General features: G+C 40.1%; 2 protein-coding genes across 2 annotated transcripts; both read left to right on the plus strand.

The window, feature by feature from the left end:
• The first annotated feature begins 13292 nt into the window (after positions 1 to 13292).
• Positions 13293 to 45373, plus strand: LOC117380373 (sodium/potassium-transporting ATPase subunit alpha-1). The gene is made up of 22 exons (XM_033977178.2): positions 13293 to 13535; positions 13868 to 13981; positions 19393 to 19452; positions 20790 to 20891; positions 22617 to 22718; positions 22794 to 22907; positions 24114 to 24248; positions 25497 to 25614; positions 26583 to 26851; positions 28208 to 28516; positions 29448 to 29582; positions 29742 to 29934; positions 30522 to 30697; positions 30776 to 30912; positions 32234 to 32384; positions 32962 to 33285; positions 33391 to 33514; positions 33929 to 34074; positions 35096 to 35226; positions 35781 to 35882; positions 38420 to 38511; positions 42390 to 45373. Exons 1-22 carry the CDS (start codon positions 13524 to 13526, stop codon positions 42416 to 42418), a joined length of 3075 nt encoding a protein of 1024 aa, XP_033833069.1. The 5' UTR covers positions 13293 to 13523; the 3' UTR covers positions 42419 to 45373.
• Positions 45374 to 55976: 10603 nt separating this feature from the next.
• On the plus strand, positions 55977 to 98457 carry LOC117380358 (sodium/potassium-transporting ATPase subunit alpha-1). The gene is made up of 22 exons (XM_033977160.2): positions 55977 to 56178; positions 73635 to 73751; positions 74555 to 74614; positions 76794 to 76895; positions 76989 to 77090; positions 78176 to 78289; positions 78928 to 79062; positions 80426 to 80543; positions 81204 to 81472; positions 81953 to 82261; positions 85175 to 85309; positions 86095 to 86290; positions 86757 to 86932; positions 87589 to 87725; positions 87809 to 87959; positions 90007 to 90330; positions 90888 to 91011; positions 94464 to 94609; positions 95470 to 95600; positions 96602 to 96703; positions 97351 to 97442; positions 98095 to 98457. Exons 1-22 carry the CDS (start codon positions 56167 to 56169, stop codon positions 98121 to 98123), a joined length of 3081 nt encoding a protein of 1026 aa, XP_033833051.1. The 5' UTR covers positions 55977 to 56166; the 3' UTR covers positions 98124 to 98457.
• Positions 98458 to 144179: the final 45722 nt, after the last annotated feature.

Raw genomic sequence — 144179 nt, forward strand, 5'->3', positions numbered from 1 at the left:
GTGTTTGAGAGAAGAACTCAGCCTAAATATACAGTGTTTGTGTGTTAAACATGTGTGAATGAAACAAAACACAACTCCAGGTCTGTTTGTGATGAGGAAACGTTACAGCAGGTGACAACACCAGGTTGAGTTGCAGGTCAGATCTGTGGAGAGCTGCTCACAGTAAGAGTGTATATTTTTCCAGGTAAAAATAAATGAATAAATAAATAATAATGATAATAATAATAATAATTCAATACATGGGTTGCCATACTGTGGAACATTCCAGGCAATTCAGTGACATCTCCATGGAGACAAGGAGGAAGAGCATGTCCCTTTAGAAAAGTTGCGTAGTGCACAATTAAGCGGACTTTATAATGCATTATTCAAGCTGTTTTTAATAGAAGGAATTTATATATTTTGTGCTGCTTTTTTGAATAAATGTGTGCCAATGCATGTTTTCTGAGCCTACAAATGGCACAGTTTCCAGCAGAAGGTGCAAGAACTGTCGCATTGGGTGAAGCAGGTCAAACCAGGCTAAAAACAATAGCTGTGAATAATGAAAAAATGGAAGTAGGAGACAGACTAAGGTCGCTTTCACACACACCTTTGGTCTGGACTTTCCTGTTTGGTCCAAAGCCCAGGTAAGAAACGCTCAAACAGCTAGTCCTTTTGGTCTGGTAAAAAGCGTTTGTCTCGGTCCGGAACCAAGGTCTGGTCCTGTGCAGTGTGAACGCAAAGGTTTGGACTTTGGACCAAATCCAGGAAGTGACGCGTTTGATCAGGCACAGACAAACACAAACATGAGGAAGACAGAGCTAAATGTGAGGGAAAAAAGAAGAGAGGAGCCTGCGGAGGTCATAAACTACAGTAAAGTCACGTTTTGTACCAGTTTGACACAGCCAAGAGCTGCACAGATCTCTGGGTTTCATCAAGTGTCAAATTAGCAAAGTTAGGCTTTGAAAATAACTGCAAACCACAAGAGAGCATTTTAGCAAGGTTAAAATGTGTGGACACTTTAAAGGTCCTATATTACACAAAATGGATTCTTTTTTAGCTTTAAGTCATGTTATAATGCTGTTACCTCCTCTAAAACAGACCTGGAGTTGTGTTTTGTTTCATTCACACGTTTGAGTAACACTTTATTATTAGTCTGTCTACATCTCCAAGCTCAAAATGCTCTGTTCCACCTTGTGATGTCATCTAGTTCAGAGAGAGTTCATTCCAGGGCTTAAATGATCCAAATGATTCTAGTGAAGGTGAATAGAGTTTAAAAACACAGTGGAGCACTTCCTGTATTACCACAAGACATCAGAGTGTTTTCCGCTTGAGAGAAAAACTCTGCCTAAATATAGACTGTTTGTGTGTTAAACAAGTGTGAATGAAACAAAACACACCTCCAGGTCTGTTTGTGATGAGAAAATGACATTATAACATAGATCTAAAGGTCATAAACTACAGTAAAATCACGTTTTGTTCCAGTTTGACACAGCCAAGAGCTGCAGAAACCTCTGGGTTTCATCAAGTGTCAAATTAGCAAAGTTAGGCTTCCAGACAAAACAACTGCACACCACTCTGCCAAAACACAGAGTGCTGCTTGATTGAGTCAAAGATAAGCCTTTTTTGACCTAGAATCATCAAATGCAGCCACAATCAGTGTCAGTTAAGTTGTTCTTCTACCCAAAGTCAGCAACTGAGAAATGCCCTCTTTACACAACCACAACAACAACCCATAGCTAATCTGCTAGCCGCAACGTTCCAAAGAGGAAGTGAGCATGGGTACGACTGAGTCCAAGTCACACTCTATTGAAAAACTGTCAGGTCCTCTCTCTGTAACTGCTGCTTTCAGACTTGTCATTTTGGTCTTAAAATGTTCATATTAATCCGCTGTGCATGATCCTGGGGTTTTTATTTTACTATTTTGTCTGTGTATCAAGATATAAACATTAATACCTGAGAAAGAACAGAACAGTATGGGTGATGTCACACTCTTTATACAGTCTAAGCCATAGACTGTATAACAATGTGAAAATGTGTTTGCAGGGGTGTCAAACACATTTTCACCAAGGGCCATATCAGCAAAATGGCTGCCCTCAAAGGACCAGATGTAAAATAAATCTATAAATCTCATATCTAAAATATGGCTGTGTAACTGTTTATCTCCTGATAAAATTACATTTTAAGACCATCATATCTTTTAATTTACCCACATAAGGGCCACATAAAATGATGTGGAGGGCCACATTTGGCCCACGGGCCTTGAGTTTGACACATGTCACAGCAGATATAAAATACATAAGTAATTCCATAACTGTTACTTAGCAACCATAATGTTAACAAGGGCCAAAATGTGTTTAAATTACACAAGAGTTGTACATTTTAGTGCCACAAAAAATATTCTTTGGCTTTTGCGTTATTTATGGCACGGCGAGCTATTTTATTCAGGTGGAAGGAAGGACGCTAACCCTCCTTCACACTCACAGTACTTACAGGATGTCATGTTCTGTCTATTGATTGTCATTCAAACAAAATATCAATGCATTTGAGAAGACATGGGGCCATTTCCTACAATTGTACCCAGCTCTTTAAAAAGAATAGACTACAGTGTAAATGCATGTGAATAAATACAGCAGCTGGTGTAAATATTTTACCTGTGCGGTGACAGGGTGGGTGGGTTTCTTATTTTTTGTGGGTTTTGTTTTACACTTTATTCTTTTTGTTTATTTTTTTAATTATTATTTTATTTTATTATTTATTTTATTGTATTATTTGTGTATATTTTCTACTCCTTTTCGGTTGTATTTGACCATTTGAAAGCAATAGACATATCTTGATTTTAAAAAATAATTAAAATACACAAGAGTTATGTTTAAACTCATAAAAATAGATTATAACAGCCTGCATTTTAATTTAGTATTCCATTTTTGGTATTCCATCAGAACACACTGCTACTTCTTGTATTTTTCCTATCAACTTTTCCCCACAAATTTCCACTTAACTGATATAAAACTCTGATAAATATTGACCTACTATCTCACCGAACCAAGTCAGAATTAGAAAAACATTAAAACCTGCCACATGCACTTTAAACATAATAAAACGCTATAATCTCACAGTGGTTCCAAAGAGCAGGACCGCTCTCTCTAAGCTAAACATTTACACACAGATGCTTTTTATAGACACTTGGAAGGTCACAAGCTGTCATGGTGGAAATAAATGATGTATGAATGGATCCTGTACGTATGACGGCGACTGCTGTGCTAACCGTTGGATCCTAGCACTGTTATTGTGTTTATTTGACATTTAATTAAACAAAAAATCCCCACTGAGAAAGAAAAATCAGCTGTTCAGGGAGTCCCAAAGCGGATCTGATACTGTGCGTATTTAAAGGGCCCGTGTTCCACCCTGTGATGTCATCATGTGGCAAAACAGGAAGTGATGCACCATGTTTTTAAACTCCATGCACCTTCGCTGGAATAATTTGAATAATTTGAACCCTGGAATTGCCAATCTCTACTGAACTAAAGGTAAAATGTAGCTGTTAACTTGAAAACTAGCACTTCAAGCTCCGTCTTGATGACATCACAAGGTGGAACAGAGCATTTTGAGCTTTGGAGATGTAGACAGGTTAATAATAAAATCCATTCTGTGTAATATGGAAACTTTAAAGGTAAAAACTGCAAAACCATGGGCAAAACATGCAAACTCCATCTTATTCAGTTAGTATTCCTGCTTGTTTATCTTGAATTTCGTTGTGATGAGAACCATAAGAAATCAACTACCAGGGACAGATATTTTTATCCAATCATTGACGCTGATGAATGAGACCCATGCGGAAACAAGTGCAGGTGACATTAAGACGGTAAGATAAAGGATTAAGTAGATGAGACCCTTTAAAGCAGACATATTGTGCTTGTGTCTGCTGTTTATAATCTATGACACCCATGGATCATTACGTTATAATTTGTACATTTGTAATCGCTATATTCATCGAAAACGACTCAGCTGCTCTGCCCAACCACGCTAGACATCAGGGTTTTTTTTTTTCTTCATTTGTCTAAAATGGCTATTTAAATGTTGGTGCAATTTCATAAAAACACAAACATTTTGAATGGTTTTATTATTTACACATTTCTTCAAACTAGTATAAGACAAAACCACAGACTGTATATATAAATGGACATAGCTAACCTGCTAGCCGCCACGTTCCAAATAGGAAGTGAGCATGAGTACCATTGATTCTGACTTCAATTCACTTTACATTGAAAAATTGTTGATAAAATTGTTAATATTAACCCGCTCTACATGATCCTGGTGTTTTGATTTAGCTATTTTGTCCGTAAATCAAGATATGAACATTAATAACGGACAAATCTGAAGTGTGCTTTCCCCGAGGTCAATCTCCGTAGCGTTAGCAACAGGTTTGCTCCGTGCTAAACAAGCGGTGAAGGTGGAAAGGGTCGTTACCTTCAACAGCCTGGCTCTGGATTGACTCTTTGGTTGCTATGATACTCGCGATCAGGTCCAAATTCGCCCCTATAACTTCTAACTTCGATGCGCTTCGTTTGACTAGAGCTGAACGCTATGGATGTCGTCACACTCACTTAGTCCAACAAAAAAAAGTATCCTATTACAACCTTTGTGAACAAGACAGTTAGTTTTGAATGAAATGTTTAATGCGATGTACCCGTCTTGTATGGCATTCATTCTAAACCTCATCTTTTATTTCTCAGAGCCTATTCTAATCATGTATTTACGGTATAATTGTGTATTTTGTAAACACGGCTAACCAGTCCTTCCATTCATCCTGTGACGTTTCAAAGGTCTCATGCTACGCTAGCTGCTGCCGTACTGTTTACCTAATCGCAGTGACAGTGTTTGGGGATAAACAAGAGCCGATTTCACCGTAATTATGGGGGAGCTGGGATTGTCATAGGCTAACATGCAAAGCCGCGTGGGAGCTAGCTTACCCATCCGCCGACACAGACAGGGCTAAAAGGTGTGGTCAGTGATCGAGGGTATAGGAAGAGGGCACCACCACGAGATAAAAACTATAGGAGCTAATATATGTGAGCGAATCATAAGGCAACAGTCAGCCTCAGAACTTCTCTTCAAAGCAGGCAAAAATAAGAAACATTTTTAATTTATGGATGCAAAGAGACATCTCAGTCTGGGTTAGAACCAAAGACTGTATATATAAATGGACATAGCTAACCTGCTAGCCCATGTTCCAAATACGAAGTGATCATGGGCGCACTCCAATTCTCTTTACATTGAAAAATTGTCACCTCTTTCTGTAATCGCTGCAGTGATACTCGACATTTTGGTCTTAAAATGTTCGTATTAACCCGCTCTACATGATCCTGCTGTTTTTATTTTGGTATCGTGTCTGTAATTCAAGATATGAACATCAGTAACAGACGAATCAGGCGCCTTCTTTCCCCGAGGTCGCTTCCACCGGCGTTAGCAACAGGTTTGATTGACAGCGTTGCTAAGTAACCGCTCTGTGCTAAACCAGTGGTGCAGGCGGAAAATTGGTGTTACCTTCATCAGCCTCGCTCTGGATTGGCTCTTTGGTTGCCATGATACTCGCGGTCAAAATTCAAAATATGAAACTCGGCTCCAAATCCTCGACGAGCTTCATCTGACTGGAAATGAACGCTATGGTTGACGTCACACTCACTTAGTCCACTTATTTATACATGGTTGGATTTATATATGGTTGGAACTCTTCTGAGAAAAGCTGTTTGAGAGTAAAAACACTGAATTAAAAGAACAATATTTACCAAACCTAAGGGGGAAAGGGGATTAGAACTTCTGGACTTCACGGTATTTAATCAAAACTTTAAAAATAAATGGGTTAAACAATGCATTACCAATCCCGATTCTCTATGGTACTTCATCTCCAATGTTTTCGAGAATATTTTGAGGTGTAATTATTGTGTTGGCAAATGATATTGTTAAATTTTCTATTAACTTGCATTACTAGGCTGGAAAATTTGCCACAAAAATAAATGCATGATCTGGAACAATGAATGCAATACTAAAAGAAATAAATTGCTTTACTTGTCAACATGGATAGAATAATTTTTCTACCTTTATAACAATCAATCATTTCCCATTGTCATCAAATCTATACCTAATGGCATTTTACAATTAATGGAAGCACAGAGGAAAATGGCAACTACTGTAAACACAAAACTCCTTTTAAATGGGATTAACATAAATAGTAAAAAACAGCACTAACAAACACATCCATAGCTGTATTCAAAACCTAAATAAATAAAAACCTTTTGCCCTGCACCATTGGTTTAGTAGGGAGTGGACACATAGCAACGCTGTCAATCAAACCTGTTGCTAACGCTAGTGGGAGTGACCTCTGAGAAAGATGGCCTGATTTGTCTGTTATTAATGTTCATATCTTGAGTTATGGACACAATAGTGAAAGAAAAACATCAGGATCATGTAGAGGGAGTCAATATGAACATTTTAATAACAAAATGATGAGCCTGACAGCAGCAATTACAGAGAGAGAGGCGACAGTTTTTCAATAGAAAGTGAATTAGAGCCAGAGTCGACTGAGCTGGGAGCCAAGATATGAACATTAATAACTATCAAATCAGGCACCTTCTTTCCCCAAGGTTGCTCCTGCTAGCATCAGAAACAGGTTTGATTGACAGCGTTGCTAAGCGCCTGCTTATTAGCCCGCGCTACAGGTTATGATCCTGTTTTGTTTTTTTTGTTTTTTTTCATTTTGCTATTGTATCCGCAAATCAAGATATGAACATCAATAACAGACAAATCAGGTGCACTCTTTCCCCGAGATCACTCCCGCTAGCGTTAGCAACAAGTTTGATTGACAGCGTTGCCAAGCGCCTGCTCCCTGCTAAACAAGCATTACCTTCAACAACCTCGCTCTGGATTGGCTCTTTGGTTGCTATGATACTCGGAGTTCCAAAAATGGAAGTCAGCTCAATGTTCGCTCCTGCAACTGTTAGCCTCGATCAGCTTCATTTGACTGGAGCCGAACGCTATGAGTAACGTCACAGTCTATGGTTGGAACGCAGCGGCTAGCATGTTAGCTATGTCCATTTATATATACAGTCTATGAGCATAACTGACAATTGCAATGATTTTGAGTCACAATTAAAATACTGTTTAATAAAAGACCTGACATGAACTCATACTATTACTGCTCTTTTTTTTATTGACTGAAATGTTACACACTAGAGCTTTAAATGACTCAATATTAAATAAAATGTTTTAATATCATCTCACAAGCTATTTTATAACTGTTGCAGCTGAAAGTAGAAAGTGTTGTAATTCCGACGGTCCCTGAAGGCCCCTCGCACTTGTCTGTCTGTTATCTGTTAAATCAGCTCTCATCGTTCCTCCAATTAGTTTCATTCCCTCGAACACAACTGGAACTAATTCAACTGAACAGATTACAAGCAGCGCATTTGTAAAAGAGCTTTAGGCTGCGTTGGGTTCACAAGGGTCTAAAACTGAGCTGGAGGACAGGTCAGAATTCTGTGGTGGAATTTATTGTTTCAGATTGCAAATTTGGTGACCTGGTTTATGTCTGTAATTACTGGGCCTATCCACATGAAACAAAAACTGGTTCAACGTCTTAATGTGTTTGAATCGTGACACATGTTGGTATAATTAGATTAGGCCTACGATATTCGGAAATAAGAAAACAGTCATTAACCCATTTAAAGCCACTGGTCTCAACTGTGAACACAAAAAAAACCCTGTATTTTTTTAAGCTCTAAATGTGTTACTTTTTATATTTTCAAAGTATTGTTTATATTTTCTGAAAGAATAAAGGGTTACAATGAAATGTGTGCACTATATGTTTAATGTAAATAATCACATGACCAGAGAGGGCTATGTACAAGTTACACATTGAGGAGAAGGGAATTCTACCAAATTAAAGGGTAGTAAAGTTATCCAATTTTAACCCAGGACTATGATTTTTGGCACAAATCGTCTTATGGATCTCTAGTAATGATAAATAAATTTGCAATTACTCCACTTAATTTTGGTCACTTTATGTTTGTGGTAATTGTGGCGATAGAGCTTTGTACCATAACATAGGGCTGTATATACAGGAGCACATACGTTTCTTTACATAATAAATGTGTTATGGTGAGCTCAACTTTTTGAATTGGACTATACCCACCCTAAGACATTCATGATGTGTTGGATGAAGGTGGAAGGCCTGGAACTAAGTAATTGTCCCAAAAAATGTTTTACTTGTGTTTCATTATTTCATTATTATTGATAGGCCTGATATAGACTGTGAGGTGGAGATGACCATCAGGTTGTTGAATCCACCATACTGACCTGGTGAAGTCAGGAGAGGACATTGACAGTCTCCACCACCCCACTCCTTTCTCCATTATCCCCGGTTATTGACAAGCGAAGGTCACCAAGCTGCTACAGGGACATGTCTGAAGAACATCCAAGATGATGCAGCTGCATGAGAGACAAGCCTTAGGGGCATTCAAAGTCCTCTAGGACCTAAAGAGAGAAATGTGAAGAACAACTTGAGTCCTTTGGGACAAGTCTGAGGAACATCAAAGGTCCTCTAGCAGCTAAAGAAACACATCTGAGGAATATCAAAGGTTATCCAAACAGGCACTGTTCTGACCAACTCTAATACTCACTTTTTCATTTCGACACTTTTGAGAGAAAATAATCCTTGATCATTTACCACAAATGGCACATGAATTTCATCATTTCATCTTTGGGAGAAGGAGCTGTACCTGATTTGTACTCTCTTTAAAAGTGAAAACAGAACTATGTAGTTCATTTTAAACTATTTGCAGTGGTCCACAGTTATTCCTTATTCACCTTATGCATTCTGAGCATCCTAATGTTCACTGTGATGAGTTTATAATCACTTTTAACTCTGACAGACCAGAGCAGAGCGTTATCTTCATAGTAATGCTAACAACAACTACCACGATAACAATTTTCTGATTATTGGTTGATAAAATGACATATATAAAATTGTACTATCCACATGAAGTTTAATATTCACTAAGAGGATTTATTTTTATTTTTTTTTACCTATATCCCTTAATGCTCATTTTTTCATGTTTGGAATTCTACCATTTTATTTTTGCACAATGTACAATGCATATTTATTTATTCATTTATTTATTTATTTTGTGCTTAAGTCAAGAAGAAGTAAACAGCAATTAGATGTTACAGTTTAACCATTTTTTTGGCAATTTTTATTAGTTTTTATTTATTTTTTATAGTAACTTACCCCCTATTCTAGTCAACTAACTTTCTCAGTCATATATTTTTATTCAAACTTCAAACAGTGCCAAATAAATAAGTAATTTTTATACCAACCCAAATTAGCATGAAGTTAAAATATATTTGTGCTAGCCTGCTTACAGTAGCTTTAGCCCTCACTCTCATTTAGTCTCACTCCATACCCCTCTGCTTCCTGCCCCTGCACCGTCTACTCACTGTAAACAGCCCAAAGTTTACTACAAAAACATTTAACTACTCCCTCATTGTAGCACCGGCTTGCAAGGACGCACCCTCCTGTCCCTTCCTCCTCCCTCTCCTCCTCCTCTCTTCTCCTCCCTTCCTCCTCTTCACCTTCCGGCTTGGGTGTACCTATCCTAACTTTACAGTACATATGACAGGTTTTCATGTTTTTCTAATTCTGATTTGGTTTGGTAGGATAGTATTTGTGGTCAATATTTATCATAGTTTTACATCAGTTAAGTGGAAGCTTTTGGAGCGAAAAGTTTAAGGAAAAGTACAAAAATACAGGAAGTGGCAGTGAGTTCTAAGACAGAATACCTATACCTTTGTCATCAACACGGACAATTCTATCTAAAATGCAGAGCTATTAAACAAAATCGTAATTTTATTGGTCTAATCGTAACTGTTGTGTAATTTAGGCAAGATTTGGCCCATGTTTACATTATGGTTGCTAGGTAACAGTTACGCAATTACATTCATTCATATCCATAGACTGTACAAAGAAGTGGACTAAGTGAATGTGACGTTACTCATTGTTCGGCTCCAGTCAAATGAAGACAATCGAGGCTAGCGGTTATAGCGGCAAATCTAGAGCCAAGTTCCATATTAGCAACGCTGTCAATCAAACCTGTTGCTAACTCTAGCGGCAACAACCTCGGGGAAAGAAAGCGCCTGATTTGTTTCGTATTAATGTTCATATTTTGAGACACAAAAACAAAATAAAAATACCACGATGTAGAGAGGGTAAATACGAACATTTTAAGACCAAAATGGCAGGTTGCATGCAGGTTAGCTAGGTCCATTTATATATACAGTCTATAGTCATATCTGTTGCCAGCGTCCAACCAGGAATTGTTTTATTGAAATGAGTAGTCCTGCACTTTAAGGTCATAAACTCCCTTTGATTCTGCTAATCTATCAAATTTAACTGAGCGATTTATTGCATTTTGAAGAATGGGTCAAAAAGGCATTGGGACGGAAATTTACATAGACTTTTACTGAGTGAGCTCCAGGGCTGGGTGGTGTGTTCAAGGACACTGGTTCATTTCAAAAGCACTGGATCATTCATTAAGACTGTCTTGGTTAATCTTTATAGTTTTACGCAGGATCGGTCAAGTGGCTCTTAAAATAAAGCCAGTGTAGTTTTGGAGATTAACAAAATTATGAATGAAATTTGGCCATGTTTTTATATTTTATCGGAGTGATTTAGCTAATATTAAAGATCCTGTATTACGCTGAGTTGAGCTTAAATGTTAAAATATTGTTTCTTCATCCAAAACATGCCTGGAGTTGTATTTTGTTTCATTCACATGGCTCAAATGCTCTATAGCTCCTTGTGATGTCATTGGGTGATGATCCAATTATGATTTTTTAAAAGTCCGTTCACCTTTAGCAGACTCTTTCTTATCATGTCAAGGCTCCAATTACCTTCAGTAAGATGGGTCTACATTTTTAAGATAGCTACTAATGTTTTTGACCTCATTTGACCTGCTTTATTCCTTAAAGAGCGGGTATTATGCAAAATCGACTTTTAATAACTCATGATTCATAGTGGAGGAGCTTTAATCTCATCGAGTCTCTGTGTAATCAGTCTATTGAGCATTTATTTAACAGCGAAACTAGTTCTATAGCCACAACTCAGCGTGCAAAATTGGAACTAAACACAGACTAAAAACAGAATTAAACCTGAACCAGACCAGGACCAAAACAGGACCAAACTAAGTCTACATACAGACCAAAAAGGAGACAGCATTAACGCATTTGAACACTTTAAATCACGATATTCATCTAAAACGACTTAATAAAAGAAACAACTGATGGGAGCTGACGTCGCTGTAAACGTCATGACAACAAACAGACGGTACGTGACGCTGGCGAATCCTACACGTATCACCGATTAAGAAAATAAAATTGGAAAAGGAAGTAGGTACGTTGGGCAAAGGCGACTACAGAAGAATAAACATACTCAAACATGCACGAATCACTCTAAATACAACTTTGAGAGGGTAAATGAGAAGGAAACAGCTACTTTTAATATGTTTATAAGCTTTATAAAGTTAATTTTGCATAATAGGCCCACTGTAAATACTTTCAGGACACAGTGACCTTGAAAGTATTTGTTTTTTCTCCTCCTTACATTCCACATGTTATGACTCCAGACTTGTTTCATTGCTGCCTATGGGGTTAAAACAACGTTCTTTTAGCATTAGAGTTGAAGAATTCCTCGTCTCATTCACTCAAAGCAGACTTTCACCTCCCGGGTTAGCCCTTATCACTCTCTCTCTGACGTCGGGGCTATCTCGCCTATTGCGGTTCATCTTTTGTTTGTACTGTATACTTAGCGCTGAGAGAGACAGTAGGCTAAGCTAATGCTGAGCTAGGTTTGAAGGACATTTGACTTTACCGCCTACGCTACGAGAGACATGAGGTGAAATGACTGGAGTTCAAAATGTTAATGTTGGTTTGGCTCATTTTTGACATTTTTGACCTTTTAAGTCTTTAGTACTTTTTAGTTGGAAAAACCACAAAAAACAAACTACAGCTATGCAGAAACCAAGCATATGCTACTGGCTGAGAAAACTGCACTTATTGAAGATGCACTATGTCACTTTTCTTTTGGAGAGTTTGCCAACTGCTTGTCTCCATGGAGATGTTCCACAGTATGGCATTAGTCCTTAATATCTTTCATTTGTTTAATTACCAGTGTTTTTATGGCAACAGCTACATTGGAAATCATGCATTCTTATTCTTTTCATAGATGTAATGCAATACTGTGTAACTTTCCAATTAAAGTAATAACATCTCCATGGAAATGAGTAGGCTAGGTGTCACAGTGCATCTGTATTCAACAGTAAAAAAAATACAAATAAATCTTAATAGACTAGTTGATAATTTGGCTAGAACAAAATACATTCTAACTCCCTTAAAAAAAATATCTTAGAACAAGTACAAACATTTAGACCTACAAACTTGTAATTGCAAAATAGTTAAAACAACTCAAATCAACTTTTTAAAAACATAATATATTATTATTATTATTTTATTTATTTATTTTTTTTCATTTTTATTTCTACTCATTGGATATAGCCTATTACATTTTTTTTTTTTACATTGCATTGTATTATTTTTGTTTTTATTATTTATGCATTTATTTATTTATTTTTATTTCAACTCATTGGATATAGCCTATTACATTTTTTGCATTGCATTGTATTATTTATTTATTTATGCATTTAGTTATTTATTTATATTTCAACTCATTGGATGTAGCCTATTACATTTTTTGCATTGTATTATTATTATTATTATTATTATTATTATTATTATTATTATTATTATTATTATTATTATTATTATTTATTAATTTATTATTATTAATTTATGTATTAATTTATTTTTATTTATTATGATTGATTGATTTATATATATTACAACTCATTGGATATCACCTATTACATTTTACATTACATTTTTTGCATCTCAACAATTCCACTACTGAAGCTTCAACTTTTTTGAAAACTTACTTCAGAGAACAAAACCAGGAAGTTGTAAAAAAAAAAAAAAAAAACAAATCATGCCTCCCCTTTCTTGCACTTCCCGCCTCGTCTTCTTCCTCCTCCCCCTGTTCCCACCCACTCACACTCTGGACCCCTCTCGGTCCTAAAAAATAAAACACCCACCCCCCAAAAAAACCCCTGCCTCACCTGTCTAACACTTTCACCTTCTTCTTCTCAACCACACACAGTCTTCCACCCCCTCCTTCTTCCCATCCACGCTCCTCCCTTTTTGGGGCAGGTACCGGGTTGTGGTGGTGGTGATGGTGGGGGAAGGTCTCGGGTATAAAGGTATGGAAATGCAAGGCAAACTACCATTCTCTGAAGAGAGGGGAGGGCGGGAGACATACGCACACAGGGCAGGAAAGAGAGAGAGAGTGAGAGAAAGAGAGTGAGAGAGAGAAAGGAGGAGGAGTAGGAAAAAAGTTGCAATTTGAACACAATTGGAGTGACTGTTCGTGGACCTTCATTGCAAACATGGGGCTGGGAGTAAGTACTATGTGGCTAGCTTGTCACATGTTTTGACCTAGTTTGTCTTAAAACTTTGTAATTGATCAGTTCTGGCTGCTTATGATCACCTCAATCACTAACTTTTACTTTCGAAAGTTGTTTTAAGGTTACATTCTTAACCTTGCTAGCTTCATCTTGCTCAAATGTGCTAAAGGACATCCAAAAGTGTTAACATCTACTCTAAAAAGTATTTGGTTTAGCTTTATTTTCTTTCCAGCTCAAGGAGGAAGTCTGTTGGCGCTTTTTTTCTACTTCCACATGTGCGGAAGACTAGCATGTGGCTAATTTTGTCCACTTTTCTGTCTTGACAGAGAGGGAAAGATGAATACCAGCTGGCGGCCACATCCGAGAAGCCGAAGGGCAAAAAGGCCAAAAAGGCTAAGGAGAAGAAAGACATGGATGACCTCAAGAAAGAAGTGGATTTGGTGAGTAGATTTCATAAAAACAGCTGGGTTTAAGCCAGTGGGGACGGATCAGGCAGGGAGCTAGCTTAATACTCACATGTTAACTTGTTTTTTCAATGGATTTCTTTGCTTTCTGTGCTGTAGCGTAGCTCATTCACTATCAGCAGAAGTTAAGTTTACTACAAAACACTGCTAAGGACTGCTACTACCCCCACTGGTGTGCTAGCTAGCAAGGACATCCCCCTCCTCTTCACACTACTACAACTACTACAACTACTACTACTGCTACTACAACAACTTCTCACCTTTAAAAACTTCAAGAACAACTTTTAACAATACAATTCGTCATAACTTTACTTACCACATTCAAAACCAGCTTTAAAAACTAGCAAACAGTTAGAAAAACAAGATTTAAAACTCACTTTGTTTGAGTTAAGCCGGATCATGTGTTCAACAGTTGCTTTAGCTAACACACTGCCTTGTAAATCATTGTGTTAGCCGCATTGCATTGCTTCATAGTTAATGACAGTGGAATAGAGGCTACACTAAGCTAGCATTAGGGATGATACAGTCAGAGCTCAGACTAGAAAACCACTCATTTGACCTCACATGCGGTCATGTGTTTTGCTAGCAAGATTAACTGATCGCAAATCTCCAAAACTAATTCCGTTGTTAATATATTGCTCTCTTAACGTGACACAATGCTAACCCTGTAGTCTTGTATTAGTTTAACAGTTTTCAGATTTCGGTCTCGTACGCTAAAATTGCACGTTAATTTGAAATCCAACACGGCAACACTTCTAAAAAAAAGCGGTTAGCTTTCCCAAATGCTCAAACGAGATGCTGCTGTGTGTCTAAGATGAAGTCACGTTATTACAGCGTACATAGCTATACTTATACCTACGTGTTTGGTGTTTTTATGGTTTCGTTGGGTAATCTATAGCCTACCTAAGAGTGTCTGGGTTTACTCAAAAGCTGTTGAAATATTTGCAAAGTTTCTTGGTGGAGAGGAAGTTTGCGTAGTCTGTCAAAGTTGGTTATGGATGTTGAAGAGGAACAGTGTGGTTTTTTCCGCTGTTGTCAGCTTTTTCTCAAACAGAATCTGCAGCTACGATTAAGGTCACGTTCCAAGGTCGAATGGCTAAGGATTTCAAAAGTTGTTGGCAGTATATAGTGAATGCACAATTTTTTTTAAGTAGTTTTGATTCATCTTTATAACTGGTTTCAATGTGTAAGGAAAATATATCGAAAGCAGTCAAAATGTCCTTGATTAAGTTTGGCAAAATCAAGCTAACCTCATCAACGCAACTCAAGATTTGACGTTTCTTTTTGCGGAAGCTACAACAAGTATAATATAATTCCCGTGGGTAAATATTCATTCATATTATTTATACGCGTGTCCAACTAATTTAGCCGTGTCTTAAAAAGCCAAAGGAATCCCATTGTTTTTGGAGGACAGTGAAGTAGCCGTGGCAAGGTCGTAGGACTAAAAGACAGGCCTCGTCACAAGACTGTAATCAACCTGCTGGAAAACTAATTGCATCATTACCGTAGCTAAACAAAGCCTTGTGGTTTTGTCTATTTGAAAACGCCCCAAATTAATCCCAGAATGCCATATTTTACACATGTTCGCTACAAAACATATTAGTATCTCACCTTGGATTAAATTATTGTATGGTTTTATGATATGGTTAGTTGCATTTACTTAATTTAACTTGATATTTCGGAATAGTTCAAATCAATGTACTTGTTTTGACCAATCATGTGTAGAAATGGACTGAAATACAAAGTAAGAAATCTATTGATGATCTAGGTCCAACAAATAAACCAATCCAAATGAGTCAAAAGAGTGAGTTACATTTTGATTTGGAACTAATCTAGACTTTCATTTTTGCAGTGTTGTAGTAACTTCACTTCAATGTCAAACCAGAGGTCGTAGTACTGCGGGTTAATAGGTAATAAAAGGCATATGTGAGTGAATATTACCCCGGCATACATCGTAACATGGAGTCAAAGTCCCGTCTTCTGCCCGTGGATGTATTAATGATTACTGCAGAGTAACTTCACCGGCGGATTTCAAAGTACTGCCTCTGACATTCAAGGACACTTCAATGACTTCAAGGTCTCTGTGCCCTTGTATGGGACCAAGGTCGTAGAGGACGGGTATACTCCGTTATACTTCAACATCCAACCAAATATCTATAAAAGAAGAAGTTACATTTACTTGATTTTTTTTTTTTAGTAGCTTTGACTGAACAAAATTAGAGATATATTATCAAATTTAATAATGTTTGCAGGTATAGTGCCTTATACTCCCTTAGAAAAAAACAAAAATCCAACTTTAGATTTCAATGACTTCAAGTTCTCTATGACCTTGTATAGGACCATGGTTATAGAGGACAGGTACTGAGACTTATACACCTATAGAAAGAACCCAAAATCCAACCTTACATTGAAAAAAAATAATAAAAAATCTATAAAACAAGCTACATTTACTTGTTTTTAAGTAGCTTTGACTGAAAAAAATTGAAAAAATAAGGAGAATCTGCAAATTTAATAATGTTTGATAGGTATAGTGCCTTATATTCCTTTAAAAAGAACCCAAAATCCAACCTTACATTGCAAAAAGTGATATTTACTTATTTACTATTTTAAGCAGCTTTGATTGAAAAAATTGAAGAAAAAAAAAATCAGGAAATTGAATCATGTTTGATGAATATTTGATCTTTATTCAGATGGAGACTTTCATTTCTGTTGCTCCAAAATATGTCAACTTAAATGATGTAAACTGTTTACCATGTAATTATTTGAAATTGATCCATGTTCATTTATTAAAAAAATAAATAAAATAAAATAATTAAATAAATAATAATAATCCATTTACTTAAAGTCTATGTTTGTTTAGTTTTTTTGTCATATATTCAAATCAACACCAGATGTTTCTTTTTTTAAACTTTCTGCAGTGTACAACATGATTTACACCTCGATGTAACACACAACAGACAGGATTCTCTTCGCGTTGCACATGTCGTTCCAAACTGTATCATGAGATATTGAAAATCAATGGCAGGATAGTGACAGAGGCTTGAGCGGACGCTATGAAACCGCCACGTTAATGATTATTGCACCATTATACAATAGCTCCTGGCCTCAAAGTCCATTTTAAAACAATCCACAATGTTCCCATAGCAACTCCAAGCAGCTGGTGATTCAATCTAATGTGACAAGATGAGCAGATACGGCCAAATATAGACCCTGACGATTTGGAAGGTCCATACGTGACCTCTGTACCGACGTTTCTCTGCAGGCATCCCACCAACTGCTGTCTGCTGGGGAGTGACGAGAAAGAACCAACTGGAAATACATACCACCAGTTTAGTTAGCATTGAGTGTTTTTGTTTCAAGTTGAGACATGGATTTGCACTTTTAAAAAATCCATCTGTAAAATAATAAAACAGGATTCTATTGTTTTACTCAACAAGTCTTAGATAGTTTTGGGGATTTTGTTTTAAATTGTAAATTCTGTTCATAGTGCGCTTTTGAACACATCCAAGAGGATTAATATTGAACAGAAGACAGAAATCTGAAATGTAAACTAGAAGAAGAATCTCATGCATTTCAGAACATGTTTGTAAAGGTTTAAGCTACAGGGTTTGCAGCTTTTACGCTGGATAAGACTCCATGGAGACACAGGGAGGGCATCTGACACACAGAGACATTTCAGAACATGTGTGCCAAGGCCTAAGCTACGGGATTGGCAGCTTTTGTACAATTTGCAAATTGTGACTATGAAACGCAAAATTGCTTTTAGATTTTGATTGGTGTTAATCTCACATTCTTATTTTTTTGCGTTGTTGTTAAAGACGTAGGTTGTACAGCATTGCAGCTGATCACATTTACTCTGGCATAACCTCCTTTGCCTATTCACCCTGTAGGCGTATTCAAAACACTGTGTAGGCTCGGCAAATGTTCATTTGAGCACTCCACATTTTTGCATCCTACATTAGATCCAGGGATGTTTTGCAAAATTGTGGGGGCCCTGGTTAAGGTTTAGTTTGGGGGCTTAAATTGTATTTGTTAAGATTCCAGTGGTAAAAATCTAAAACCATGGGATCATCTAAGAATGGAATGGATTCAACCTCACTAGCAAAATGTTAGCTTAAAGTAATTAGCAAAAATAAATAAAAAATTAATTAATTGTTATAAAGAATTACATCTCATTTTGTGTCAAATTTATATTAATCCCAACTGAAATTAGCTTAACTAGAAAATTGCTAATCATCCCTAAGGCTACGTGTTAAACCTTGAAGGGCCCCTTCTGTTTATACGAGACCCTTTGCATATTTCAAGTCTATTTATTACCTCAAACGCCACTGAAATGAAATCAATTTGTTACGGACCACTTGACCGGTATAGACCATTTTTATTTGACCTCCTCACTAGATTTGGCACGCTACGTTAGCAGGCTAATGGCTAATTGGTTCAGCTGCTAAAGAAGGGCCACTCCAAGAGGGACACACATAGTCAAAACACTGGCGTAGCTGTAGATGGAGATGGATGGGGAGGGACTGTTTGCTCAATGTAAACACTCATGCTATGCTAGGTTTGCTATTGCGCTAATGCCACTCCTGCCTCGGTATGGTTAGCTGCCTATTTGTAATCATTTGAATGTGGCAATAAACTACAAAAATCAACATATTACTTACATTTTGTACCTAATAATTTTGGCATATCAGATTTAATTTTGATTTTAATGATTATGTTTTCAGGTATGTTTGCTAGCTTTACATTAAAGGTCCGATATGATGCAAAATTGACCCTTGAGAGCTTTACGCCAAATTATAATGCTGTTATCTCATCAAAAACATACCTAGAGTTGTGTTTTGTTTCATCCATCAGTGTTTGAGTAATCCTGAGTTATTAGTCTGTCTACATCTCCAAAGCTCAAAATGCTCTGTTCCACCTTGTGACGTCATCAAGAGGGAGCTTTAAAATGAGTTTTGACTAGTTTTTACTAACTGAACTCAGTGTTACTTGGCTACAAAACCAAATATATCTTTTGGATTGGAAAAAAAAATCCTCAAAATGTTGCATATATTTTTACTTAGCCTTGAATTAGCGTACAAAGGCATTAGCATACCATATATTCCAGTGACATAGAGTTTTACAGTTGAAATAAGAAAATCCACCATTGAAACTGCTCAGAATGACACTGAACCTACATATTTAGCTTTAGTAAATGCATAAAACTAACTCATAACTACTCAAGATAAACAGTTTGGTTCAAGCCATTTGTTACTAAGTCCTGACATTTATTTTTACAGCGTAGCCCTGGTTGTCTTCTTATTTCACATTTAGCGCTCCCTGTCATTGGTTAAAAATAACTCATTGCTTGGAATCACTGACTCATAATGTTTTTCGCTTTCTTTTAGGATGACCACAAGTTAACCCTCGACGAACTGCACAGAAAGTATGGAACTGATCTAACCAGGGTAAGTGGATCGGCGAGGTGGCACGTCATGTTATATCTCTATAAAAATGTGAATTGTTTTGTTTTTATACAGGTTTAACCTCAAATAGCATAGCATTAGTTAGCATAAACATTTGAACCTGCTGAAAAACTAAAGGGCAGTGTCTTGAAAATGTTTGGTCATAATTACTCCCCATACTTTCCACTCCCCCTGATGAAAACTCCCGTTCTCTCTCCACTTATCCTCAGCCATCTGATCCTTCTAGTTTACACCAAAACAATGGCCCCATTCATGGCCAAACACTGCTTGTATTGACGCTACAAACAAGGAGAAGGAAAAAAAACCTAAGGAAGTACAGTCATGACCTTGTAACAGTACGAGATGTGCTTTGACGTCTGTAAGAAGGAGTGAACTCTATCCTATATTACGTAAAATTTACTCTTGTGAGCTTTAAGCTGTGTTAAGTCGTTACCTCCTCAAAAACATACCTGGAGTTGCGTTTTGTTTCATTCAAACATGTTGAGTAACCCTGCATTATTAGTCTGTCTACATCTCCAATGCTCAAAATGCTCTGTTCTACCTTATGATGTCATCAAGAGGTAGCTTTAAAGTTAACAGCTACGTTTTATCGTTTGTTTAGTAAAGATTGGCAATTCCAGGGCTGAAATGACCAAAATGATTCTAGCGAAGGTGTATGAAGTTTCAAAGCACAGTAGAGCACTTCCTGGATTACCACATGATGACATCACAAGGTGGAATGGAGTGTTTTCAGTTTGAGAGAAGAACACAACCTAAACATGCAGGGTTTGTGTGTTTAAACATGTGTGAATGAAACAAAACACAACTCCAGGTCTGTTTTTGATGAAACAAGATTATAACACAGATCAGAACATCAAGTAATATGGGCCCTTTAAAGGTCCTATATTTTGCAAACTACTACTAACTTTTTAGCTGTGTCAAAATCATAAAAAACTTTTGAACTCTTCTGAGTGAGACAGTGTAAATGTGCAGAATTACTAAAATATACATGGAGAAAACTTTACATAACCCATTTTTGTTTGGGAACTACATTATTACACATCAAAAAGTTTATTTAGCATTGCCTTTATAGGATGCACACTTGCTTACTATATATACATGTGCCTTTGACTAGATAGAAACCAAAACAAAGCTGAATATGGATGAGTAAAGAGCACAGACTCGCTCTACTTGTTTTTTATAGAGTTCTCTGTAGTTTACATAGGCCTCCTGACATGTGCGCCTGCAGGGACTGTTAGCATAGCTTTCCTTTCAAAGGCTTAGCGCACTACAAATGAAGGCGTGGCTTTCACAGTGTTGTTTTCTTTGGCTCTCCGCAGGGTCTGTCCTCATCCCGGGCCAAGGAGATCCTCGCCAGGGACGGCCCCAACGCGCTCACCCCTCCCCCCACAACCCCTGAATGGGTCAAGTTCTGCAAACAGGTAAAGCTGCTGTTTGTAAAGGGAAAGTTAAAGGTCCTATAATACGCAAAACTGACTCTTGTGAGGTTTTAGCCATGTTACAATGTTGTTCCGCTCCAAAAACATACCTGGAGATGTGTTTAGTTTCATTCACATATGTTGTTGAGTACTCCTGGATTGTTTGTCTGTTTACATCCCAAAAGCTCAAAACGCTCTGTTCCACCTTGTGATGTCATTTAGTGGTACGTTTAAGGTTAACAGCTAATTGTAGGCTAGACTGCTACATACTGCAACACACTAGAATAACCATAAATTATGGTTTTCAAAAAATATTTTAGTTTTACCCTTTGTTTAGTTGAGATTGCCACAGAAAGTTTACAACACCTGCTGGTTCACTGAGAAGCAAAGACGTATCAAGAAGACTAAAACAGTAGTTATAGTTTCAAAGTTTGACACATCCAAATAAGCAAAATGATTCTAGTGAAGGTTTATGGAGTTTAAAAAACACAGTGCAGCACTTCCTGTATTACCACTTGATGACATCACAAGGTGGAACAGAGTGTTTTCATTTTGAGAGAGGAACATATGTGCCTAAATCTGTAGGGTTTGTGTGTTAAACATGTGTGAATGAAACAAAACACAACTCCAGGCATGTTTGTAATGAGGAAACAACATGATAAAAACAGATAAAAACTAGCTTAGTACACGCCCTTTAAAGTGCAAAATATTGATCATAGTTTTACATGGCAGTTTGTGAAAAAAAAAAGTTGGAATAAACAGTACCCTCTATGTCATCAACACAAAAAATTGTATCCGAAGAATTCTGACAGTTTAATAAATATGCAATTCAGCTATTTTTATTAGTCAAATTTTTAGTCTAATGCTAAAAATTAGCATTAGCATTTCTTTACATTATGGTTGCTAAGTAGCAGTTATGGAATCAGCTCTAAATATGTCACATCTGCTGCCCATGCCCGACCAGGAAGAAAAATAAACTTCACCAAAATATAAAAAAAAATAAAAAATGTTGAGATGAGTAGTCTATAGCTTTGTCAAGTAAAAATCACTCTGGCATTTAAAGGTGAACGGTGTAACCTTTTTGGTGAAGTTTCTGCCACCTTTCACTCGTCTCTATGGCGATGTTGTTGCTTTACCTAAAATACTCCACAGCCTGGCGTTAAACTGTATCCACCCATATTAAAATAATCCCAATGGAGACAAACAGGTAACACTCCAGGTCAAGTTACGGGTCAGATCTACATAGATGTATCCACTTACAGTAGCGTAAAAATTCATGTTTTTCAATGTATTTGTAAAGAACAAAAACACTTGATATTAAATAAAGGCACCTAAGTTTATTTTGGAATCAGGCAAAAGCAATAACAGCTCCATTAAGACAACCAGGTACCAGCTCTAGCCTGTTAAACACAGTCGTTGTGTCCTTGGGCAAGACACACCCACCTTGGATAAGTCTGAATGCTGTTACTGAGAGATTAGTGGAAGTCAGTTCATCTACCACATGCCTGAAGTGAACGAAGAACACACTGTAACGCACTCTGAGAAATCTTTGCAAAGCTTGATTACTATGTGAGATCTACTGGTATTTTTTTACTGTCACACCTCAAACACAGAATATCAATTAATTTCTTGTAGTACCACATTTTAGGTTGTGTCGCAACTTGTCCATCTCAAAGTCACGCTCAGAGCTGACAAAAAGTTTCTAATTCACATGTCTCCGTGTTCCAGCTTTTTGGTGGTTTCTCCATGCTGCTGTGGATCGGTGCCATTCTGTGTTTCCTCGCTTACGGTATTCAAGCTGCATCTGAAGACGAGCCCGCCAATGACAACGTGAGGCTACTTCTCGTGCATAAAGGTTTAAATTGTTCAGAAAAGTTCAAATTCATCTTTTGTGTTTTTCTCCAGTTGTACTTGGGTGTTGTGCTTTCTGCTGTGGTCATCATCACTGGCTGCTTCTCCTACTACCAAGAGGCCAAGAGCTCCAAGATCATGGACTCCTTCAAGAACCTGGTGCCACAGGTAAAATACAAGTCTGACTTCCTGTTTTACGAGCAGAAAGTAGACGCTTGTTGTCATTTATAGTCTTTTTTTCTGTTAAAATGCAAATCAAACACACTGTACCTGTTTTTTTACTGTCTCAAAATGACAGTTTCCAGTGGTCCAAAGTTATTCTTGTCTTTCCTAACACATTCCTACCATCCTAATTACTCACCGTGATTAGTTTATAAGCGCTTTTCACAACCGTGACAGTAATGCTAACAGCAACTAGCATGCTAACAACACACATCCTCATTATCAGACTATATAACACTTTATAATTCTTATTTAGCTTTGTTTATACAAGGGAGTCCAATGAGAGAACTTGGTCTCTCTTTTTTATGGGTATCCTGTTCAAAACGCAATACAAAAATGAAAGAAATCAAGTATATATGAGTAAATAAATTCTTAAAAAACATAAAAAATAGGTGCAGATGTGTGTATAAAAGTTTGTTAGCATCCAATTTTGCTTTAGTTGGCTGCAGACAGTACACAGCTGACTTATTTTGACCTCAAGAGCTGCTTACATAATATATATCCGCACTTTGTATCTGTAAGTATGCTCAAATACCTGGAAAAAATCAGATGCAGGCCGTTTAAATCCAAGAATGTGTGCAACTCAGCATCAGCGCTACAATTTTTAGCTTTAAATGCTAACCAAATCAACTCGCTTACAGTATATACCATATATTTGTAGTTAAATTACAAATATATAAGCAACAAGGACTTTGCTCATACCAACGGACTAACTTCACTCCATAATAAAACATTTTGTAGCTCTCACAGTCATACTTTTTTTCCTGTCACAGATTATAACCTAAAAAAAACAAGCTAGTCTTTGGGATGTAGGCTGTAATTTTGTTTTTGCTTATTTTGACCTGTTCAGAGTTTATGTAGCGGCTTATTGCCCAGTGCAATTGAATAGCCCTAATCAGAGTCCAAAACGTCCAATTTTGAAATCCTGTTAGTAGTGGTAGTAGACAGTAGTAGTTAGTTTTCTAGACCTGCATGTAAACGTAATGAAAGTAGGGATTATGCAAAAGAGTGTAATCCTTACTTGAAATTGCACTGCTGTCAAATTTGGCGTTGCTCACTGGATTCCTGCTGCTTAGGATAAAGCCCACATTTCACTTGTTTAGCACTCCGGCGCTAACAGCTTTTGACGGGTTCCTCTCTTTGATCTCGTAGCAAGCCCTGGTGGTCCGTGACGGCGAGAAGAAGAACATCAACGCAGAGGAGGTGGTGGTTGGAGACCTGGTGGAGGTGAAAGGAGGAGACAGGATCCCAGCTGATCTCAGGATCGTCTCTGCTCACGGCTGCAAGGTCTGTACAGAAACAATCACAAATAGAGTCAAAGAGGGAGAATTATGCAAAATTGACTTTTTTTTCTACCATGTTATAACGTTGTCCCTCATGAAAAACATGTCTGAAGAGGTTTTAGACGTCATCCATGCATGTTTGAGTAATTTAGTGATCTCTCCCAGGCCCTATTCAAACCCATCCTTAACAGTATGATCCTACCCAAAGCTCAGCCCACACACCTACGTTAAGCCTGTCACAGTAATCAATATATCGAGTTAACGTTCAATATATGAAAGCTGGAACAATATATTTTGGGGCTCAAAATGTTATCCTGTGTACAATTTCTTTGAAAAAGTCAGTATTTTTGTTGTAATATGATAACATTTGAGTTTCAGAGGGTTGAAAAAGCAACCTATGTACCTAACTATTGTTTCATTTAGCTATTTATTTGTTGCAGCTCTGGCCCTTGTCTATTTAAAACTGGTATCTTGCATTATTGTTATTATACCAGTGACAAAAAGTAGTAACAGTATTATCGTTTATCACAGTATATCTCTGTTTTGTTAGCGTGACAGGTCTACCCATGCTCCCGCACTTAGATTTTTCCAGAAATATACAAAAGCAGGATACAAAATAATACACCACAACTTCAAAAACCTGATGCGATGTGCAGTAGTTTCATCTGCAGAATGTTAGCTGTTAATACCCCTAGAAGTGTAATACCTCTGCTTTAATGATGAAACAAATAGTCACAAATATATATAATATAATATATTGAAAAGAGCTTGACATCGGACAGAAGACACAATTACTACACAAAAAATAAATGTTGACTTGAGAAAACGTATTAAGTCTTTGTATTCCAACTATATATGTTGTTATTTGAACAAAGAATTTTGAGTTTTCACAAAAATTTACTAAACATATCCTTTTGATCAACTTAAAAGAATTAAAATAAAAAAAAACACAATACATTTATTTAAAGAGGACAACTGAAGTCAACTTTTTAGAGTGCAGGCGTAACCCAATAGCAAAACTGAAAGAAAAAAAAAAACACGCACACAAAAAAACACTCCCTTCTTGTTAGTCTAAACTATGAATAACTATGGCTATAAATTAAAAATGTCTAGCAAGAGAAACATAAGTATTATATACTTTAAATAACATCACGTTGCATTATAACACAAATAAACAAGAACAGATGTCCACGTTTTACTGTGTACTTAAGTTATATATGAAAAATGCTTATAATATTTCATGTGTACACAGGTGGATAACTCTTCCCTCACTGGTGAATCCGAGCCCCAGACCCGTACTCCAGACTTCTCCAACGAAAACCCTCTGGAGACGAGGAACATCGCGTTCTTCTCTACTAACTGTGTTGAAGGTATAGTCATATGTCCATGTTAACTCTGACACATCAAGGGTTGTGAAACCAAAAGGCGTGAGTGACATACTGCTAACTTTACAGGAAGGCAAAAACACTTCTTAGAAAAGCTTGGTTTGTACTGATAAATTTTGCGTTAACAACAATTTTTAAAGCTTACTGTGTAATGTTTAGCCAAAAACTAGACTAAAATAAATGATTGCAATGATAAACTGACTTATTTGGCCTGAAAGTGGGCTTTCTCCTGCTTGTTTCCATGGAAATGTTGTTTCTTTGGCTATAATTTTCCACAGTAAGACGTGTCACTATAATCACTATATCAACTTATTGTTCAATATGTGAAAGCTGGAATAATACTTTTTTGGGGTCAGTATTTATCGAGGGTAGTTTTTCTTTGCGCTACTGGAAAATATTTGGTAATTTTCCAACTATCTGATAATTTTTAAGCTGTAAAAGTTGGAATTAATAACTATGACTCATTACAGATGCAATCTAAGTACTAAAGTGTTTCATTCAGCTGTTTATTTACTGCAGCTCATGTTTTTTTTTTAGCAATATTGTAGGTTTATAATAGTTTTTGTGGCGTAAATCAACTCTTGGGTTTTTGTATCAGTGGCATAAATCAGTTTCAATATTATCATTTATCGTCTCTGTTTACTTTAGCGATATATCAAACTTCAGAATGTGTTATCGTGACAGGTCTATGGAGAATGTCCCACTTTTTGTCCCATGGAATTATGCAGGGCAGGTCCAGAAAGTATCACGGCATTGCTTTAACACATATACTAAGTTACAAGTTTTTAAAATTGAAAATATAGTCAATTTGGGACCAACTTTTCAATCCATTTTTGAAACGATTATGTAGCAATTATATGCACCAATTACTCATTTGATATAAATTACTTAAATGGATACAATTTCCCCAAAATGTCCCTTTTATTTAATCTTCCTTGTGTCTTTTTTACCAGGTACTGCCAGAGGAGTGGTCATTAACACTGGAGACCGCACAGTCATGGGTCGCATTGCTACTCTGGCCTCTAGTCTGGAGGGAGGAAAGACGCCCATCGCCAAAGAGATCGAGCATTTCATCCACATCATCACCGGAGTGGCCGTGTTCCTGGGAGTGTCCTTCTTCATCCTGTCCCTCATCCTCGGATACGGCTGGTTGGAAGCTGTCATCTTCCTCATCGGTATCATCGTCGCCAATGTGCCTGAAGGACTGCTGGCTACTGTCACTGTAAGTATCTAATGTCAGTGAAAAGGTTGCATCGACTTATTAGAATTTGGTTGTCAATGTTTCAGAAGAAAGTAATCTCCAAACAAATCACCCACAAATGTTTTACCTGTTTTATAGTTTAAAAAAAACATGAAATAAGTTTGTGTTTCATGCCAATAGGCCCAACAATGACATATTAAAGATAAACTATGTCAAAACATTTACATTTTCAATCTTAACATAATTTAAATCATATAAAAATCATACTGATACTTTGCAGCTGGAGGTGTTCTACATGTACCTCTATGGTGGAATGTTCAGCAGTTACCATGGAGACACAGCACCCACATTAACTAACTCTGTCAAAAGTTTTAAGATAGTCTGAAAAATACAAAATGTCACCTTTTTTTTCAACTAAAAAGGTGACAGTGACTGAAAAACTGTTGGCTAATGCTAGCTAGCTTGTTTACCTAGCATTAGCCAACTGTAAATTTATGTGTGAGACTTGTTTAACAGCACAAATCATCTCATCTGTTGTAGTTCCAAAAAAAACCCCAGCTCTTTCTGGTGAGATTGGGTTAAAATAAAACTCAGATTAAAGTCTAATAGAGCTTCTGACAAAGTAGTGCCTTTAGTTAGCATCACATCCCCAGGGAAAGTCGGTGACATCAGCTGCAAAGTATCAATAGAGGTATTTAGAGGAGTTGTGGCCTATTTTATTTCAGTAGCAGTTTGTTCTGCTTTGAGAAATGTAAATAACTTCAAATAGCCTTTAGCTTTTACGCAACTCAGAGCAGTGCATTAAATCAAATGAAATGGCTAAGAGTTGTTATTGTGAGTTATATTATGCTTCCCCACCAGGCACTGGAGTTGTGTTGTTTCATTCACACATGTTTTAGTCATCCTTTACTATTAGTCTGTTTACGTTTCCAAAGCTCAAAATGCTCTGTTCCACCTTATGATGTCATCTAGTGGTAGTTCTCAACAGCTGCCTTTTACCTTTTATTTAGTAGAGAGCAGCAATTCCAGGGCTAAAATTATCCAAATGATCCTAGTGAAGGTGTATGGAGTTTAAAAATGCAGTGGAGCACTTCCTGTATTACCATATGACATCACAAAGTGGAACAGAGTGTTTTCATTTTGAGAGAAGAACTCAACCTAAATATGCAGGATTTGTGTGTTAAACGTGTGTGAATGAAACAAAACACAACTCTGTATGTTTTCAAAGAGGAAACATAATAACAAAGATCAGAAAATAACGTAATATTGGCTCTTTACTTCCTCCGCTGAAATTGCAATTCCAGATGTTTTATTTTCAGACACTGTAAAGGTCTATAATAGAGTTTCCTTGGCTAACTGTTATAAATGTGTCCCCAGGTGTGTCTGACTCTGACGGCCAAGCGCATGGCCAAGAAGAACTGCCTGGTGAAGAACCTGGAGGCTGTGGAGACCCTCGGCTCCACCTCCACCATCTGCTCCGACAAGACGGGCACCCTGACCCAGAACAGGATGACCGTGGCCCACATGTGGTTCGACAACCAGATCCACGAGGCCGACACCACCGAGAACCAGAGCGGCACCTCCTTCGACCGCAGCTCCGCCACGTGGGGAGCTCTGTCCAGGGTCGCCGGCCTCTGCAACCGCGCCGTGTTCCTGGCTGACCAAAGCAATGTCCCCATCCTTAAGGTGAGATATGTTTTTATTGAGCTGATAAAACATGAAGCGAAAGAGAACAGGAACAAAGAGAAAACGCCATGTAACATTCCCTGGGGGTGTGATGCTAACTGAACTCCCAACTCTGTCAAAAGCTCTATTGGACTTTAATCTGAGTCTTATTTTAACACAGTCTGACCAGAAAGAGCTGATTGGATCTACAGCAGTTCAGACGATTTGTGCTGTTAAAACAAGTCTCTCACAAATAAATTTTTTTAAGTTAGTCGCACTCACCCGTGTTGTTGAAAATAAAACACCTAAACAGGATCATGAACGCTCGTATTGATCACAGGCTCCTGAAAATGGGCTGTTTAAATCCTTTTAGTATTTTTTTCAGACAATCTTAAAACCTTTTTTGACAGAGTTTGCTAATGTGTGCGTTGTGTCAGCACGGTAACTGCTGACCATTCCACCATAGACATACACGTGGAAAACCCCTAGCGTGATGTCAGTGCACAGTATCAGTAGACCCACACACTTCCAAACCCTCTGAGGTTCTGGGAGTAAATTTCCTGTTCATTTTTCTCATAGACATTTCGAAATATGACACAGACTAAGCAGCTGTGTGGTAACTAAGGTCTATAACATGGTGCTTTTCATTAAAACTTAACTTTTTAAAACCATATGGCAAACCTTAAGTTTCAGACACAGATTTTAAATACAATTTTCGTTAGTCGTTAGTTGCTACACAGCTGATCAGGCCCGAGCAAAGAGTCCATGGAGAAAAATGAGTAGGAAATTTATTTGGAGAGCCTGGTGGGCGGTCAATGTTGAACTGTTAAATATGCAACTACCCTGCAGAGAACAACAGATTTACTATGGAGAATATAAAATCACTATTCCTTTCAGCAGTTGTATAACTGAATTGTGTTTAATTTGTTCTTTCTGTAACTTTAATCCGCAGAGAGATGTTGCTGGTGATGCTTCAGAAGCTGCTCTCCTCAAATGTATTGAACTGTGCTGTGGATCTGTTGCTGGCATGAGAGATAAATACCCCAAAGTCGCTGAAATTCCCTTCAACTCCACCAACAAATACCAGGTAACACTATTTTATTTTACTATCATTCTTATTTATTTATTATTATTATTATTATTATTATTATTATTATTAATTTATTTATTTTTTAATTTATTATCCCTAACATCATGCATCCATTATGGTGGACCTAACCAATATTTTTCACTTTATTGTCCTCAGCTCTCCATCCACAAGAACTCCACGGCCGGAGAGACCAAGCACCTGCTGGTCATGAAGGGAGCCCCAGAGAGGATCCTGGACCGCTGCTCCACCATCCTGCTCCAGGGCAAAGAACAGCAACTGGACGACGAGATGAAAGACGCCTTCCAGAACGCCTACGTAGAGCTGGGAGGTCTCGGAGAAAGAGTTTTGGGTATGTCTGAAGTTTTGATATCTGGCTCAAATATGTTGCAAATGGATATATTCTTTCCTCATCAAATATGTACTTCATGGCTGCTTGTTTGATGAATCTTGTGCATTAAGTTCGCTTCCGAAAACTATCACAAAAACATTGAAATTTCCCAGGATTGTTGTGTCACAGCTACAAATTCTAAATATGAAAGTCTATAAATAATCTCCAGACTTGTTCTTTGCATTTCTGTGGTCAAATCGCATTCATTACTACTGCATGCTTATATTAATGTTGAGGCATGTTCCCTAATTAGATAACATTGGCGTTTCTTCCTGTGGTAATTCCCACTGCGGACAGTAGATGGAGCCATATATCACAGTCCAATAAAGGGAGATGAAAAATAACGTGTTTTCTGTACTTGGTCATTATTTTGTAAAACATGAAATACCAAAGCAAAGGTACTCAGAGCATGTTTAAAGGCCAATAATGATACAAAAAATGCATAAATAGATTAACAATATAGAAATGTGATCAAATAAATAAAAGCAATTACAAATGGGTGTTATCACTAACTATTATAATTATTTTGTCTTCCTCTTTGTGTTCAGGTTTCTGCCACTTCAGCCTGCCCGACGACCAGTTCCCAGAGGGCTTTGCTTTCGATACCGAGGACGTGAACTTCCCCACGGAGAACCTGTGCTTCGTTGGACTTATGGCTATGATCGACCCTCCTCGTGCCGCTGTGCCTGACGCTGTGGGCAAATGCAGGAGTGCCGGAATCAAGGTAGGCAAAGTTCAACATCGCACCATCGCCAGAAATTTCACCAGTGTGTTGCTAAATGTTTTTTGTTTCTTCTGGTAGGTCATCATGGTGACAGGTGATCACCCCATCACAGCTAAGGCCATTGCCAAAGGTGTGGGCATCATCTCTGAAGGCAACGAGACTGTGGAGGACATCGCCGCTCGCCTCAATGTTCCTGTTTCTGAAGTCAACCCAAGGTAAGATCACATGCAGGATAGAGTAGAATCTAGATTACATTTAAGGACACATCTTTAATTAGATAAAGTTTCTTCATTTGAAATACACACTTTATAAACTACACATCAGTTTACAAGGAGATATTAACGCGTTGTAGCTCCCTCTGCTGTCAGCAACGGGAATGAATAGTGAGAAAATAAACAAACCCATTAGGCCCATTGAATGCTACGCTAACAGAGCAATGTGTTTGTAGTGAACACAATTTGACTGCATATTTTCACTTGTGAGGCAACAATTTGTCCGGATTACTACATAGAAAAATAAATTATAAATGCCTGGATGTTTGCAGAGTTAGTTCACTCTGCATATTCAGTTTGTCTCCCTCGTGGGTGCTCAAAAACGCTTGCCCTCACCTCTTGATGTTGCAAGTGCCTCTCTGCTTTTGAAGTGCATCTTTAACAGACTCAGTCAAATAATTTCAGTAGTAAGATTACCTATAGTATAGCGCTAACCAACATGTTTGCTGGTTGCTAATTTTTTTTTTTTAGCTCGGCTAGCTCTGCTTCGCTTCATTTCTTCTGTTTTAAGATAACAATATGGCACTGTTTTTCCATATGGATATCCATGTTAAAGGAGACTTTGGGGGCTATTTAGAAACTAAACTATAACACATGTAGATCATTATTTTTTTTGTTCTGTTCAAAACTGCAGAATTTATAAGCCCCACCTCTTTATAGCAGCAAATGACTGATTTTTATTTGCATATTTTGGTGTCGAAAAATTGTGACATTTTTGAACCCTACATGTATGACCAGAAGTAAGAATTATCTGAATAATCACAAATGAGTTCAGAGCAGTGGGCAGTGGCAGGGGATAGGTGAGCTCTCAAATCTGAAATGCAGAATAATACAGGATTACTCAAACGTTCCTGAAATTACTGAAATACAACTAATTACGAGGGAACACAGTTAAAACCTAGTGATTTTAAATATGTCCCCTTTAAGGTATATATAATTTTATAATTGTATTTTTAAGTATGCATAAAATAATCCCTTTAAGCGGACAGACTGCTAATTCATCCATTCAGCGCTAGTATTAAAATGTAATCAGGGTTTGGCTAACAAAGCTTGGTCTCCACTGAGCCAAAAGGCTTTTACCAGTCATTTACTGCAGAGAAATAAATCTTCATGGACTGCTGGCTTCACACTTCCTCATCAGCAAATTTACTCAGAACAGTCGCCAATCTCGTCTGCCCCAATCCCCAGAGAATAATTAAAATGAAAGGAGTTTACCCTTGCCAATATATTACTTTAATCAGTTTTGGTCTTCTCTCCTCCTTAGGGATGCCAAGGCCTGCGTGGTGCACGGGGGTGAGCTCAAAGACATGACCACAGACCAGCTTGATGACATTCTTAAACACCACACGGAGATTGTGTTTGCCAGGACCTCACCACAGCAGAAGCTCATCATCGTGGAAGGATGCCAGAGACAGGTTAGCATGGCACAGAGTGGAACATTATAGAGTTAGCAAACAAGATCTATTATGTATGTCATAGCATTTATCCCTGTGATTTATTAAACTAAAATTCAGTAGCAACAAACATTCCCTAAATATTTCTCAAATATCTCAAAGGAAGGATGTTGAGGCTGGATCAAATCAAGGGTTGAGAATCAAAATGGTGTAAGACTTTGGGTAAAATATGTGAATTCCTAAATCATCTCATCAAAAATATAATTTTGATGAGATGCTTTATTCTCTCGTAAATCATTCACTAATCAATTTATTAGTACATGTTTTATTTGCTCAGACCTTTTTAGTGCAAAAGGTTCATAAAACCACCATAGAATTCTACTCAGACATATTGCTTGCAGAGTTGGTGTCAAAAAGGTGGAAGTTACCTCACTGTCGAATTAAAACAATTATACAAGCATTGTATGTTATATGAAATGAAATGTTATACTACATGCTCGGCTCTGTTTGTGAATATCTAACCTTTTGGATAAACTTTTAGTATTACCCTTTTTAGTTTCTGATACATTTCTTACACCTCTCCTCATCCTCTGTTCAGGGAGCCATCGTGGCAGTGACAGGTGACGGTGTGAACGACTCTCCCGCCCTGAAGAAGGCCGACATCGGTGTTGCCATGGGTATCGCCGGCTCAGACGTGTCCAAACAGGCCGCAGACATGATCCTGCTGGACGACAACTTTGCCTCCATCGTTACCGGAGTGGAAGAAGGCCGTCTGATCTTTGACAACCTCAAGAAGTCCATCGCCTACACTCTGACCAGCAACATCCCCGAAATCTCTCCTTTCCTCCTCTTCATCATCGCCAACATCCCTCTGCCACTCGGAACTGTCACCATCCTCTGTATCGACCTGGGAACTGACATGGTAGGAGTTGCTCTGTGGATTCGCCGTCTTGACCAATATCTCTTGACAGTCTGTGCTCATTCTGGCCGGGTTTGTGCTGCAAATTGACTGTGACTTTATTTCCAGGTCCCCGCTATCTCCCTGGCTTACGAAGCAGCTGAGAGCGACATCATGAAGAGACAGCCCAGAAATCCAAAAACAGATAAACTCGTGAACGAAAGACTTATCAGTATAGCATATGGACAAATTGGTAAGTGCTTTGGGCAAAGGCCACTGAAATTGCTACTCACATCAAACCAAAAGCAGAGATACAGGGGGTAGTAGCCTAATAATAAGTTAGAGTACATTAAAATTATCTGGATCAAATAACAAAAAACATAAATTGATGTAATAAGACTCAAATATACACAAATTTGCTCTGTAGTTACTTGCGATAAATAGCAGCCACATGCCACATTTGGATCAGCTTTGTGTTGTTTTATTTTTGTTTAAAGGAAATTAATACTGTTTTCAGCCTCTGATATTGATTGATATTGGGTATTGGCAGATTCTTAAAGCTATAGTATCAAAATTGGGATCATATAAAAACTGCATCAATGAATACCTACAAACTAGGCTACTTCCCTGTAAATACTTAAACTCTTCTCCTTTTTGATTTGTCCAGGTATGATGCAGGCCACAGCTGGGTTCTTCACATACTTCGTAATCCTGGCAGAAAATGGCTTCCTGCCCATGGACCTGCTGGGCATCCGAGTTTTCTGGGACGACAAATACGTCAACGACCTGGAGGACAGCTACGGGCAGCAGTGGGTGGGTTTTCAGCACACTGCAAAACATATCTGGCACGAACTGTAGTTATTTTACTTGGTTTATGACATTTTCTAACTGGTCTCTTGACATATTGCCTCAAAATCAGACATTATTTCACCAGTGTGGTAACTACCCAATTTGTGAATTAGCTATAAATAAAAGGAGATGTATTGAAACAAGATTTAAACACCTTTAAACAGAGCAAATAAAATGCCTGACAAGTAAATAAATCTAAACTAGTTAAAACTACTTAAATCAAGACTATACTTTGAATAGGCTCTATGCACAGCAGCACGCTAGCTCGCAAAGCTAACAGTCACTTTTATTAAAATCGGAAAACGTAAATTAAGCAACCTATTAAAATTCTAATTAATTAAAGAAACAACCTAATTATTTCATATGTAGAATACTTCAGTTTGTTATGTTGTTTTGATATGTATTCTGCCTCAAAGTTAGCATTAGCGTTAGCATTAAGACACAAACATCTGTCTCTCTAAACACAATGTGCTAAACTCAAGTGTCCTCCGGTGAAGTACTCATTTTATTTGTCGTTTTTTTACATGTTTTCAGTTACATCCCCCCGCAGCTCCCTGTCCACTGCCTGATCTTTACATATTTATTCATTTTAGCGTGACTTTGCAAAAACCTCATAGAGACACAATTGGACAGGAAGTAGTGACGCAGACAGTGAGGTTGCCAGGCGCTGTTCTGCACAGAGCCAATTCATTCTTGCAAGTCATTTTTATTGAGATACTTGGAAGCAGCCATCTTAAATACATTGGAAGAATTTGATCTGCTTTAAGTAATAGATGCCAATAGACTAGAGTATGAGTATGTTCTTCCTGTTTCAGATTTAATCATATATTTTTAGCACTTCATTTTCATATTGTCAAATGCACTCAAATCAAAAGTAATTCTCTTGATTAAAAAAATAACATGAATGCTTAATAGTGTAGAGCAGCTTGTGTTTCTATGTGCCCAACAGTACAGTAAACCTCACTTTATATCATTGTTTTTTCAGACATATGAGCGCAGAAAGATCGTAGAGTTCACCTGCCACACGGCCTTCTTCACCAGCATCGTCATCGTGCAGTGGGCCGATCTCATCATTTGTAAAACCAGGAGGAACTCCATTCTCCAACAGGGAATGAAGTAAGTTCAACGCAATCAGACATAACTCCTGATCAGTGTTCATTTTTATGTAGACAACACATTTTAAATTGGCTTATTTAATTGCGAAGTTCCTGTCTTTTTGTTTCTAGTCTAGTTTTTCATGACAAAATGACATGCAAATTTGGTTGAACAGATGTTTTGAGAGAGGCAACTTGTTCTCATTTGTTCCTTCTGTTTATATTTGTTGTCAACATTTAGTTAGTTGCATTCCCGTCTAGAATTCTTACTTTACGATTGAAGGGATGGGGCCTTTATAGGTGTTTGTCCACTGATCTGAAGGTTGGGAGTTCGAATCTCACTCTTGACATAAGCATCATGGTGTATGAAGGTGGCAAAGCGCTATTTAAAAATGTTTACCATTTACAGCAAATTCCACCATAGATTTTCAAGTTTAAACTATTGGATTGTAGAATATTCTGATGTCACTTGAACCCAACCTCTTATAGCTCACAGTTTTGTCCCTAAAGGATTACTTTGAGAAACATAATACGACAAAATGCCCTGGTCCTCATTATTATGTGCTTGTTTTACAGGAACCGAATCCTGATCTTTGGGCTGTTTGAGGAGACCGCTCTGGCAGCCTTCCTCTCATACTGTCCTGGTATGGACGTGGCCCTCAGAATGTACCCTCTCAAGTAAGTCACACACAGAGCTGTTGTTTTCAGCTAAGAGTCCATTTTCTATGATTATATATATATTTGTCTTGGTTTGAGCCCTTGCAGGTTAGTGTAGACCATAGACTCTATATATAAATGGACGTAGCTAACCTGCTAGCCGCTCCGTTCCAAATATGAAGTGAGCATGGGCATGCATCTGGCTCCATCAACTCTGGCCCCAACTCACTTTCTATTGAAAAACTGCCACCCCTCTTTCTCTAACTGCTGCTGTGTCAGGCTCATCATTTTCGCCTTAAAACATTCACATTAATCTGCGCTACATAATCCTGGTGTTTTTATTTTTGCTATTTTATCCATAAATCATTAATAACAGACCAGTGAGGCACCTTTTTTCCTGCGGTTGCTTTCGTTAGCGTTAGCAACAGGTTTGATTGCCAGGTTTGCTAAGCGCCCACATCTGCTGAACCAGTGATGCAGGCGGGACGGGGCATTACCTTCAATAGCTTCACTCCGGATTGGCTCTTTGGTTGCTATGATACTCGGGGTCGGGATTCCAAATGTGAAACTCCAAATTCCAAAATGTCTCACTCACTTAATCCACTTCTTTATACAGTCTGTGGTTTAGACTTGGTTTGGTCTTGTTCTAGTCCTGGTCTAGTCCATTTTCACTTCAGGTTTAGTCCCCATTTTGGTATGATAGTTCCAGTTTGGTCAGGGTACATAATATTAATAACCCATTTTATTTTTTCAATACGCATAGTATCACAAAGTACTTACAAACTTTGACTATGTGCTAGCTAGGAGCCCAATCACTGCTTTCAGGTTCATCTACCTATTTATTTACACACAGTTACTTTCAAATGATCTATGTAAAAACAATATGCTACCAACCAAAGAGATGCTAACCCTTAATAGCTTCAAACACTCCACTCCCATCACCTAATTACGCTGCTATTTGTGTTCCTGTTGATTTACGACGGTGTATTAATACGCCTCACACTGATGAATAATTCTACCGCATTTGAAAATAGTAATCCATAAAATCCTATTTGTGCTAATGTGCCCATATTAGCCGTCGTGTTAGCCTGGCAGCGCTATGCTAGTTTGATCCTATTTACAGACGGGAGGTATTCATCTCCACTCTCTTTCATCTTTGTTATTATCAGTTAGAGAAGCGGATGGATAATATGATGTGTGGAGTTAGTTATAACAGAGTGTTTTTCCAAAGAGAGGTGTGCGCTAGCTAAAGCTCATTAGCGCAGGAGCTTCAAATGGCAGATCATTAGCATAGCCGCACTCTGCTCCTCTCCTCTTTCGCTCCTGTCTTTGTCTCTGCTCCCTTTTAACCTCTCTCGTCTCTCTTTGTCTCTCTCTTCCTTATCGTTTCTCCTCTCCTTTCTTTTTCTTTCTCTCTCCCTCTTTCCTCTCCTCCCTCCCCTTTCGCCCTCTCTCATCTCCTCCTATCCACTCTTCTTTCTCTCTCCCTCTTTCCACTCCTCTCTTCCCTTTTACCCTCTTTCATCGCTTCATAATTTTTTCCTTGTCTTTTATCACTTCATCCTCCCTTCTTCTCTCTTCTATCAATCCCTCTATCCCATATGTCCTCTCTTCCTCTGCTTTCTCTCTCTCTTGTTTCCTCTCTCCTCCTCCCTCCCCTCCTGTCTTCCTTTAAACCTCTCATCTCATCCTTTTTTCTTTGTCTCCCTCCTCCCGCCCTTCCTTTCACCCTCTCTCATCTCCTCCTCATTTTATCTCCCTTCTCTGCCTCTTTTCTCTCCTATCGTTTTCTGTCCCTCTCTCCTCCCATCCATTCATTTGTTCCTGTCGCCCTCTCTCGTCACCACTCACCCTTTCTTCTTCTTTTTTCTTTCTTTCTTTTTTCTTTCTTTCTCTCTCCCTCTTTCCTTTCCTCTTTTACTCTCTTGTATCTCTTCATCATTTTTACTTTTCTTTCTTTTACCACTTTATCTTCTCTACCTCTTTCTTCTGTTGTTCCCTCTATCCATGCTATGTCTTCCATTCTATCTCTCTTTTGCTGTCTTTCACTCTCTCCCCTCACTTCTTGTCTTCTTTTCAACCTGTCATCCCCGGTCTTTCTCTCTCTCATCTCCTCCTTTCCTTTCTTCTGCTCTCTCTCTATCATCCTACTTCCTCTCCTCTTCTCTCTCCCTCAGTCATCTCCTCTTATCCTCTGCCCGTCTCCTCCCTCGCTCATCTCTTTCTTTCAACCCTACTGATGTTTTTTCATTTCCTCTTGTCGTCATCCCATCTCCTCTCATCCTCTCCCCTCCATCTCACTCAACCCTTTGTCTTTCTCTGCACTGTCCTTCATCTTCTTCTTCACTCTTCCTCTACCCCTTCTTCTTCACTCTTCTTCTTCACTCTTCTCCTTCTCCGCTCTTACGTTTTCTTATTTGGACAGTACATAGTAATACAATCTATTGCATTTGCAGAGGCTAATGGTTAAACATAAAAAATAAATATACTTTTCTGGTTTATATTTGTAAATTCATTTACTTTTTTTTTTTAATGAAATTGTATGTTTTGTTCTTCAGACCAAGCTGGTGGTTCTGTGCCTTCCCATACTCCCTTCTCATCTTCTTATATGATGAAGCCAGAAGATATATCCTCCGACGCAACCCTGGAGGTAAGTCCAGCTGTTTTTTAAATATATTTGACCTGAAGTTACAAAAAATATATCTGTATGTATTTCTTAATGCACAAAAATATAACCTATTAAACAGCGGTGGAAGATAACGAAATACAAATAGTAAAGTGCTGTACTTAAGTACAAGAGTTTTAGGTATCGGTACTTCACTTTAATTTTACAGTGGATATTTTTTACTTTTATTTCACTACATTTTTGAGCTAGACTGAAAAGTAAAAAGTAGTTTTCATATGATTTGAGGGGTTGTTTTTATCATGTTCGTGTTCTGTCTAAAGTTTTTGAGTTCAAGCTTCGGCTTTGAGCAAAACAAAAATAAATACATGAAATTCATCCACTACTGCTACTAAATCATAATATTCTTAGTGTAAATCGACAAACCTTTGCAGTGTAGAGACGTCTGATCTTATGGCCTTAGTGAATTATGGGTAATTAAATTGATTATTTTTAATAATAAAAAAAAAAAAATTGAAATCACTGATGAGCCGAACCACTGCCCTCTGGTGGTCTGTAGGGATTAAGCAGAACTAACTTCTGCTTTCGTAAAAAAAAATACTACACTGAGTAATAGAAGCGAATTGTGCAGTTCAGATACATATCTGGTGAAAATATTTGGACTTTAAAAACACAAAGGAGCTTCATAGTGTCGGTATAATGCAGTATGTAACTTTTCTGATGGAAGGTCGACATGATAGTCACAAGGGACATGCTATTGCTTTGCCTGGAATGCCCCACAGTATGGCATTAAACATTTACATCCATGAAAACAAATCAGGTCATACTTTGAGGTCAAGTTACAGATCAGGTCTGTGGAAAGGTAGTGCAAGTAAGAATACATACTTGTTTTTCAATCAAAAGACTTGCAAAATTAGCTGTTAACTAGAAAACTATCGCTTCATGGAGGTGGAATAGAACATTTTGAGCTTGAGATGTAGACAGATTAATAATGCAGGATTACACAAACACATATGAATGAAACAAAACACAACTCAGGGTACGTTTTTGATGAGGTAACAACATTATAACATGGCTTAAAGCTCACGTGAGTCAATTTTGTAATATAGGACATTTAATAGCATACTGTGGAACATTCTAGAGAAAGCAGTAACATCTCCATGGAGACAAACAGGCCAAAAAAAGTTACATAATCCACCTTTAGTGAACAAACAATGAATAACGAAGTAACCGTTTCTGACATTTAGTGGGTCTATTTTTAACCCGGTCCCTAAGGAGACTCTTATACAGGGCTGTGGTGAGTATTCAAACGCCTGTAGCCCGGTGAATCAGGTGTACGCCATATCCACCGGCTCGGCTTACTGCGCATGCTAACTCTCCCCTCACGTTCATTATCTCGACCGCCCAACCGCGTCCCCGCTCAGACCCGGGAATCATGTGGCAGATGCCCAGGCCCCTGCGGGATTTCAACCCTCAACCCCCCCCCCCCAGCCTTTGTCAAACGCCGCAGTGAAAGCGAAAACAGAAGAGAACCCGCGCTATAGTCAGGCAGTGCACATCAGTGAACATGCTAAGCCAATGGATGTGATGTGGAACGATGGCACGCGATGTTAAGGGTCACATGGTAAGGACTTATGGCTCTGGTCAAATGGAAACACTATTTTATTTTATTTTATTAAATGTTTACCTCTTCATTCAGTTAACAGAAATGAGATCATCATTCTGTTCTTTTTCACTGTAATTTTATAACTTTTGCTTGAAATTTAGAATCCATAATCCAACCCAAGCAGGGATGTTTTTAGGTAAGGGGAAAATATATGCAGTATATCCTGTTTGGGTCCACTATAGACAGTGCCTCTCAAAACTTTTACTCCAAGTGTCAACAAAGAAAAGATTTGGCTGTCCAAGTATCACCAGATCTAAACCAGGTCTATAAACGGACTATTCCAGGACTAATCTAGGTCTAAAAATGAACTAGACTGTTTCCATTGTAGTTCTAAATAAGAAGGGAAAAGGACAGAAAAGTTGATAAAGTGAACTCTAAATGAGCCAAACCCACAAACGGAAGAGTTATCCAAACACCACCTGAAGGAGCTTGCATACCACCAGTGGAACATGGACCACCAAACATCAATTTAAAAACACAAACTAAAAACCCCCAACAGTTTTACAAAGCACTATCAGCAATTACTTTATCGTCAAAGGACATTTATTGTGCAAAATGTACTTTTTTTTAACCTCTTACCATGTTATAACATTGTTCTCTCATCAAGAACATACCTGGAGTAGTATTTTTTTTAAAAAAAGATCCTTTGCCTCTGAGCTTCAGAAAACACGCAATTTGAATATTCCCAAGATTGTTACGTCATAGGTCAAAACCCTGTGCAGTTTTTAGCTCCATAAATCATTTCCAGACTCGCTCAAAGCATTTCTGCCGTTAAATCACGTTTATTACTACTGCCTGCTCACAGTAACACGTCGAGGCATGTGGCTTATTTGGCTAATTCGCTACGATATTTTTCCTCATGGTGATTCCTTCTGCTGCCAGTGGATGAAACCCTACACCAGATCATAGTATGGGGAGCGCTGAAGCTGGAAAATAGTGTCTGGCTCTATATATATGGTCATTATTTTAAATTGTAAAACATGAAATGCCAAAGCAAAGGCCAATAACTATATAAAAAACATAGCATATAACATAACAGGTGTTTTTAAAGAGTTTTTTAAAGGTCCTATAGTACATAAAATTAGCTCTTAGCGTAATAGTGTAATATGGGCCCTTTAATCTCATTTATGATGTCATTTCTTATTTTTATTTAAAGAGTAGCTTGTCGCACTTTTACATACCAACTTATTTTGTATTGTCCTAAATCAATCCATCAATTATTTTTTAAGTATAGACATAAGGAATTCACTGCGTACCAGAATAATTCCGGGTTTAGTTCAAATCCAATTTTTGTTCCTCCCGACTGGACTTTGAACCGAGACTTCTCCGTCTGACAGTGATCCTAACTGTAATGAGTAAGTCCCGTGTAACAATGCAGGGTGGACACGTCTTGTCAGGGTGCGCTCCTGTCATTTGGGTCTATTTTTAGCGTGCGTTGTGCTGACCCTGCCGAACCCTGTCTGAGCCCCTCACGTCACTGTCGGCCCACCTGATCCACGGTAACATCCCGCGGACCTCCGAGCCAAAAGTCGCCGGCTTTAGTTCGGAGTTTTCCAGTCCATTGCAGGTTCTAACTCATGCTAGATTTACTCCAAGACATCCCCGGAGTTGTTTTCTTTCATTCACACACGTCTGAGTAATCATAAATCGACCTCAGAATGCTTAAATTCAACTTGTGATGTCATCAGGTGGTGCTCCAGAAAGTCCTCAATGTTTTTAAAGTCCATACACCTTCACCAAAATCATCCAGATATTTTAAATGCTTAAAGCAGACCTATTATGACCTACTGCCTCGTTTCCATGGAGATGTTATCACTTTGCTTATGACGTTCCGCAGTATGGCATTAAAATGAAAACTATCAATCTCGCATTTATTCAATTATAGGCGTTTTTGTTGCTAAAGAAATACCTTGAGAAACATGCTGCTTGTCTCTATGGAGATAAGCTTAACAAAACATTAACATCTCCGTGGACACAAGAAATCGGTAGAAAAGTAACCATATCCACCTTTAAATTGCCTATAATGAATATGCAGTTTGAATTTTCCCAAGATTGTTACGTCACAGGTCGAAACCTAGTGCAGTTTTTAGATTAAGATCAGTCTAAAGCTATTCAGGAAAGGTTCATTTCTGTCTTGTTAATGTGACTTTTTTAATATCAATACCTTCTCACATGAGTATCTAGTTTTGTTACTTTTGTGTACAAATGTATTTAGTTGTATATTTTTATGTTTTTCCAGGCTGGGTGGAGCAGGAGACGTACTACTGAGCACAGACCGGGAGAAGTCATTCATTCTTTCCTACACTCGCTGCCATGTTACATCTGTGTTTAAAGTTTTTAGTCCAACCAAAACGAAAGAAAAAGCCAAACATGGGTAACTTATACATTTCTATGTGACGATCACAATAAAACTTGTCTAAAACTGTTGTACTAAAGCCTGGTTTGGTAGTTTGTTCATTCAAGTGTTATAGCGTCCTATTTCACGCAGAGCTAGTTACGCGTTCACTGTTGGGTTTAGCAGAGTATTAAACAAACTAAAGAAACATTGGCATTTTAATTTACTTTAATTATGTTTTACATTTTTAGATTTTATACCCAATGGACCACTCCAACCTGACAATACAACCGTACACTTCAATCATTGCTACATGTAAAAATCATGGTCCCTGATATATTTCTTCCCAAATTTTAGTCAATTTCGAAATAGTTGGGCTACTAATAATATTCCTAAAACTTGGAGTAAAAACTTCTAACTAAGCAAAACTGTAAATGGTATTTTGTAATAAGGTCACAAAACACTTGTGGGAAGAGTAGTGGGAAGTGTAGCCAAAAATTTTGTCAAGTTAGTGTGCTCTTGCTTTCAATAAATGTGCTCAAGTAAATACAGAGAGGGGTATTACGCAAATTAGACTTTTTGAGCATTTTACAGTGTTATAATGTTATTTCCTCACCAAAAACATTCTTGAAGACGTTTTCGATGTCATCCATGCATGTTTGAGTAATTTTGCAATCTCTCCTGGGCTCTATTCGATTTATCGTTACGGTTAGCTGTATGATCATGTACAACGCTCCGCCCACAAGCCTACGTCACCCATGCCTCCACACAACAATCCTCCATAAATACATATAAGCATGATACAAAACAATACACAACAACTTCACAAACCTGATGTGATGTGCAGTCGTTTCATTAGCGGGATGCGCGCTGATTGTGCTGTGATAGCGCTCTGAAGGGGGAGTGACTTAGCACAAATATGTTATGTGTTAAAACTTAATACCCCATAGTAGCGCAATACCCTCTCTTTAAACTACTCTTAGTTAGATCGCGCTGCACCGTGGAGATACACAAGTTTAATGCCAAACCGTGGAACATCCCAGGCAAAGGATTAGCTTCTCCGTGGAGACAAGAAGGTGGCGGAACCTACAGCAGAAAACACGCAATTAAAACTTAACTTGAACATTAATTACGACCTGGATACCTATCAGAGGGTTACAAATGAAATGGTTGAACAAGATCATTAAAATATACAACTGGGGCACGACAAAATATAAAAAATACATTAGCTTACATTAGCATCTGTCTGAGTAAAGCTAATGCGCGAGGTAGCACCATAATCTGAAGCAGTTTGGTCCATTTTATTGACCAAACAGTGACAATGAACTGGTACCTCTGTAGTGTGGTTATCTCTATTGTGTTTGCTCAGGTCATTATAGACTCCAGCTCCTGCCCTCCAGTGAGCGCGAGCAGCCGACCAGAAAATACATGGACCGCTTCAGCAAATAGGAATCTAACTAAGTTCCCTGCCAGAGGTGGTAGAAAAGCGTAAACTTGTGCTCAGGTAGGCTAACGGTAGCTTATCCGTACTCCTCATTTGGTGGAACTGCCTCTTAAAGCTGTTAAAGCAAGGGTCAAACTCAAATTTACAGTGGGCCAATATTAAAACTAAGACAAATTCATGGGCACCTGACTTTAGTTTTGCTTCAATAAAAATCTGGAACAACTCAAGCTTGATATTACAAACATATTAGAAATTACATTTGAAATAAAAAACACATCAGTAGTATTCATGTCTCTTCCTGTAGCAATTAATTTAGCTGAGGTGACCAACAGCTTGGTCGCTAATGAGTGTCAACAAAAAAGGAGGAGCACTTGCCAGTCTCAACCCCAGCGTACTAGTAAAGCATTCTGGGATTTGTAGTATTAGTGGTGCATGTGCTATATACCGGCGGGTCAGCTCTAACGCACCTTCGATATGAGTTCACGGGGCCAAATATATTTACAAAGTGGGCCAGATTTGGTCCCTGGGCCCGAGTTTGACGTGTGAGTTAAAGTATGTCATTTTTAAGCAAAACGTGTGGAATCGTGCTCCAGATAGTTGGAAAAGTAACTGTCTGGATGTAAGTTAGTGTGAAACCATTGAAAATAATACAACACCTTTAAAGCAGACACATTGCGTTTGTGTCTGCTCATAGTTATAATCTCTGACACTGGTGGATCTTCATGTTATAATTTTGACATTTTAAATCACAATATTCATCTAAAACAACTTAATAAAAGAAACAAACTGCTGACTTCTGAGTTAGAAAGCTGTGGTGCTCAATGGGAGTTGACATTGCCGCAAACGCCATCAAAACAAAGCGGCACATGCTGTCGGCGCCCCCTGTCGCGGGGCCTCCTAGTTACACTTCACACAGATTTCTTTTTTTTTTATTTATTCCAAAATTACTACATGACACAAGTTCTAGTCCAGACTTTTACGTGGACCTTCAGGACCTTTTTTATTTCATTTTTTGTGATGCAGAAGACAGGTATTAACAGATGCACAGAAGACAAGACAAGACACATACAAAAAAAGGGCAAAAACAACAAAACTAACGAACGAGGTTGACATCTGGTTTGGGACTTGGTGATGAATTCTACTGAAATTTGGGAGAAATATACACTACCAATCAGACGTTTGGACACAACTTCTCATTTCATTTTTTTTAATTTTTACTACTTTCTTCATTTTAGATAAATACAAAAGACATCCACTATATGTAGCAAGATATATAGAATTATGTAGTAAAGTAGTTTGTATTTTCTGACAAAGAAAAAGGTGGTTACTTTGAGGATTTGAAAGTATTAGTATGTTTTTCCTCTGCTGTATGATTCCATATATCTTGGTGTATATATTAGATGTCTTCTGTATGTTTCTATAATGTAGAAAGTAGTAAAAATGTAAAATAAATAAATTGAGTGTGTGTCCAAACTTTTGACTATATAAATAAATTAAATAAAATTATAAAACCAATGCATAATGTCTCTCTCTCCTCTACTCTTACTCCTCCCCTTTCTCTCTTCTCTCGCTCCCTTTTTATCACTCCCACCGTACTGACAACTCTCCTCCTCCCCGTCTCTCCCTCATTTTCCCTTTACCTCTCTCTTTCTTTCTTTCCTTCCTTCCTCTCTCTACCCCCCTTTCTCTCTCTGTCCCCTCTCTCTCTCTCTCACTTCACTGATCTGTCTCCTCCCCCCCTCTCCCTCTCACTCTCCTTTTTCCTCTCACTCTCTTTTGCGTATTCCCTTCTTCACTCTTACTCCCCACTCTCCTGTTATCTGTCTCTCTTTTTCACACTTTCCTCCTTTGTTTTTTCTCCGTCTCTCTTCCTCACACAATCTCTTGCTCTTTTTTCTCCATATATCTCTTCCTCTCACTCCCTGTTTCTCTCAATTTTCCTCTTTCACCTTCCTCACACTCTCTTCTCTCACTTTTCACATGTATCTTTTTCACTCCTCTTTTGATTTCCCTCCTTTTAGTTCATATTATAAACCAGCGCATTATGTGTAATTGATAAAATAATGGAGCAATGTGTTTAGACATCTCCATAGATCTGACCCGTAACTTGCGTCTCCAGCTTGACTCATGGGGGATTGGGAAGTTTTAATGCCATACCGTGGAACATTCCAGCTAAAGAAATAACCCCCGTAGAGGGAAACATCTGCCATATGAGCCTACTATCTTGAAAATGAAGAGAAACGAGGGAGCGATTTTGTTCGGACTTTGACGTATGTGATTTCAGACGTGTCATCAATTTATGCTCGGACCCGTCTCGCAACCGTGGCGGCCTTGGTGATACTAGTGAGATAAACTGTTGCCGTGGCGATAGAGCGAAAGGTACGGCTGACACGAGGGAGGAGAGTGAGAGAAAGAAAGGGGGAGTGAGGAGGGGGATGAGAAAGGGAGAGCAAGGAGTAGAGAGATGAGGAAGATCAGTGATGAGAGAGAGAGAGAAACAGGACAGAGGGGAGAGAGAAGGGGGTGTAGAGAGGGAGGAGGCAGATCAGTGAAGAGAAAGAGACAGAGAGGGGGAGAAAGAAAGAGAAGGAGAGAGAGAAAGGGAAGGGGACAGATTAGTGAAGAGAGCAAGGGAACAGGGGGAGAGAGAGAAGGGGGTAGAGAGAGCGAGAGGGAGGAGGCAGATCAGTGAAGAGAGAAAGAGAGAGAAAGGGAGAGAGAAAAAAGGGGTAGAGAGAAAAAAGGAGGAGAGAGATCAGTAAAGAGAGAGAGAGAGGGAGGGAGAGAGAAAAAGGGGATGGAGACAGGGAGGAGGCAGATTGGTAAAGAGAGAGAGAAGGGGGGAAGAGAGAGAAAGAGAAAGAGAAGAGGGGGTAGAGAGAGAGAGAGATGGAGGAAGGAATGGGAGAGAGGGGTAAAGGAAAAATGAGAAAGAGAGAGTGGAGAGGAGAGTGAGCAAAAGGTAGAAATAGAGAGTGAGTAGGGGAATGAGAAAGGGAGAGCAAGGGGGGAGAGACAGAGTGAAGAGGCAGATCGGTGAAGAGAGAGAGGAGAGAGAGTACACATATGTACTTGGAGAGAAAGAGAGGAAGAAAAGTGAGAGAGGGGTAAAGGAAAAATGAGGGAGAGAGAGAGGTATCGATAAAGTAGGAGAGATAAAAATGGAGAGAGAGAGCAGAAAAAGAAGAGTGCGAGAGATAGAGAGGACAGTCACATTATCATGCCTTCATCCTCCGTTCACAAAGCAAAAGCAGACCCCCCCGATCCCAATGTGCCTGTTGCCATGGAAACCTCTCTCTCCTCTGCTCTTACTCCTCCCCCTCTCCCTTCCTCACTCCTGTTTTTCTTCTCTCTATTTCTTTTTTGTCACTCTCGCTTTATTGATAACTCTATCTCCTTTTTTCCTCTCTCTGACTTTTTCTCCTCTCCGTCTCTCTGTTGTTTTTCCTTCACCTCTCTCTTTCTGCCTTTTCTTCTTTCCTCTCTCTACCCCTCTTTTCTCTCTCTGCCCCCCTCTCTCTCGCTCGCTTTATTTATCTGTCTCTTCTCCCTCTCTCCTCTCACTTTCCCTTTCTCTCTCTCTCTTTTGCTCACTCTCCTTTTTTCTCTCTTTCTCTTCCTCACACTATCTCTTGCTCTTTTTCTCCATCTCCTCCTCACACTCCCTCTCTCATTTCTCCTCTTTAACCTCCCCCTCACACATTCTCTCCTCTTTTCTCACTTTCTGTCTATCTTTTTGACCCGTCTTCACTCTCTCTTTCTCACTCTTGCTGTATCCCCTCCTCTCTCTCTCTCTCTTTCTCTTCCTTCCTTCCCTCTTTGTCCTCCCATCTCTCCCTTTCTCACTCCCTTTTTGTTCTCCCCACTCTCTCTCTCTTTCTCTCCCCTCTCTCTCTTGGACTCCTCTCTTTTGCTATCTTCCTCTCCTTTGCTCTTTCCCTCTGTCTACCTGCCTGTGTCTCTCTCTCTTTCTTGCTCCTAATTCTCTCCTCTCTCTAGCTCTATCCGTCTCTCCACCTCTCCCTATGCCGTCGATGCCTCTCTCTCTCCCTCTTTCACTCCTTTCTCCTCTCGCTCTCTGTACCTCTATCCCTCAGTCCATCTCTTTCTCTCCATCTCCTCCCCTCAATCTTGCTCTCTCTCTCTTTCTCTCCATTCTCCCTCTCTCTCTTCCCCTCATCCTTCACTCCATCTCTTTCTCTCCATCTCTCCCTCCCTCTCGATCCCTCTCTCTCTTCCTCTTTCTCTCCTCTGACATCTAAATAAAATCGGTGCTATTTATAGAACGCCTCGGCTAACACGCACACGCTAGCACATACACACATGGCAACAAAAATACTGGAAGAGTACTACACATATGTACTTCATATACACAGAATACTACACATGTTATATACAGAATCCTAGAATATACTTGCTCATATATGCAGAATCTTACACATACGCACTTCATATACTCATATTATACACAGAATCCTACACACATGTACTTCATATTAAACATAAAATACTACACATATGTACTTCATATACACAGAATACTACACATATGTACTTCATATACACATTATACACATGTACTTACTGACATATCATATACAGAATCCTACATATATACTTGCTCATATACACAGAATCTTACAAATATGCATTTCATATACTCAGAATACTACACATATTTATTTCCTCATGTACGGTATTTTCATATACATGTATACTTCATGTTATACACAGATTCTTACACATATGTACTTGTACTTGCTCACATGTACATCGAATCCTACACATGTGTACTTCATATACATAGAATACTACACATACAATATTTACTTGCTCATGTACGGTATTATTCACAGAATTCTACATATACACTTAATGTTATACACAGATTCTTACACACATATACTTGTACTTGCTCACATATGCGCAGAATCCTACAAATATGCACTTCAAATACACAGAATCCTACACATATGCACTTCAAATACACAGAATCCTACACATATGCACTTCAAATACACAGAATCCTACACATATGGACTTCAAATACACAGAATCCTACACAAATGCACTTGTACTTGCTCACATACGCACAGAACCCTACACATATATACTTGCTGATGTATCCTACACAGTACACGTATATGAAGACATCCATACAGTGTTATCGCTCTGAGCTACTGCTGCGTCTCCATCTGTGAGCTGCTCCACCTGTGCAACTTTTATTTACATCTCAGTCTGTCAGAGCCAAGAGCCAAGACTGTACCACACAGAGCAGACGGGACCTTGTACACGGGGAGAAACGGGGGATCTGTCCAGAGCAGCAGAGGGGTCAGCAGATTTTTAGGAATAAATTCTACTTCCTGTGAGCTCCACCTCTCTCTCTGAACATACCCGTAAACCCGGTGCCCTATAAATCCCGTGTTGCTAGCCACGTAACTGCGTTCTTCTCTCAGGTTTGCGTTTCGTATTCAGTCACCGTTCAAAGATGTTCAAGAAATTCATTAGTCGTACAAAAGAAAAGATGATTTGTACCAGATTTAGCTAATACTACTTTCCCTGGACAGGTGAACACACATTAAAAATACACTTTTCATTACAATTACGTCATAAAACCAACATTTCATCGTTAGCATTAGCAGTAAAATACAATAAAATGACCCCGTGTCCAGTACTCGATGTTTCCGACAGTCCAATCCAATATAAAAATCATTAAGTGCAGTAAAATTATTCAAATCTACAGACAATTTCAGACTGTCTAGAAGCTTATTCGACTGTCTGATGGTTTAAAAAGAGAAGTCCGCCTGAGCAAACGCCAAGAATCTGGGATGGACGCAGCGAGGACAGTACGCTCATTATGGACTGGTGGAGCCGTTCACACTGAGCGGCCCCTGTTTTATGTACCCATTATAGTGTAGTCTAATCTCTATTGTCACTGCGCTGTTCTGTGTCCTGTGTCTCCAAATGCGAACAGTTTAGTCCAACGCACAAAGCTCAAACTGGTTTTGTTTATGCCGAATCGACTACTGCATACCGCCCTCGCCGCGTCCATCCCATATCCGTGGATGTTCCAGGTACAACATGAGCTGCCACAAGCCCTGAAGAACGGTAGAAGGCTTCAAGACGACGGGAACGGATTAATGGTGAAAATCGTGCACAAAAAAAAAAAAATCGACTCCAACACCTACATCGGTTTTTGCCCAATGTGGGAGCTATATAGGATGTTGGTTGCTATGGTAATGCGTAATGGGCGGGGTTCACGTGGGCAAAGTTGATTCAAAGGTACGGGGTTTCCTTACTGTCGGAGAATGGAGAGGGAAGACGGCGAGTAGCTATATTTTTCGTTGACCACTTCATTTTTGCTGGTTACCATACTCATTTTGGCGCTGCTTCGTTAAACCACCAGAAAATGCATTAAGCTACTCAGTCTACTTCTTACAAACGGCAGCGCGTCAGACAGAAGTACTGCGCTCGATCTCGTCTCTAAGTGACAAAAGCTCACTGTTGGTACACCCATAAAATCCTAAAAAATTCGCCAAACTGCTTATAATTTCATGTAGCGTACAGTCAGCACACAAGAACAAGAACATATGATGGCAAAACGTCAAAAAGAGGCTGATAATTCTAAAAGGATGAACAAAAGACAAGCCCAAACAAACATCTCAGTGTAGCTCAGGAGGTCGAGTTATCAAATCCAGTGTTGGGACAGTTTAAGGCGAGTAACATCCCTCAGGACACAAGTGTCACGGATGAGACGAGCCAATCCCTCTACAACGTCTTTTTATATTTGGTGTAGAAAGCCCGTGGTTGTGGTAAAGAAGGAGCTGAGCCGGAAGGCGAAGCTCTCGATTTACCGGTCAATCTACGTTCCTACCCTCACCTATGGTCATGAGCTCTGGGTAATGACCGAAAGGACAAGATCGCGGATACAAGCGGCTGAAATGGGCTTCCTCCGCAGAGTGGCCGGGCGCACCCTTAGGGATAGGGTGAGGAGCTCGGTCACACGGGAGGAGCTCGGAGTAGAGCCGCTGCTCCTATGCGTTGAGAGGAACCAGCTGAGGTGGCTCGGGCATCTGCTCAGGATGCCTCCTGGACGCCTCCCTAGGGAGGTGTTCTGGGCATGTCCCACTGGGAGGAGGCCCCGGGGAAGACCCAGGATACGCTGGAGGGACTATGTCTCTCGGCTGGCCTGGGAACGCCTTGGGGTCCCACCGGAGGCGCTGGAGGACGTGTCCGGAGTGAGGGAAGTCTGGGAGTCCCTGCTTAGACTGCTGCCCCCGCGACCCGGCTCCGGATAAGCGGAAGAAAATGGATGGATGGATGGAAAGCCCGTCGCATTGTTGAAAAAAAAAAAAGTCTGTAGCATCTCAGAGTATGGTTTGCTCCACGCAGCATCGCCATGGATACAGGAAAAACAAACTGCTCAAATTAAACAATCCAATAATCCTTAACTTCCGTCCTTTGAGCTGTGCATACATTCTCGTTTATGTAATTCATTTTATTTCATGTATTTGTTGTGGTTACAGTTTGTTTCTGCCTTTATTCAGATGGTGACAGTACATTCCTGTATACATATAAAAATAGACACAGTACTTCTTCTTCTTCTTCTTCTTCTTCTTCCACAGGACGTTAGATCTGTCTGGGTTTTATCTTGTCAGCCGGAGCACGGGCCCGACCGGTGATAAGGTCTGTTAGGATATAGCCATGCAGACAGCCGGTGACACGCTCCACGTATCAGGGCACAATGGAAGTCTAAAGAGGCGCTCGGGGATCATTCTCAAGCTGTTAGTGCGGTCACTGATAGAACAGGACCGGGAGAGGTGGAAGAGGGGCCCGGAATGTTCTATAGGGGCCCCAAAAGCTGAAGTTAAAAAAGATACGCTTAGAGGGAGATATATAGAACAACAGTGCAAACATGACTTATTAATCCAGGCATGCCCAAACTGTGGCCCAGGAGCCAAATGCGGCCCTCAGACCAATTTTTCTCGGCCCTCAACTTCCAGGTGAATTGGCCCATATTACTTTAAACTGTACTTTTTACTGTATATTTCTGAAAATCTACTGTAACAAGCCTATATCAAATATTTAATGTGTCCCACTGAGGATGTAAGTATGATTAAAGGTCTAGTACTTGTAATAATAACGCAGATTTGAAGTATTCATTGTATTCGCGACCAGTCCATGGCCCTCAATCGGCCCTCAGCTTTGTCTGTGTTTTTATGTGGCCCTTAATGACAAAAGTTTGGACACCCCTGTATTAAGATGACCGGTATTATAGACTGACCAGTTTAGTACGGATACATCAAATCACCATGGCGACCGTATGTGGCGCCATCTTGGAACGTACTTTAAATTGCAATATTTATCAAAAACCAATGGGAGTTGCAAGGTACAGTACTGTTCAGATGTGGGGCTTGTCTCCATAGATTTGTTACTGCTTTGCCCAAAGTTGTCCAGAAAATAAAGCTTATATTTGCATTTAATCAGTTACAAGTGTTTTTAAAATTGCTTAAGAAAATACTTGTAGTGGAGTCACTTGTCGTATGGCGGAACCTTCCAGACAAAGCAATAACATCTCCATGACGACAAGAAGGGTTCAGATCAACAATTTGCAGAGGAGCAGGGTAGAGTATGAGTAGTGTTACTTCAAAAAAATATGACTCAAGTAGAAGTACAAAGTAGTGGTCCAAGAAATCACATCAAATCAAGTAAGAGTAAAAAAAGCACTTGGAAAAACGAGTACCTAAGAGTAGCTTAAAGAGTAACTGTCGGAACCTAACATCTGATTTATAATTTGAAGGACAAAACAAGAAATAATGTACCAAATCTGGGGTTTTCAAAGGATAGACACTAAAATAAGACAAATGAAATCATATCTGAAGGAGATGTCTGCGTAATCCCTCAATCGTCCAGGTCTGATCCATCGTAAAAGCCAAAGTTTAACCTGTTAACTGGATAAAAAAAGTTGTAGGAGTGAAGACGTTTCGCTGTTCATTCAAACCGTTTCTTCAGTTCCAGTCAGATTACTAGTGGACACTGCCTTATATGTATCTGAAGGGATATTATTTACAGTTTCAGCCTTAATGGGCCTACTGGCTAGCTCTATTGTTCTCTTTGTTTCCTTTGTTCGCTTTGGGTCTGAGGATGGAGTTATCTAAAGGAGCGCAACACAAATGTTCAAACCATTTCACAATGTCGACATAAAGCTTAGACTTAGTCACAGTGGGAAGAGTAACCACAACTTATACTCGAGTAAGAGTACTGTTACGCTACAAAATATACGACTCAAGTGGAAGTAAAAGTGCTAGAAAAGTACAAGTTTGGCAAATACACAAAGCTGGAAACGTCCCTATAGTAAAAACTGAAGACACAGCTGCTTCCAGTAAAACCTGACCTGAATCTGAACGATATTTTCACCCAGTTTATATAAATATATCAAAACGGTTTCATATTTTAATAAACAGCTGCTTATTTCTAGGATCAGAAGATGAGCAACTAAATCTGACATTTGAGCGTAAGGATAAAAAGCTCCTACAACAGATGCAACTCGTGCAACAGTGTGCTACCGGGGCATCTGAAGTAAAGCCCGTTCTGTGTGGGAATATGCTAGGACAGACAAAGACAGGGGGCCTCTATAGGAGCGTTCACACACGAGGGCCCCATGCTATACGGGACCCAACTGACTGCACTGTCCCATATTGAAGAATACAGGAGTTGAGCTGTGATTGTTTTAGAAAAGTGGTGATGATTTTACCGTCTGACCTTAAGTAAAAGCTCTACAAAACAGTACAATTAAAGAAACTGTATGTGCTCCTGTGCTCTTACTGTTTAAAAAAGTATTAAGGTTGTTTTTGGAGCGATTCGTGCAACCTTTTATCGCCGACCAACTCCCGTTTTCACCGCTACTGATGTACGCCCACTACAATTTTACTTTCTCTATCCGTGATCCGGTTAGTATTCGGCGGAATCATGTAGTCATTTTGGTATTTTTGGCTTTTATTAAGTCGTTTTGATCAATATTGTGATGTAAAACAAAGGTGTCATAGATTATAACTACATAGCAAGTCGTGCATGTTTGAACAATCTTTTATCGCTTATTTTCAAGACGCCATATCGCCAAACAACTCCCGTTTTCACTGCCACTGATGTACGCCCACTGTGACGCACTTACTTTGTTCTACAGTGTCACTTTCTCAGTCTGTAATCTGCTTAATGTTTGGCAGCATTGTGCAGTCATTTTAGTGCAAATGAAAAATAAATAATCGGCCACTCGTTAGCTTGATCTGCAGCTCAGAACTTCCAGAATTTTGCTTGTCTATGGTGCTGGGGTTTAGGTAGTGAACATTCAGATCAGAGAGAGTCCTTTTAGGTTCAAACCAATGTCCAATGTTTTTGTAATTAAGAGTAAATCGGCATTACAGTCGTTATCAGTAAAAGCTATATTTGATTTGAACATGTTTACGTCGTATCTTTGCATTACAACACCGCCTTGCTCATGTTAATCTGCAAATACTGTGGTGTAGTTGGATAAATATAACGGGAGAATGGAGAAGAGATTCAACAACATTTAACATAAATACCAGGGCGTTAAACATTGGCGTCAAAACAGGAGAGAAGCTGGTTCAGTTCCCCTAAATGGAAAAGCACATACTGTAGATTGGACAGTTCATCCTTAATGCCCACCCAAGTTACAATAATGCTGCTGGTTGTGGCAGGAAGGGCATCTGGCATAAAACCCCCCCCAAAAAACCAAAAATGCAATTAATAGTAACAGCATACTATTTCCTGAAATGCTGTTTTGGGGCGTTCACTCAATAGAATTTGATTATGTCAAAAATGCAGATGATGGTAATGGGCCAGCAGCTATAGGCCCTGTCACTAATAATATTATAGCTTCAATGAAACGTATTGAATGAAACTAAAGCTGCAATGCCTAACTTTTCTGGTGGAGGGTTTGTCATTTGCTTGTCACCATGGAGATGCTATTACTTTGCCCGGAATGCTTCACAGTATGGCATTTTTGTTATCTATTTCATTTAACCAACTGATATTTTTTAATTGCATAAATAAGTAAATGAATAAATAAAAATAAAATAATAATAATAATAATAATAATAATAATAATAATAATAATAATAATAATAATAATAATAAATAAAACAAAATAAAATAAATAAATAAATAAATACAAATGCCTACTAACTACTTGTTTCCATGGAGACAGACAAGTTTAACGCAATACTGTGGAACATTCCAGGCAAAGCAATAACATCTCTATGGACAAGTAAGTACAGAACGCCCCGTCACTCTCACCAGAAAAGTTACATAGTGCACCTTTAAAGTAGACCTACTCTGCAAAATCATCTTTTCTGAGCTTTTAACCATGATATAGTTGTTTCCTTCTCATTTAGTGATTTGTGCATGTTTAATCGCTTATTTTCAAGACACCATTTTGCAGATCAACTCCCGTTTTCACCGCCACAGGTACACGCCCACTGTGACGTAATTACCCTGTTATCCAATTTTATTTTCTTAATCAGTAATATGCCTAAGATGAGGCAGCGTTGTGTAACCATTTTGGTACAATTGGGCCGTTTTCTAAAGCAAAAGTAAAATTATAACATACTATATAGCAGATACGAGCACAATATGTCTCCTTTAAGATGTGGTGCTCTTCAAAAATCTTTAAAAATTGCCTGATTATAATTTGATCCACAAGCACTATAGGCCTACAATATTAGTTTTAAAAAAGCAGGTCTAACAGGTGCATCAGTAGAATTAAAATTGCCATGTTGTTTATTTTTTCTCCCAAATATAACTGTATCTTCATAATAAATTATTTGCTACATTTGTGTCCCTGCCACTGATCCATGCTGTGTGTTGCATGAGCAGATGAAACAGAAAAAAAAAGAAAAAAAAAAGAAAAAATCCAAATCCTGATGATGCTGAGGCCCCGCCCCCGTCCGTGGGGTTACCATGGCGAGCCGCGTGACGTCACAATGGAAGGACCGCGGTGTATAAAAACCGTGGATCTGCGGCTGCGTCTCGGTGTGCGCGTGCGGCAGGACTCCAAAACATAAAAACAATAAAAATAAAAAATAAAAAAAAATCAGCGGAGGGTCAGAACCGGGAGATTGAGTTTTTATTTCGTATTTTTTCACTGTAAATAATTTTTAAGGTGGATTTTCGATTTTTACTTGAACTGGGAAGAATCCAGCCCACATCCTAGCAGTAGCCATGGGTAGAGGAGTAAGTACTATTTTAATATTTCACCACGCTACACCACGCTACACCTGCTGCACGCCTCTAAAGTGCTCGAAATTCTCACAAGTGGCCTGCCAAACGTAAAATTACTGTCACTACTCAAAACCAACTGTCTTGTCGCTGCCACTTTTGCAATCTTCCTCGTGTTTGACAATTTTAAAACACAAAACATAGTCCGCTCATTGATTTTTAAGTCTCGCGGAGTTATATTGTGGTTTCAAGAAAGATGCAAGCGGCAAAGTGTGCGCGTGCGGAGCAGATTGGTGTCCGCTTATATAACGCAATGCAATGCAAAGTTGGTGTGTGTAACGGCATTAAGCAGGAGCAGCCATCCCATCCAGCCCCCCTTTGGAAATGATGGTCGTTTGAACTAAAGAAACACCAGGATACAACGCCTGCGGGAGACTGTTGCGCTCTATGAAAGCCTGGGCTGTTGAGTCAAAAAATAGGGCGAAATATTTCTTAAAAAGTTAGAATTTTTGGATTTTTGTGAGGAGAATACAAGCAGATGGGTTTGCAAAGAAGCGTGTGACTTTTTGTGATTTTGTAGTTTGATTCTGGCAAATTTTCTTGGATTTTAAAGATTTTTAAGACAAATTGATTCAAATTTAATCCCTATTTTTTGTCTCGCAGGTTGCTCACTAACTAAATTATCTCTCAAACTTCTCAGCACGTCTCCATAGCTGCAGGGAGCGTCCTAGAAACGCTGATGCTTTTAAGAAATTTGCATAAAATTAGCAAATTTGTAAGAGATATGCTAATTATGCAATTATTCCGAGAGACCATGCATAACTTATAGGTTAAATAATTTTCCTGTGCTGGTTTGAAGCAGCAGTTTGACATTTTTTTGAATTCCACCCAATTTTTTGCCACGTTGTGTAGCTGTTATGCTTGTGTTTTCTTACTGTAGCTTGGATTGAATTATCTTGTTTTATTAACAGTATTCGTTGCCACACCCTTGGCCAATCTGCAGCGCGAGGAAGCTACGGTAGCCCACAAATGCTCATTACCAATTCAGCAAGCGAGCGAGGGAGTGATGGAGAGGTGAAAGCAGAGAAGGAAAGAAAGAAGGAAAGAAAGATGGGAGGATGAGAGGAGGAAGAGAGGTCTTGGCAAGGGATGTTAAGCTGCCCATGGCTCATTCACTCTGCAACATTTTTGGCTGGCTCCATGCTTTTTTCATTTTCTCTCTTTTTTCCTTCCTCTTTTTTTCCCCATATGTGATGAAAGCCCTGCCCCCAACCAACCCCATCTTCACTGCGTCTCCCACCCCCCTCTCCTCCTCCTCCTCCTCCTAGCTCCCTTCTTTCTTTTTTCTTTCTCCAGTGCATCCAAACGAATAGATAGATGGATGCTGTTGCAATGAAATGGCTCAAAAAGCACAACTGTTTTCTTTTTTTTTGTTCACACATTGTTTTGAGAGATTAATTTAGATCTAGAATTTGATATTTCTGTTCTGTTTTGCACTTCAGCAAAAATTTCCAATTAGCTGCACAGTTGGCCTAATTGGAATTCTTAGTCTGATTGCAATTAGGAGGGAGAATTTTCGCAAAATATTCAGTCTGTTTATGCTTAAAAGCTGCTCACTCTGTAGTTTAGACCACTACAAACATGTTATGAAATGCCCCTGTGCATCAGATGCCCTCCCTGTGTCTTATTCAATGTAAAAGCTGCTAACCTTGTTGTTTACACCTCTACAAACATATTCTCAAATGCATGGGAATCTTGGATTAGTTTAGCGGTCCAAACGTCTTCTCAAAATTCCCCTAAAAACTGCAAATATCAAAATTTCTCTCTAAAATTACAATCAAGATTTATTTTTTCCAACCACGTTTGTTCTTCAAAGTGTTTTCTTGTCACGTTTGGCTGTACGGGGCTGTAAAAGACCTAAGTCAATCCAATGAAGAGAGGAGGGAGTGATGGCTTCATCTAATGGAGATTGAGAAGGATGGATAGAAGGGAGAGAAAGAGGGGAGGAGGTGGGGTTACGTTTGGGTGGAGGGGAAGGCTGGGAGGCACTAGTTGCCGCATTGCCACTTTGGAGCAACTTGGCTTTACGGGGAGGAGCCTGAGAGGGGGAGGAGGTTGGCGCGGTATGGCAAATAAGTCGTAAAAAGTTAATGAATTAGCTTGAGCTGCAGTTTGGCATCGGACGGCGAAATAAATCTAGATTGGATCGATATTTCAACGGCTGCAATTTCCAAACCGTGGCAGTAGTTTGTGTGATGTAATGTTGTCGGCAAGCAACCAAATGTTCCTGTGTGTTGTCTGTCTAAAAGCTGCTAAGCCTGTGGTTTAGATCTCTACAGTCAGGTTATGAAATCTCTCTGTGTGTGTGATGCCCTCTCTATGTGTCAGATGCCCTCCCCTGTGTGTCAGATACCAGATGCCCTCCTTGCGTCTCCATGCAGTGTTATTCTATATAAAAACTTTAGACCTCTACAAACAGGTTCTGAAACACATTGGATTCTTGGATTAGTTTAGCAGCTTAAATTTCAGTCTCAGCATGTTTTAAAATGCACATTGTGAATGGAATCTTGATTTTTAAAACATAAATTTACAGTATCATTGGAAACTGTGTTCAGCCCTTTGCTTAACTTGTAGATTTTTCACAGATAACATCCAGTCTCTCTCGTACAGTTGTGTCTAGCTTCATTCAAAATGTAGGAAGCGATGAGGAGGAGGGAGGGGTTGCGGCACCTGAAGCTGCAGTCTGGGATTTACGGGGCAGGCGCCATGGACAACCGGCCCACAACCGCCCCAACAGCCGTCGAACAGAGACATCCATAGCGCGAAGGGAATCGATTCTTAATGTGCAAATACCAAGTCAGCATTTCAGCCTGGAAAATGAAAACGGATACTAATCGAAACTAGACCAGGTATCGATACTGAAAAAGTCACATTTTCAGGACAGAAATGAACCTTTTCTGAATAGTTTTAGAATGATCTTGAGCTGTATCAGAACAAGTATAAGACACACAGACTAGTATAGACCCATGGACCACTATGGACCCTACTGGACGACTGAGGGATTACACAGATATAAGGCCACATGGGAATAGAAAAAGTACTACCATTTAATCTTGAAAATCACATTCTGTTGTCTAAATAGTGTTTTTATTATGATCGTGGTATCCAAATCTGTATCGAGTATCAGGTCTATTCCTTAATATTGAAATCGGCTTTGAAATTGTAGTATTTTAGTATTTGTTTATCTGGTTTGTGGTTAATATCTGTCTTTTCTGGGCCTATCCACATGAAACAAAAACTGACACTACTTGATCAGTGTTCGTTGGTCAGTAAATAAATGGTGAAATTACTTTTTTAGCTTCAGAAGGTTGTAAGGATGTGTTTTTCAGGTCGATACAGATTTCGATACTATAGCTTTATGTATCTGCTGGTACCTGATATCAACCGAGACTAGCGCAGAGACTGAAAACAGCATGTATTTCCTTTTAAACAAAAATAAAATAAGACAAAACTGATCCAAATGTGTTCTGTAGTTACTTGGCATAAACAGAACAGCTTTATATAAATGCAAGTTCAAACATCGTGAGACTTTCTGGGCCAAATACAATCGGTGCTTTGCCTTATTATGTCAATGTATACGTCCAACCAGGATATCCGCTGAACCGATATTTGGAAGCCGATATATCTGATCTGATATAGCAAATATTTCAGTATCGCTGCGATATTTGATACCGGTATCGGATCAATGCATCTCTATAAAGTGATGCCATTATTCAACCCCAAAACAGTGAATCTCCCATAGAGTTATATTGACTTTATATGGACCTGTCCCCTCCATGTGAAATTATGCAATGAGATCGTTTATTATTGATATTTTGTTAGCTCTATATTGGCTTTTGACAGACATTTTAAGCAAAAATACTTCAATATTACATGAATAAGGACTAGTAAGATTCGTTTAGCTTTTAATTTCCTGCTTTAAAGTCAAAAGTGCCACCAGTTGACCATCGTCCTGTGCTTTTAAAGTCCATTTCCCTCCACCAGGATCGATCTAATTGATTCAGCTCTGAGAAAACATTTACTTTGACGTAGGGCTGCACGATTAAAACCTAAACGATATGTAGACTTTTCATTAGAACCATTTAAGCCCCAAATAGTAAATGTAATATGAGAGATAATGCGGTGTAATCTTTTGTATCTTCAAAGCCATCATCAAAAGTAGCGTTTATCAGTTTCAATACTAAGGAATCGATACTCAATAGTGATTCCGATGCCTTCTTTTCTATTCCCGTGTGGCCTTATATCTGTGTAATCCCTCAGTCTTCCAGGTAGGTTCCATAGTGGTCATGGGTCTACACGTCTTATACTTGTTCTGATACAGCTCAAGACCCAGACCACTCTAAACGTCCCACTACAAAGACCCGCTGTCCATTCTTCACAGTCCCTTTCCCCCATATGCCCCCTCCTTATGTCCCCTGTCCTCCACGTCTCCCCTGGTCCCTGCTTACTGTCCCCGCGCTCCACTCCACAACACTCGACCGGGTTCACATTCTTTCCGCCAGCCAGTCACTGTCTATTAACTCGGGCTTTTGTCAGGGGCCACCCGCTGCCCTCCCCCTCTCTCCCCTCTCCTCTTTCTCTTCGTCCCTCTCTTATTATCTTCCTTCATTGTTTTAGCCACATTCCGCTGCACATCGCTCTTGTTTTCTCCGACTGCCAGGCTAAGCAGCTTGAGACTGTCTCTTTTTCTGGCTTCGCTATCAACTGTTCTCGCAAATGTGCTGGCGATAAAAAGGGGCACAGTAATAGAGCGGCTCTGTGTGAGTTGCATCTTGATTTGAACAATGAAAGTATTCCAGAACAAACAGGTTGGGAAAGTTGCAGTTAGTGGACAATTTAACAACGGAGATATAAGGAAAACTGACGCTGAATCCATCATGCTCCGTCATGTGTGAGTGACGGCTGGATTTGACGATCCATCTGGTGGTGCAAGGTTAGACGGGGGATATTCATGAATTGTACGCTGACAATTATTGCAAGAATCCATCTAGTCAGGCCACCAATCGCAGCGCAGCATTGTGTTTTGAGTCCGAACGAACCAAAACACGACGATGCAAACAGACGTCCTTTAGCTTTTTCGCTTGAACATCCCAATCACTGTCAGTGGAAGCCGCTCTAGAGGACGCAAAGTGAAATGTTGGATGCCTAATCTTTCAACTTTTGTGAGTCTGTAAACTCTTGAGAATCCATCCATATTAGGCTCCGTCTGAAACTTTTGGTTTTGATGGACTGACCAATCACAGAGCAGCATTTTGGTTCGGGCAAAACAAAAATGGCCAACGGACATGCTTCGGCCCATTTTAACAGACGTGCTTCGGCCCATTTTAGCAGAAATCCATACTATTTAGTTTGTAAAAATGTGCAGACGAAAGCGCTTTGTTCATTTGTGGACAGGTAAGATCCCTCTGCTTTCGCTCAACTGGCTTCAACTAAAGTTTGATTTCTGGGCTTGTTCCACTGTTGTGACTCTTCCAATCAGCGTGAAGTATTTGTTTGAACATTACGATCGTTGGTTTCTGATCGCTTTCAGTGAGCAGTTTTCCAGATTAATGTGTACAACTAATTTCCGGGGGGGGGCTACAGATTAATTTGGCGAGATTAAGATGCATCCATAAACTATGAACCACAACTACATTTAATCAGTGAAGTGTGAACTCTAAAAGGCAAATGGCTTTAACGACCTCTGAAGGACGTGTGTGAAGCTACATGTTACGGTTGGTACATTACAGATCAGACACAGGAAGAACATGCAAACTTCATAGAGCCCAGGGTAGGGGCCTCTTTGCTGGTCTCTAAGTCGCCATTTTTCCATAACCCCTGATTATTTTTTATCATAAATCGTGTTTTTTTTCCCCATATTGTCTGGGGATCTTGTCATCTAGGTTAGGTTAGGGATTCCATCAAAAAGCATTGTCGTCATGATTACATAAGCACCCATTTTAGTTATTCATCCTCATTTTTAAGCTTCTTTGCAAAAATCAGTGCCCCGACAGCTTGCCGTTGCTTAGTTGAAGTTGATTCTACAAAACTTTAACAAATGAACCTGCAAACGATATAAATCTCGTCTTTGCGGCAGCGTACGCCAGTAGCCGGTGCGGTTTCCAAGAAGAATTCCCATGGTTCCATTGACTCCCCCATTGTCCCGCGTTGGAAGTTGGCCACGACGTGTTCGGAGAGCTAAGCAGCGCCCTAAATGAAAACCCTTCTAAGTCTTTAACGCGGGAGGAAGGAAGTGAAGGAGAGAAAAAGAAGAGGGGGAACAAGGGGCATGGGAACACGAAGGAGAGAAAAGAGAGGGAGAGCGAAGGAGGGAGGGGCCGGGACACACGTGACACCGGCGACCCATTCACATATCTGTCAAGAGGTGTGGCAATGGTCGCCGCTAGCAACCGGGCTCGGCTCAATGGAAAGCTTGTTTTGTGTCTAGAGATGGTTGATGTGGACGTCTTGTACAGAATCCAACTTCTTTTTACAACTAGACGCAAGAAAGAAAGAAAGAAAGGGAAGATGGATGGAAGGACAGGTGGTAAAAGAGGAGAGGAAGAGCTAGTAAGGAGAGGAAAGTAATGAAAAAGAGATGGAGAGAATGGGATGGAGGAGGAGAGAAAGGAAGAGGAGACTGACAGAATGGGGCTATGGGAGGAGAGAAAGGAGGAGAGGAAGAGCGAGGAAGGGAAGATGGAGAAGGAGATGGAGGAGAGGAAAATAATGACCCTGTAAGAGATGGAAAGGGAGGAAGAAGAGAATGAAGAGCGATGGAGAGAGTGATGAAGGTGGAGTTTGGAGGAAATGGGAGAGAATGGGCAATATGGGGTGAGAGAAAGAGATGGAGGAAGGAAAGGAGGAGAGGATGTGATATTAAAGGGTAAGAGGAACAAGACAAATGATTGATTGAAAGAAAAGAATGAGAAAATGGAGGAGCAGATGATCAAGAAAGAGGGGAAGAGAAAAACGGTGAAACTGGGGAGGAAAAGTGGGACAAAGGGATGGAGGAGGAGAGTGGGTGAGAGAAGGGAAGAGATGAAGAAAGAGGGAAAGGAAGGATGGAAAGAGGATGGAAAGTTGAGCCAGATGTTGATTTTTAAAAAGGAGGAGAGAAGGAAATGGGACAAGAAAAGTGGTGGAGGTGAGAAAAGAAGAGGGGAAGAGGAGGAAGCAATGTAAAGAAAGAAAAGGTAGAGGAGAAAAAGGGGAGAACAATGGTGAAAAGATTAAACAACTATAAGAAAGAGGGAGGTAAAGGAGACGGAGGAGAGGTAGAAAGTAGCGAGAGAGAGAATGAGAAAAAAGATTAGAAGGGAGAAAGAGGGAAAGGAGGGTGAGAGATGGACAGAGTTTGCAATATAGTTTTATCTCGCAGCGGTTAGCATGCAGATGGGTGTAGCGCTAACATGATATTACATCACTAATCTGGAGCTAGCCCGATCAGATGGCGCTAAACCCCGGTAGTTGTACTGGATTTTCAGACGACATGGCACAGGTGTAGCCCGCTCAGCTAACACATGCAAAAAAAAAGACGGATTATCCTCTTTAACAGTGCTGCTACGCTATCGGCCTGTCCACTAGCCCGTTTTCTCACTGTCCAGATTGGGACGCTAGCAAAACAAAGAACCATTGTTTTGTGTTCTACCGCGATTCCTCTTGACATTTTCATTTCAACGTTTTGGTTTAAGTTAGGGTTGTCAAAAGTGTTGCAAATCAGAGACTAATCAACACTAAAACTAGCATCGAAAATAGATACTTGTTAGAGCAGGTGTCAATACTAAAAAGTCACGTTCACGGGACAGAAATGAACCTTTCCTGAATAGCTTTAGAATGCCTTTGGGCTGTATCATACTCCAGAACATTCTCCATCCAGATATATTATAACCAAAGAACCAACATTTCCATGGAAACAAGCAAAAGAAGACCCTCCTCCAGGCCAAGTAAGAGTTAGGTTTGTGGAGATGCAAGCCCGCTGAGCGTAATACATGTTTTCAGCGCAATAAACACATTCAAAATGAAAAAAAAAAGATATAACTGAGGTGAATTAGGGCTGTAGTTGTTTAGTTGTTTATTCTGTTAATCAGTTGATGGAGCAAACTGTATTAGTCAATTAATTTATGAATTTCCTTTAACGGCAAAAGGAGAAGTGATTGCGAGTTGGCTAAAGATGTGGTTCTTTGTGGTATTTATCTGTAAAAAGTCAGATTAAACTCACAAATCACAAGTTTAATCTGTCTTTATAAATATTCCTTGTTTCCTAGTACATTTTTAGTAGTTTTTGCATGAACTCCCGTGCAGCTGTCGTCTTGTGTGTGTCAGTTTGGGTCAGGTACACTCCCACTTTTAGTCAACTAATCGATCAGCTCTAACTGTGAATATATTGCAAAGACAAGCAAAATTGGATACTTTAGTGCCACAAATGCAATTTAATAATCTGGTAATGAACTTTTACACCCCCCCTTGCACCTGTTTTTAATGTTTTATATGATTTATCTACTGTTTTGTTTGTCTTTTGTTTGAATTGTATTTTGAACAAAGTCTTAAATCCAAGCAGGAGGGATGAGAACATTACTCCAACATGTGTGAATGGAACTAAACACATCTTTCATTGCAATGTGATTAATTGCGTTTGCTAATAATGCTATAACAACCATTTTACAGTATACTGGGCTTAATAACACTGATTGGATTGACTCCACATCAGTCGCGCGGTTAATCCCATAATTCCATGTCATAAACCGGTGCAGAGCCGCTCCACTACGGGAACTCATCGTGACATAATCAAAACCGTAATTATTTGAAGTAATTACTTGTCGAAAGATAACGTTTCAAACAGGAATAGTCCCATTACAGATGGCTATTAATCAGATTCTACTGGAGGTCAAGATTCTGTCATATCTAATCATGAGTGATCGGCTTGGGGCTTTTTAATGGAGAGGTCTACAGCCAATCCTCTGTCGTTAATGGCGTTGTCACGATTAGAGTTGCACTGATCCAATACTGGTATCGCATGTGGGCACCGATACTGAAAAATTAGCTGGATCAGATATCAACTTCCAAATATCGGTTCTGCTGATGGCCTTATTACATCAATTTATATGCCAAACTAGGATATTTCTTGGTCGTTGGCCCATAATGTGCGAACTTTTATTCATACAAAGTTCTTAAATAGCCGTTATTCATCTCTCATGTAACTACAGAACACATTTCAATCAGTTTGTCTTATTTCATTTTTGTTTAAAGGAAATAAACGCTGTTATTTGTGTCTGCACTGGTATCGGTTGATGTTGATTTATTAGCAGATGCTTAAAAACACAGTATCGAAATCAGTATCGGCTCTAAAAAAGCTGGATTGGTGCATCTTTAGTAATGATAAAAAAATTTCAAACTCTGTGGCCTTATATCTGTGTAATTCCTCAGTCGTCCAGTAGGTTCCATAGTGGTCCATTGGTGTATAATAGTCTATGTGTCTTATATTTGTTCTGATACAGCTCAACATCATTATAAAGCTTCAGGAAAGGTTAATTTCTGTCCTGTGAATGCGTGTTTTTTTGTATTTCCACCTGCTCAAATGTATATCTAGTTTTGGTATCGATGAGTGTCTGATTTTCAACACTTTTGACACCCCTAGATGTGAATACTGCACAGCGCACCAAGGCTCAGGGAGGTACTGAACAGTGCAGACGATGATGTCACCATCGCCACAGCAGACAGTGAATACACAGCCTCACTGGGGTTGGACTGGTTTGGACTGGCACGCCTCAGCTCTTCACGTGGAATCATGCCACTCAGAAATAACACCAAACCAACAATTGACTGAATTAAAAGTGGTCAAGCGCACTTCTCAATCAGCACAGGTCTTGTTGTTTCTCTGGAGAGTGCTTGAAGTAAGAGGCGGTTTACCATCCAACAAGGCAAGAAATTTAACAGGAGAACTGGTATCAGGTGAATTTATTGCTTGATTATGGAAGCAGAGAGGCTGTATGGAAGCAGGAGGGGGCAGTATGGAAGCAGGAGGGGGCAGTATGGAAGCAGGAGGGGGCAGTATGGAAGCAGTAGGGGGCAGTATGGAAGCAGGAGGGGGCAGCGGGGGGGCCGTATGGAGGCAGGGAACCAGGAATGAATTGAACTAGTCCAATTATTGTGCAGATGGGATTTGCTTAGTAAATACGCTGTTGTTAAAATGTTGACACTAGGGTTCAGGTAAATATTTTCCAACCTACTGGTTTCTGTTGAAACTTAAAAAGTGTTAATTCTCATGCAAAATACAGAAACATAATTTACATGGAGGCAAGCTTGATTCATTGCAATAAACACAACCATGATTTTGCAAAAAATTGCATACTGTGGTTTTAATCAGACTTTAATAAATTATGAATTTTGTAATTTATATTTGACTGTCAGCCAAATCAGTTAAAGCTAAAATGATGATGCTTCAAGGTAAAATTGAGCTTAATTTGTGATTTACTTCTGAATACGTTGCTGTAAAGCTGTTTCAGGATCCTGTACAGTCATTCATTAGTAGGATAGGTAATATATAAGCATTGCTCCAGCCTATTCCTTTTTTTTGTTGTTAAAAGATTGTTTATTTTTGGTTAATATTTTTTTTCTAATAAATCATCATCATCCGTTTACAGTGAGGGACTTGAGCGCTGGTTTCCTCTTAGTTCTATAAATACGTGTAATTCCAGGGAACTATCTTTTAATGCTCAACAGTAGTAAGTGAGTGTTGGAATGGAAGCCTAAGTTGTCAGTTTGTCTGTGCATTTAAAAGTCTCTAACTCTCCCCGGACCCCTGTGTGTCAGTGTAACCTAAAGGCAGATGGGGCCCCCGGGGGTCCGCAGGCTCAGATGTGTTCACAGCACTCCAGAACTGAGCTCCGTGTTTTCCCAGCTTAGCCGTCCAGGGGAGCCGGCAACAATAACAACATATCCGCCGCGCTCCGCCTGGGAAAGAACAGCCCGCGCAGGACGTTAGCATATTTCCATGAGCTGGAATGTGAGCAGGCCGTGGCTGTGAGCACGTGGAGGGGCTGGCATGTTTGGCACTGGGGCCTAAACCAGAACAAGGTGTAGCGTAAGGGGGTCTGAAACAAAACAAGGACTAAGATGGTCAGGTGTCAGTCTGCTCTAAACCAGGTCAAAGTTTAGGCCTGTCACGATAATCACTATCAACTTATTGTTCAATACATAAAAACTGTCGCGATATTTTTTTGGGGGTCAGTATTCATCGAGTGTAATTTCTCATTGTACTACTGGGACATTTTGGGTTATTTTTTTTGCAATATAAGATCTGAGCTGTGAACGGCTGCATCTAGAATGAGTTACTGAGGTGATTAATTCAAACTAATTGAACTAGGAGTTTGATTCTGCTGTTTATTTATTGCAGCTCATGGTTTTTTAACAGTATTGTACATTTGGAATAGTTTTGTTGTTACTTAGTAGCTTTAGCAACACTGTCAATCAAACCTGTTGCTAACGCTAGCAGGGGCGACCTCAGGGAAAAAAGGTGAGTGATTTGTCTGTTATTTGTTCACATCTTAATTTACAGACACAATAGCAAAATAAAAACACCAGGATCATGTAGAGCAGGTTAATACGAACAAGACGAAAAGTGATGAGGTTGATAGCAGCAGTTACAGAGAGACAGGTGACAGTTTTCCAATAGAAAATGAATTGGAGCCAGAGCCAATTTTAGTGTACCAGTACTAGAATGATAACTGGCACTTTCAGTATCACATAAGAATAATAATGTTAATGTGAAATCCTTTTGAAAACCATTGCTTTGAAAAAAAGTAAAACATTTAAAACAGGTCAAAACTCCCTTGTAACTTTTTGTAATACTCTCCGAGCACCGCCCAGGCTTAAAGAGGCATGCTTTTTTTCTGGAACTGAAATAGATTTGTTGTCAGAATGAAGAACTTGAGCATTACTAACACCCTCTACAACCCGATACACGACATCCCTGACTGGTCCCTCGACGTCCCCTTAGGCGGGTAACTCGGTCCCTAAAGCGTTTCAAAATGGATGCTCCTCCTTGGTGTTGACTAGCTGACAAATTAGCGGTCACTTGGCCTTTGGGTCTCTCCCTGTGTCCAGATAACACACTAACACCTCCAGTCGTGTTCACTACTGAATTATGGATGAATCTTAACTACCGTCAATCGCTAGGTCGCTCCTCAGGTTGCAGTGTCTCATTACTAACCTACTAGCTGTCGATATATCCTATTGAATTTACCTGTTGTGGTTATTTTGGTACTAAAGCACGACTGAATTGGTAGTTTTTACAGCAGGTCTTGATTAACTTATTTTTGAAAACTTTAAAGCATGAAGGATATGGCAGCGTCGCGTAGTCATTTTGGTACAAATGAAAAAAGATCTGCAGCTATCCAGGAGAGGGGGAGACAACTTCATGGCTCTTTGTTGTGACTAAATATGCAGGATTATGTAGTTAAAAATGAAATGCAACTAAACTCGAGGTAAGTTGATGATGAGGAAGTGACATTATGACATTTTTAAATATATTTGAGTATATAGATAGGACAAGAGCTCATGAGATAAAAATTAAGATTGTGGAAAAAGATCTTTTTAAGACTTGTTTATATTTGCTTTGGACAAAAAGTCAAATTTGCGTTAGAAGTTACAGCCGAAATATTAAAAACAATGAATAAAGACATCATGAGGCCAAAATTGTCATAACTTATAATAAATAAATGTTGCGGTTCAGTTTACAAAGTCTCATTCTCATCTTGTGAAAGTATTGTCTCGTCCCTAGTTGACTATGAACTCTCTAAAAGCTTAGGAAGTATGATTAAAAAAACATTTCATTATATGGAAAGGAGCAGATGGACAGGAGTAATCTCTCTCTGCACAATAAAGAGTCTTTTGGCCAAGATCCAAGTGTAAGTGAATTGATCTAAGTAAAAATATAAAGGTGCGTGTTTTTCTAACCTCTGTCCCAGTATGAGACCCAAAAGTCTTCACCTACATGGTCCTTTGACTCATCCAGTCACAATATGGACTGAACGTTTCAAACAGACTGAGTAATTTACCCATTGAAATACACAGATGCTTTGTTTTCAGAATGCCAAAATTCTGGATTGGTTAGCTGGTTTTCTCTTGCTTCTCTTCTGCCCCCGTCACTTCACCCATCACCTCTGCCCCTCTTCTGCCCCCGTCACTTCACCTGACTTCCCCTGCCCCCGTCACTTCACCTGACTCCCCCTGCCCCCGTCACTTCACCTGACTCCCCCTGCCCTCCTCCCCTCCCTGCCACCACCTGTTGCCCCTACCCCTCTCCTGCCCCTGTCAATTCTCCTGACTCCCCCTGCCCCTTTTCCTCCCCCATCACTTCACCCTACTCACCCTTGCCCCTCTCCTCCCCCGTCACTTCACCTGACAACTCCTTCCCCTCTCCTGCCCCGCTCACTACACCTGTCTCACCCCTGCCTCTCCTAATCCTGTCACTTCACCTCACTCTCCCACACCTCTCCTTCGCCCCCCTCTCCTCAGCCCCTCTCCTCAGTCTCTTTGTAGGGCTGTCGTCTGGGCGCTCTCCCGATAAGCCCAGCAGAAGTCTGGAGGAGGAGAGGAGGAGACAGGCTGATGGGCCGATAGGGAACATCAAGTCAAGGGAGATACAAATAAGCTCTTCAAGTGTCACTGCTCCGAAAACTCAATTTGAGGGTCTGAGGTTACACATTACAAGACCGTGCATTATGTCCCAAAACTTTACTCCTGCTCTGATCTACCTGTGGTCAAACGTATTGCAAAGTGTAGTCTAAAAACGTGTTTCCTGCTTTTCTTTTTTTGTTTTGGACAAATAAACACAAAAGCAGAGATGCACCGATCTGGCTTTTTCAGTTACGATACCAATATATCAACATATAAGTCAAAGTATCCATAATTGTAGCTTTTTCCCCTTAAACTCTGTGAACTTGTTAAAAAACGCATCAAATCCTGAGCAATTTTGTATGAAAAAAAGCTTAAGTATTATAACACAACCCTGGCCAACATCAGTCAGTACAGAACCAGCTAATTTTCTTTCACTGACGCCAATACCTGTATCTGTATCAGTGCCATGGAGATGGTATTGCTTTGGCTGGAATCTAAGACCAGACTTGTCCTGGTGGCGTAACCTGCTCGTCTCCATGGAGCTGGAGAAGCAAGTGGTGGGACTTCCATCAGAAAAGTTACTAGTGCACCTCTAACCGGATCTTCTTTGCAAAATCGCATTCATTTAATGTTCTTAATCTGTGATACGTGCAGGATTCGACAGCGTTGCATAGTTATCTTGGTACAATTTTATTTATTTATTTAATCGTAGGCCATCGTACGCGCCAACATCTCCACGGTTCTTTGTTGTGATGACATTTTGGGGCGACGTCTGCTCCCATTGGGCACCGCCGTTTTCTAAAGTCGAAGTCAGCGGTTTTGTTTCTTTTATTAGAACATAATGATCCACCGGAGTCGTAGATGTATATATAACTATACAGCAGACTCGAGCACAACAATTCTTTTAAATCAGCGTGTTTTTACAAGGATTTTGAGCAGCCTGGCTAAAACTTGTCATAGTGATTATACAGAGATTGGCTGTCGATTAGTTTTGTTTCACAGCTGGAGTTGCAAATACAAAATCAACAAACATTTCTCATAATGACTGCAGATTTCATGATTAAATATTGTTTGTTTTAAAGCCTAAAATGAATTTAGCTGTTTTTCCCCCAGTGTGTAAACATTGAACTCTTGGTCTTGTGATGAACCAGGCTAACGAACTTTGGTGCCGACCCTACAGCAGATGGAAAGGTTTGGGACAGGAAGTTTTCTGTGAGCAAAACTAAAAATAAAGCGATCCCCGCGGAGTTCAGCGGACACAGATGGTATTGGCTGATAACGCATGCTAATCTGCTCATTGAAAACTGGACAGTCAGAGCGGCTTTATATTTTTTGCAAATAAAGGTCGCTTTTAATTTAGATTAGAGTTTAGAATGACAGGTTTTAGTTTGAAAAGCATCATGATATTATGTCAATGTGGAGTGAGCCCAAATATTTGAATCCTGGCAAAATGGGCTACATAAAAAAATGAAAGAAAACATAGGCTAGATTTATTTATTCATTTATTTATTATTTTATTCTGATATTTTTTATTTGTATACTCTTTTGGCACAGTATTATAGTTTTACAATTACATTTAAGAATATTATCAATTGGAAAAAAATAATAAAATTTGCCTTCTACCATGTTATAACTTTATTGCCTCATCAAAAACATGTCTGAAGAGGGTTTAGATGTGGTCTGTGCATGTTTGACTAATTTAGTGATCTCTCCCGGGCCCTGTTCGAATCCTCCTTATGGTTAGCTGCAAGATTCTGTCCAACGCTCCACCCACAAGCTTACATCACCCATGCTCCCACATGACAATCCTCCATTAATTTACAAAAACACGATACAAAACTGTACACAGCTTCACAAACCTGGTGCGATGTGCAGTAGTTTCATTAGTGGGAGAGGTTGACTTCAAAAACGTAACGTAAAATCGTCAAAACTAAAACTTGTAAAACTTGTTAATGTGTCATTTGCAGTGAATATAACATTTTCAGAACAATAAAAGCTAACATAGTAATTTAAATATGTTATGTGTTAGCAGTTATTACCCCATAGAAGTAAAATACTCCCTCTTTAAGTAAAAAGAAAATGTGTAATATATAACTTTACACAAACATTATTTAATTTAAATACAAAATCTGCCTTTTGTGTTGGCTTTAGAATTGTATTAAAAGGCATTATACCAGATTTTTACCGTTTTAAAAACACAACAAACAGAATTGGTTCATTTTAAACATTTTGCAGTGGTCCAAAGTTATTCCTCACTCACCTTATGCATTCAAAACATCCTAATTATTCACCCCAATGAGTTTATAAGCACTTTACACAACTTTGAAAGACCAGAACTGAGTTTTGCTGTCACGGTAAAACTAATAACAACTAGCATGCTAACACACACTTCCTGATAACTGGACAATACAACGCTTTATAATTGGATTGGATTGCATCAAATGTTTTTTTTTTTTTTCCCTCCCAGCTTCTCATTTGGTGTTTTGCCAATCTCATACAATTCTCAACATGCAGCTTTTGTGTCGATCCATTATTCCTCATTTTCAAATCTTTTTCTTTTCTACTGTTTTTTTTTTAAACACCCCTTTGAACCACTACCTCATTGTGCTTGTCCAAAGTGCTCCTATATCCGGTGTAATAGAAGTAATGTTATCAAAGCGTGCTGTTGTGCTACCATCAGAGCGGGCTAAGCTAGGATATGTGGATGAAAGCGGTTACATCACAGACTCCTGAATGTCTTTTATGGCCGCCGAATGGGGGACAGGCAGCTGGGTTGTGCTTTTGAATGGAGCAGCAGGAGAGCTTGTTTATAAGACCTCAAATGTAGTATCAGCTTTGACTAATGGTGGTTAATGGTGGTAAAGTTTTTAGAGTTTTTATAATGCAGTTTTCACATCAAAAACATGCCTGGATTTGTGTTTGTTAATATTTATTTATACATTTAGTTAAGTATTTAGTCCTTCTCGCGCTGTACAGTTGGTCTGCTAGTAATCCAGGAAGTGCTCTTCGAATCCGTTAACTAGGGATGCACCGATACTGTTATTAAATATTGGCACCGATCCAGGAAATGTTGCTAGTTTGGGTATGAGTCCCTTAGTATTGGTTCAGCTGATTTCCTGGTTGGGCTTTTGGACTATTTACAGGCTGATTTTGCACTAATGTTTGCACTTTTATGTATACAAAGCTGTTCAGTAGTTATTTGCAAGATAAGAAACGATTACATACCACAAATGGATCGATTTTGTAATATTTTTACTGAAAAAAAAAAAAAAATTCTTCACTAGGCTAACCACCTTCAACAATAACAGTATTATCGGTGATGTTTAGCTTAAATGAGACATATTAGGCTAAAATGACCTTTTTTAGTTTTTACATTTTCAAAATCTACTTACCCAAATTGTATCTAACTTCATTCACCCTTATTTTGTCAACATTGTTTGAGATTATCTCCCACTGAGTCTCAAAAAAAGGTCGATTTCAATTAAAATTTTCCCAGATTGTGATGTCAAAGGTAGAAATCTGGAAGCATCGTGAGCTGCTTCTGTATGCTCTTTAAAATGTGTAATGCCAGCGAAAACACGGTGACACTAACAGACATACATAGGCTTCTACCGTCTCTTTTTAAACAAAAATATGGATTTCTTTTTTGAAAAAGAGCAGAGGAAAGCGCTTTGTGCATCCGTAAAGGGAAAATAGGTCATCGTTTTTCTTGCAAGTTTGATTTCTCAGCTCCCTGTAGAATCCTTCTTATTGCTACGTTATTGAACCTTTTTTTAAATAACCGTGTTTTGATTTTTTTGTTTGCGTTCCAGGAAGGACGTGAGCAGTATGAGCTGGCTGCCACCTCGGAGCAGTGCGGCAAGGGCAAGAAGGGGAGGGCCAAGAAGAAGGAGAAAGACATGGATGAACTGAAGAAGGAGGTGGACATGGTGAGCGCTTGAGTACATCAGCTCAGTTCTTCAGCTCTTGGTGTTATGGAGAAGCAAAGGTCACCACACTGTCCATTGAAAACAACCTTTCTCTCTGTACTGGATTGAGATATAATATACATGCAGACTTTAACCTCTACTTTGAAACCTTTTTCAATTTCATTTCAATTCAATTCAATTCATTTATTTTTGTAACGCCCAAAATCACAACAACAGTTGTCTCGAAGGGCGTTCATGTTTTGGTTGATGGGGGAAACCGGAGTACCCGGAGGAAACCCATCCAGACACGGGGAGAAACATGAAAAACTCCACACAGAAAGGCCTGGTGACCCGGGGATCGAACCAACCTTCTTGCTGTGAGACATGAGTGCCATCACTCATGTCTCACAGCAAGAAGTATCTTTTAGATACGCTCTTTCACTCAGCCCTTCTATGAGAAAGTCAGAAGAGAAAACTGTTTAAAATGTATTTATAAGGAGCCACTTCATAGACTACTTGAATATCTCATTTGAACTTTGAATACAAGATCTGATGATTGTATAAGTCTAAAAACTGGCCTCACTAGAACTGAAATGGGAGAAAAACACTGTTGTACCTTTCAAGGACGTGCAAAACTGGATACATTGGTCCCACTACTGCATTTTAATAAACTGGTGATAAACATTTACGATCAAAACTGCACATGTTAATGCTAAATGGACTTGTTTGTATTGTATTGCAACAGGGCACCCATAAAAAGAGTCTGGTACTGGTAATCAAATGAAATGTCAGTAACATCATGGTTCTTCTCCTGTGTCCTGCAGGATGACCACAAGCTGACCCTGGATGAGCTCAACCGCAAATACAGCACAGACCTCACCAATGTAAGTCCAGAGCTTAATTTGCATCTATATATACATGTGCTATAGACCCGTCCAGTGATTGTAAACAGAAAACCTCCAAAAACTGGTACTGTCCAATGCATTTTCAATGGGAGAGTTGGCGTTAGTTGCCAAAACAGCCCCGGGTTTTCATAGTCTGATGTTTGGAGTCTGACACCCACTCGACCACACATGAGCAACACTAGAGTCCCACTAGAAAACCTTACTGCATATAGCATTGTTTTTCATAGATTATTAATTTGATGAATACATTGGTGCCGAAACAACCACATATATAATAAACATTTCTTAAACGTTATGCTGGACAAATGTGCTCAGATTGTGATTTTTATCTATGTTATAATGTTTCCTCATCACAAACGGACCTGGAGTTGTGTTTTGTTTCATTCACACAGGTTTAACACACAAACCCTGCATATTTAGGCTTTAGAGTTCTTCTCTCAAACTTTGTTCCTCCTTATGATGTCATTAAAACACACAGTGGAGCATTTCCTGTTTATAACCTGAAAAGATTTTAGTGAGGATGTATAGACTTTGATCATTTCAGCCCTGGATTTGCCCAGCTTTGAAGTTCCAGCTATTGTTTTAGCCTCATTGAAACTGCTTCACTTCTCGGTACACCAGCAGGTATTGGAGATTTTCTTTTGACAATCTCAAAATTCTAGTTATTCTAGAGTAGTAGAAAGTAAAGCATTTCAGACTAAAATAGCTGTTAACCTTAAAGCTACCACTAAATGACATCACAAGGTGAAACTGAGCACTTTGAGTTTTCAGGATGCAGACAGAATAATAATGCAGGATTACTCAAACATGTGTGACTGAAATAAAACACAACTCCAGGTACGTTTTTTAAGAGGGTAACGGCATTAAAACTAAGGTCCTATACTATAAAAGCTCAGAAGGATCAGTTTTGCAAAGTGTAAAAAGCAGGTTCAGAAATGCCACTTTCACCATAACAGCACGCCCCCCCTCCCCGCCCATCCTGCAGCCCCACACGTGACCACCCCCTTAGCCTCATGCTAATCTGCCCCTGGCCCTGTGGCACAGATGAAGGGGCATAGTTAATGAGCGCTCCTGACTTCGTGCGTGCCTGTGAATTATGCATGACTTGAGAAATCTCCTCTGCCCTGCTTTTCATACAAACCGTTTGTCTTATCTATACCTCACCCGCACCTGCCCCACTTTCAGCCCCGCTCTCCCTCCGCTCCCTGGGCTCCTACCTGCTGCTCGAAGAAACAGACCTGTTGTGCGTTGATGGCGTTGCTAAGCGACTCTCGGTACTTACAGACAGTTCCCCTTGGAGTGAATGTGTCAGGGAGACTTTGTGTACCGTTTGAGAAGCAGGTGGTAACAGTACTTAAAGGGATCGTTAGTACGGTGGAAAAACGAGGAAAAACTCAGTGTACTTTTTGACACTGATAAATATTTACATATAACTTTTAACTGAACATAGTTTTACATCAGTTACTTGGTTGTTTGTGATGAAAAGTTGGAAAAAAAGTCCCTCTACCTGAGTCATCAACCCAAAAAGTTCCATCCAAAATTCAGGAACACTTTATGCTCAAAGAAGGCATTTTCCTGACAGTTTAAACATTCATTAAACAATAAAAGTGTGTTGATTTTACAAATTGTCTCCATGGTGGTTTTATTGACTAGTCTGCAATGTTCCTCAGTATGGCATTAGACTTGTCCATCTCCATTGAAACAAGAAGGTGGTGCTCTCGACCAGAAAAGTTGGATAGAAAATGAGCACTTTTTATGTTTGTGGCTATCTAACTCTTGACTATCCAGGGAGAAAAGTGATTTTGTATTTGATAACTATATTGTTATAAGCATATAATTTGGATAAATAAATATACTTTTTGAAACAATTTTACAACAATATATGGCAGAATAGGTCATCTATCTGTCAAAACCAAAACTTAAAAGGCTAAATATAGGACAAAAAAATCATCACTAAAATGTGACATTTACATTTAAAGTTTCAAGTAAAATTGCAATTTCTTTGACGGGTGGAAAACTCATTACTATATATTTAGTTTCCGGAGATATGGATAATGTGCCAGCCAATTTTACAATTTCAATATTTTTGCTCTAACCTTATTAATTAGCCATTTGTCAGTTGAATTATGTGATCATGGTCTTGTTGACCCTTATACAGGGTCTGACCAGTGCCAAGGCAGCAGAGAACCTGGCTCGGGACGGTCCCAACGCCCTCACGCCTCCTCCCACCACACCAGAGTGGGTTAAGTTCTGCAAACAGGTACAGCGCTGTTCTTCTTCTGATGTATCGCCACCAACTTCACAACCTCGTCACGTACATATAAGGAACTCCTGATCATGTGTCTGTCTGCAGATGTTCGGTGGGTTCTCCATGCTGCTGTGGACTGGAGCCATCCTCTGTTTCCTGGCATACGGGATCCAGGCTGCAATGGAGGATGAGCCGGCCAATGATAATGTAAGACACTTAAATAAGACTGACTAAAAACCTGAGTAATGTCAATGATAATGTAAGACACTTAAATAAGACTGACTAAAAACCTGAGTAATGCCAATGATAATGTAAGACACTTAAATAAGACTGACTAAAAACCTGAGTAATGCCAATGATAATGTAAGACACTTAAATAAGACTGACTAAAAATCTGAGTTATGCCAATGATAACTAATGACTTATGCCGATGGTAATTTAAGGCACATAAACAAGATTAAGTAAATACGTTGCTAATGTTAAGCTAACAATATTGCGACACTTAAATAAGACTAACTGAATCTGATACGCCAAACATGATGTAAGCCACTTAAAAAGACTAAAACTCTAGCATAATGAATAGACTTGAGTTTTTAAAGATAATGTAAGACACCAAAACTAAATTGGATGAGTTATGCAAATGATAATGTAAGAAACATAACTAACTAAATTTGAGTTGGGCAATGGTAACTTAAGACATTAAAATTAAATCTGATTGATAATGCCGATGATAATGTAAGACAATTAAACAAGACTAAAAACCTGAGTAATGCCAATGATAAAGTAAGATAGGTTTATTCTTGTTTACGTTTCTTACATTATCATTGGCATAACTCCGGTTTGGTTGGTGTCTGATGGGTTATGTCAATGATAATGTAAGACACTTAAACAACATTAACTAAACTAAGATCATCTTGTTTGCATTTCTTACATTATCAGTGGCATAACCCATCAGACACTAAATCTAATAAAACCTAAGTTATGTCAATGATAATGTAAGGTAGTTTTAGTGTCTGATGGGTTATGCCAATGATAATGGAACAAACATAAACAAGACTAACTAAAACGTCCAATTATTCCAGTGATGATGTACAACACTAAAACTGAAACTGTGCCATGGTAATGATAATGTACGACGCATAAACAAGACTGACAGCAAAGGTGAAAAGAATTATAAAATGTACCCATAAATTCATGGGTCTGCAAGCGCAAGGAGCTAGTTAAGCGACACCTGCCAACTTAAAAGGGGTTTTATTTGCTGGTTGTCTCATGTACCTTTTGCTGTTCTCCAGTTGTACTTGGGTGTTGTGCTTTCTGCTGTGGTCATCATCACTGGCTGCTTCTCCTACTACCAAGAGGCCAAGAGCTCCAAGATCATGGACTCCTTCAAGAACCTGGTGCCACAGGTGAGGCCTTTTCGTGTTTGGTACATTTATTTTTTATTTTTTCTAGATGTGATTCTGTTGCGTAAACCACAGCTTTTAATTTGTATGGTAATTTATAAACTCACACTCTGTTCAAAACAATAAAATCCTCTTGACACCAGAATCACATTAACCTTGCTGAATAATGCAATGATGAAATTGTTTTTTATTACAAAACAAGCACACATTATCATGCTAGAGTTGCATAAAAATAAATATGCTGGTAGTTATTGTCTTTTGCTTTATTGAATGGGTTGAGTTCATGAAGATTTAGAATTTATTGCCATAATTTTGATGGAGGTCAGGGTCATACTTTTCAAACAACAAAATGAATTAATAAAAAAGGCTAATAGGTTATTTTAAAATCTGCAAGTGTTGAACTCTGGCATTTTCTGGTATGAATTTGGTGTGAAAAAAAAGTTAAATTCATAATGTCCCAGTTCATTTGTGCTAGCAGAGATGTTGAATTTGGCACCACAGCTAAACATCTACATTTTGAAATTTACATGGAAAATTTCTACCAGATTAAGAACTGCCCTCCACCTCCACCATCTTAACCCATAGGTATCTTAAAATGTTTTGATATCATGCCAACCCAACTTATTGTCTTTGTCCCATAGCAAGCCCTGGTGGTCCGTGATGGAGAGAAGAAAAGCATCAACGCAGAGGAGGTGGTGGTTGGAGACCTGGTGGAGGTGAAAGGAGGAGACAGGATCCCAGCTGATCTCAGAATCATCTCTGCTCACGGCTGCAAGGTACTCCACCTCCTCCACCTCACTGACCATAGATACTGTCTGCATCTCCGGGAACAACTGATACTTTGCAGCTGATGTCATCAACTTTGCCTGGGGGTGTGATGCTAACTGTAGGCACTGCTCTGTCACAAGCTCTATTAGACTTTAGTATGAGCTTTATTTTAACACAATCTGACCATACAGAACTGACTTAGTTGGAACTACAACAGGTGAGCTGATGTCACTGTCACAAGTATAAATAGCCATGTTCCAAGACAAGTTGTTATATATTTCAGTGGAGAAGACCTTTCCTATCACCTACAATTAAAGAACTACAAGTGTAAGGCGTAGTGTTGCCATACTAAATTTTAAACCATACCAGGGACACTCGATACCTATGTTTTTATTATTTTTATTTTGTAATGCGATACAAAATCAAATTACAACTGATCCCAAAAAAATAAACATTTTTTTTTTTAACAATACCCCTTTGTCGAGGTTATGGTGACACCCCAAAGTCGAGACCTATTTTGATGTCATATTTATTATTTAAATGTTATTTCATTTTATTTCTTTTGACAGTATAATGTAATTTTCACCACACAATAGAATAATGTTTAGTTTTAGTTCATGTGGTCTTGCTTCCAATAAAGATCAAAACCATTGTAACTCTTGAGGAATGGTCTTATGTCATCATATTTATGCCCTTTCCATTTTGATACTTTGTTTTGGTATTGTTTAGTATCTGGTTACCGCCTTTTGACAACCCTACGTAAGTGTATTGTACCAAATACAGATAGGAGGATATGGAGAATAATGTTTCCCAACAGCCAAAATATTCAAGACCATTAAAGCTAGCTCATTAGTGCTTGTGCTTTCTACATTTTAACATTAACCCAAATATTTAAACTTCCCGTGTAACACTAGATTCTGTTACACTAAACATAACCAAGTCGTGCTTAAGTCTAACTACTATATAAATATGGTGGAAAAAGTTGTGTTTTCAATTGAGTAAAGCAGACTGTTATCAGACCACAGCATTCTCTGACACTTTGCTGACGCTCTGTATTAAAATCAGTTTATATTGCATTTTTGGACTCTTTCTGTCTCATCTTTCAAAATGGGAAACCGTTTGAAGTCTTAAAAGTAGGGCTCAGACAGCCAAACTTTACTTGCAGACTTTGTAGAAGGCTAGCTTGTGATTAAGGGGTCCAGAGCTCATCCAAGTGGCCTCATTATTGGGTTTATGCCCCATTTGAGGTCCTATTTAAAGTGTATCACCTGCCTATATGGGGTATCTGTGCTGGATATGATCAGTAGTCTTTTATGAAGGACCCTAGCTGCCACTTCTGCCCTACATTCATGACTACTACGCCTCCTACAGGTGGACAACTCTTCCCTGACCGGTGAATCTGAGCCGCAGACCCGTACTCCGGATTTCTCCAACGAAAACCCTCTGGAGACGAGAAACATCGCTTTCTTCTCTACAAACTGTGTTGAAGGTATGATGACGCTCTGAACATTACAATTTAAGACTTATAAATAGGTTTTGCTCACATTTTAGAATTCAGATATGTAGGATTTTAAGGTAATTCACAAATTTGAAAGAACCATCCCACAAATGTTTGAACTCCTTCTAAAAATATGCTTCAAACTTTCTGTATTAATCTAATGTCTTTATTTCAAATGACAACAATTGCACTTGTCATTTGAATATTGTCACAATTTACTCTAGTTTAGAAATAATTTCAGGCTATATTTTATTTTACATGGCCAACAGAAGTTCTTGAGCTTTTGTGTCAGTTTTTGCTTCATGTAGATCCCAATAATTAGAAATATTAACCATAAACTAGGTCAAAACATCTGCATAATATTTCATTGCATTCTTAGCTGCCCGTTATCATAGATTTAAATAGGCTTTTTCATGATCTTAGGCACAGCAGTAGCTCAGTTGGTAGTGTGAGTGATCATCCTCTTATTCAAAAGTCGGCGGTCTCTACATAAACATTCATTCCAGCTCCCACAGATTAATACTGCTGTTGTGTCCTTGGGCAAGCCTAACCCAGTGCCTGTGTACACTAGGATGTTAATGTGTAGAAAAGCACTATATAAATTGGATCATTTTACAGGCACATGCTAATAAAGTTGTATTTGGACTCCAGGTACTGCCAGAGGTATCGTGATCAGCACAGGGGACCGCACAGTCATGGGTCGCATCGCTACCCTCGCCTCGGGACTAGAAGTCGGACGCACCCCTATCTCCATAGAGATCGAGCACTTCATCCACATCATCACCGGTGTGGCCGTCTTCCTGGGAGTGTCCTTCTTCGTCCTGTCCCTCATCCTCGGGTATACCTGGCTGGAGGCTGTTATTTTCCTCATTGGAATCATCGTGGCCAATGTGCCCGAAGGACTACTGGCTACTGTCACTGTGAGTCCCGTGGTTTAAATGTGATGCACCTTTGCTAGTGGTCTTTGATGTTGGCATTAGTCGACGAGCTAAATGTTTGTAGATATCATTACAATTTGAGTTTGTTTAATACCCAGATCTGCTCATTTGAGGTAGTCCAGACCTGGTATTGTCCTTAGATAATTCAAATACAGTAGAAATGAGGTATACTATTTGTTTTATAAATAAGTATTAAATAAATGTCAGGGTCAGTGTGGTCACATTAGTGTTCTTGTGCTAATTGTCAATACTATTTCCCATTTGGTTTGGCTTTGCTGTTCTGCCAGATTGATCTCTGTGCATAGTACCAAAATTGACTTTCGCTCTGACACCAAAGGCTTTTATTATATTTTCAAATGTATAGTATTTCCCAGATATTTCAATGGTGATTAGTAAAAGCACATAGTGTCCAGAAGCCACTTTAGTCAGTTTTGTTATTCAGGACTTGGCTTTTGTCCCCAGGTGTGTCTGACTCTGACGGCCAAGCGCATGGCCAAGAAGAACTGCCTGGTGAAGAACCTGGAGGCTGTGGAGACCCTCGGCTCCACCTCCACCATCTGCTCCGACAAGACGGGCACCCTGACCCAGAACAGGATGACCGTGGCCCACATGTGGTTCGACAACCAGATCCACGAGGCCGACACCACCGAGAACCAGAGCGGCACCTCCTTCGACCGCAGCTCCGCCACATGGGGAGCCCTGGCACGCATCGCAGGCCTGTGCAACCGTGCCGTGTTCCTGGCCGAGCAGAGCAACATTCCCATTTTGAAGGTGCGGATTCAGGATAACAAATGTGCTAGCATACTGGATGTAATGCTAGATGTAGCCAAATATTGACAACGTGTACCATTCCCCAGACAAAAAGTCAGTGTAAAGGTATTAGTTTTTTGTTTTTTTTTTCAAGCCAAAATATATAAATGGACATGACTTAGCCCATCAGCCACTGTGTTCCAAATAGGAAGTGAGCATGGCACAATTCGGCTCCACTGGCTCGTAGATTCTGACCTTAAAATGTTCGTATTAACTGGCTTTACAGGAGCCAGGTGTTTTTTATTTCTCCATTTTGTCCCTAAATCAAGTTATGAACATTAGTAACAAACCAATTGGATGCCTTTTTCCCCAAGGTTTGCTCCTGTTAGCGTTAGCAATGTGTCAATCAAATCTGTCGCCACGTGCCTGCCTCCTGCCAAACCAGCGGTGCAGGCGGGAAGGGACGACTTACCTTCAACAACCTTGCTCCTGGTTGGATCTTTGAAATTCCGATTGCGTATTTCATAGCAACTAAATGTGGAACTCTGCTGCAAATTAGCCGTTATAACCGCTAGCCTCGATAAGCTTCATTTGTCTGGAGCCAAATGTTGCGGGTGACATCACACTCCCTCAGTCCACTTTTGCTTGCTATGCTGCGCTGATACGTGACTGCATAGTTAAGAGAAGACGAATTACGCATATCACTTTTATTTTTAAAGATGACATTGCATTTAAGCCTTTTATTAAAGTTCTGCTGCTTGTAATATTAAGCGTGTGACCAATTTTAGAATCTAACTAGCTTTGTATATGTTCAAAAGTGACTATTTGCATATTTTCATGTAAACAACACATCTTTTTCCTCTAACAGATTTACACTTTTATGTAAGGTGCATAACCCCACCTACCTTAAATGGTAAACATGTTGGTGCCTTGCCCAGGAGTAGCAGTCCCCTGGCCCACACTAATTCCCCATAAACGCGTAGAGCTGTGTCCTTGTAACTGTTAATCACCTGTAAATGTCTGGCTGTCGTCATTGCACTAATTACTACTCTCTCTCTCTCTCCCACTCCTTCTCTCTGTCCCTCTGTCATCTCCTCTCCCCCCTTTCTTCTCTCTCTCTCCCTCTCTTCCTTGATCTCTCATGGCTATCTCTCCATCACGCTGTCTCCTCTCTACCACCCCCCTCTCCAACTCCTCGCCTTTTTACTTCTCTCCCTCTCATCCCTCTCTTCCCTCGCTCTTTTCACTCTCCGAGCTTCTCCTCGTCTCCACTATATTTCCATCTCCTCTCTCTCCCCTTTTCTCTCCGCTCTCCCTCCATCTTTCCCGCTTTCCCTCCCTCGTTGTTGTTGTTCTCACTTTCTGACTTTTACAAGCGTGAAAGATAAACATGGGGCACAGCTGTTTATTTTGGTGTCTGTAATTAGCGGCCTTGACAAACAAAATACATTACAATTTCTCCTCCACGGACAGCTTAGCAAGAGCTTCCATTGTCTTGGTTCAACTTCAGTTTTAAAAAAGCCACACCATCATGGAAATCCAAATAATGCCCCGTAAAGCTATAAAACTATAAAAATTCAATGCATTATTCATATTATTTGTGCAAGCGTTTTATGTGGTGCTTGCTGAAAACTAAACATGTATTGTCAATGAGGCTGCGCAGTGTTGGAAAATGTTGCGAAATGGCTGGTAAGAACTGTGGTTTAGATATTATTATGATATTTTAATATACTTTTTAACTCAGTTTCAGTTATAATGTTATAAAAAAGTAAATGCTTTAATGTACTGCTGGAACTGTCAAAATAAAATGAAAATAAAAAACGACTAAATCTAGGCAAATATTTCACTTAATAATAAAAATCATTAATAGAATTTACTTTAACAGATTAATAAAAATAATGTTTTTGGTTTTTTTCCCAGATAGAAAGTCTTGGTATTATTATAGTTTGCTGCAATATTGCTTATTGCATCAGCCAATAGTGGAATATCAATACTTTTGCCCTAATTTTCAAACTAGCCTGATATCTTTTGGTAGTGATTTGTCACAACAACACAACATAATACAACATTTTTAAATAATATAAAGTATGTAGTTGTTGGACCTTAGCGTCAAATACTAGTATAAAAGCCACTCCCCCTGGATTTCTAATGAGGAAACATGATCAAAAGTTGGCATATAACCAGGTCCGGTTCCAGGCTTTTGGTGGCCCTAAACAACAGATTTTGATTGTGGCCCCCTAACGGATGCACGTTTTTGTTTTTTAATTGATACACTAATCAGAATAAAAGACGAGATGATTAGATGAATAAATGAATGGCCACGTAAGAAAAGCAGATTGTATTAATCAAAAATTAAAAGATATTCTGTGAGGGCCAACTGTAGCGATCTCACTGGTGTTATTTATGCCAACATGCTAACTTGGCATATTATCAAAAAAAAAAAGCAAAAACGATGGCTCAATCACATTTATTATTCTCTCTTCTTTTTTGGTCCTTCAGCCCCACTCCTAAATATTCTTTTAGGTGGCATTTGTTTTTGATGACACTGATACGATTTTTCCCTTTATTGCAAGTTCATATACACGGACATGGCTAATGCACTAGCTGCCACGTTCCATATGGGACCTGAGGATGGGCGTGAAGTGGTTCCATTGAGCTCCGGTTGTAATTCATTTTCTATTGACAAAACGTCGCCGCTCTCTCTGTAACTGCTGCTCTGAGCCTCCTCATTTAGGTCTTGTTCTAATTAACCCTCTATGTGACGCGCTATTTTGCCATTTTGCCCCTAAATCAAGATATGAACATTAATAACAGACCAATCCAGTGCCTGCTTTCCCCGAGGTTTTCTTTATCACTGAAGTCCATCCCTTGTACAATTGCATGCTATTTCAAAACATGTCTAATTTATTTTTTACATTTTTTTTTTTTTTCCAGAGGGATGTTGCTGGTGACGCCTCCGAATCGGCCCTGCTCAAATGCATTGAGCTGTGCTGTGGACCGGTGCAGGAGATGAGGGAGAAAAACTCCAAAATTGCTGAGATTCCATTCAACTCTACCAACAAATACCAGGTGCGCTCACAACATTCAGATTTTAAGTTTCATTTACGTTAAAAGAGACATGCTATAGTTCAAAATACAACAGAAAATAAGTAGATCATAATTTTACATTGTGTTCATTGTAAACGTAATCATAGAAATGGGACAATAGGCTCTGGACACAGTAGCATGTTGGCTAGCTCACTGTTTCTCGCGGCTAATGCTAAATTTGATAAGATAAAATATACAATAAACAGATTAAAACTTGGAGGTAATCTCAATATAAAAGCTATTGAGTAGACTCTACTTTGTCAATGCTAACGTCAACATTAATTTTGAGACATAAATATTAAAATACATATTATCATTGTTTGTTCAAATTTTGTAATAGGTAACACACATAAAAATCTAGCTGCCAGATCAAATTTTGTAAAATGACATTAAAGTAGGATTTGTTGTGTTGTCATACCGTTTTGGCCCACTGTGTTTGTGTCGAGCTTTATGCAGCGTAACATTAAAGTTTTGTAAATGATGTAGCTATTAGCTTTCGTGCTAATAATAACTTTCTTGACGCTTGATTAAAAACTTTCGGTAGTGATTTATCCAACATAACAACATTGTGTAGCAGAGTAAATTGTGTTGGTGTTTTTAGGTTTTATGCTAATAGTCTGCACTAATTGCTAAGTTATGCTAAATATGCTGGAATACTCAAACGTGTGCAACTCCATCTGGATTTTTGATGAAAAAACGTAATTGGACATTTAAAACATTTCTTGGACGGTGATAACGTTTCTTCTGTTTTTTTTTCCTGTTCGTAGCTCTCCATCCACAAGAACGGCACACCTGAGGGAGAGTCCAAGCACCTGCTGGTTATGAAGGGGGCCCCGGAGAGGATCCTGGACCGCTGCTCCTCCATCCTGCTCCAGGGCAAAGAACAACCCCTGGACGACGAGATGAAAGACGCCTTCCAGAACGCCTACCTGGAGCTGGGAGGTCTGGGGGAGAGAGTGCTGGGTAAGGAGGGAGCGTTCTCAGGGATGGTGTTGGCGATAAGCAGACTGTGGACATGTTTAGGGGCCCACAGATCAATGGGGGAGATTTTACTGAGGAATTTTTTGAGTGGTAGATTGGTAGAGTGGTTTGGTTATGACACTGATCATAGCATGTGCTTTGACAATTTGCTGAATGTCTCTTCCCACTCTTCACCACAATTTCACCCCTTTTATCCAAAAAAATATTTATGATTGATAAAAAGTCTGTTACTACTGGTTATGTTTTATAATTTTCAACTGCTTAATTATTGCTGTGAATTATTTATTTTTATTTACTTACAAATTTTGCATATTTAAGGGCCCCCCAAAATCTCTTGCACTGGGCCTTCTTCAAGCTAGAAACGGCCCTGACAAATTCTTTCATATGTTCAATTGTTCATCTCTTTTTTCCCTCCTCTCCTCACTACTTGCCCCTCTTCCTCACCCAGGTTTCTGCCATTACAACCTGCCCGACGAGCAGTTCCCAGAGGGCTTTGCTTTCGACACAGATGAGGTGAACTTCCCCACGGAGAACCTGTGCTTCATCGGCCTCATGTCCATGATCGACCCTCCCCGAGCCGCTGTGCCCGACGCTGTGGGCAAGTGCAGGAGTGCCGGGATCAAGGTATGCCCCTATTCCTATAACCAGAAGTCTGTCGATTTAATATTCAGTTTGTGTTGTTGTTGTGTTCTTTGGCAAGACACTTCTCCCACCTGGTAAGTGTGACTGTGGTGATTGTAGAGTCCATTGGCAGGAATGTTTAGCAGCTGTGGCTAGTTTTGTGCCTTCTGTTTAAATGTAGATTTGGCAACATTGGCTTAGGTGTTGGAGCGGCCTGTTACTTAAAGTTTGCCAGTGTGAATTTTGAACATGTCTCCTTAAGCAAGACCCTTCGCCCATCTTTCTTATATGAATGTGCAACTGTGATTGATGGCTGGTGGTCAGAGAGGCCACTGGCAGCCATGGTTATCAGTGAACCAACATTGGGATCATTCCTGTTGATGTCGATTGCAGTCTTGAAAACATAAATCACTGTCAACACTGGGCCTTTTCTGTACATGGATGGGAGTCTGCTGCACTGGTGCCAAAGTGGAACAGCAGTGGCTCTAGTGGAAATGTGTATTAGGCAAGACCCCCCCTACCTTATTGCCAGTGGCAGTCTCACATTCTTACAGTAGCAGCTTTCCACCACCGAGTATGGAGCTAATGAATAATGCACCGTAAAGCACTTTGGCTGTCTTGAAAGGCGTGTAAATGCGGTGCGTTATTATTTTTTGTAGGTCATCATGGTGACAGGTGATCATCCAATCACAGCTAAGGCCATTGCCAAAGGTGTGGGCATCATCTCTGAAGGCAACGAGACTGTGGAGGACATCGCCGCTCGCCTCAACATCCCCATCAACGAAGTAAACCCCAGGTACTCCCACGCTCTCAAGATGCTTTTAAAGATCTCCGAACCTAACCAGGAGAATCACATTTCCTTTTACATGTTTCTTTCAGAGATGCCAAAGCGTGTGTGGTCCACGGTGGAGACCTGAAGGACCTGAGCCCGGAGCAGCTGGACGACATCCTCAAGTACCACACGGAGATTGTGTTTGCCAGAACCTCTCCCCAGCAGAAGCTCATCATCGTGGAAGGATGCCAGCGCCAGGTAAGAGAGTGGAGGACCATTTTTTATTCAAGACATGTTGTGCTTTTTTGAGTATTAAGGATTAAACATTTAGTATATAACATGCAGAAATCATTGTTTTGCATTATGCTCATTATGAAATACAGTATTAATTTAAAAACGTCTTAATAAAAACTGATTAATTTGCTTCCCGTTCTTAATGGGGGCAGCAGATTTTCATTCATGTTTGTTTTTTATTTTTATTTTATTTATTTTTTTTGGATAACTGCAAATTTGGAACCAAATCATGGGCGGTCACTGTTGAAGTAAAATTCCCGAAAATTTCCTTTCAGATTAAAAAAAAAACAACAACTATTAAGTCATTGGTTTATAAAATTTCAAAAAACGATTTATTAAACCATTTTGCATATTTAGACACTTCAGATGTGTTTTTTGACTGAAAACTATCACTGGGACTGTTGTCGGAGATGGAGGTTTGGTGAAAACTGTTTTTGATTTTTGAGTATTCAAGTCTCGAATGCAGCACAACTCAAATATGCATAAATCAATCAAAATACACCTCTGAGCAAGCTAATGATGTGAAAACATGGTTATAACATTTAAAAGCTCATAAAATCCATTTTGCATAACACATCCCTTTTTAAGTGTTTGTGGCCATGTTTTTATAGTCTGGCAAATGTCAGTGTAGCGCGGTGCCAGTGACTAATGGATATTTTTATAAGGTAACGCTTACTCACGATTAGCACTTCAGTGTGATGACAAGGTGACAGAGTATTGCAGCCTAGCATCTGTCAAGCTGCGAGATCACTCATGTACATTAATATTGAAATATGACAAGCTCAGCCCAGGATTACGATGCCGCGAAGGCTATAATTAAGCAGTTTATGAGTCACCGGTTGAGGACCCACACAAAGAGAAAATAGGTTGTATGATTTATGTGCAAGATACAAAAACATGTTTGTTTGTAGATGAGATGTTTCCAGTTCAAATTTACTCTTTACAATCTCAACACAAGTACTTCCTGATTGCAGTTTAGCATTTTGATAAGTGGGCAAACTATTTACTGAGTCTCTTCTGCTGATTGGATTAAGAACACTCTTTGCTTCAAGTTTAATCACGAAAGGCTCAAAGCCTGGCTATGACAAACATGGCAGTAGCATTTGTAGCAGCGTATATTTTTGCGAGTTTGAAAAATTCAAATCTCAGGACGATCTGTCTTGCAGGGCTTGGTAAATTACCAAAGCTGAAGATATGAAAAAAGCTGAAGCTGAAAATCTCATGTGTTAGGGTGAGTGTTTCAGCAATAAGACAAGGCGTTTATCTGAAATAGACTCCAGTTGCTGCAGGCAAGACTTTTTGACTCCCATTCAGAAGCCAATTTCAGTTTGATGGTTCTGGTGTGAGGCACTAGAATTTATAATGCACTGAGCTGAATGCGTCCTGACCCTAAAGTGAAACTTCCCTGCACTTGTTTATACACAGCAGGTAGACTAATACCTTGAGCCACCTTTTCTTTTCAGAGAGTTTCTTTTTCTTCACAAAAATGCTTCCTTCACCTCTCTGTCAAACAAACACTTCTCTCTGCTTAAAATCTGTGCCTCACTGTGTGGTTTGTGGCTTTAAGGTGAAGCTGGACAGCAGACTGGATGACATCTAAAACCTCTTCAGACATGTTTTTGATGAGGGAACAATGTTACAGGGTTTACATTTATGTTTGAGTATTTTAGCAGCACAGAAACTTGATAAACCCGATGCAATGTGAAGTGGTTTCATTAGCGGGATGCACACTGATTATATTGTATATGGAGCCCTGAAGGGGGAGTGACTTAGCGTGGAGAGCAAAAGGGGGGGTTAGCTATTAAGATATGTAAGGTATCTACACTTAGGTGATTCATGCATTTAAAAACCCTTATTGTATCGCTATGGATTTATTTTGAATCATATCTCAATATAATCTGTTCAGTTTTTTTATGGAATCCATCTTGTGTCTCGTCTAGTCCAAGCTCTAGATATTGGGTTAATCCTCACCACCACGACTCGTATTTTAAAATCTTCCCTTCCTCTTCAGGGAGCCATCGTGGCAGTGACAGGTGACGGCGTGAACGACTCTCCCGCCCTGAAGAAGGCCGACATCGGTGTTGCCATGGGTATCGCCGGCTCAGACGTGTCCAAACAGGCCGCAGACATGATCCTGCTGGACGACAACTTTGCCTCCATTGTTACCGGAGTGGAAGAAGGCCGTCTGATCTTTGACAACCTCAAGAAGTCCATCGCCTACACTCTGACCAGCAACATCCCCGAAATCACACCCTTCCTCCTCTTCATCATCGCCAGCATTCCCCTACCCCTGGGAACAGTCACCATCCTCTGTATCGACCTGGGAACTGACATGGTAAGAGTCGCTCTGTGGATTTGGTTTGACTGTTGAGTTGGATGTCATTGGACTTTTAAAATGGCACTTATAAAACGGCACTTTTAAAATGGCACCTTTGACTATGTAACTTTTCTGGCCAAGGGGTCCCTCACCTGTTCATCTCCATGTAGATGTTATTGCTTTGCCTGGATGTCCCGCATTTTGGCATTAAGCTACTTATCTTACATATCTTGATTCTATGAGTACTGGTCCACATATCCACATATCTGACCTTTTTAAGATAGCGTCACCTTCGAGACAATCAGGTGGCACACCCTCCACCAGAAAAGTACATAGTTCACCTTTTAACCATGGATTTTAAATAATTAGGAAATACAATGTCCTTATGTACTTGAAATCTCTACAAACTTGTTTTGAAATGCATGGGATTCTTGTGTTACTTAGCAGCCCTGATCTCACTATTCCAATGTTGATGCCTCTAGAAATGTGGACTGAATCTTAATTTACACAAATCACAAATCCAATCCAAGTGATCCGAATGATAAACAGGTGCATCTTCTGTTTCCACTCTCCAGGTCCCCGCCATCTCCCTGGCTTACGAAGCAGCTGAGAGCGACATCATGAAGAGACAGCCCAGAAATCCAAAAACAGACAAACTCGTGAACGAAAGACTTATCAGCATCGCCTATGGACAGATCGGTAAATATAGTCCACCTCGAGTATGTTGAAGCCATAACATGACCATAAGCAGACATCTTGGCTTGTGTGACTATCTGCCCTCTTTGTATCTGTAAGTTCCCTGATAAACTAAAGAACGGCATGTACCCGAAATAGGACTGATATCGAGCCGGGATGGTATTTCTGTGTATGAACATTTATGACACAAATAGCGACGAGGCTTATAAATAAATACACTGATAAAGATGCATGTCTCATTAAAGGGCATGTATTCTGTTAAACCTTTAGCTTGGATTTAATGTTGTTTTCCCACCAAAGACACACCTGGAGTTGAGTTTTGGTTCATTCGTGCATGTTTGAGTAATGCAAGATTCTTAATAAAAGTCAAAAGGAAATAAAAAAATAGAAACAGAACGACACAACTCCCATGGTGTTAAAAGTCAGAATAAAAGTGGGTGTTTTTTTTTATTAATTTGTTGGTTTTTTTAAGCTTTCTACTGTGTTATAATTCACTCCAACAAACACAACTCTAGGACCCTTTTCTCACTTCTCTCCAACATCACAAAACCCCCTGACTCTCTCCCCAATCACCTGTTTTCCTCTGATTTCTGTAACTCACTAATGTCATTTTTTGTCTCAAAGATCACAACCATCCATCAACACCTGATAAGTGGAGCTGCAGTTTCTGGAGTGGACACCTTCTCTTCTTCTCTTTCAAGCTTTTCTCTTCCCTCTGTTCTAGCTGTCTCTGAGTACATTCGTAACTCCAAACCGTCTACCTCCCAACTTGACCTTATTCCTACAGCTCTTGTTAAATCCTCTCTTCTCTTGCCCCCTTCATTACTAACATCATTCACTCCTCCCTGATTACTGGTTCGGTTCCTTCATCTCTCAAAACTGATTCTGTTACCCCTATTCTGAAAAAACCTGGTCTAGATCCTAATAATTTCAATAACCTTCGTCCTATTTCCAACCTGCCCTTTATCTCCAAAATTCTTGAAAAAACTGTCGCTTCTCAACTCCACACCCATCTTGCCACTAACAGCATCTATGAACAGTTTCAATCCGGTTTCCGCCCACTCCATAGCACAGAAACAGCACTTCTTAGAATCACCAATGACCTCCTTCTAGCCTCTGACTCCGGTTTACTCTCTATTCTCATCCTCCTTGATTTAACAGCTGCCTTTGACACCATCTCCCACAACATTCTCATTCACAGACTTCAATCCATTGGTATTTCCCACACTCCTCTCTCCTGGTTCACCTCATATCTCTCTGATCGTAGTCAATTCATTCATCTCAAATCCTACAAATCCAACACTCTCCCTGTCTCTGCTGGTGTTCCCCAAGGCTCTGTCCTAGGTCCCCTTCTCTTTATCATTTATATTCTCCCCCTTGTTCTTCTGTTCCGTAAACACAATATTCACTTTCACTGTTACGCGGATGACACCCAGCTCTACATCTCCACCAAACCTTCCTCATCTCTCCCTCCAACCTCTCTTACCCTCTGTTTACAGGAAATTCATTCCTGGTTCTCCTCCAACTTCCTCCAACTTAACAGTTCTAAAACCAAAGTCCTCCTAGTAGGCACCCTCTCTACTATCTCCAAATCCAAAAGCTTCTCCATCTCCATCCATGATTCCACTGTCCTTCCTTCCCCTCAGGTCAAGAGTCTGGGTGTCATCCTCAACAGCACACTTTCTTTCCGCTCCCACATCAATAACATTATCCGCTCTGCAACTTTCACCTCCGCAATATCTCTCGTCTCCGTTCGTCTCTCACTCCTCACACCTCTGCCATACTTCCTCTATGGTCTCCCCAACAAATCCCTCCAGAAACTGCAGCTTCTCCAAAACTCCACAGCCCGCATCATCACCAAGACCCCATCTTCCCACCACATCACCCCCATCCTCCCATAACTACACTGGCTTCCCATAAAACAGAGAATCCACTTCAAAATCCTCCTCACCACCTTCAAAGCTCTCCATAACCTGGCCCCACCTTACATCTCTGACCTCCTCCACATCTCCATTCCCTCTCGCTCCCTCCGCTCCTCTTCCTCTCTCCAGCTCTCTGTCCCCTCTGCCCATCTCATCACCATGGAACTCTCTCCCTCCTGACCTCCGCAACATTGACTCTCTTCCACTTTTCAAATCCAGACTCAAAACCCACTCTCACCATCATCCAGTTCTGGTTTTATCTATTTTATCTGTAAATATGTGTTTTTAACTTTGCCTTGTACAGTGTCCTTGAGTGTCCTGAAAGGCACTTTCAAATAAAATGTATTATTATTATTATTATTATTATTATTATTATTATTATTATTATTACTACTCATAAAAAAACAGACGAGGTATTTTAGCGATCTCTCCCAGGTCCTATTCTTCTAACCCTCCTTAAGCTTAGTCGTGTAGCTGCTCCCACATGACAATTCTTCATAAATATACAAAAACATGATACAAAACTGTGCACAACAACTTGACAAACCTGATGCGATGTAGTAGTAGTTTCATTAGCGGGATGCACGATGATTGTGTTGTGATGGAGCTCTGAAGGGGGAGTGACTTGGAGAAAGTGAAAATTATAAAACATGTTAATATATTGTTTTCGGTGAAGATAGCATTTTCGAAACAAGAAAAGATAACATAGTGATATAAATATGTGATGTGTTAGCAGTTAATACCCCATAGAAGTAAAATTTAAATGTAGTATAAATTAGGCAATAATTGGCAATATAATTTGAACAATCACCAGTGCTGTATTTACATGTGCATTAATTCTAGCTTAAAAATGTTGTAACCATTGTCAGACAGTGGTTTTTAAAAGTCTGGTATCTTACTTCTATGAACCGTTGGAATAATCTTACGCACAAAGATGGGATTTTTTTGGTTGCAAATTACATTTTTCAGCGAGCTAATTTAATTTTTATCTCCTTTGAAAGAAAGATGAACTAGCCGCCTTGATTTTTGTTCTGCTCATCACAAAACGACATGTGGTTCGGTCATGTAAATTGGTCCCACTAATTTATTCATTGTCCGGGTCTCAAACGACCACAAGGCTAATTTGCTGAATCAATTATTGATCTGTGAGCCGAACAAATCTATTCTACTGCCGCTATGCGCCCACAAAACACATCTATTACTATTTAACCTGCCCTAGTTACAGTTCAATTATTTAATGACTGATGCTTATGACTGATTTCACTAAAACAAGGCTAACATAATTATATTTGAGATTTTACTAAAAGTCTTGCCTACTTTTAGCATAGAGACTATTTATAACTGTTACCTAGCAACCATAATGTTAACAAGGGCCAAAACCTGTCATATATTTTCATTAAACGCCTTGTTCTCAGTTCAAACATTGACTTAACGGATAAAAATATAATTACCATAGATACTATCCTACCAAACCAAGTCATAATTTGAAAAACCTGAAATATGCATCCGTTCAATTGGTCTTTTTCTTCCCAGGTATGATCCAGGCGCTTGCAGGTTTCTTCACATATTTCGTGATCCTGGCTGAAAACGGCTTCCTGCCCACCACACTCCTGGGAATCCGAGTGAACTGGGACAATAAATACATCAACGACCTGGAGGACAGCTATGGTCAGCAGTGGGTGAGTGCACGTTGTCTCGATGGACATTTTGGATCCATTTATGCTGTAGTCATGATTTCAGATGAACTCTATGGGAGATTCACTGTTTTTGAAAGAGATATCCAAACGTACGATTCACAGATGTTCAGAGGTGGGGGACTTGAGTCAGATTCGAGTTGCAGTTTTCAGGACTTGACCCACTTGACTAATGTTACATAAACACTTGACTTTTCTTAGGGTTAGTCTCAATCCACAAAGTTCAAGTACTGTCACAATAACACATTTTTACGTGTGATATATTGCTAATGTAATCGTAATGTAATGTAATCACTGAAACCAGACCCTAAAGCAGAATTATCTCCAAGAAACTATTCTAAATGTACAAAATTGTTTAAAAAAAACAAAAACTGCAGAATGCAACACTTCAGTTTATTTATTTTTTTTATTATTTTTTTTTTTAGTAGTTAGTTTAGTAGTTTAAGTAGTTAGTTTGAATCTATAATGAGTCATACAAGTTCAATTCGACCTTCTACAACCCAAGTCTGATCATAGTGCAGTAAAAAATAACCAAAACGCTCCCACTACTGCGAAAAAAAAGTACCCACGTGAAATATTGACCCCCCCAAAAATAAATATTCCATCCGTCTTGTATTGAAAGGTAAGTCGATATAGTATTTATAATGTCAGGTCTACTTGAGAATTGACTTTGACTTGGGGATTTTGAGTTTTGAGTAAATAATTAACTAATGAAGTGAAAATACAGCACATTTCTATGCACATTAGCCACATGCTAACGGGAACCACTCACTGAAAACCTGTCAAACATTTTGGCTTGTATCCTGCCGTCGTCTGGTTATAATCGTGTTCTTGTATCTCCACAGACCTACGAGCAGAGAAAGATCGTCGAGTTCACCTGCCACACGGCCTTCTTCGCCAGCATCGTCATCGTGCAGTGGGCCGATCTCATCATCTGTAAGACCAGGAGGAACTCTGTTTTCCAGCAGGGCATGAAGTAAGCACTAAGCGGCTTTTTAAACCGGAGGTGTTATGGAAAAACTGGTACCACTTTAATATAATCACATCTTAATTAGCGTCGCATAAAGCATGAAGGTCACCGCTGTGAGGAGAAGGAGGGCACAGGAACAATGAGCAGAGATGAGAACAACAAAGGATTAAAAGGAGGAAAAAAGTCCACTCCAGTTTTTTTTTTTTTTTTTTTTTTTTTCTTTGCACCACTATATAATTGATTAGACTTAATAGCAGCCAAAAGCATGAACAAAGACTTAAAGGTCCCTTATTTGACAAAATGGACTCTAGTGAGCTTTAAGCCATGTTATAATGCTGTTGTCTCATCAAAAACATACCAGGTTTTTGTTTTTTTTTGTAATCTAGCATCATTAGACCGTTTTCATCCCCAAAGCCCAAAATGCTCTGTTTCACCTTATGATGTCATTTAGTGGTAGTTTCAAGTTAACATCTACGTTTTACCGTTAGTTCGGTAGAGATTGGCAATTCCAGGTCTGAAACGGCCCAAATGATTCTAGTGAAGGTGTGTGGAGTTTAAAAATGCAGTGTACTGTGTTCCACCTTTTGATGTCATGTGGTAATAGAGTGTTTTCTGTTTGAGAGAAGAACTCAGCCTCAAAATACAGGGTTTGTGTGTTAAACCTAGAGTTGTGTTTTGTTTCATTCACACCTGTTTGCATTTGTTGAGGAAGCGTTTTCTGTTTATAGTGAAGAATGGTTCTTAAATGGTCCTTAAAGTAAAACAAATCTCTCTCTGCCACCCTCTGTTGCCCATTCAGCTTGTATTCTAATAGATTAATTAGCATCGTTAATTCACTTTTTTCTTTGAATCTGATGATATTTTTGAGGTTGTTTGTAATGTACTGTCACAGAGGAGGCCAGGATAGGGTAAGAAAGGCAACAAAAAGCGTAACACCTCCCTTTGAATTGTAATTAATCGGTTGTATCTTAAAGGGCATCACTTATTTAGATTTTTGTGTCTCTTAGGAACAAAATCCTGATCTTTGGACTGTTCGAGGAGACCGCTCTGGCTGCCTTCCTCTCGTACTGCCCGGGTATGGACGTCGCGCTCAGAATGTACCCTCTCAAGTAAGTCACACTCTTAACATCTTATATACTAAACTACTTTTTAAAAATGTTCTTTATGTAGTGTTTACTCATCAAAACCTGGACATTTGGGTTTTGTTTAATGCGTGTTTTAACCTATATAATTCAATGGATTTTTCTTTTAATATTTCTGTCAAAATTCTGAATCTCCCATAAACAATGAACCGTTTCATTTTTTTTGGATTGGATTTAGAAATCTGCCACATCAATCTTCATAACCTTTCAACTTTTACGCATTTGGAGTTAAATAATGGCACTACTTTTTAAAGCTATTGTGAAAAAAAACATTTCACTTTAGTTCATTTACACCTCCAGATTTTGTTTCATGTGGACAGGCCCAATAATTACACAGATATTAACAATAAACCAGCCAACCAATCTGACAGTAAAACGGCAAACTCCACCTGAGATTTCTGACCCGTCTCCAGCTCAGTTTAAACCGTAGGACTTCTGTGATGTGGTGATGTCACATGAACCCGGCCTATCACTCGCCCTCATTTTCCCACACATATCCTATACATTATTATTGTTGTTTATAAAAATACCAATGCTCAAATGTCCCAGTTTCGCTCCGGCATGAGCACTGGAATGGGGTAGGATTTCTCACGGACACGGTTGTTGTTTTCCAGGCCCAACTGGTGGTTCTGCGCCTTCCCGTACTCCCTGCTTATCTTTATCTATGATGAAATCCGTAAGCTGATCCTCAGACGCAGCCCAGGAGGTAAGGCCCTAACCTACCTTTTAGTTATTGTTCAAATGTTTTCCTTTCTCTTGTTTTTTTTTTCCCCCTTTCTGCTCATTCTCTCACCTCTCCACTGGGGCTGCACAAGAAAAAATACATTTGAATGACACATGCAAACTGCCTTTTTTGAGCTTTTTTTGAGTAGATGTTATATTGTTGTACCCTCAAAACAACACATTGGAGTAGTATTTTTTTTCACTCAGGCTTGTTTCATTAACCCACTAGTCCAAAATAGTCTTCACCCAGTACTCAAAAAAAAAAAAAAGCTTTGTTCACATTGTACCACGATTGTTACGTCACAGGTAAAAATTCTGATGTCTCCTGCTGTTTTTAAGCCCATAAAACATCACCGAACACATTCTGCAGTCAAATTGAGTTCACAACGAACTTATGGCTCTGTTAGCATAGCATTCATGGGAGAAGGACTTCTATTATTTGACAGCAGAGGGAGCTCCAACACCAAAATGCCTCATTGGAAACGGAAGTGTAGTTTATAAAGTGTTTTCCGAAAGCAACATGTTAATATTGTTACTTTTGTGATTATATTGTGCAGCCCTACTCTCCACTCTACTACTTTATGTCGTTTATAGATTGTTGTTACTAACTAAACTTATTTTTGTTTCTTTTTCAGGTTGGGTGGAGCGGGAGACCTACTATTAAACCCCCTGTCCACCTCCCAATCGTCCAATCAGCTCGCATCTCCTCCTCCACTCCCGTTATTGCATGAATATTGTCTTGCTGCTCGGAATAAAAATTTTAACCTCTGTGAAACAAAACAAAAAAAAACGTTATGAAAATTGGAATATTGTTTTTATATTAGGGAATGCTTGATACTACTCCTAGACAAATATGAGATGGATCGTGCTGTGGATGCTGTTGACAAATGATAATGCTAATAATGACATGACTATGCGTGCCTTGTTTATGAACAGGACCAATTTTATACATGTTTTTAACAGTTAACGATCAATAAATGCGCTCGAGTCAGGTCCCACACATGTGCTCTGGCCTCGTTTTTGTGTCTGTCTGTTTATTTTTTACAGAATTATGGTAATTATCGTGACAGGTCTTCTTCAACTTTTTGTTCAATATATGATAGAAACAACAATACTTTTTCAAGCTCAATAAATATCACATATATTTTTCTTTACACTAGCAGGGATTTATTTTTATTTTTTTATTTATATTAGACCAATTTAATAACATTTGAGCTGTACTTTATTAACCCAAATAAAATGAAAAAAAAATGGTCCTATGGTTTTCATGTTCTACAATGTGATGATTTCATTCTCACAGAAAAGGGCAAGAGTCAGTTTCCAAATTGATATTTTGCTGGGTGTGTTCTACATGTATGTCTATGGTGGAATGTTCACGTTCAGCAGGCGCTATGGTGACAAAATAGCCTATGCACATTAGCAAATACTGTCAAAAAATATTTAAGAAAGTCTAAAAACTCAAGAAGTAATACAAAATGGATATAAAACAACACATTTTCAGGAGCCTGTGATCAATCCAAGCATTCATGGTTCTGTTTAGGTGATTTTAAACAAAAAAGGTGAGAGTGGCGAACTAAAACTGTTGGCTAAAGCTAGCTAACTCGTGACTCTAACGCGTGAGAGACTTGTTTAACAGCACAAAGGATTTTATCTGTTGTAGTTCCAACTAAGTCAGCTCTTTCTCGTCAGATTGTGTCGAAATAAAACTCAGATTAAATTCTAACTCGAGTTGCAGAGCTGTAGACAGAGCAGTGCCTACAGTTAGATTCACACTTTAAGGGAACATTGATGACACCAGCTGCGAAGTATCAACTAGGAGTTTCCAGATTTGTAACTCCCAGATGGAGGCAACAGCCAGATTTCCCTATTAATAGCAATTTACTGTTAAGAGATGTATCTAAAACTGTAAATTCACAAATGTTGAACCTGATCTTCGTTTTTGACTCAACCCAAGAACTAACTATTGCCAAAAAATCTGCATAAAACATTATCCACTGGCCCATATAATGTGACGCCATCTGAAAGCTGTCAAAAGAGGCTTAAAAATTGTGTCAAAAGTCTGGAATGGATGTACATTTTCAACGATTAACTGACACGAGAGCTAAACGCTGATGGTTTTAAGCCTTTGAAGCAAAAATAAACAGCCATTTTGAATTTCCAGGGTGGAAATCTCACTCAGTTTTCTTCTCTGTTGGGAAATATATTGTAATTATACGTTATTACAATATTTGCCAAACCCCCATTGATTTTGGGAAGAGTTCAGTCGCAAAAACAGATGAAATTGTGTTTTGTTGCCATCTTGTGTAATGTGTATTGTCAATGAATATAATTTCTAGTGGATTTAATGAAGGAAGTATGAAATATTTTTAATAAACGGTAAAATATTTGCACCTCCTCCCCTGAACGCATCCCCCGTGTCCTCCCCATCCCTCAGCACATCCAATTACAGCCTTGAAAACCCATCTCTTAAAAAAAAAACACCCTCCATTCAGTTTTTTGTTTCTTCTGTTCATCTTTGTTCATCTCCTCATGTTTCTTGAAAGTCGCTGTACAAGTGTTAGATTTTATTTTTATGATTTGGCTTTTCAAAACAATACTGTGCCCAGAGTTAACTGTAAGCCTCCCATGACTTTTCCAAATGGCTCTTATCTGTTTTTGCCAATGAACTCTTTATTAATCCCAGAGGAAATTCAGTTTTCCAGCTGCAAAAAAAAACGTAACATACCAATAAAATGGGCATTAAAAATAGTCCTACATAAAAACCATAAACGGGGCAGTGCAGTGAGATGATGCAATGAGCGATGCTTCAGGCTAATCCCAATTTCTCCATATAAAGTGGCTCTTTTGCCTCCAGTTGCCCTGAATTCATCTTTATAAATTGATTTTATTTTTGTTATAAGTCAAATTTAGCATACGATAGACCCTAGCCATATGTTTCACCGTAAAAAAATGTAAAAAACACATTCCAAGAGTTGTGTTTTTTTGTTTTACCGTGACAGTTTCAAGCCTCCGTGTTTAGGTGAGATGAAAAACTTCTGAACGACACTGTGACATCATTACGTAATGTGATCCAGGAAGTATTTACACCTGCTGCAATCGATTCATTCAGATCATAACAAAGATGTACGCGAGCAGCTATTGTATTTAGGCTAATTTAAGCTTCCTTCACTCCTCTGTACACACGAATTGAGATAAGGATTTGACTTGTCCGTGCATGTACATAAGTTGCGTAACGTATGACACCAATGATGACACAAGCTCAGTTGGTATTTCAGTATTTGTCCACTGATGCGAAGGTCGGCGGTTTGAATCCAGCTCTCACAGATGAGTACTGTTGCTGTGTCCTTGAGCAAGACACTTAACCTACCTCGCTCTGCAAACGCTGGGATATTAAGTGTGAGTTAAGTCTAGGCATTGGACGATATTGAAATTTTCGTGCGATGATTATCAGGGCTAACATAATTGCGATAAAGTTTCTGACAGTTTATGGATATGAATCATTCTCATTTTAATATTATGAATAAGTTCCATGTTTAAACAGCTGGTATAGTTTTGTACTTTGTTATCAGTGAAAACAACTACGCTTTAGCAGAGAATATTAAAGATGAGCAGGGCCGTCGACTGAAATTTGGGGGCCCGGGGCAATAAGCCTCACATGGGCCCCCTCTCTAATAAAAATCAATAGGAAGAGGTTCCAATTTTGGGCCCTTTTGTTCCCCCCTTCTGTCGACTCCCCTGTGAATAAATTGTTTTTTTCCGTACATTCGGATGATATAATGACGATTTTCTTCGTTGGCAATTATCACGACTATACAGGCCCAAAAGTCACTGACACTTTTAAATCTTCAATAGCTCCTATAATTATTAAGTTATACTCATCAAATTTTAGCAGTAGGTAAACTGAACCTTCTGAGATTTTTGGCAATATATACGGTTATAGTTGTTCACTTACACTTAAACTTATCACTACTTAAACTAGAGGAAGTAAAAATGACCTAAGTTTTAAAAATAATATTTTTTAAGTGTCCACCATTTTCGGTTTTGCACTAAATCGCCCGATCCAAAACACTTTGCATAACATTTGAAAACATTTCCGGGCTTATGTCTCTTATTTGATCCTCGATATTACGCTCTAAGTCGTTTATTGTCAGAGTTTTATTCACAAACACCTTTTCTTTAAGATCGTCCCACAGGAAGAAATCGGGACTAGTCAGGTCTGTGGAGATGACATACTGCCCCCTGTCTTTGAAAATGACGACTGTACAATGAGGGTTCGTTCCTCGGTGCTGTATTTGCTCAGATTAATGTCAGAAGGGTCGTTCTAAATGCTCTGAAAAAATAAAATAAAAATATTTGGAAAGAAAACAGTTATGAATTTTGTCAGTGACTGTTGGGCCACACTGTATAAAATGTTCCACAAATGATTATTGTCAACCCTTTTTATCACAATTAATGATATTATTATTAGTTTATTGTGCCATTCCTAGTTAAGACACAACAACAGTGTTCATCTGTGGGAGCACCGCCAACCTGTGGGTCTGGATCTGACCGCTCCACCAATGATGTTTTAAGTTGAGAGTGGGATTCGAACCGGCAACGTTCAGATCAGTGGACAAACTCTACCATCTGAGCTACTGTCGCTCCACTGCATGAACCAACATTATGGACTCGGCTACAGACCCATTGTAACATTCACTGTAGCGCTCAAAGATACAAGATCAATACCACAGTTTCAGACAAACCGCTTGTTACAAAAACACGCAGCTTCTGGTATCAAAGAGTTTCCGAGGCATTGAGCAGAACACCGGGAAATCACAATTCGATCACTAAAGGAGCTTTTGAATTCTTAAGAAAGCTGTGGAGACGACAGCCCAAAAAGAGAACAGAAACAGTTTGGAGTTTGGTCCTCATCCTTTTGTCCAAATATGAAGACAAGCTGTGCATACTTTTATCAGCGGAACAAAGGAATATCTTATCAGCGATCTGCTCCTGCTCCGCTCCCATCTCTCCAAACGTCTGAACAATCTTAATAATAGCTAGGTTACGCATCACTCACTCACAAGTGCTTTAGCGTGGGACTAAGATAATATCATAAAACGCCTCAGAGCTTTTTAATACAGAACTGATGATTCAATTAATATCCCAACTCTTTAAATATACTGAACTTGCAGACAAAATGTTAGCATTAGCCTATAAATAAGCCCAATTTGAGTCATTTAAAGCGCACGTATTACGCAATTTTCTGATCTATGTAATAATGTTGTTTCCTCATCAAAAACATACCTGGAGTTGTGTTTTGTTTCATTCACGCATGTTTAACACATAAATTCTGCTTATTTAAGCTGAATTCTACTCTCAAACGGAAAACGCTCTGTTCCACCTTGTGATGTCATCATGTGTTAATACAGGAAGTGCTCCAGTGTGTTTTTAAACTCCGCACACCTTCACTAGAATCATTTGGATGATTTCAGAGCTGGAATTACCAATCTCTACTGAACAAAAGGTAAAAGTAGCTGTTAACTTGAAAACTACCACTTCATGACATCATAAGGTGGAACAGATCATTTTGAGATTTTGAGATGTGCAGACTAATAATGCAGGGTTACTCAAACATGTGTGAACAAAACAAAACGGACAACATTATAACATGTCTAAAAGCTCTAATGCACATGTGTCAAACTCAAGGCCCGTGGGCCAAATGTGGCCCTCTACTTAATTTATGTGGCCCTCAACAGAGTAAAGTGAAAGGTATCATGGTCTTAAAATGTCATTTGATCAGGAGATACAGTTACACAGTCATATTTTTACATCTAGGCAAATGTATATGCAATATTTGTAACTTGAATAAGTAATAAATACAGAAACAGTCAATTAACAAATTAAAAAGCAATTAGATTTATTTTACATCTGGCTTTTTGAGGGCAGCCATTTTGCTGATGTGGCCCTTGGTGAAAATGTGTTTGATACCTCTGCTCTAATGTGTTAAATAGTGTTAAAGTTAAATAGAGTGTGCAGAGAAAGTTCCATAGTGTTTATTTATAGCAAAAAAATAAATAAAACGCAGTACCAAACTCACCAACACATTAAACATTACATTAAAACCATTTAACCTCAGTGTTTCTATGAACTGCTCTGACTCAAACTGAGGAATGACAATTGGCAGAGCTGATGGCTAATCCCTATCTGTCAGGCTTAAAGCTAGCATGCTAGTAGTGAATACATGAGGTCCCTGTCCGCCCCCTCACAAAGACGAGGGCTTTTTAAGACTTTAAGGAGATATAACTGACTTTTACTTGCATCACTAGAGACACTTTTGGAGTTACATTCAAAACATGGGATGAATTTTTATAATTAAAGGTTCGATATTACGTTAAATTGACTCTTGTGAGCTTTAAACCATGTTATAATGTCGTTACCTCGTCAAAAACACACCAGGAGTTGTGTTTTGTTTCATTCGCACATGTTTGAGTAACCCTGCATTATTAGTCTGTACGTCTCCAAATCCCAAAATACTCTGTTCCACCTTGTGATGTCATCAGGTGGTAGTTTTCAAGTTAACAGTCACCTTTCACCTTTTTTAGTAGAGATTGACATTTCCAGGGTCAAAATCATCTAAAAATTGTTCTAGTCAAGGTGTATGGAGTTTAAAAACACAGTGGAGCGCTTCCTGTATTACCACATGATGACATCACAAGGTGGAACAGAGTGTTTTGCGTTTAAATGAAAAACTCAGGCTAAATATGCAGGATTTTTGTGTTAAACATGTGTGAATGAAACAAAACACAACTCCAGGTCTGTTTGTGACGAGGAAATAACATAGATCAGAAAGTAGCGTTTAAATTTTGTATATTTTGGCGTTTTTGCTGCTTTCCTGTATAACTAGCCTAAGTTAGCATGACGCAACAGGACCAGGCTAGGCGGAATTTTATGAGTTATGAACGCTATCTCAATATATCCACGTACCTATTACTTATGTGTCTGAATGATATTACCAAAACATTCTAAAGCGATTTAATTAGATGAGAACCGTAAAGAAGCAAACGCTAGAGTCGGGCAATTTTATCCAATCAGACGCATTGCTTGATGAGAACTACGTGGAAACAACAGCCTCCAGACCGATGCGCATTTTACTGTCAGGGTTCAACATCATAGTACGAGACGGGACTAAGTGGGCGGGGCTAATTCAGATTCAGGTCATTCGATTTTTCAGTCATGGTTCAAAATCTGACTTAGTGGCTCCTTTTAAATATTTGAAATTTGAAAGATAGAGCTCACAAGATAAAACCTCTATACGTCGTCTTTTCTCTATAGACTTCATTTGCCTCGCGCACGTAACCGATATAAACAACACTACAACTGACTCCACTGTGTCCCCTGAAATCTCCCCACAGCGTAAAAGCAGGGCGCCTCCGTCCTGGGACCTCATTATCGTCCCGCTCTGCACCGCCTGTTTTTCAATGTGAACCAGGTCTGAGCAAAAACATGGTAAACCAGTTAGAACTATAGCGTGTTGTGAAGTCGCTTTAAAGCAGACATATTGTGCCTGTGTCATTATGTTAGAATTTGGACATTTTAAATCGCAATACTCATCTAAAACAGGTTAATAAAAGAAAACGGCGGTGCCCAAAGCGAACTGACGTCGCCGATTTTGTTCATTTGTACCAAAATGACAATGCGATGATACGGAATCCTACGTGTATCACCGGTTAAGAAAATTTTATTGGAGAATGAAGTATGTAATATGGCTTCTTGAAAATAATCGATTAACCCTATTGTGGCGTATGCTATCATCGCCAATAAACTCACGGTTGTGGACTTTCCATTACCGTAACTCCGCAACCAATTGTGCTTCATGTAAATTCAAACGGCGTCTCAAAGCAGAGGCATGGGGCTCTTTAAATATGTCACTGTCATTACGGTAATGTGCTTACGTCGCCCTCGAAGACGACCAATCAGAGCGCAGGTGTCGCCGCGATTTTTCCAGTCAGTTATTCGATGCGTCAAAGGAAAAATAAGGATGGATAGAGGTGTAAAATAGAGGTAGACATGTGAAAAAGGCAAAAAGTACATGCTGATACTTGCTTTAACATGATTTTTATGGCTAAAAATAGAATAAAAGTATAATGTTTATAATATACTCAGTCCTTAAAGGGTTAAAGTGCTGAATGAATCACTCCAAACACAACTTCAGAGGGTAAATGAGAAGGAAAACAACTATAACATAGTCAAAAGCTCTGAAGGGTCAATTTTGGAGAATCGATTCGCTTTAAAACAGCAGCGCTTGTGAATAAACTCAAATTAATGATCACATTTTGGATTATATTATGAATCAAATCTGGTACTAGCTCTGATTAACAATGCTGAAATCCAGTTAAAAGGACTGTCTTTAATCTGAATCATCACTACCTAAACCCCAGCACCTGCAGTTAGCCATGAATCAGTGCTAGTGCAGCCTCTACAGCTCCGTGAGTGAATTCTGGAGGTTCAGATCAAACCTACACACACAAAAATGAATTATTTGGAAGATGGTTGCCTCAAACAGCCTTCAGCGCTGGACTCCGACGGCTGGGAACAGTTCCGCTCTCTCAGAAGAACTAGACAAAAGCGCTGACCCTTTCTTCAGCTGTCTCCATAGATACGTCCGCCTGTCTCCGTGGATACCGCCTGTCTCACTGTATGACATGTGTCCATAGAGGGGTCGCCCGAGTTGACATGCCCCACATATCTGCTGACCAGGCTCCCCAGGACACGCCGGAGGACCAGGGCTGACAAGACTCTCATCATCGTATTCCGCCTTTGTCAGCAACTTGGGTCGTGCAAACTTGATGCATACTTGTTGGCACTTTATTTCACAGCACAACACAAGCCGGGAATACTTTGGAATAAAATTGTACCCAGCAGTTTTCACACACGATACTTATACTTGAGTAATATATCTGACAATGTAGCAGTACTTTTACTTGAGTAACAGTTGTGGATACAGGAGGAACACGGATTTGTTTTCAGATAAAGATCGTTTACCTCACGTTCATCGCACAGATCCAGACGCCTCTTCATCGGCGAATACACTTCCTGGTTCGTGGCCATTGGCTGTTGGACACCACATGATCTGGATTTACAGTCTTGTGGTTTAGTAATACACATAAAGGCAAAATACTATTCTATACTAGTAACAGAAAGTAAAATATCTTAGGGATGTGCTGATCTGATACTGATAACCATCCATTTTCTTCCAGGGCAGCAGTCCAACCAGAGACTCCCAGACTTCCCTCACCCCAGACACATCCTCCAGCTCCTCCGGTGTGAGAGACATAGTCCCTTCAGCATGTTCTGGATCTTCTCCGAGCTCCTCCCCGTGTGACCGAGCTCCTCACTCTATCTCTAAAGTCTAAGGGATTGTCATGATCCCTGTCAGTCCTTCCCTTTCTTTTTGTACTTTCTCCCCTCTCTTCTGTGTCTGAGCCTGGAGCTGGGGGCGGAGATTTTGGCTCCTCCCGTGCACACCTGGAGCTAATCTGGACTCAGCTGCACCTGGGGAGGATAAGAGGAGCCAGGACCTGACACTCAGATCGTCCGCCTATCTTTGTAGTACTCCCTGCTTGGCTCAGTTCATGTTTTTTCGCTTTTTGACTTAGCTAAATGGACACTTTTGCTCTTCACCAGATCCCGCTCCCTGTACTGTCTCCGACCCTGCTCTTCTCTACCGGTACTGTCCGTCCCGTTTCAGACTCTGCTACTCTCGCTCTACCCCCTGGACCACGCTCTCGACTCACCGATTGATCTACCTTCATTTTTGCACTTTGCACTTCTGTAAATAAACACTGTTAAACCTTTCCCCGAGTTCTGTCTTTTCGGTCCCTCCTGTCAGACGTTACAACAGGGATACTGATATCGAGGCCTGGAAAGTCTCGTAATGTTTGAATTTTTTATCTATACAAGATTGTTCTACAGTTAGTTCAAAGACAAATAGCTACATAACTATACAGTACTAATATATACACAATACTTAAAGCCATGGCGTTGAAATCGGTATTGGAACTGAAAACCCCAAACTGAACTAAATTATTATGAGGAATATTTATCCATTGAACACATACAGCCCAAAAAACATGTTTCAGTGTTAAAAAGTACATCTACGTGTTGATAAGAATGATGTATTTACTACTTTATGATTTTCCTCAGTATTACGCAGTGTCCCTTGAATATATCCATAGTGTTTGTTGAAGTTCAGATCATTCCGTTTCTCAGCATGTTCTGTTCTGTGCCTGAAGAAAAAAAAGCAGAACAAAGAACTGATTAAAGATTTAAACTTTAAAGTATCAGCTGTGTGTGGTCTCTCTCTCTCTCCTTATAAAGACACACTCACACTCGTTCTCTCACTCGGCTGCTCTCTTCACACCGAGTTCTCACTTATATCAGCGAAAATATTAACCACAGTGTGACCATCTAAGAGACTAGTGAGAGTCAGAATTCAACAGTTTTTATGAAGATTAAACCAGGATTATATCAGGTCTATACAAGATCTTCACCAGTACTAAACCAGAGCTAAATCAGGTCTAAACCAGGACTAAACCAGGACTATTCGAGGTCTATACCAGGTCTTCCCCAGGATTTAACCAATGAGTCATTACCAGAACTAAATCAATGCTAAACCATGTCTAAATGAAGACTACCAATGGGCCAAACCAGGTCTAAACCAGGACCAAAGTGGGACTAAAACAACAAGATCTGCACCAAGACTAACCCAGGTCTAACTCAAGGCTTCACCAGGTCTAAATCAGGACTAAACCACAGCTAAAACCTGGTCTTAATCATCCTGGACTAAACTTAGCCAGGGATATACGCACCTGACCAAAACCAAAGACTAAGCCAGATCGAAATCAGAAGTTCAAATAGGCTTAACCAGGTTTAAATCAGGACTGGTCTTCAGCTGGTTGGCTCCATGTCTGTAACGAAAAGAATTTCCGCTTGGGGATTGATAAACTTAATTAGCAAGTTGTCAATTAACCTGTTGCTAATGCTAATTGGAGCAAACTTGGGCAAAGCAAGCACCTGATTGGTTTATCTTCATATCTTAAGTTAGGGCTAAAATAGTGAACCATGTAACATCAGAATGAGGAGACGAACGGTTTGAATTTTTCTTTTACAACATCCATTCATATATTGAATCTGGCAACCCAAAATAAGAGGATCTTGTGGGGCTCATTCTGCTTTCTGATTCAACGATCATCTTGAAAACCCAAATTCTAACATAAACAACTTGGACATGAGTCATTATCACACCATTCGTAGAAGATATATTTGATTTGAACACATTACTGATCAGAACTGTGTCTCTAGATGCCAACTAAGCGCACCATCGCAGTGTGCATGTGTGCCGGCTTACGATTTTCCATCCTGACGTCGTGTAGTGGGACATCACGCGGTGGACATCAGGCTTAAAACTGTGACCACTGCACCATGACTCTGACAGTGAACGTGATTGTGTCCTGATTTTCTACTTATCCATCCCCACGGCGACAAGCAAATAGCACACCCCAATGAGAGGAGGCTTTCACTTATACTTGCATGTAGTATTTTGCAGCATTTAGAAGTACTACGCGTGCTGTGTCTTTATTAAACCTATGTGGCCGTGACAGACAGCTCTGTTCAAACGCAGCTGAGGAGGTCGATGGTTTTCAGGAAGTACACTGTCGCACACTTTTTTCCACTGTCCACGCCAACTGCATGTCGCAAACACATGTCTCAGCAGCATGGGGGAAGGGGTGAAGGGAGGAAGGGGAGGGTGGGGGTACTTTTCGGACTCCATTCTATTGTGGTGCCTTCACTGGTCCATGTGCGAATGGGAGATGGGGAGCACTGAGCCAGGGCGCTGTGATGGCACATGAACAAGGACGGCATTGTGGACCAGAGAACAAAGTCTGGGAAAAAGAGCACAATTTAAAGGCCCCATATTGTGCATGTTTCAAACACTTTACACTACTTTTATATGGCAGCTAGCATGAGCGTTAAAGTACCTATGACTCATTTCACTAGTGTCACTTGCTATAAATTGTTATTATTATATTGGTTTTAGCTGAAAACTAGAACCATTGCCAAAGTGATTATAACCTGATTATAATTGTTTAGCACAGGCCTGTCCAAACTGTGGCTCGGGGGCCTAATGCTGCCCTCAGACCAATTTTTCTTGGCCCTCAAGCTTCCAGGTGAATTGACCCATATTACCTTAAACAGCACTTATTACTGTACATTTCTGAAAATCTACTTACTGCCCATCTTAAATATTTAATGTGTCCCACTGAGGATGTAAGCATGAATAAAGGTCTAGTGGTTCAGTCTAACTTGTAATAATAACACAGATCTGAAGTATTCACTGTATTGGCGACGAGTCTATGGCCCTCAGTCGTCCCTCAGCTTTGTCTGTGTTTTTATATGTGGCCCTTAATGAGAAATGTTTGGACACCCCTAGTTTAGCACATAGTGAATTGACCTCTAACCATTATCAGTCTAGGATGGCTCTTGCGGAAAGCCATCAGAACCAGAATCATGATGAACTTAACAAACATATCTCCCTCCACAAATACACAAACACATGTCAGCGTCACCAAGTTTACGAACTCACAAATACGAGAATTCATCTTGCTGGTCAGGTTGGAGTGGCTACTGATCTAAATCAATATATGCAAGGCAAGTTTAATTGTATAGCATGATTCGTACACAAAGTAATTCAAAGTGTTTTACAGAATAAGAAAGACATTAAAATCACAATACAACAAATCAAAACATATATAATCACAAACGATCATCATAAAGTTAACATTAAAAGAGAAAAGTGCAGAATAAAAACCTTTGAGTCATCTGCACAGCTAAACAGAACTGTTTTGAGCCTGGATTTAAACATGCTCAACATATTGTATCTTTTGAATGGAAAAAAATGTCTTCAAACTGTCACAAAGCCTGGTGTCCACTGCACGATTTTGTCCGTCTGTGACAAAGATTTGTTTGTGGGCATAGCTGAAAATTGTAGGACAGACAAAGACCAACTTAGAATTTCTTAGAAGTCGTATAGCCAAATATGAGCTGCGTTTGACATGAACCCTGTCTGACATTTTGTGCCCAAGATTAAACACAAGTGCTCCTTTGTAACAGCAGAAGAAGAAGAAGAACTACCAAGAACGGGACAGTCTCTTCCTGATTCCCTTTCATTTGTGAACCTTTACAAATGTGAAAACATCGCTAGCCTCAGCTAACTTGTTCAATTACGAAGACGTTACCACAAAGAGCTTGGACTTTTAGAGACAAACTTTGATCTTTTCCATGACTGTGCGTTGTTGTAATATTTAAACTCGACATCCAACAATGTTATAAGACGAAAAAAATTGTGCGATGGACATCAGGGTCAAAACAGGACGCATTCATCCAAGAATAGAAACCCTAATAGTGAACCAGGCCATTTCATAAATCATTTAGAATCTCCTTATTTTTGGATAAAGTGCTCTATGTAACTTTCCTCCATGAACGTGAGCACGTGACACTCCCAAGGCCAAGTTGAAGGTTGTATTTGTGCAGAGGCGACACCCAAAATGAACCATACCGTACATCAGCCCCGACAAACCATTAACATCTCCATGGAGACAAGCAGGCCACCAGAAAAGTTACGTAGTCCATCTAAAAGACAGGTAACACAAATCTAATTGCGCAATCCCTGTTGTAGTGCTGTTTTTATCTGTTGTGTAGTGGGCCTTTTGGGAAACCCGGTCTAATTCCTGGAAGAGCAATCGTAAACACAGTTATGGGTCTCTGCAAACGAGGAAACGAGATGTAATGAGCCCTTGAGCCCGGGTGAGCCTGCTCCAAATGAGATTTCAGTGTCATTTCTTGATATAACGCCGTGGGCCACAGCTGATAACAGATCACAGATGTGGAAGAGATCGTCTGTAGAGCATCCACACACGAGCAAATGTGAGGGGGCAGGCCGAGGCGCAGGTGCTGACCCATTTTCAACTGCTATAAAATCTATTGTGGATGATCGTGCATTTGTAGGAATCTTTTTTTTTTTTATCTTTTTTGGAACTTAACACTAAATCCACTTTTTTCTGCTACAGAATGGTGTGTATGGTGTTTTAATAGCATCATCTACTGTCCTTAGTGATGTTTTGGGCAACTTTAGTGCAAACTAGGTAAATTTGCACCAAAGTTTGTGTTGCTTTCAGTGGCCTCTGCAGTTTTCAAGTATTTGTTACGACCCAGCTTGTTTAGGGTCAGGGAAGTAACAAAAAGATGGAAGAATTGTGAAATTAAGAACTAATTTAATGTACAGGGGTGTAAAAGGGTAAACCAGGGGTGTCCAAACTATGGCCCGGGGGCGAAATGCGGCCCTCAGACCAATTTTTATTGGCCCTATCAGTACTTTTGATGGCAAATTTGAGTAATCCAGCCTATATAACCTAAATAACCTCACATTGCATCTCTGTGTCGAGTATTGGCGTTGAGGACTATTGGATTGTGTGGTTTGTTTTTCCTGTATCCATAGCGACCCTGCATGGAGCTGGCTATGCAATGCTACAGACTACAACAACGCAATAAACTTTCTGCACTAAATATGGCACAAGACCTTCCAGAGGGAATGGCCCGTCTCATAACTGAGTGGGAGTGAGGCTTAGAAGTGAAGAGATTGCCCTGTTGTGTCTCAAGACTTGACCTGGCTCCCCCTGGAGGCTGCTGCTGGAAGAACAGAGAAAGGACACTTTTGTCCTGAGGGCTGTTATTACCCTGCAACTGCCTTAACACTGGATCTGATGACTTTTTGTTTGTGCTTTTCTGTTATTATTGCATTTTACTGGTCAATGTGTTAGAGAGAGAGACAGGGATAGGAAAGAGAGAGAGGAGAGTGAGGTGAGAGAGTGGAGTAAAGGAGGATGGGGTAGAGAGAGAGAGTGCAGTCGGGTGGATTGAAATGCAAGTGGGGGAAGAGAGGGAAAAAAAAAAGGAGCGAGAGGTGAGCGAGAAACACAGACAGAGAGTTGGTATGCAGAGAGGAAGAGTGTTAGAGACAGAGGAGAGAAAAGGGGCAATGGGAAAGAGAGAAGAGAGTGGAGACTGGCATAGAGAGAGAGGTAAATGAAAGGAAAGAGACAGAGTGAGCGAGGGAAAAGTGGAGGAAAGAGGACAGGGTAAAATGTAGAAAGTAGAAACGGAGACAGAAAGGAAAGGTAAAGAGGAGAGTGGGGTGAGAGCCAGGGATGAGAAAGGTATGAAAAAGATAAAGAGAGAGGAGAGATTGAAAAAGAGGGAGAGAGTGCGTGTTATTGCAAGGCTTTGTTTTATTGCACCACATATTTTTGAATAGGCTCCACTGTTTGCTGTGGGATCGCTTCATTAAGAGATAAATGAAATGAGTCTGAAAACACAACTAGCGCATTTTAAACAGTTTGCAGTCGTCCAAACTTATTGGTCACTTTCACTTTTTTAGTATCGATACCTGCTCAAATCAGTATCTAGTTTCGATACTAGCTTTAGTATCGATTCGAATCTGCTTTTTGATACTTTTGACAACCCTAATCCGTAGCATCCTTATGTCGCAATGAGTTTACGAGCACGTTTCACAACTTTCAGAGCCCAGAGCGGAGTCGCCATGTCAACAACTAGCATGCTAACAGCGCACCAGCCTTGCTTCTTGGTTCATGGATGATAAAAATGATGCAGGCAGCAGGCAGCAGGCAGCGGTCTCATTTTGACCCTAAGAACAGCTTTTTACATTATATCTGTACTGGAGCCAGACAAATTTTATTTCCTGATTGCGTCTCAGTTTGACTTTGGCTCTTTTGGATTCTCTGATGACTGCGGTTTACTTTAAGAGCCAAAAGAGGAGGTAATGATGCTCAGGGCTGCAGTGCACAAACACATTTGAGCTAATTGATTTTGCAAGGAGGGTGTGGGAGGAGTGGAGCTATAGGGAAGAAGGGATGGGGAGAAAGGAGGAAGAGGAGGAGGCGGTCGGGCTTCTCCGTAGCTCCATGTGAGACTTAAATATGGAGCTGTGCATGAAGATAAATGTGTGGTTTCATTTGCGTGCATGAAATATGACACATTTGGAGAGTGAAAAAAATCCTGACTGCTAGCGTAAAAAGCAGACGTTACACGGAACATATTTAGATCGCTGTGTTACGCTTTATTGTTTGAAAATATTTAGCGTAAAACAATCTTTTAACATGTTTAATGCGTTTCAGTTTTGTTTTTCACGCTCTGAGTTCCCCCTCCTTTTGCTTTCCCTGCTAAGTCACTCCCCCTTCATAGCACAATCAGCTTGCATCCCGTTAATGAAACACGTCTACACATCGCGTCAGGTTTGTGAAGTTGTAGTGTATACAGAGGTCATACAGTATTTCTATAGCAAAGTATAAGGAAATATTTCTTATATGACTGAAAAGGTAACAAAAAACAGAACATAAGGAGGAGGGGTGGAGGATAGGAGGAAAGAAGGGACGCAGGTGTGAAGACCCAGCCTAATCGAGCCATTACGTCTTGAGGGATCATTACTGTTATGTTTGTCCTCTGTCAACGGGCTGCACGATCCATCAAAACTGAAACCAAATCACAAGTCTAATGTTTACAGTAAAGAAAACCACACATTCGCTGCAGAAACTCAAAGCTCCTTGTGTCTCCATGAGGTCTTATTTTGCGTAAAAGCTGCTAACCCTGTAGTTTAGACATCTACAGACATGTTCTGAACTGTCCCTGTGTGCCAGATGCCCTCCCTGTGTCTCCAAAATCTACGTTTTTGCTACTAAACTGTGCTTATGGTGTTTTATTAGGATCCTTTACTGTTCTTAGTGTTTTATTTTTTGGCAGCTTTAGTGTAAGCTCTGTAAATTTGCAGCATTCTGGACAAAAACACCTAAATATAACTACGCGCTGCCTCCAGTGGCCTCTGCAATTCCAAGTACTATGTGACATCACAAAAGACTGCCCTGATTACAGCCAAGTGTTTCTGATCACAAACACCTGGCTGCAGGGGCAGAGTTTGAAGTGTGGATACATGTTAGACCAATCACACTGATCCTTATACATCCAGGCCCTGTCCCTCCTCCCCCCTCACTGTCTTCTTTAGTCCTAGTGCCCAGTTTTGCAACTCCATTTGAAATATAAAAAAATATGCTTTTTTTCCCCCTAAATTATGCTGCCCAAAAACAAAGGCCCTCTGATCTGCTCCTCTGAACATCTCCATTGCCGTTTGCCGTATGTGAGTTTTCCTGGCAGCGGCGTTCTAGTCTCTCTCGTGTGCTCTTCACAGATGGTGGAGGAGAGGAGATAATTAGCAAACAGTCAAACAGTAGAAAATCTGAGCCCCAGAGAGCCTACTTATTCTGCCACCTCTGACAGCTACACAGAGCAAAACGTCTTATTTGGGATGTTAATTTGGTCTAAAGATATAATTATAGCGATGCGTAATACTCAGCTACATTTACTCAAGTACGTTTTAATAAATTATCTTGTTGGAATAGTTTTCAGACACCAGACTGTTACTCATACTTAAGTAATGTATTTGACAGTAACAGTACTCTTACTACTCTGGAGTTGGACTAGTGGCTCATTGTTACCCAGCGAAAAAATCCCCCCTGTCCATAAAGCATTTTTCCATCTAAATACAAATTGTTGACTGGGACCTTCAGTTTTCAGAAAGGTCACATTTTGTGTCAATTTTTTTTTAACAATTTTCAGATCATAAACTTTTTCTCAGCTCAAAATCCTTCAGTTGTCTTAAAAACAGCTTTTTAATCGTTAGCTTTGGCTACGCTCTGTTCTGCTCTAGCTCCTCTTTAGCCCCTCTTGATCACAATATACTAGACCGTGCTCCTTGCACACACTCATATGGGTGAAGAGCACTGCTGTGAAGGGTCAATGAGCAGCACAGCCAAATGATGTACCAAGTCACTAAAGGCCAGGGACACGCACCAATGAGCTGCTCCCATTCACTTAAACAGTCTGGGCCATCAGACCCTGTGACCATCACCAAAAATTTACACAACTGTTACACTGACCTCGGTGGAGTGTGGGTGTGGGTGAGGCGCGAGTCTATGGAAAGAATCCAGAAGAAGTCAATTTTTCCCGACAACCGCGGCCTTTAGATCATTAGACGTGTGTTATCATAAGATAACACACGTCTTTGTTCAGTACCTACCACATTTGTCATAGATGGTGTAACAATCTGCAAGTAACCTGCTCAAAGTATGAACTGATCCCGTCCACCAGTTAGTGTAGAGATGTGAAATCGAACCTCTGATCTTGGGGTTGGTGGAGTTCTGTAACCACTGTGGCATAGTGCAGTATATATTTGCACCTCATTGACTAAAAAGAATGATTTCATTAAAAGGTTTTATAGACTAACACCTCATGGAGACAAATTATTAATTATGTCTTTCTAAATATGTCTAATTTACACTTCCAGCTTTGATTAAATTGCTTCTTATCTTCCTTCCCTCTAGAGTTGATAAACAGGCTCAGTGTAGCTGTGTTAGCGTGCCTGTCGCTCCTACATAAATGCATAAGACTAGCTAGCGTGAGAGGAGTGCGCCACAGCTGGACGCGGTGGCTACACATAGAGCTATTTTTAGTGCGTAGCTCACCTAGCCGTTAGCGCTGTTTACCAGGAGGCATTTGCAGTCCCTCCAGACCCTGCTCCTGTTATGTCACTACTCTGCTCCTCTGGGGATGGAGCTCCTCACACAGATGTTACAGAGATAGCAGCGTGAGAGTACACTGGGTTGTATAACATGCTCTTTATGAATGCTGTGATTTGTTGTTGAATGGTAAGGAATATCTTGAATGAAAATATATATGGAGGCAAAATGGAGGGAAATAGAGTTCATGGGCTGCAGTCACATGACACAGGAAAACTGCCCATAGTTTAAAGGTTCGCTACGAAACATTTGGGAAGAGGGTCTGCCACATGCTTGTCTCCATGGAGATGTTATTGGTTTCCCTGGATTCACAGTATGGCACAAAACATATCTATTGCCATGGAGACAAGCAGGGGCCACCAACAGAACTAAGAATGCATTTTATTAATTCGTTTTTTGTACTAAAACACGTGTGAATAAATAAATGCCAGATAGCTAATGCCACACGGTGGAACATTTCTGGCCATGGAAATAAGCAAGTGGCTTTCAACTGTATGTACTTTAAAACGCATTGTCCCAACCAACACACTGAAATAAATATGGTAAAAGGACGGGATTCCTCCTTAATGTTGTGTTGGTTAATGAGAAAGCTGCAGGGCACTTCAGTCTCTGCTGAGTGAGTCGTAAACTTTGTGCCCAGCCAGCGAATCAGTAGATGTGTTATTGATTTAAGTGGTCCCAATGCAAATGGACCTGGCTCAGCTGCTGCTGAATGTGTTGGGCTGAGTGGATGGACTTTGAGGTTCTTAGTCTGAGCAGTGTTTCCCAACCAGTGGTGCTGGGGCCTCCAAACCTGCAAACAAGCTGAAGTGTTCGCCTGTGACAGGAGACTGAACACAGGGCTGCATTGTGGCTTGGGTGGAAGTCACCGCCAAAGGAATCAAACATGGCAACACCAACAGATGTACTTCAGTCGATTTGAGCAGAAACACAGACCACTTACTGCAAAGAAAAGCATTTGTGGACAAGGAAGATGCCTATGATTTTCTCTCAACTGGATTTAACTAAAGTTTGATCTTTCAGCTTGTTCTGCTGCTGTGACGCGTCAAACAATCAGCATGAAACATTTGTCTGAACGTTCCAATCATGGGCTCAGGTCACTTTCAGTGAGAGCTGTTGTAGATCAAAACTCCTTTGCAGGGAGCTCTTATTTACATACAAAAATGGTTTAGTTTCATTTTGATTTGTACTGAATGAGAAATAAGCTCCAGTGCCTGAGGGCTGCCTGAGGGATAAAATATAAAAATGTGCAAAACAAGAAAAAAAGACATTTTGTTGGGATAGTGGATGAGATGGTGCTTTGGCCCCATTTCCTCCAGTGCAAAGTGGATCTGATCCATTTTACATTTATTCAATTCAAGTTTAGTATTACTCAAAAATACTTAAAACACACATGCTTACCTCTCCACAGATCCAAGCTGTAATTTGGCTTGGTGTTGTCGGATATGGATGGGATAGATAACTTTAATGCCAAACAATGGAACATTTCAAGCAACACATTGACATCTCCATGGAGACAAGCAGACCCTCAATCAGAAAAGTGCCTCAGTGCACCTTTACGTTGATTCTTCAGTTGTGAGTAGAAGTCTCTTAATTGTACGCCACTGCAGTGAGTGAAACGAGCCCAACCACATCTGCTCCACTGCACCAAAAAGCAGCACTATAAACCCTCTCCCCCATCCTCTCCAACACACACTCATGAATAATACACACCGCCTGATGGAGAGATGAAGATAGAGAGATTGAAAGAGAGAGAGAGAGAAGTCCATCCACGACACCATTCGGAGGAGGAAAGAGGGAAGATACTATTAAGGCGAAGAGATGGAACCAGTGAGGTGTGAAAGTCCGCAAGGGGGAAGGGCGGATCGCAAGATGGAGAGAGGGATTACAACCGAGATGTGAACCGGGGGGGAGGAGAAGAGCCCAATCAATGAGCTACAAAGCCCGCTTCTCCTGCCCCGAGCAAGATTTGAAATTTTAGCTCGTAATTGCCATGGAATTAAATGAAAGAATAGCTACTGAAAAATTGAAATGGGACGTTAATTTTAAGTAAGCGACGGAGGCTAGCACATTAGCGCTCCTAGCCTCTTTAGCACTCAATATAATGGACGTCAATGGGGCCAGTCTATGTTACAATAATAATCTCATTCACAAATTGCGCTTTCACTTTACATTACAGAGCTCCAGACTGAATGAGAGAGATACTCGTCAGATAGGAACATTAAAGAGGAGCTATTTTACTTCTATGGCGTATTAACTTACAACACAACTACCGCGCATCGTATCAGGTTTGTGAAGTTGTAGTGTATTGTTTTGTATCATGCTTTTGTATATTTATGAAGAATTGGACAGAATTTTGCATCTTAGGGTTCGGTTGGGCCCAGGAGAGATCGCTAAATTACTCAAACATGCATGGATGACATCTAAAACCTCTTCAGACATGTTTTTGGTGAAAGAGCAACATTGTAACATGGTAGAACGCTCCAAAAAAATCTGTTTCGCATAATCTTTTCTCTTTAATTTAAGGTTCTAGTGGTGATGTGTGAAGATAAGGAAGACCCAACCTTCTCTCTCTGATCTAAAACAGTACAGTCATTGGCAAAGTTAATTTGTCGACTACAAAACTTAATGAAAAAAAAAATGAGTGAAGACAAGATCCAAGTTCTATTTTTCAGTCTCACAGCCCCAAACCAGATATTTGGCAAGTCCACACTGGTATCTCTTTGTGTTTCTTACGCAGAGGGATGTCAGTCTGGTCCCCATGCCCTTCATCGCGCCTCGAGCCAGAACCAAACAGATTTCAGATTTGTTTATTTCAGTGATGCATGTGATACAAAGGAGCACATTTCTCTCACCTCGGATTAACAGTTTCGTGCTTTACTCACTGATTCTGCAGAAATCCGACATGTTTTTCAATCCCTTGTGGGTTTTTTTCCACTTTCTTTTCCCCCTTATAAGCAGCCATATTTGTTTTGATACAATGGACCATGTATGTCCCTAACTAATTGTTTTTTATCTTAGCTTTGCAGCACCAGAAGTTGAAATCGTTGTAACTTTTGCTGCTGTGATAGAATGTAAAGAATGTAAATTATGTAAAAGAGACTACATGACGTGCCGTTTTGTACCAAAGTAGTTCGACGTGGCTGAAGAACACTTGTGACATCACGCACCTTTGCTGTGATTGGTGGCTCAGTCCGTACGTTGTGCACATCTGCAGCAGTGGACACATCTATATGTACCTCAAATCGACCTATTATCAATGCCTGGGATCCAGAATAAACACTTTTTCGATACTTTACGAAGATGTGAGTCTGGTCACTGGTGAATCTTCCTTTTCAAATGGGATGTGATTGACACGTGGATTAGCCAATCGGGAACACGCACGGTCCACCCACATCTGAAATAATAAAGAAAAAACCTGAAAAACATTGGCAACTATTATTAAAAACAAGTCCTGGAAAGCAAAAAGCCAAAACGTGAACCGAATTGAACTTTTAATCACGTCATATTGTTCTATCATCAAAGACATACCTGGAGTTGTAAAGTATATCCTTTCACTCACTCTAGTTTTGCTTCAGGGCCTCAGAAAACACTCGGCTTGAATTTTCCCAGGATTGTTACGTCACGTTGGTCGAAACATAAGACCATAAATCATTGCCAGACTGAGCTTTTCTGCCTTCAAATCACATTCATTACAACTTCATGCTCACATTAACGTGTCGGGGCATGTGGTATTTTTTTTCCCCATAGTAATTCCTTTTGCTGCCAGTAGATGGAGCCCTGCACCAGATGCCATTATGGGGAGAGCCCCAGCTGAAAACCAACGTTAATTATTTACGCTATGAAGTTATATTTCTGTCTGTTCTATTATTTTAAGTTCTAATACATGAAAGGAGAAACAACACCTCAAATAATGAATAAGTAGTACAAGTAGTAGTAGTACAAGTAGTAGTATTCCTATGTGTCCTTTAATGAATATATATAGCTTGTTTTGTAGCCTACTTTTGCACAGGTGATGAAATATTTGTCCTCGTTGTTTACTGTTTGTAATGAATTCATATGACCCCACAGTTTTATGCTCGGATGTGTATTTTCAGTTCTGGGACACAGCCGCCGCAGCTTCCACCTCGCATAACTTAAATCAGACCACACAAAGATGGCCCAGCCTCTCAGAAGCTCTTTAGCGCACCACACAGCGCTTTTATAAACAGAGCCAGATTACCTTAATGAACTCCCTCGTGGTGCCGAGCGCTCACACAAACTTCAACAAACTGAACTAATATGTTTAAGTCTGCCCCTGAGCAAGGCACTGGTCCACACACTGCATTTTAAAACGGTGTTTGACAAAGGTCTGTTGGGGCTGCAGTAGAGTAGTGGGTTAAGCATTTTGGCTGTGAACAGGAGGGTAATTTGTTCGAGTTCCTGTTCAAGCATTTGTGTGTGTGTGTATGTGTGTGTGTGTGGGTGTGTGTGTGTGTTCCTGGCTGCCATCTTTGGTCACACTACTTGGACTTAGTTGTGAAAGAAAGGGCATCTGAAATACATTTTAAGAATAAATAAATAAAATAAATACTTTACAATGGCTGCCTTGCTACATTAAAGGGGCCCTTTAAACGAAACGATAAATAAGGCTACATTTTCAACGCAGTCTCCAACAAATAATGATAAGGATGATAAGGAGTTGAACAGGCTCCATTCATTTTAGCAGTAATAAAGATGGCCCATGCCTGCGGCATGGGGGCTTGGATAGGGCTCGATATCAGGAGTGTGTTTGGGGACATGAGCGCTTCGCACTGCGTGCGTCAACATTGAGTCAATGGGCGAAGCCTGACATGTTAGCAAGAACAAATATGCATATCCCATGCCTACGGCATGGGTTGCTAGGATACAGGAGTCTGTGCACGGTGAAACAAGTGAAAAGACATCGGAAGTGCTGATGCACAAAATGGCAAAATTTGGGTTTTTCCAGGCATCGCCATGGCAATACAAACTTGGCCCCCCAGACTTTTTTGACGGGGACAACCTGAAGAATCACTGTGCCAAATTTTATGTTCGCCCATGCACTCATCGTTGCCGAAGCAATAGGCCCTACGCCCTGTATGGGCTCGGGCCTAATAAAAAAATAAAATAATAATTTTAGCAAAAACAATATATCCGATAACATTACAATGACATAGTATATGTTTTTTGAAAGCTCTCAACTTTCCCCACGTCACCGTGGGGTCAATGGCGAATGACAGGCACTGACGCACCCGTCATTCCCCATTCACCACTAGGGATGGGACGATATTAAATTTTAGACTCACGATTATCATGGCCAAAATAATCGCGATTAACAATATTATCGCGATAATTATTAACCTGTTAACGTTCCGACGGCCCGGGCCTACTTTACAACTTTACAGCAATGTACATACACTTCTGCATCACCCGCACAAACAATCTACACATCAAATGAAAGCTACGGCGCTCGTCTTTCTGAATATGCAAACCATTTTCACCTGCAATCACCACAGTGCTGACAGGAAAGACGTTTTTATATAAAAGTCACAAAGTGTGAATCTGGACTTCACTTACCATTGAGCGCTCTGGTTCTGTCAAACATCAACATATTCACACAAAGTTGGTCTCATTTGTTCTGTAAAGGTCCAGAGAATATATTCCAGTCAAGAAATTATGTCCACAAAATAAAATCCTCCATGTCCAATCTGCTGCAGGAAAGTACTCCAAATATGAAATCTGCTCCGTCACTTCTTTGCCTTTCTTTAGTCGATTTCAGGCATAATAAACTTCTGACAGCGCCAACTTTGTTCAGTGCTAAACACACGTGTTAGCTTTTGATTGACACCAGTGTTGGCCAATAAGGTGGGGGTTGTGGGTTACTGACACGCAGACAGCGAATCAGTGCTACAGATGACTGAAAGTTTACGCCCCACTCTTCCCCTTGTAGAAACAACCAATTACATCACACACGTTTAGTGACGTTTTGCCCTTACAGCCAATGAGCAGTGGGATAGGATGACGTATCCCATGCCATGGTTTTCCGTAAATAGACGTAACCGGAAGAAAATGTGTACTCCTCAATGCCATGCTGGCGAAATGGACTGGTCCTTGTTGCGCCGGAAGTGACGCAAGTGCCCGTCGACGAACACTTAATTTTTTTAAATTAAGGCACTTTGGTGAATTGGGCAACGAGTGGATGCAGAAATGTGTGCATAATGGCGCATTTTACGCACTGTTGTTTTGCGTTTTAAACATGACGAAACGGACAAGCCAAAGGGAGGACGTGATAGAGGACACTGTGGATGTTTGTACAAGTTAAACTAGAGGCATCTCGGACCTGGAGCGGTTCATGGCAAAGATTAAAGATCCCACAGTGGACTCAGGAGTAAAGGACCTTATTTTTCGATGGATTGGATGCTGTTCTCGATTGGTAAGCGTGGTTTATTCTGCTATTGACTTAATTGTACGTAAAACATACCGTGTATAATCGTTAGCTTTGCTTCTGTGCACATAGTGCACATTCGGACCATGCGCTCTGACACATTAGTGTTCAGCTGTGTGAATTAGACTTAATTTGTCTATTGTTTAAAAGATGTTGTTTTATTCTGCAGTTTGCATTATTGTAGGTAAAAATCTAAGATGTGCCACATGAGGCAGTGTGGTGCCGTAAAGGCGATTATAATCGTGCGCGATGATCGCGATTATTAAAAAATGCCACAAACGATTAATTGCGGACCTTATTTATCGCGATTAACGATATTATTGTATATCGTCCCATCCCTATTCACCACATACATCTATGGAGACAGTTAGGCTATTTTTACAGAAGCTTAAATACGACACGATAAATACGACACATTGGTTCATGTTTTTTCTTAGTGTTTTTAGGGTTTTACTAATAAAATAACAGTAATAAAATCACACATAATGAAAGGTTTTTAGTTATTTTAGCCCAGAGCTATGTTAATCGTACTGTTAGCCTCCTCTAAGCAGAGCATGTGATGGTAAACAGATGCACCAGTCCACACATACACGCATAAATCTGAATACTAATGAGCCTGATTAAACTATTAATATCAGTGAGCTTGTTTACGCTAGCAACACGAGGGAATGTCCTGTCCTCTCACAATCAAACCTGTTTAAAGGCCCGTACTGTGCTAGATTTTTTCGTGATATATTGTTCTGTCATCAAAAACAGTTAAGTTTAATTTTGTCTGTCACCTACAGTGCTAAAATGCTCCGTTCCACCTTGTGATGTCATTAGTAATCCAGGAAGTGCACAAAAGCTCTTGTAAATGTCAGATTTGATGCAGGTTGCACATTTGAGGAGATGTGCCTGGACAATTCTCGTCTGTCAGCTCAGGCCTTCAAAGTGGCTTTCTACTGATACTTTGCAGCTGATCTCATCAACATTCCTTGGTTGGTGTGGTGCTAACAGTGGGCATGCTCTGTCTGAGGCTTTGTTAGACTTTGACCTGAGCTTTATTTTAACACAATCTGACCAGAAAGAGCTGACAGCTGGAACTACAAGGTGAAAAAGAACAAAATGCCCCAGTTTTTTTTTTTTTTTTATATTGATCATATATGAACATCTACAGATGAAGTCATTAGAATATTTCACAAATCATAATATGAATGCAGATGTACTAAAGCGAACACATGCAGCTCATTTGTATTGGGCCTTGGACAGCACTTCCTCTGGGGGCTTAAAGGAGCTGAGTGAGCAGTGTGCAAAGTGCAGACAGATTACAGCTATTACTCACAAGAAGAGCAGTAAAACCACTGCATCCATCATGTTGCATCATGGTCCCACACCCCCAGCTTTTGGGGTTAGGAGATTAGTCTAAGTCCTTACCCCTCCACTGTAAAGGAGCAGGAGGAGGGAATATATCATCATTCATTCCTTAATCAGGATGTTACAACTCTGTAAAGATATTCATTTGTTAAAGGAGGTATTATGCAAAATCGATCTTTCAGACATTTTAACCATGTTACACTTGTTTCCCCTTCTCATTTACCCTCTCTAAGTTGTATTTAGAGTGATTCATGCATGTTTGAATAATCTTTATTCTCCTGTCTAGTACACGTCCAGCACATAACTGCAGGGTGTGAGATGCTGGCAGGGAAAGCAAACATGGAGCAACTAAGTAGCAGACATAGTGTACAGAAACATCTGTGCAGAATACGGACCGGAGACCCCAAGGTCAAGGTGCAAAACACCTATAAAGGTAGTGGAGAATGATCGAGCCAACATCCTGTGGGACTTCCTGATACAGACTGACAGAATAGTGATGGCGAACCAACCAGACATTGTGGTGGTGGATAAACAACAGAGCAAAGCCATTGTGGTGGACGTCGCAGTACCCAGCAATAGGAACATCAGGAAAAAGGAACATGACAAACTAGAGAAATACCAGGGTTTCAAAGAAGAGCTGGAGAAGGTCTGGAAGGTGGCAGTGACCCCCAAACTGGAGTGGCTACAGCAGATCTCAGGATAAACATTAGACATCTCAGTCCAGAAAAGTGCAGGAACAGCAAAGATACAGTAGAACCCTCAAGCTCCCATATACACTCACCTGAAGCATTATTAGGAACACCATACTAATACGGTGTTTGACCCCCTTTCACCTTCAGAACTGCCTTAATTCTACGTGGCATTGATTCAACAAGGTGCTGAAAGCATTCTTTAGAAATGTTGGCCCATATTGATAGGAGCATCTTGCAGTTGATGGAGATTTGTGGGATGCACATCCAGGGCACGAAGCTCCCGTTCCACCTCATCCCAAAGATGCTCTATCGGGTTGAGATCTGGTGACTGTGGGGGCCATTGTAGTACAGTGAACTCATTGTCATGTTTAAGAAACCAATTTGAAATGATTGGAGCTTTATGACATGGTGCATTATCCTGATGGAAGTAGCCATCAGAGGATGGGTACATGGTGGTCATGAAGGGATGGACATGGTCAGAAACAATGTTCAGGTAGCCCGTGGCATTTAAACGATGCCCAGTTGGCACTAAGGGACCTAAAGTGTCCCAAGAAAACATCCCCCACACCATTACACCACCACCACCACCACCACCTGCCTGCACAGTGTAACAAGGCATGATGGATCCATGTTCTCATTCTGTTTATGCCAAATTCTGACTCTACCATTTGAATGTCTCAACAGAAATCGAGACTCATCAGACCAGGCAACATTTTTCCAGTCTTCAACTGTCCAGTTTTGGTGAGCTCGTGCAAATTGTAGCCTCTTTTTCCTATTTGTAGTGGAGATGAGTGGTACCCGGTGGGGTCTTCTGCTGTTGTAGCCCATCTGCCTCAAGGCTGTGCGTGTTGTGGCTTCACAAATGCTTTGCTGCATTCCTCGGTTGTAATGAGTGGTTATTTCAGTCAACGTTGCTCTTCTATCAGCTTGAATCACTCGGCCCATTCTCCTCTGACCTCTAGCATCAACAAGGCATTTTCGCCCACAGGACTGCCGTATACTGGATGTTTTTCCCTTTTCACACCATTCTTTGTAAACCTTAGAAATGGTTGTGCGTGAAAATCCCAGTAACTGAGCAGATTGTGAAATACTCAGACCGGCCCGTCTGGCACCAACAACCATGCCACGCTCAAAATTGCTTAAATCACCTTTCTTTCCCATTCTGACATTCAGTTTGGAGTTCAGGAGATTGTCTTGACCAGGACCACACCCCTAAATGCATTGAAGCAACTGCCATGTGATTGGTTGATTAGATAATTGCAATAAGGAGAAATTGAACAGGTGTTCCTAATAATCCTTTAGGTGAGTGTATATTAGACATTGCCAGAACAGTATACACTTGCCAAGAAATGTCAAAGTACAAGACCAGAGAGATTTTCATTCATTCTAACTCAAGACACAGCCGTGGCAGTAACCACGCTGTCCTGATGCCCTCCCAGGTGCTCGCTCCCCGCATCAGAGTGCAGCCCTCCCCTTCCCTCGCCTGCGTCCTGAATCAGCTCAGCCTGACTCTTCTACAGCTTGGAACAGATCTGGATTAATGCAAAAGCTGCTCATTCACACAAGGCTGTTTACATGCTCAGTTTGACGGATGCCCTCCCACGCATCACTCTCCGACCCTGCAGCAGAGCAAACCCTAACCCTCCCTTTGTTCTCTCCTTTTATCGGCCCAATCTGATCCTCACCTGCCCTCTCTGTCGTCAAAGTGCATTTAAATCATAAACAAATGAATCCTATTTTGCCACTTTGTCTTGTTAAAAAGTGAGCTACTTGTAATTTAGATTTAGAACTCCCGCTCTGCACAGGACGTTCTGGGGCAGGCTGAACCACTCTCGCAGAAGGGGACGGTGACATGGGATCATGCTGTAGGACATCTCTGAAATCGATTTAAGTCTATTTAATTTACTTAAAACATAAATGTCTGTGCTTATATTTTTCAAGACCTTAAACGTAAAGGTTTAACTCCAGTGTATTGAGTTGAAGAAAACACTCTAATACCTCACTCAGGAGTCAAACGCGCAACCGGTCCATGTGCGACTCCTGTGTCGGGCCAGTTTTGTTGCAGTGTGACACTAACACGAGAACCAGAGACTCTGCTGTGCTGTTGCGGTCACTGCCTTTGAAACCGCACGCGCAAGACCACATGTTCACGCCATAACTATGGAGAATACTTACGGCCACCGGACCAGAGCTGCACCTGCATAAATACACAACATGTCTTCTTTGACCTTTCTTAAAGCAGAACTAAGTAACACACCTACCTCATTAACTCTATGCAAGTGGTGGTTAAATATGTATTTTTGAGTCTGCTCCCTGACAGTGTAGTGTATTCTCATAAGGGAGCTGTAGGGGGAGCTCTTTTGCTGAAAGTTACTTAGGTCTGCTTTAACCGCTGTGTGCCACTAAAGGAGCTGCTCAGCCCCTCCACGCTCCGCTGTGGTGCAGTGGGTGATACTGTTATCCATGATGGATGTCTGTTTATCTGACCACCTCCTCCACAGAGTCCATGGGCCCCAGGACAAAGCTCGCCCTCCTGACTGCTCCTGACCCATCCTAAGGGGAGGGCCTTTTCTTTCCTCCTTTTCTTTTGGTCTTCTGCCCTATTGCTTTGGCCCTCTCCTCCTTCGCTTCGGTACGAGCTCTGGACCACCTCCTCTCTCGCGCTCTGCAGTCTGTGTGTGTGTGTGTGCGCTCGGCTCTCTGCTGTAGGGCGGGTCTCACTGCAGTGGAGGACCCTGCATCCCCCGAGGTGTCACTAACGCACAGCCGACAGGAGCAGACGGGAGCAGTGCAGAGGCAAATAAGGAAACTTTGTCAATGAATTCCTCTGCAACATGTTACCATCTGTTGACACGGTCCAAAGAAAAATTGCATAGAGTTGTAAATATGAGCATGGACCTGAGTCATTTTGAACTTGTTTATTGCAGCTGTATAGACTTAGAATCTTAATTTCAATCAATGTGCCCATTTTCAGACAGACAGTGAATGTGGGCGTGTCACTGCAGTGGGAGTAGAAGAGGAAGAGGGAGGGGTAGGAAGAACAGGAGGAGGAGGAAAACAAGGAAGAGGAGGAAGAGGCTGGGCTACGGGACTGATCAGAAGAGCTGAAGTTCAGTTGTACCTGATTTTTACTGTTACTGTCGCGCTTTCCCGAGGCCAGTGTAGCACGATGCAACGATTTAAAGAAATAAGTCTTGCAGGACCCACGCAACTCCACTTTAGACTGTAGTACACCCAGCGTTAAGCTCAGACCACTATCCTCCAGACACATATAGATCTACCCCTTTTTACCTCTTGTTCCATCCTTCACTGGGAGATTGGTTCGGAAGTAGACATTTTTTTTTGCGGATAATGGACACTGGCTGCAGGGGACACGGACCTGCTGCATTCGCCGGCACACGCTGATGACATCATGAGAGTCTATCTTCTCCAGCAATGCAGTGAACCCTTGGGTGTCTACGCGGATGGATGGGTACACCGAAAAAGAAAAAAAAAAAAGAAAAAAAAAACACTAACCGGGAGAACATACTGTATCCATGCCATCTGTGCCTCTTCTCCCAGAATGCATTGCGATAATAGTAGAGTGTTAATGGCGTTACACACGTTTGATTCAGAAAAAGAAGAGTGTAAACGCAGAGGGCTAAAGGGGTGAGTGAGTGGAGAGGAGGGGGGGTCTGGAGGACTAAAGGGAAGAGTGAGAGGGGAGGAGGGGGGTCTGGAGGGTTAAAGGGGAGAGTGAGCGAGGAGGAGGGAGGTCTAGAGGACTAAAGGGGAGAGTGAGCAGGGATGAGGGGGGTCTGAAGAACTAAAAGGGAGAGTGAGTGGGGAGGAGGGGGGTCTGGAGGACTAAAGGGGAGAGTGAGAGGGGAGGAGGGGGGTCTAGAGGACTAAAGGGGAGAGTGCGCGTAGAGGAGGGGGTCCGGGTCTCGTTTGTACATAAAATTGCGTAACCATTATCAACATACTTTCAAGAGTACTTTTGCACATTCACTCCTCTGTCTCTCTACTTCCCTCGTTCTCCCCCCCTCCTCTCCCATCTTTCTGTCAATCTCCTAATCCTACTACTTCTCATGTCCACTTTCTCTTCTTCCTCCCGCCTCTGCTCATGTTTCACTCTCTCCCTCCCTCTTTCACCCCTCCTCTCTCTTCGCTCTCTCTTGCTCTTATCCCATAGCCTCTGGTGTGCAGGCTGTGGCACTCTCCTCCATTACATTACAGCTTAATTATTGATAGAGAGAGGAGGCCTGGTCCTGCTCAGGAAACCACACACACCGAACACTTTGACCAATTTCTTTCTTCAGTGATTTTCTGAAGTTTAAAAGTGACAAGTTTGAAGTTTGTGTACAGTAAAATATTGTTTCATAACTCATATTTATAGTCTTTTGTGTGATTATAGGCAGTATCATAGACTGTATATATAAGCGGACATAGCTAACCTGCTAACCGCCGCGTTCTTGTTGTCAGACTCGTCATTCTGCCCTAAAATGCCCTAAAATTAACCCGCTCTACATGATCCTAGTATTTTTATTTCACTATTGTGCCCATAAATCAAGATATGAACATTAATAACAGACAAATCAGGCGCCCTCTTTCCACGTGGTTGCTCTCACTAGCATTAGCAACAGGTGTGATTGACAACGTTGCTAAGCGCCTGCCCCATGCTAAAACCAAAGGCACGTGCGGGAAGGGGCGTTACCATGAACACCCTCTCGCACTTGATTGGCTCTTTGGTTGCTATGATACTCACTGTTGGGATTCCAAATAGGCAACAAGATTCGCTCCTATAACCGCTGGCCCCGATGAGCTTCATTTGACAGGAGCTGAACTCTACAGGTGACGTCACGTTCCAGTCCATGAGCTGTAGCAAAGGAGGAGCTACAAGTAGAACTAAATACAGAGCAGTGGGCGGGGATAAGGGGTAGGTGAAAACACTCAAACATGAATCAGTTGAAACTCATAAAAGTCCATTTTATATCATATGTTTCCAGTGATTGTGTTGTCGTGACATGGGAGCTGAAGGTTAAAACAGACATATTGTGCTTGTGCCTGCTATAGTTATAATCTATGACACGTATAATTTGCACATTTTAAATTGTAATATTCATCTTAACCGACTTAATAAAATGAACAAGTCCACAAGCTTTCTTCCGCCTTAGCAAACTGCAGTGCCCAATGGGAGCTGACAACAAAGAGCCGTGTCAGCAAAGAGCTGTTGTCCTCTCCGATGGACAGCGGCACATTGCGCTAACGAGTATTTTTTTTTTCATTTGTACCAAAATGACGACGCTGCCGAATCCTACGTGTATCACCGATTAAGAGAATAAAACTGGAACACAAAATAAGCACGTCACAGTGGGCGTGTACTGGCAGCGAAAACGGGAGTCGATCGGCAAAATGGTGTCTTGAAAATAAGCAATTAAAGATTACTAAAACATGCACGAATCACTCCAAATACAACTTCAGAGGATCAATGAGATTTCCAATTTTGTAATGATCTCGAGACCTCTTTACTAATGTTACAAATGAAGAGACCACGTAGATATCATGAAACATTACTACAAAATTTTATAAACAGGAATCAATTCTTCCATTCGTTTGTATGAGAACACAGTGTTTGATACTTCCTAACTTACTTCAGTCTGATCACATGACCCACTTCCCACAGGCTGTGAAAGACCTGCTGGGACCAAGGAGACGTGAGGGACATGTCAACTCTGTCCCCAGCACAGGGACTCTTTATGGAGGACCAAGGATGCGCAGATAAAACTGGAGATGGACAACTTGGAAGGTATAGCGTTGAAGTATACGCTGGAATTAGTTAAAAGGCCCATTTTACGCTATTTTCTGATCGATGTTATAATGTTTCCTCGTCACAAACAGACCTGGAGTTGTGTTTTGTTTCATTTGCACATTTAACGCACAAACCCTGCATATTTCTTCTCGAGTTCTTCTCTGGAATTACCCATCTCTACTGAACTAAAGGTAAAAGTTAGCTATTAACTTGAAAACTACCGCTTCATGACCACAATTGGGGCACAAAACCTCGGTTCCAAGTAGAAAATAACCCGAAAAGGTTTTATAAGTACTGGTAACTAAAAAACATTGTTGGTTTGGTGACAATAGTTGGTTCCTTGTGTTTAAACATGTCAATGAGCTAATACCATCGACTGTATATATAAATGGACATAGCTAACGTGCTAGCCGGTGTGCTCCAATAAGGAAGTGATCATGGGTGCGCTTCTGGCTCCATCTACTCTGGCTCCAGTTCACTTTCTATTGAAAAACCATCGCTCTTCTTTCTGTAACTGCTGCTGTCAGGCTAATCATTTCGGTCTTAAAATGTTCGTATTAACCCGCTCTGCATGACTCTGTTTTCAGTTGTCAAATAAACGGCACAAATGGCACTTGCATTTTAACATAGTCCTACATGTGTCCAGACAAAGCGCAGTGTATCATCTTGCCAGTAAAACAGAAGAGCTGAAGAAACAACGTGTCAACTTGCATCTACCCAAACATACATCAAGTCTCCAGTGCGGGGCCTTTACAGTGTCTCAAAGTCAAAATGTTGCGCGTAATAATAAATCCACATCCACAGTCTGCAGTATCCACGTAAAGCTGAAGTCAAACAGATGATATGAACCAAAAACTCCGCCAAAATCCTCCTCCTCTTCGTCGGTAAATGTGGTGTAGTAAATATATCCAGTGTGGAGCGTGTGTGCGTAAAGATGTATCCAAAAGAGTCTGCGTTAAGTTCGTCGTAATCCTCAGTCTTAGCTTAAATATGCAGGATTTGTGCGTTAAACATGTGAAATAAACTAAACACAACTCCAGGAGGAAATAATACAGAACACAGAAAATTGTGCTATGTAGGCTCTTTAATCTCTATCTAAAACACAGAGGTTGAAAGTTGAATTTCTAAAAAAAAAAACAACAACCAAAAAGCAGTATTGTGGGATATTTAATTTTGCGTGTGTTGTGAACCTCTTCACCCCGGGCTGTGTGGCATCACAGGCTGTGATTACATAAGCTCCTCTGCACAATCCCCTGCTCTGTGAATGGACTGAAAGAGACAGAGAGACAGAGAGAGACACACCAGGCCCAGGACTCACTGAGGACTATACTAGCACTCTAGGCTAGGATGGGTCAAATGCAGTTTAACCCAGAGAGCAGAGACACTGAAGAATGGGGAAAAAGTAGGTTTAACCCAGAGAGGCTAAAGGATGGGTCAAATGTAGGTTTGACCCAGAGACACTGAAGGATTGATCAGATGCAGGTTTAAGGCTGATGCACTGAAGGATGGGTCAAATGGGGGTTTAACCCAGAGACGCTGAAGAATGGGACAAATGCAGGTTTAACCCAGAGAGACTAAAGGATGGGTCAAATGTAGGTTAAACCTAGATGCACTAAAGGATGGGTTAAATGCAGGTTTAACACTGATACACTGAAGGATGGGTCAAATGTAGGAGACACAAAAGGATCGGTTTAACCCGGAGACGCTTAAGGATGGGTCAGATGCAGGTTTAACCAAGAGACACTGAAGGATGGGTCAAATGCAGGTTTAACTCAGAGATCAGAGACACTGAAGGATAGGTCAAATGCAGGTTTAACCCAGAGACACTGAAGAATGGGTCAAATGTAGAAGACACATTTCCCTACAGGAACAAAGCAGACTTTTTGGAGCTTTTTTGGAGCTTTTTTGGAGTCCTATAACGACTTCCCCGCATCAAAAACTCGTCAGAACGATTTTAAGATGTCGTCCATGTTTGAGTAATCTAGCGATCTCTCCTGAGCCTTACTCAAACTCTAATCATGGTTAACAGTATGATCCTGTACAAGGCTCCGCCCACAAGGCAACACCACCATTTTCCATTAATCTACAAAAGCAGGACACAAAACAATACACTGCAACTGTATAAACCTGGTGATGTGCAGTAGTTTCAATAGTGGGATGCAGCTGATTGTGTTGTGATGGCGCTCTGAAGGGGGAGTGATTTAGCATGGGGAGTAAAAGGAGGGGACAGTCAAAAACGAAAGTGAAATATGTCGGTGTGCAGTTTTTGGTGAATATAGCATTTGCAAAACAACAAAAGGCAACATGGTGATCTAAATATGTTAAGTGTTATCAGTTAATATCCCACAGACGTAAAATATTGCGTCTCTGCTCTTGGTTTGCACATGTTACAGAGGCAGCACATGTCCAAGGATTGTGTGACCAAAACTAGAACAGCTTATTCTGTCTCTCCTCCCTCCCCCTCTCTCTCCCTCCATCTCTCTCCCTCCCCCTCCCTCTCTCTGTCTCTGCTGATGGACATGTGCCGAGGGGAGTGAAAGAGCACTGGTGCCCTCTAGTGGTGATAGTACAGTCCAACTCATTTGCTACTCTCTCTCTTTACAACTCTTTCTATTCATATTATCTAGAGCACCTTCAGCAAGAAAGTTCTGGGATCAACTCCTGGCAGGGCCGGTCCTAGCTTTCAGGGGGCCCTAAGCAGAATTTCCCTCTGGGGCCCCCGACAGCAGATGCCTCCTGGTTCAGCTATTGGTGATTCACATTTGACGACATTATGACTCTGATCTCATCACTTTGACCAATTGTATTTGTGTTTATATGAACATCAGACTGAAAACCTCCAGAATGTCACAACTACCACAGTCACAAGAACAGAACAAACATCTAAGGAGGGTCAAGATTTTTTAAATTCTAGACATCTTTTTTCGTTTCTGGTGGATTTTAATATGTTCCAGTTGGCGACAGTGGGCTTACATTTACATTATGTCGGGTCCTTGTACCGGTGTAAACACAGAGCTGCCCTGATCTATGTCCGGTTCATAAACAAATGTGGCAGCAGATATTTTGCTACTAGATAGATATAAAACAAATGTAATTGTTTTAGAGGGATATTTAGGCTGCTGCAAATACATACGCCCTGTGTCCAAGAAAATCTGATATATTATATTGTTTTCAATGTAAATGTATGGACTCTTGGGGGCCCTCTGCTGGCCTCAGGGCCCAAATCAGCTGCTTAGTCTGCTTATAGTCTGGCCCGGCCCTGGCTCCTGGGATTTTTTGTGTGGAGTTTACATGTTCTGCCTGTGTCTGTGTGGGTTTTCTCCAGGCACTCCAGTTTCCCCCATTAACCCAAAAAAAACATGAAACATAGATCAAATCCTCCAGCTAGAGTAGTCCTGACCAGAACTATAATACAATAAACAATAAAGATCTGACAGTTGTATGTAGCTCATCTTAAATAAGCCTAATTCGAGGACTTCTTTCAAATTCTAGAGGTTTTAGATGTCATCCATGTGTGTCTGAGTATTTTAGCGGTCTCTCCAGGGTCTCATTCATTCTTTACGATTAGCTGTAAGATTCTGTCCAGTGCTCTGCCCACAAGCACACATCACCCATTCTCCCATAAATATGCAAAAACATGATACAAAACTGTGCACAGCAACTTGACAAACCTGATGCGATGTGCAGTAGTTTAATTAGCAGGATGCTCTTGATTTTTCAGTATATAAAAGCTGGAATAGTATATTTTGAGGCTCAAGATTTATCATGTGCACATTTTCTTTGCAAAAGTGAAGAGATTTTTGCCAATTTTTTGCAAGAAAGAAAGCTATGTGTTTGTTCCAGTTCAGGCCTTTTACCGTTACTGTATACTGTATTTTTTTCCTGTATACTTACTGGGAGTATCCTGCTTTGTACATATATCGTGCTTCAAAATGTGCTATCGTGACATCGTATCGTATTGGTAATAGACTTTAGATCATGCTGTCTCCTGAATTTCTAACTACTTTCTGCCAACTATTTGTTTTTTCCCTAACAAATAAAATAAACTCTTTTCACTGTTGCTCTCTTTTGCCTGTAGAGGTCACTGTTGCCCTGTAAACCAGTGCACCAGGAGTACACTTAAGGACACCTCCACTTCTCTCCTGTTTAGGGACAAAACACTCAAATTGTGTCGAAAGATTTTTGTGAGTTTTGTGATGAAAATAAAAAGAGAAATTTGGATTTTCAATTTGAATTATTCATCAAAATACCAGGAGTTATGTAGTGCTCAGGCCTCATCCATTCATAAATGTATTCTTCTTTTGGCCTCTTCTAGTTTAATTTTAATTTTAATTTTTTATAGATTTAGTCCTGGTAGTACAACTAATATTTTATGAGGTAGTACGTATTTTATGTATTTTTTAATTCTACTTTCGTTTTTTAAATTGTGGCTTTATATATTTGTTTTTATTTTTTAATATTAATAAGAGTGAATGAAAGTGTGTCACTATAGGGTTGGACAATTTCAGAAAATAGTTCAATTTTTTTCTGACATTTTTAAATTGCGATGAGATTTTATTTAGTTTTAAAGAGTTTTTTATTTTTTACTTCTATGAGGCATTATCTGCTAACATATATCATATTTAAATCACCATGTTACCTTTTATTGTTTTTGAAAATGCTTTGCTGAAAACACGCTTTATAAGTTTCACTTTCGTTTTTTGATACTCTGAGTCTTCCCCTCGTTTGCTCTCCATGCTAAGTCACCCCCCCTTCAGAGCGCTACCACAACACAATCAGCGTGCAAATGAAACTACTGCACATCGCGTCAGGTTTGTGAAGTTGTTGTGTAGAGTTTTGTATCATGTTTTAGTACATTTATGGAGGATTGTCGTGTGGGAGCGTGGATGACGTTGGCTCGTGGGCAGAGCGTTGTACAGAATCTTACAGCGAACCGTAAAGAAGGGTTCGAATAGGGCCTGGGAGAGATCGCTAAATGACTCAAACATGCATGGATGTCATCTTAAAACTCTTCAGTCATGTTTTTGATGAGGGAACAATGTTATACCACGATAGGGACATTTAGTTCTCAAAGAGGACATTCTATTACCTAATTAACAAAATCTTTACTTCTTAAAGGCACTAAAAACGTGACAAAAAAGAACTAGAACTAGTCCCTTTTAAACAATTTGCAGTGGACCAAAGTTCCACTGCACTGTCTCATGTCCTAAACACTGTCCCGCATCCTACAGACTGTCCCATGTCCTCAACACTGTCCCACATCCTAGAGACTGTCCCATGTCCAAAGAAAAAACAACTGTCACACATCCTAGAGACTGTCCCATGTCCAAAGAAAAAGCAACTGTCCCACATCCTAGAGACTGTCCCATGTCCAAAGAAAAAACAACTGTCACACATCCTAGAGACTGTCCCATGTCCAAAGAAAAAGCAACTGTCACACATCCTAGAGACTGTCCCATGTCCTCAACACTGCCCCGCATCCTAGAGACTGTCCCATGTCCTAAACACTGCCCCGCATCCTAGAGACTGTCCCATGTCCTAAACACTGCCCCACATCCTTAAGACTGTCCCATATCCAAAAGGGAAGACTCTGAGGTCCAGTCACCGTGCATAGTGTACGCTGTGTCCCCCGTCCCTGCGTTTACGTGCGTGTAGTACCGCGATCCGTCATCCCACGTTTAAGTCCAAAGCCAAAAGTCCAGCGCTGGCTAACCTGCCGTTATAAGTGTCCTCAGGTCCCCATCAGACGCTCCTCGATCCAAAATGAGATGTAAAAATGTCCTGAAGTAGGGCAAATGTGAATTTACAACAACACTTCAACAAGCCCACAGCCCACAGGAGCAGAGCAACGCAAACTTCTGCACTCACTGAAGGCTCGTATTTACACATCGGTTTTAAAGCAGAAATAACAGATACACTTTGCAACGGTAACTTTATACTGGAACTTTAGCATCTACACTGTCAAAAGTCTGGACACACCGTCTCGTTCAGTGTTTTTTTCTTTATTTTTTACTATTTTCTACATTATATACACACAGAAGACATCAAATATATGAAGCAAGATGTATGGAATTATGCTTTGCTTTGTCGACCGCACTGCAAACTCTTGGCCTTCTCTCAATGAACTTCTTGATGACGTCTCCTGAAGTCATTTTTACTTCCGAGCTGTGCCATAACAAGGTCAAAAAATGCCAAAAGTGCCAATAATGTTTCAAAGCAGAGATTGGCTATTTCAATTTTTGAGTTATTTTGAGTATATTTTTGTTTACTGCACTCCATATCTGTCAGAAGAAACATCAACTAAAAAGTGTGTCCAAGTGTTTCGACTGGTAGTGTTCATACTGGGGCAAGATGCATTTCGCTCAAATACATCAGGGGTTAAATTAATCAAATTTCGTTCGTTCTTACCCCCGCCATTTTCAAAAGGCCCTCATGTTCTTAATTTGTACTGTTTGAGTGAGGAGGGGCACAGATAAACGGTTGGGTCTGTGATGGATGAGCGCGTCCGAGCTGTCGTCATCAATCCAAGACAATTGTAAGAAATGCTTGAAAAGAAAGGGAACGTGAAAGCATAAGTCGATTTGGCCCCAAGGAGAAACAATTGTATTAACCACGAGGAGGCAGGGTGCTCCATCACTGCCTGTCCACGGGCCGAGATCCAGGACCGGACCGGATCTGGGACAGGGTCGAGCCAGGTCTGAACCTGGACTGAACCAGGGCTAAACCAGATCAGAACAAGGTCTGGCCCAGAGCTGAACCAGAAGTGGACCAGGAGCAAACCAGGACTGAACCAGGTCTGAACCACATTTTGAACCAGGACTGAACCTGAAGGGAACCTTAACTTAGACTAAACCAGGATTAAACCAGAGTTGAAAGGAGGCCAAACTAGGACTGAACCAGGTGTGATCCTAAACTAAACACCAGGATTTAAATGGGTCCGAAACAGGACTGAACCCAGTTTAAACCAGGACTAAATTAGGTCTGAACTAGGACTATACTAAGACTAAGCTAGGATTGAACTAGGTCTGAGGACTGGACATGGACTTAACCAGGAATAAACCAGAATTTAACCAGGACTGAATCAGGAAGAAATCATAACTTAATTGAGACTAAACCAGGACTAAACCTAGGGTAAACCAGGACTAAACCAGGACTAAACCAGGACTAATCCATGCCTGAATCAGGACTAAACCAGGACTAAACCAGGACTAAACCAGGCCTAAACCAGGACTAACCCAGGACTAACCCAGGAGTAAACCAGGCCTAAACCAGGCCTAAACCAGGACTAAAGCAGGACTAAACCAGGACTAAACCAGGGATAAACCAGGAATAAATTAGGGATAAACCAGGATTGAACTAGTACTAAACCAGGACTAAACCAGGCCCGAATGAGGACTAAACCAGGGATAAAACAGAAGAAAACCTGGGCTGAATCAGGGATAAACCAGAACTAAACCAGGACTAAACCAGGAATAAAACCAAGGATAAACCAGAACTAAACCAAGACTAAACCAGGATTAAACCTGGACTAACCCAGGACTGGACCAGGACTGTCCCGCTTTAACAGGTCTCTCACCTCGATGTCACTTTGGGTTAGTACTCCGCTTTCTCATCTCCCTCGAGCTGCAGTGTACATTATGTTAAAAACATCACAGTAAATTAAAGATATTGACTAGGATCAGTTCACGTTCTTGGATTGGATTGTTACAGCCTTTTGGACGAAGAGGGCACAAGCGTAAAAAGACCTCTGCAGATGCTCAAACAAGTTCTCATTTCTGTAAGTGACAACAATCGTGCTAATGTTAATGATAATAAAACATTATAATGGCTTCCAGGTTTGAAAGAAAAACACTTTAGTTTTGTTTGTTTGTATGTCATTACCTCTACAGGTTTTTGTATTGATAATGTTTAATAAAAAAAAACAAAAAAAAAACAATAATACATAAAAAAATGGGTCTGAAACAGGATTGAACCCGGTCTAAATTAGGACTAAACTAGGTCTGAATTAGTACTATACCGAGACTAAGCTAGGATTGAACTACGTCTGAATCAGGACTGAATTTGAACTAAACCAGGACCTAACCAGAACTTAATCGAGACTAAACCAGGGCTAAACCATGACTAAACCAGGACTTAACCAGGTCTGAATCAGGACCAAACTAAACTGAACCCCAACTGAATAAACCAAGACTGAATCAGGAAGAAACCAGAACTTAATCAAGACCAAACCAGGACTAATCCAGGCCTGAACCAGGACTAAACCAGGGATAAACGAGGACTAAACCAGGGATAAACCAGGACTAAACCAGGACTAAACCAGGACTAAACTAGGACTAAACCAGGACTACACCAGGCCTGAACCAGGACTAAACCAGTGAGTTTGTTGTTAGTCCCAGTCCCTTCTACATCATGTATCAATCCTGGTCTGGAATTGGACCTGTCATAACTTGAGTCCAAACTTGGAACGGTCCAACCACAGCCACTAATTTGTAGCACATGTCTCTCAAATACCAAAGACCTCTCTCAGGATACAGTTCCAGATCCACTTGACTTTGTAAAGTTATCTCAAAGCGTGTGGTTCTGCCTGGACAGATAAAGTCAGTTGGGGTAAGTTACTATTGTAGCCACAGCTGCCCGGGGGTAGACTGGTAGATGCAAGACTGCCGAGCACTCACTTACACACGGAAATCAAATGGAAATCGAACCTCTGACCTTCGATTTGTGGACGCCCATACTTGTCTCCATGGCGATGTTATTGTTGTGCTCAGTGTTGGCATTAAACCTATCTACGCTGGTGTTTTTATCGCTCCAAAATACCTCAAAATCACTATTATTATTACTATTCACTATTATTACTGTGAGTGGGCTCGCCTCTTCACAGATCTGACCTGTAACTTGGCTTCGTCTGCCTTCACCGCTGCTCCTGATGTTGCGCAGTAAAGAAAAACACTGACAGTTACAAAGCGCCTGCATATGGACAATCAGATTAGCAATGACTTTAGAAGATTACGTTTTTTAGGTCACAGAACGCTTACAGACAAATATCTTTTAAAATATTACACTTTTTTTTGTTTTTTTAGTAATATTCCAATCTCTTCAAGAAAAAGTCAAGTTACCGTGGAGTATAGTGGTCATAAAAACCCGTGTGTGGACGTTGTAAGTCGTCCTGTGGTCTGTAATCATCTTTAGTGGTCCTTAAACCGACTACGCACAATCCAATCTCTCAAGAGTCTATTACGATCATGGCATATGTTTTTTTGGAGTTATCATATTTTGAGCTCGCCTTTACGCAGAGCCGACGGTGACCGTGAGGTTTTAAGAGGCTTTTAGACAGAAGTTACAAGCGGGACTAACTCGTGTTTAGATCGCGTCTTTTGATGGACATAGCTAAGGTTGGGTAAGCTTATCCGGGGGCAGCAGTCTAAGGAGGGACGCACGGACTTCCATCAGCCCAGACACCTCAGTCATTTCGCTCATGAACAACACCTCGAGATACTCCTCCACACAATTCAATTTTATGTATACAGCACATTTAAAACCCAACATAAGCTGGCCAAATTGCTTCACACAAAAAAGATATACATGTTGCGCGCTAATATCGGTATCGGCATCAGTGTTTTGTGGTCCGATCTAGATAATTTTGTCATTTAGCATCATGTATTTTGTTCTCTGTTCATTTTTAGGTGAAGGTGTGAACGACTATTACAACTTTACCTCCACTTGTGTTGTATTTTAAAATCATAATATTGGTACATACAAGACAAATATCGGATATCGGTATCGGTTGAAAAAATGACTAACTTGGAATGTTCCATCGTACACAACATCAACCTTAACTTTTCTTTCATTTTTTCATTTATGGATGTTTTTATAGCTTCAAAATACATAGATAAAACGTGCATTCTCACAATTACAATTTTACAAAGAAACATAACTAAGTACAGAGCTTTTGGGCGGAGATAGGTGGTAAGTGGAAACAGGCATTTTTCAAAATACTCAAGCCTCAAATGCAAGACAATACAGGATTACGCAAACGTATATCGCTCAAAACACAACTTTGAGTAAGCTAATGAAGGTAAAGAGTATCCCAACTTAAACGGTTTGCAGTGGTCCAAAGTTATTCCTCATTTACTCTCGTTCTGAACATCCTAATTATTCACCATGATGAGTTTATAAGCACTTTTCACAACGCTAACAACAACAAGCATGCTAACAAATACTTCCTCATTCTCGGGCAATAAAATACTTTATAATTGGATGTAGCAAACAATGGACTTATACTCATCTTATGGGCTGCTTATACGAGATATGTGTACTTAGGGTAAGACACTTTTTTTCACTTTTTTTTTTTTATTGAAAAGGATGATGTACAAGACCTACCTAATACACCTTACTTCGATCCAAAATGAACCACAATTCTCACTAATTAACTTATAACATACAAAAAATACAAAATGAAATGTTACTTGCCTGGAATCTTTCACAGTATCACAGTATATATCTTGCATTTATTCAACTACAGGTGCTTTATACTGAACAATACCTTTAAAAACACGCATTTAACTGTGAGCGGGATCGCCTCTCCGCAGATTTGACCTGTGAGTTAGCTTGGAGGAATTACCTGCAGGTTTTAATTTCATTCAATGCTGTGGAAAATCCCAGGCAACAACAAAAGCAATAACATGTCCAAAGAGACATGCAACAGGTGACGGAGCTTTACCAGAAATATTACACAGTGCACCTTTAGCTGCCTGAGTTATATCGAGTCTTTTGGCTTTGTCCTGCGTTGTTTCTGATTTAGTCCAAATGTATTTCTGTTTTATGGTTTTGCTTCGTGATTAGTCCTAGTCTAGACAACTTAATAAACAATAGAACATGATTTTGATACCATGATAGGTGCGGTTATATATGACAAAACAAAACAAAAAAACTTATAATATGCGGTTCAAAACATAGCAGTACACTCCCCACACATATTTAGTCCTAGATGATTTGTGGCACGCGCCGTAGCACTAGCTTAACCCAGCTTTAACCCCGATAACCACTCCCTCCGCTCCCCTGGCCCCATTGTTTAGACCTGTTTAGCTGCGCACTGACAGCTGTCCACAAGTGTCCGAGGGTGGACCGAGGAAGGAGGGGGGGGTTTCCATGTCCCACAATGCACCGGTCACCTCCCCCCTCCTGACCGACCCCAGCCTGACCGCTGCGTTTAAAGTAGAAGGTGATGTGAGTGGGGACATACGCGGGGGGACACGCCAGGGATGCCTGCTCTCTGCTCCTGCTTTTATCTGGCGCTCGGCTGTCACTCATTTCCTTTGACTGGTGGTTTTGGACTGAATTTCACTCTGACTCTGTTTTATTTGTTGGACTTTTAAAATATCTCTGCGCTAAAGTTTGAACAATTAAATTAATATTGAAAATATTGAAAAAAATCAAAAATTCCTTCTATTTTAGTGGACCAAAACTAGTCCAAACAACTTAAAACAATATCAAAAATGTGTTAAATTAACTCAAATCTACATCCTGTGTTTGCAGTGCACGACTAAAGCTTTTTGGGTTTGTTTCAAGGTTTTACAAAGTTATCTGGACCCTCAGCTGTTTGTTTCCATGGAGATGTTATTGCTTTGCCTTAAAAATCCCACAGTATGGCATTAAATGTATCCAACCTTTACTTATTTAATCAGGAAACAGATATTTTTATGGCTACAAATACATTGAAAATCGTGCAATTCAGATCAGACCTTGAACTTCACCTGTAAGTTTAATGCTATTCTGTGGAACATTCCAGGAAAAGCAACAACATCTCTATGGAGACAAGCAGGTGGAGGACTCTGCTCCTGAAAAATTACATAGTTTTTCTTGAAATTTGAAAAAAAGAACTGAAAAATTTGTCAGAAAGAAGTCGTAGAATCTATAGTAACAAACCAACGCCACATTCACTCTTGTCGTGTACTTGTACCTGTGTAGTATTGGTTTGTCCTGTTCTAGTCCAGGTTTTTTTCTGGGTGGTTAATTCTCATTTTTGACCTGTAAACAAAAACAAAACCTGTTAAAACTCCTCTAAAACATTATAATTCTTCCATTCTTTTTTACATTGTAGAGTCTTGTAGTCCAGAATTTGACTCACGGTTCTTTGAAAACCTGCTGCTGCTGTGTAATACTAATATTTATAGTGAGTGCAGTGCCTGTGAAGAGCCTCTGGGGGCGCTGACCCTTCTTGATGAATGGACTTTGTGCATTGTGAGGTTTGGACGATAGCAGACTATAAACCTGCAGAGAGCTTAGGAGGCTTCAGTAAACATCTGCACCTGCTCCTCATGAGAACGTCAGGACTCCTCAGGTCTGATCCATACAGCTGTGTGGGTTTATGCTCAAGTGCTGTTAAAGTAATGTCATCCATGTATTTAAGGTACAGGGCTCCAGGGGGTAATAACAGGGGAATATATGCATTGACGATGTAAGCAGCCATATTTGTTTTGATATGGATATACCGCCTGATTGGCTGATCCACTTCAATCACACCCATCTGATCTCAGAGAGCAGCTCCGGTGACCTGACTCACATCTTTGTGAAGTACTGAAGAAGTGCGTATTCTGGATCCCAGGCAAATTACCACAGCTATGGTGTTACTGTGATTAGAGCAGACAAACTATGTGAAGTATTTTGGCCAAAGGCATAATGGCAAAATGCACTGGGGCAAGGTCTGTCCCTCTGCCTGTTGGCCGACACTGAGCCTATGTGTCCTTAAATGACATGAGTACAACCATCTGTATGAATGACATGAATACAAAGATCACACACAGACCTGTGACACTATGTGAGTACTCCTGAGTCATTCTTCATTATACAGCGAGGAGACAGTGACTATTGCACAAAAAGTATGTTCCACAGTATAGCATGAAATTATGCAATGCAACATACGTTGCATAATGCTATGTTCTGGGACATTCTAGGCAAAGCAAATAACATCTCCATGAGGAGCAGGTGGTGAAACCATTGGTCTGAAGCTTAAATGGAGGATACATTATGGATTTATAGTAAAGAGAGTTAATTTGATCTACAAATGGTATTAACTTCCATGTGTTTAAAGGCCACAGAATGAAGCCTCTGTGTGTGTGTTTGAGCGTATACTGTGTGTGTATATTGTGTGTGTATATTGTGTGTGTATTGTGTGTGCGTCAGCTGACTGCACCCCTGCAGACTTGAAAGGGTCTTATTGACAGATGTAATGCCTTTATTGGACAGGAGGCGCGTGGCCCTCACACTCCCCCAGTGTTGGGGCTCTGTGTGTGGGCCCCGTGTGCCCAGCATTGACCCCCTCTCCACAGGCCTGCTCTCTGCACTGCTGCGGCCTCTCCCCGGGCGGAGCGCTCTCGTCTGGAGCCTGTGCATATAAGGCACTTTGCTCATGTCGATGTCTATGAATGTATCGGAGGAGCTGATGGACTCACGCAGAGGAAGCACCAAAATCGATTAGCCAGTCCAACAGCTTCTTTAGAGTCTTCTCTTTTGAGGTCATAATATTATGAGGGTTATTCAGGCCTTTTACAAGTTCAAACTACTTCACTTCGGTATTGCCCTGAGATAAAATAATGTATACAAAACTGAAGAAACAAGCAGATCGACTCAAATGTTACAGATCCTTGTCTGTGAAGTGAAGACAACTTGAGCGTGTGCTCTGAACACGTCTGCTCAAGAGCACTTTACAGGAGGAATGTCCTTTATTCTACATAGTGCAGAATGCTGTGTCACTGAAAGA

This window comes from Periophthalmus magnuspinnatus, chromosome 2 (genome assembly GCF_009829125.3).
Source record: "Periophthalmus magnuspinnatus isolate fPerMag1 chromosome 2, fPerMag1.2.pri, whole genome shotgun sequence".
Classification (NCBI taxonomy): Eukaryota; Metazoa; Chordata; class Actinopteri; order Gobiiformes; family Gobiidae; genus Periophthalmus; species Periophthalmus magnuspinnatus.

Bases quoted from the DNA above. Each gene is read 5' to 3' on its own strand.
- LOC117380358 (XM_033977160.2), top strand. The intron at 74,615-76,793 runs GTAAGTCCAGAG...ACCCTTATACAG, and splicing joins ACAGCACAGACCTCACCAAT to GGTCTGACCAGTGCCAAGGC. The intron at 79,063-80,425 runs GTACTCCACCTC...CGCCTCCTACAG, and splicing joins TCTCTGCTCACGGCTGCAAG to GTGGACAACTCTTCCCTGAC.
- LOC117380373 (XM_033977178.2), top strand. The intron at 24,249-25,496 runs GTCTGTACAGAA...ATGTGTACACAG, and splicing joins TCTCTGCTCACGGCTGCAAG to GTGGATAACTCTTCCCTCAC. The intron at 30,913-32,233 runs GTAAGATCACAT...TCTCCTCCTTAG, and splicing joins GTTTCTGAAGTCAACCCAAG to GGATGCCAAGGCCTGCGTGG.